The 132,664-nt window shown below is 40.0% G+C and overlaps 1 protein-coding gene across 1 annotated transcript; it reads left to right on the top strand.

The window, feature by feature from the left end:
- The first annotated feature begins 48,089 nt into the window (after nucleotides 1-48,089).
- Nucleotides 48,090-81,637, top strand: MAL2 (mal, T cell differentiation protein 2). The gene is made up of 4 exons (XM_010357790.2): nucleotides 48,090-48,332; nucleotides 61,712-61,882; nucleotides 78,181-78,336; nucleotides 81,359-81,637. Exons 1-4 carry the CDS (start codon nucleotides 48,201-48,203, stop codon nucleotides 81,428-81,430), a joined length of 531 nt encoding a protein of 176 aa, XP_010356092.1. The 5' UTR covers nucleotides 48,090-48,200; the 3' UTR covers nucleotides 81,431-81,637.
- The last annotated feature ends 51,027 nt before the right edge of the window (nucleotides 81,638-132,664 follow it).

A 132,664-nucleotide genomic window follows, 5' to 3' on the forward strand; every position in this document is an offset into this window, starting at 1 on the left:
AAGAAAGGTGAATCCTGAGGGCCCCTCACATCTATCTCATTTCTAGAATGTTAAAAAAGAAAATTGCAAGTGAGCATTGCAAGGAAAGCCTGAACATCAGTGCTTCCCTCAGTAATAAAAGGGATATTGCTCCACGATAAAGCATGCCATGTGAGATCAGATACAGCGCATTCCCGTACTTTTAGCATCATTCATTTGCCATGTAAACTTGGTCTTTTGGTATTTTCAAGCTCAGCTAAATACACCAGAATGAAATATCTTAGAAATTTATATCTTAAAATGTTTACAATGAGAAATGTGCCAGCATCATGCATGCTATCTCAAAAGGCTACGTCAACAGCATTCATTATAACAAAAACCTTGAGTTCTCAATTATTGAATTCAAGTTGCAAGGAAGGCAGAGATACAATCATCAGCTTTATTATTCAAAAATCACCTATCATATTTTCACTAAAATGTGATTTGGCCAAGTAATGGATTTTAGGAAATTGTCTGAAATATAAATAATATCTAAAATCTTATTTACAATGACAGGATAATAATTTAAATGTATTAGTTCTACCTTAATAATATATTAGTACCCCAAACAAGCTTGGTATACAGTTATTTCATTTTCAAACAGACCCACTCTTTTTGACTCTTGTTTCCCATGACCTTCACGAACTGTTTAAACATACAGGTCTTGTAAAATGTCAGTGTTCTGGCAATACTTTTCAGCTCCTATGCTTCCAGAAAACATAACTTACTACTTTGCAGGATAAATAGTTACCAGCAGAACCATGTACTTTTCATAAAAAGTGAGGCTTCCTGTGTTCAGCCGCTCTAGGAATTCCTTTCATGAATTTCAAGACACTGACTCTCCCTAGCTAGTATCCTCTACCTCAGAGACTTCCATATGACACAGACAGACTGACAGACACTCACTAGTTTTTCACGTTCCCTCGGGCTGTTAATGCCTCTACCAAGACTGGTGCTTTTCAAAGGCAATGGGTTTGAAGTCACACTGAGCTTGAATCTTATCACTGTCACTAGCCAGAAACACAACCCTGGGCAAGCTACTTAAACTTCTGTGGCTTGATTTCCTGATCTGTAAAATGAGAATAAAAATATAATCTACTTGCAGGGCCATTGGCAGGATTAATGAAATAATTCTAGAAAAACACTTTATAGGATGAGATCCTTACTCCTACTTCTTTTTAATAAGTCTGTCTTTGTTCACATTCCAGGTGTGGCTATTTTATTCACAGGGCAAGAAGTTGCAGAAAAATGGCTTCTAGCAGCGGAACTTCCTCATACACGTGATCTGTTTCTGATTAGAGAACTGCAGGAGGTGAAAATTGGGTTCAAGGCAAGTCCCTGACATTGAAAATACCCTTCTCCTTAGATGTGTATATTTAATGCACGTTAGTTGAGAACTGTTAGGTTCAATATTATGAAACTGCCAATGATTTATGTCTTAGTCCATTTTGTGCTGCTAAAAAAGAATATCTGGGACTGGATCATTTATAAACAATAGATTTTTGTTTGGCTCACAGTTCTAGAGGCTGGGAAATCCAAGATCCAAGGGCCTACCTGTGGAAAGTCTTCTTGCCGTGTCATACTTAGCAAAAGGCAACATATTGCTGGTGAGAAAGAGAGAGGGAGGCAAGAGGGCCAAACTCATCCTTTTATCACTCCAATCCACTCCCTCAACAACTAACCCAACCCCAGAATAATGGCATCAATTCATTCATGCGGGCAGAACTCTCATGACCTAATCACCTCTTAAAGATCCCACCTTGTATTAGTCAAGGTTCTCTTAGTATGATCACGAGGTCCCATAATCGGCTAGCTGCAAGCTGATGAGTAAGGAGAGCCAGTCTGAGTCCCAAAACTGAAGAACTTGGAGTCCGATATTAGAGGGCAGGAAACATCCAGCAATAGAGAAAGATGTAGGCTGGCAGGCTAGGCCCATCTCATCACTTCAAGTATTTTCTGCCTGCTTTTTATATGGCGGCTAATGAGATGGTGCCCACCCAATTAAGGGTGTGTCTGTCTTCCCCAGCCCACTGACTCAAATGTTCATCTCCTTTAGCAACACCCTCACAGACACACTCAGGATCAATACTGCATCCTTCAATCCAATCAAGTTCATACTCAGTATTAACCATCATACACCTCTCAACACTTTTTGCATTTGGAATTAAGTTTTCAACGTATGAACTTTGGAGGACACATTCAAGTCATAGTAGTCTAATATGTTGAATTTCATACAATTCATTATAATGTCATGCCCCACACAAAAAGTTAAGGATGCCAAAATGAATAAAACAAACTCTGTCCTGACAAAGCTGATGATCCAGGTAATGAGGCAGGGATGCACTCAGGGAGAGGGGTAAGTGAAGGGTGTTATGGCAGGAAATAGCATCTACCCATGCACCAAACTCAAAAGGATAAAGGTGGGGAAGAGGCCAGGAGTGTTCAAGGAAAATCTCTCCTCATGGAACCCAAGTGACTGGGTCATAAGTGGTTTGGATGATGATTTGTTACAGTAACTAGTTTCCTTTGGTTATTGTAACAAATCATCACAAACTTACTGGTTTGCAACACACTCATTAATTTTCTGGCAGTTCTGGAGGTCAAAAGTCCAAGATTAGTTTCCCTGGGCAAAATCAATGTATAGGCAGGGTCAAACTCCCTCTGTAGGATCTAGTGGGTAGTGTGTTTCCTTGACTTTCCCAGCTTCAAGAGCTGAAATGCTTGCATTGCTTGGCTTGTGGACCTCCTCCTTTGTCTTCAAAGTCAGCAGCATTGGATTTTGTTTCAGTGGTCACATTGCCTTCTTCTATGTGTCAAATCTCCTCTCTCTTTCTCATATATGAATGCTTATGATTGCATTTAGGACCCACTTGGATAACCCAGTATAATCTTCTCACCTCAAGATCCTTAATTTAATTATATCTGCAAAGTCTCTTTTGCCATACAAGGGTAACATTCACAGGTTCTGGAAATTACTGCCTGGATATCTTTGGGGACCATTATTCAGGCTACTACACAAAGGGTGAAAGCTAATTAATTGCAAGAAAAGAAGTTAATGGGTTGTTGTTAAAGGACAAATGAAGATCCAGTCTTGGGGGCTGAGCAGAGTAATTTGAGAGAATATAACAACCTTAACTGAGATGAACCAAATGAAGAAAAAGGAAGGAGATAAGGAAGGCAGATGGTAGAGCTTGTGCGAAGGTCCAAGAAAAGGAGAGCATGGCATATTTAAAGACTTAGGAAAAGTGTTTCCTGGTTCGAAGTTAGAATAAAAATAATGGTGGGGATAAGGTAAAAGAAAAGGCTGTTGGGGTGTGCATGGAATAGCTCATAAAGAACATCATAAGTTATACTAAGTAGACTTCATCCTATGGGAATGAGAAGCCAGTCATTAGTCTGAAAGCAGTGGGATGATTTGATTGGTTCTATGTTTCAGAAAGCTCTCTCTGTTCACCATGCTGAAAAAAAAAAAGGATTAGAGGAGGACAAGACAGAGTAGGAAGACTAGCTTAAGGCCGGTTGCCATTATTGATCCTAGAACTGAGGGGTCCTGGATTCTGTGCAGTCTGGTCCCTGGCCCCTGAGTATATTCATTTCACTTCCAAAAAATCCTTTTGAAATATATTTAAACTCTAATTAAATGTGGTATCGGTAAAATGATTTCCACTTATATTAGGGTTTCTCCATTTAATTTTATGCTGTAGTTATCTAGTGGGTAACAATGCTATCAGTTCAAGTTAATAGGCTATATTAACTCTAACCTGAAAAAGGAGTTTTTTACTCATCTAAAAATACCGCTAAGCAAAAGACTCATGAGGACCTCTTGGTAAATGACTAAAATAAGGTGTTAAAACTGCATATGATTTGGATCCCTACTACTCTGATCTTTCAGATATAACATTATTAGTCACCATTATTGTTATTGTACATCTGGAACCTAAGATGTTCCTAGTCCAAAAACAGATAACTGAACAAAATATTGCTTTGATGTATCAAGCCATTAATCATGTAGATTCATTACATGATCTTAAATGTATAAGCGTCTTCATTTGAATTTCCCACAAGACAAGAGCCTTGGACAAAAACTTCAAGGCGTTGTTTTATATGGTAGTAATCTCAAGAAGCAGAAGGGAAGGAGTAGGGAAAATAAGATGGCAAAGAAGAAAAAATCAATACAAGTGTGTTTCGAAATTACTGCTGTGGATGAATAGACTAGTTCTTGCTATGACCCCTTAAGAATCTGCAAGATGGGAGGCTGGAGAATTTATCATCCAGAAGCAAGATCTTGATGGTTGAGAGTTGACTCTGTGAGTATTCACTCCCTCATGTTTATGGGGAGGTATTTGTGCAAGCTGAGAACACCCCTCAGGATTAGAGGACCCTGGGACATGATGTCAAGGGATATCAGAACAAGCTAAGGAGTTTGAACTGGCAGAGAGCTTTTCCCAGCCATCTGTGGCTGGTATAGAAATGAGTCAAAGCACGGTAATGTAGGTATCAAAGGCACCTGCTAGAGTGAAGAGTCTCCCCTGGAATTATGAACAAAGTTTCTGCAGGTATATGAACTTTTCCATCAATTCACAACAAAATATGTCTAGATTTGACTCTCATAGGATTATTTTCCCCTCAAAACCCAATCCTGAAATGTTGATATGATGTTAGCAAAGGATAGTATGGTTCCTTGGGAATGGAGTCAACAGAAGCAAATTCCATTATCCAGATCACGGGATATATCCCACAGAAAAGAATAAAACAAAGAGATGGGTCCAAGATGTGACCAACAGCAGATTGAGTCGAAGGGAAAACATTGACTATGGAGAGTGTTAGTAATAGGAATCAAAGCCCAGGAGATTATGGCAGACTCAAATCCTTTCTGAACAAGAGATGAGGTTCCTATGTAGATGAGGGTCTGAGATCATTAAGATTTCAGAGTACAAGAAAGAGAGTAAGGGGGTATATCAAGGATAGAGAGTACTACGTACTTCCCACTGAGAGCAGAAAGAGTAATACATTGGAAGGATGAATATCGATAGAAGGGAAAAAAACAGTTATTAACTTTTTCTACAGGGTAAAGATGGCAAAGAGCTTATCTAAAAGTAGGTCACTGAACAGGATTGAAGAGGAGATAACTGACTGAGAGATAGTAAAGAGACAAATTCAGTGATATTCCAACATGGATTAGATGGGGCTAGTAAGCACGTCTCCCCAACTAGAGTTCCAGCTTCTGAGAAACAATGACTATTTCTTTATCATTCTGAATTCTACAACTGACATAGAGATTTAGTGAATATATGTTATATTAAAAGAGCGGGGTTTCTAACTTGATCTACTGAGTCAGTAACAGCATCATCCACCAAGCTATGTAATATAGGAAAAGAAGCAAAATTATGAGAAAATATGAAGTTGACTTTGGACAGTTTGAGTTTGAGATGCCCATGAGCACCCAAATGGATATATTTAGTAGGCAATTAGATATATAGGAGTTCAGGAAACAGGCTCAGCTGGAAATATAAATTGGGAAACTATCTGCATGCATGGCGGAGGCTGTCAAAATTGTGCAAATAGATGAGGTCTCCTAGGAAGCATAGACTGAAAAAAAGTTGAGGCTCAAGAATAAAACCATGGAACACCAAAATTCAAGGAATGTTAAAAAGGAGTAGCCAGAAGGGTAGGAAAGAAGGGAGTCATGGAAATAAATTAAATACTGCAGAGGTAGAATACAGTGAACTTTTTTTAATGGTTAGATTTAGTGATTTTATGGTTAGATTTAGTGATAAGCCTTAACAGGAGCAGTGGAGTGGAATAGCAAGATAGGAAAGCAAACTGAAATAGATGAAGAAGAGATGACAAAGTCACAATTGAAAACACAAGCCTCTTTTTCTAGAAGTGTACAGCAATGGAAAGAAAAAAATGTTAATAGCTAGAAAGAGAGATTGGTGTTTTTTGTTTGCTTGTTTGTTTTTATTTTGTTTTGTTTTAGAGACAGGGTCTCTCTGTGTTGCCCAGGCTGGGGTACAGTGGTGCAATCATGGTTCACTGCCACCTTAACCTCCTCAGGGCTCAGGTGATCCTCCCACCTCACCCTCCCAAGTAGCTGGGACTACAGGTGCACGCCACCATGCCTGGCTAATTTTTTTAATTTTTTATAGGGACAGGGTCTCACCCTGTTGCCAAGGCTGGTCTCAAACTTCTGGGCTTAAGCGATCCATCCACCTTGGCCTCCCAAGGTGCTGAGATTGCAGGCATGAGCCACTGTGCCCCACCTGTTTTTATTTTTGAAGATAGGAAAGACTTAGGCAAATTTAGAAAATAACTAAATTTAACAAATTTAGATATAACTAAATAACTAAAATAAACAAATTTAGAAAATAACTAAAAGGGTGAAATCTGAGATGCAAAGGAGGAGATTTTCTGATAAAGTTTTATGTCTGGAAAGTTGGCCCGGGGTGAAATACAGAGCTTGCATTAAATGAGGGGACTTCAGGAAGAAAGTCTCAGGCACTGGGAGGGGAGGCAGGGTGGATGCAGAAAATATGTTAGAAAAAAAGTGGGAGGGTAGTGGTTAAGGGCCTAGGGAAAAGTTGTGAAGGTTTCAAATGCAATGCACTGTACCATCCATGTGGCAGATCTGTTCTTTTACATTCTCAAACAATCACCGTGTCAGGAGTGCAGCTGCTTCCAGTAACAATGGAAAACAGTTTTTCAATAGCCCAACAGAGTATCACACTCTTACCTTCAGAATGAATCATGAATGAGTGGAGATAAATTTGGATAGAAGAGTTCTGACATTTTATTTGGCAATGTTGTCACTTCATATACACAATACCAGAATATAAGTGAAATGGATGGGCAGTACAAGATTCAGGACACTGAGCTTTTTACTGAAATAAATAACAACAGTAATGATATAATTACCTACCATTTATTGACTGTTTGTGACTGTGCCAGTAACAATGCTAATGTTTCATTGCATTATCTCATTTGAGCTTCATGAAAGCCTCTATCATTCTGAGTACTTTTCATCATTGTTTTCATAATTCCAATAGGGTTATATGGAAGCCTACACACCTATATGTACATGCCCATAGAAGTCTGATTTTATAATGATACACTGCTACCTAATAAAGGCTTTCCTTGACATTCTGTGCAACTTCAAATTGTTTTTATTTGGAAGTTACTATTGCTCCAGTATATGCTTTACTGCTTTATTAGCACCAAAATTGCTTTTGGTCATTTTTTTGTTGTCTGGGCATTTTTTATCACATCCAAAGTCAGTTTGTTCCTTCATTTACTTACCAAATATTTATTAAATAGCTATTATCTTTTAAGTGCTTGGGATACAGGGTTGGCTAGAAAGTTCTTGTCTCTCACACATCCAGAATTTTCTGTGAAATAAAGATTAGTACCTAGGTAATGAATGCACAGTGTAATTTTTTGCTGCATATTTATAAATAAGTACTACAGAAGTACATGGTGAGGAGGGCACTTGGTCCGTCATAGGAGATTCAGCGGAGACTTCCTGGAAGAAGCGACTTCCAAACTTGGATGTAAAATATAAGTAGGGGTTTGAGGGTAAATAGGGTGCATAGAGAAAAACACTGCAGATAGAGTGCATGCCATTTACAAAGATTGAGAGAGAATGTGGGACACAATTAGAACCTCATATCATTTATTTTGGCTTCAGTCTAGTGTGTGAGGAATGGAGAAGAGCTGATGAAGCTACACAGAATGCGTGGGTTAGATACAGAGAGATATTCTGTCTTATTAAGGAGTTTGGATTTTATTCTTAGATTACTGGTGTGACAAGGAGGTGATGTGGGATCACCGAGGCTTAAAACTACAGGAATGTATGATCATAGGTTAATTGTGTGTGTCTGTGTGTGTATGTATGTTGTGTGTGTGCATGTGTTTTTGTTTTGTTTTGTTTTGTTTCTGAGATGGAGTTTCACTCCTGTTGCCCAGGCTGGAGTGTAATGGTGCGATCTCGGTTCACTGCAACCTCCGCCTCCCAGGTTCAGCCGATTCCCCTGCCTCAGCCTCCCAAGAAACTGGGATTACAGGAGTGTGCCACCACACCTGGTTAATTTTTGTGTTTTCAGTAGAGACAGGCTTTCACCATCTTGGCCAGGCTGGTCTCGAACTCCTGACCTCGTGATCCACCCACCTTGGCCTCGCAAAGTGCTGGGATTACAGGTGTGAGCCACGGCGCCTGGTCCATAATTTAATTTTTGTAGAGGAAAGTTACTTCCACCAAGCACCCCCCGCTACCCTTGACATCCCATCCCAAATAACATATTATCTAAGTAAAAACAGTATACCTGCTTTGCAAATACAGCTTTAAAATGATTCTTCCCTCTCTCCTTACTTGCTATCACACATGTGTACACACCTCCCACCAGTGTTCCATCTCCTCCTAGCAGAAACCCCATCAACAATGAAAAGAAGGTCAAGAGATCACAAACAGAATTTTTCAAGGATTTTTCAAAACAGTTATTTTATTTCAAAATCAAAAATATGGCACAATACTGATCCCAACAGGAATTTTTAGCTGGAAGCTGCTTCTAAAAGATGCCTACAATTTAAATAGACCACATCCCCCTGGTGATTGCCTAACCCCTGGGTTAGTGTAAGCCCTTCTCTCCTGCTTCTCACTTCCCTTTCAAAATACATGAGCTACACCCTTTCGCCTGTTCTCCTCATTTGCTACCCCAGCTGAGGAAGGAAGACAGTTGTTGAAACGGAGAAAGGGAAGGTAGTATTTATGGAGCACCTGTTACAAGGCATGTTAGATATTTCCAGATAACTTTGCTGTGTTCATTGTGATCCTTACGAAAACCCTGCGAGGTAGGTAAAAATCCTATTCTGCGTGTAAGAAATTGAGCTTCGTGGTGATTCATTTCTTTTTTCTCTGTGCCAGGCACTAGGGCATGGGCTAAAAGCTGAGTCATAGAAACCTGCTCTGGGTCACACAGCATGATGGGGAAGGGAATTGAGGTCAGATTCTTCAGCTCATGCCTTTACCACTACATCATAAACAGGGTTAGGTCCCTGTTATCAAGGTCTTTTGTTACTGGCACCCGTGTTCACACAGCTTGCTGAGTTTCTAGTTCACTGGCTGGCTCTGCCTTTCCCTCCCAGTGGCATTCTCAGTTTATGGCTGCCTGCCCTCTCCACTTGGGAGTCCTCATGTTACTTTGCCCTTGGGTGTCTGTAGCCTCCTGATTTCTGCCCACCTACCTGGATAAACTTCCTCTTTGGTTTGGGGCCAGCTGAGAACTGCTCACCTGGCTCTAGTGTCTAAGCTCCATTTTGTCCCCCAAAGCCCATATTTGCCAAATATAGCCCAAGCAGGACTCAGTCTCTTCCCAGTTTCCAAGCACCTGTCACACTCTCCAATTCAAAGCCTGCCAGTCATTTTTATCATATCCTTTAGCAAGAGAAATCTTTAGAAGCTGCTCTGTTTTCTCTATCGCTACCATTTAGTATTTTTTAAAAAATATTTACTTATTTCTCCAAATTAAGTCATAATGAGGTACGTGATGAAGTACTTGTGCTGTCTGTTTTTTATTAAACACTTAGGATCAATTAGATCTACTTGTTTTTTTTTTTTTTTTTAACAAATTGAATACAGACAGCAAAAAATATGCTTCTGGGTAAATTCAGTTTAAGCATGTTGTCAGAAAATTACAAGACTATGAGATTCCTGAATGGGCATTTAGCCTACCTTTTACCTCCAGGCAGGAACATGGCCAACATTTACTAAAGGAGAGAAAGAAAGAGAGCGATTCCATTATATTAAAACAAAACAAAACAAAAACTTTAGGAAATGAACTATCTAGGCTATCCTTCACCTAGGGCCATTTGTACTGGTGATCACTGTATTTATGAAAGAGTCTTAGTGGACAGAAAGCAGGATTTGAATAAGTTTTATAAGGAAAGAGAGTTTTTCCAGTGGCAGTTACCATATTTGTAAAATTCAGTATGTAATGGCCAAAACTACAGATCATAATGATAGTTTGCTATTTTTTAAATTTAGATAAATTTTAACTAATAATAATGTATTTCCTGATCCAAGGTGTAAGATATGAATGATCAAATCTCATGCTTCAGGCTACAAAGTCATTACTGCCAGAGAACAGAGCTCCTTTGCATTTGTTGACAGGCAGGGAGAGAGAGAGAGTGAGAAAGCATGCAAGCAAGAGAGAGGGATTAAGAGAACCACATGCACACACACCATGCAACCCATGTTCCCTCCCCGGGACTCCGCACTGATTTCCCAATTCAGCCACTCCAATTTCCCAATCAAGGAGCTATGACTTTGAAATAGTGATGGTGTAGCTTTAGCCCTAGTATACAAAGTGCTCCCACTTTTTGCCAGTCACTTCAAAGTTCTCCCTTGATTTGCCAAGATAAACCTCCTCCCTCTAAGCAAAATAAAAGTATGGTTTCTCTAAGTTAACATAAAGAAAAGAATGCAATGCCTGTGTTAGTACATGACTTTTTTAAGCAACAGAAGACTGGTAAAGAGGCTGTTATTTAAAACTGATTGAAATGGATTCAGAGTACAAGCCCTGTGCCAGGTGCCATGAACTTGTAACCCATGCTTAACTCAGATATGTTATATTAATCATGGTAATCCAATAGATAATAAGTTTGTGTGTGTGTGTGTGTGTGTGTGTGTGTGTGTGTGTGTGTGATTAAGGTTGTATTCAAATTAAAATACTAAAAGCTGAAGAACAAACACAGAAACTGTAGTATGGGGATTTGAATTTGACAGAAATGGATTTAAGTAAAGGCATTGCCAATTACTAGCTGGATAGCATCAGACAACTAATATAATCTGCATTTCAGTTGGAGAGATTAAAATAAGAAATGTGAAAAAGGGAAAACAATGATTCTGATCTCCTAGAGAGATTGTGAGGATTAAAGGGATAATAGCCAGTGTCCGGCACATAATAAATATTCTCAGCAAATGATATTATATTTGTATTACTCATTATAATAAGTTTATCCTTCTTGAAATTTAGATTTAGAAATTTAGAGAAATTCCTATACCCTTTCCAGCTAAAATATATATTTCTGTGAATAGTGTATTCAGTAATAAGAGCCTCAATGCAGAAATTCCAGAATGAGTCTGCTTATCATTTTGCAGTTACTTAAAAAATAAACATTCTTGTGCCATTGAAATCAGATTCCTTGGCTGATACTAAGATCTCTAGTTCTTGTTATTCAAAGTGTGGTCAGAAAAACAGCAGCAGTAGCAGCGCCAAGGAGCTTATCAAAGCTTTTGAACCTCAGGCACTATTCAAACTACTGAATCAGAAAACGTATTTAAACAAAATCTCCAGGTGATTCATATGCACATGAAAGTTTGAAAAGAATTGCTCTAGTACAAGGGTTCTCAGACTTGATTTAGCATGTGCCAGAAGTACCTTGAGAACTTGTTAAAACAGATGGCTGAGACTTAAATCTAGATTTTTAAATTCAGTACTTCTGGATTAGGGCTAAAAATTTTGCATTACTAACCAGGTGGTGCTGATGTTGCTAGTCCAGGAACCACACTTCAATAATAATTAAGACATTCAATAACTCAACAATTAGAAAAATAAAATAAAATAAGATGAAGAAAATAATAAAAGATTAGAACAAAAACCAGTGAAACATACAACAAATAATAGAGAAAACATATAAAAACCAAAGATGTTAAGAGATCAGTGAAATAATGCACTTTTATATAGATTGAACAAGAAAAAAAGAGAAAGGTGCAAATTACAAATATCAGGAATAAAAGAGAATATGTCTCCACAGACCCCAAAGGGATTAAAAGTATAATAGAAAAACATTAAGAATAACTTCATGACAATAAATTTGAAACACTGATGAAATTGACATATTTTAAAATTTCTTTATTGATTTGTTTTTCTAAGACCACCAGAGCGGGCACAAAAGAACCAGCAAGTAGGCAAGTGTAGGAGCAAAACTGCAAGTTTATTTTGGTCACCTAAGGTGTGGGGAAGAGGTCTGTCGGCCTCCGGCAAAGAAGGCCGACAGAGTCACCCGTGCAGCTCTCGGACGGAGTTCCAACAGTCCCGACCGCAGTGGGGAAGCTGGGAAGTCCGTGCGTGGCGTTCGTCCGGAGCGGCTTTTCTAGGAGTGGGAGGGCAATAGGCGGGGCACGGGCGTGTCGGGGGGAGTTCCGCAGGTGCGACCAGGTAAATCTTGGTCTCTTCAGATTGACATCACCTGGCGCATGCCTAGTTGGTCTGCACCTTCCCGGGTCTCCGGCTGCATTTTCGCACGTGCGGGAAAAGTTGGTGAAGAACCCGGAAGTGCACCATCTTGCCTCCGTTCGTCCAAACAGTCCAACCTTTTATTGGTAATAGTGATAAGGGGCACCGTGGTCTGTCTGGCTACTTCCTGCTGTTAAGGGGCGTCATTAAGTTCGGGGCCCATGGTTGGCATTTGGACGTACGGATGAAGAATAAAATAAGGTATTAGTATAGGAATGAGGAATGGAAGCATTTGTTGGAATATGGGCAAAACCCAGAAGGAAGGTCCCAGCAAGGTTGAGGAGTATGAGATAGTTAAGAAAATTTAGTAAGTTTGAGGCGAATGGGGGAAAGCCAAACTGATTTCCACTGATTGCTTTCGGTAGGGGCCCTTTTTAGCTGGGAATGAGGAACGAGTGTGCAGAGTAGTTGTTGGCCAGGCAGCAATTAAGGAGTGGAGTTTTTGTGGAGTGGATGGCTTTCCGCTTACTCCTACTACAGAGATATTGGATGGAAGGCTAGGTCCAGAGAAGGACGGCAAAACAGAATAGGTAGCCTCGCTGTTGATTAAAAAATTGTCTTACCCGCTACCAGGAGAGTTACCCATGGCTCGGCAAGGGTGATGGGGGTCCCCAAGTCTCGGCACCTTCAGTTGTCGTCGTCGTCCAGGTGTAGGAGCTGGAAGGAGCTCCCAGGATCCTGGGAAAGGGGGTCACGTGGAGACGCAGCACCTGTTCTCAGGGTGGGGCAATCAGACTTCCAGTGTCCTCCCTGCTGGCAAACAGGGCAGGGGGCTGCTGGTGGACGAGGGTTAGGACATTCACTGGCCCAATGTCCTGATGCCTTGCACTTATAGCAAGGCTGCGTTGGGACTCGGGGACCTTGAGGACACCTGCTGGCATAGTGTCCTGCCTTGCCACACTTATAGCAGGCTCCTTTCGTAGCCTTGGAGTCTGCGGAGTGTGTACTCTCTGGCCTGGGGTTACGACTGGGCTGTAAAGCCGCTGCTAGGAGCTGGGCCTTCTGTTTGAGGCGTGCCCGTCGCACTGCCTCAGCCGTCTCCTCTCTGGAGTTATAGACCTTAAAGGCTAATTTAACCAGGTCTTGTATTGGTGCCTGAGGACCATCCTCTACCTTTTGAAGTTTCTTACGAATGTCAGGAGCTGATTGAGAAATGAAATAAGACGCCAAAATGGTGGCCCCGTGGGGGAGGCCGGATCTAACCGGGTATACTGGGTTAGAACCTCAGTCAGTTTAGGGTAGGGGTTAGGATAACCTGGAGGTTATGCCAAGTTAAGTCATAGGCCTGACAAAGGTATCTAAATTCCTTTATGTATATGGTAGGATTAGCTGAGAAATCACGTAAACGCTTCTCAATTTTGGAAAGATCGGCCAATGAAAAAGGGACATGTACTCTGACTACCCCCTCCGCCCCAGCCACCTCTCGCAAAGGCACTAACACTGTAGGAGGGTGTGGGGCAGGAGTGGAGGCATCAGCAGGGCACTTAGAGCGGGTGTGTGCAGAGATAGAAGACTCAAGACAGCCAGTTGGGGGCCCCGAAGGAGGCACGGGACCGAGTGGATTACTAGTAGATAAGGAGGAGGAAGGAGGAGTCTGGATGGGGGGAGGAGGAGGAGTATAGGGACGAGAGCTTAAGGCCCAAAAGCCTTGTAGGTAATTAATTTCAGACCACTTGCCTAGCCGCTGGCAGAAATTGCTGAGGTCGATCACGCCACAGTGGAAAGGAAAATTAACCGCTTCCTCCTAAGGTCTTGTTCAAGCTGTAAGGTTTTTAAATTGGCTAGGAGGCACCCTAAGGGGGTGCTCTTTGGAAATTTGGACTGGGGGATTTCCCATTTGTTTCCTCTTTACTTACACAATGGACACAATGGAAATGGAAATGGATCTCTGCCTGGCTTCAAAGCGTCCTTTGGAACCAGCAGAGACAGACTGGAGGCTCATGGAGCCAAAGTGGAGATTACCTTCAGGCGGACGTCTCCGTCCTGAACGGGTCTCCCAAGCCACATGGTGGCTCAAAATGGACCTCGGACCTGCACAGGATTTCTGGCCGAGGGAGGTAAAGAGGAGACAAGGGCACTTACCCCAGAGAGGCCGTGAGAGTGAGGGAAGCGGGTCTCAGGTCCTGGTCCGTCTGCCGCGTGGGAGCAGGAGGAGGTTCCTCAACCCTTAGAGGCCTGAGGAGGGGTCTCCTCCCGGGTTTCGGCACCAACTGATTGTTTTTCTAAGACCACCAGAGCGGGCACAAAAGAACCAGCAAGTAGGCAAGTGTAGGAGCAAAACTGCAAGTTTATTTTGGTCACCTAAGGTGTGGGGAAGAGGTCTGTCGGCCTCCGGCAAAGAAGGCCGACAGAGTCACCCGTGCAGCTCTCGGACGGAGTTCCAACAGTCCCGACCACAGTGGGGAAGCTGGGAAGTCTGTGCGTGGCGTTCGTCCGGAGCGGCTTTTCTAGGAGTGGGAGGGCAATAGGCGGGGCACGGGCGTGTCGGGGGGAGTTCCGCAGGTGCGACCAGGTAAATCTTGGTCTCTTCAGATTGACATCACCTGGCGCATGCCTAGTTGGTCTGCACCTTCCCGGGTCTCCGGCTGCATTTTCGCACGCGCGGGAAAAGTTGGTGAAGAACCCAGAAGTGCACCATCTTGCCTCCGTTCGTCCAAACATTTATATTTTAAAACTTTATGTCATTTAGAATATTCCCACAAAGAAAGTTTTGGGTCAGAATGGCTTCACCAGGGAATTCTATCACTTAGGAGAAAATAATACCAATCCTACAGGAAATCTCTCAGAAAATTAAGGATAAACATTTTCCAAGCCATTTAATAGGGCCAAAATTACATTGTTATCGATGACACTGCAAAAAACGAAAACTACAGTTGTCCTCCCTTATTTTCAGTTTTGCTTTCTGAGGTGTCAGTTATCCACAGTCAACTGCAGTGTGAAAATATTTAATGGAAAATTCCAGAAATAAACAATTCACAGGTTTTAAATTGTGTGCCATTCTGAACATGATGAAACCCTGCAACATCCGGCTCCATCCTCCCTGGCTGTGACATAGTCCTTTGCCCAGTGTCTCCATCCTATATACTGTTAGTCACTTAGTAGCCATCTGGGTTGTCAGGCAGTTGTGGTATTGCAGTGTGTGTGTTCAAGTAACCCTTATTTTATTTAATAATGGCCCCAAATGCAAGAGTAATGATGCTGGCAATTTTTGTTTGAGAAAGAGAAGCTGTAAAGTGCTTCCTTTAAGTGAAAAGATGAAAGATCTTGGTTTAATAAGGAAAGAAAAACAAATATGCTGAGGTTGCTAAGCTACTGTATGAATGAATCTTCTCCCAGTGAAACTGTGAAGATGGAAAAAGAAGTTCATGCTAGTTTTGCTGTCACACATCAAGCAGATGATCCTCCTTCTGCCTTATTATCAGAAGGTCAATAGTATCCTAACACTAAATCACAATGCCTTTATCATTCACCTCACTCCATCTCATTACTTAGGCATTGTGTCATCTCATACCATCACATGAAAAAAAAGGTGAGACCAGTACGATAAGGTATTTTGAAAGAGAGAGAAAAATAGGACACATTCATATAACTTTTATTACAGTATATTGTTGCAATTGTTCTATTTTTAGTTATTGTTAATTTCTTACGGTGGCAAATTTATGAACTAAACTTTATCATTGGCATGTATGTGTAGGGAAAAGCATAGTCTACATAGGGTTTGGTTGCTATCTGCAGTTTCAGGAATCTACTGGGAACCTTAGAACAAGTCCTCCATGAATAAGGAGGGACTACTGTACCAAAAACTCTTTCTAGTGAAAATAGGAGCAAAACTCCTTTATGTTATATTAGCAAATACAATTTAGTAATATAATATAGAAAGACTATCCTGCACCTGATCAAATGTGTTTTATGAAACAACTGCAAGCTTGTTTTACTCTAAAAGATCAAAGAGTATAATTAACTATATTAATAGCGTAATAGGGTAAAACCAATATGATCATCTCACTAAGTTCAGAATAAGCATTTGAAAAGATCTTACATACATTCTTGATAAAAACTCTTAGCAAATTAGAAGTAGAGGGCAATCTCTCAATATGATAAAGGCCATCTATGAAAAACTACAGCTAACATCATATTCTATGATTGAAAATTGAATATTCTCTCTTTGAAGATCTCAAAAGAATTTCTACTCTCACCTTTTCAAATGGACTTTGTATTGAAAGTCCTAGCCAGTGCTATATAACAAGAAAATAAGTAAAAGACATACAGATTGGAAAGGCAGAAATAAAATAGGCTGTATGTGTAGACCTGATAATGCCTACAAAAAATCCTAAGAAACCTAGAAAAAGAAGCTATTAGAGCTAATATATGTGTTTAGAAAGATCACAGATTACAAGGTCAAAAATCCAAAATTAGTTGTATTTCTACATGCCAGAAGTGAACAATTGAAAATCGAAATTAAAAACAATATAATTTATAATAATATCAAAAAATTAAATACATAGGAATAAATTTAGCAATGCATGTGCATGACCTCTATACTGGTAATTATAAAACATTGCTGAAAGAAATTAAGTTAACCTTAAATAAAAGTAGAAATATGCCATGTTTATAATTTGAAACAATCAATATTTTTAAGATGTCAATGAAATAAAATGTCAAATTCTTAGCATGTTTTATGTAGAATATGACAAGCTGATTTTAAAATTTGTACAGAAATTCAAAAGACTAAGAAAAGCAATTTGAAAAAGAAACAAGTTGAAGGTCTTAACACTCATAATTTCAAGACTTACAATCAAGTTTAAAAAACCAAGACAGTAGGATATTTTAAGAATAAACACATCGATTAATAAAGCAGAATAAACGGACTCTCTCTCTCTTCTTCTCCAATTTTCTCTTTTACTCCCTCCCCCTCTGTTTCTCCTTCCCTCCTTCTTTCCCTCTCTTCTGTCCTCTCTTTGTCCCTCCCTTCTTTTCTCCCTGCTTTCCGCACTTCATCTCTTTATCTGCCTATCTATCTTAAATTCATTTTTGATACAGGTGTCAAGATAATTCAATGGGAAAAGTATAGTTTTTCTTCAATAAACGATGCTGAACAATTGGGTACATCTATTATCCTAAATGAAAAGCACTCCATTCACAAAAGCAATATTATACAATTCCACTTATATGAAATGTGCAGAATAGATAAACTGTAGAGACAGAATATACATTAGTGGTTTTCTGGGGCTAGGCAGAGACGGTGGGGGAAATGAGGAGTGATTGCTAATGAATATGGGATTTCTTTCTGGGGTGATGAAAATATTCTAAAATTGATTGTGTTGATGGTTACACACTGTGAATATAATAAACACCATTGCATTGTACACTTCAGTGGGTGAAGTGTGTGACTTATAAATTGTATCTCAATAAAGCTGCTATATTAAAAAAATAGAAAAGAAAAAAGGGTAGCATTTGATTAGCTAGCACCCAGCAGTCATGAATTACTTCAACATGAACAATTTCAATTTGAGTTGAGAGAGGGGTTATAGAAGCCAAATTATGTTGTTTGTCGTTAAAATAAAAAGGAAGTTGTTGAAGACAATGAATATAGACCACTCATTTTTAAAAGTCTAGCTGCAATGAGTAAGCAAAAGCATACAGAATGAGGTAATAGACTTTAGAGATTAAGAAGAGGGAGTTCGGGGAGGGGGTTAGGGGTTGAAAACTACACATTATGTACAATGTACACTACTTGGGTGATAGCTACAGTATATCTCAGAATTCACCACCATATAATTCATCCACGTAACAAAAAAACACTTGGACCCCAAAAGCTATTGAAATAAGAAATCTTGTTAAAAGCCAGAAGAACACAAGTTTTAAAAATTAAAATAAAATGTCTAGCTGCAAAAGAAAGAAAACAGTCACCTGGCAAGATTTGTGCTAAATGGAATGAGATAATAGGAGGTGAAAGGAAAAGAGAGAGAAGAGTGCTGGTGGGAATGAGAGTTGATGGGGAAAGGTTTGAGGAGAAATGGAATCTGGAGAACAAAAAGGAATTAACCCTGGACATTGATATTACCACTCTTCAACTGACATGAGAAGGAAGAAATGAAGAACACATGTTCTACCCTTGTGTTGCTCACAACTCAAGAAGTAGCCGTGTGGATTTTGCTGAGGAGACGTTACTCAGACATCTCTAAATCTCTCCAGCATTTGAATACCATTCACCCCAACACCTGGTTGAGATGATACTTCATTCTCCAAGAAAGTTAAATGTGATCTGGAAGAATACATCTCTTGCTGTGAAAATCCTGTCACACTTACATCAGACATACTATATTCAGTGAGACATTGACAAGTAAGTAGCAAATCCACACATCACAAGGTCATTGGAAGAAGAAGGGGAAAAATGCAGCTCAGTGTGGGCCCAAATACAACCCATCTTTAATTAATTATTTTTAAACTCTATCAGACTTTATCCCAGGCAGATGCAACCAGGAAATGTAAATGGTTCTAGAAATCTTTATCGAAATATTTTATTTTATTTTATTTTATTATTATATTTCAAGTTCTAGGGTACATGTGCATAACGTGCAGGTTTGTTATATATGTATACTTGTGCCATGTTGGTGTACTGCACCCATCAACTGGTCAGCACCCATCAACTCGTCATTTACATCAGGTATAACTCCCAGTGAAATCCCTCCCCCCCCCCCATGATAGGCCCTGGTGTGTGATGTACCCCTTCCCGAGTCCAAGTGATCTCATTGTTCAGTTCCCACCTACGAGTGAGAACATGCGGTGTTTGGTTTTCTGTTCTTGTGATAGTTTGCTAAGAATGATGGTTTCCAGCTGCATCCATGTCCCTACAAAGGACACAAACTCATCCTTTTTTATGGCTGCATAGTATTCCATGGTGTATATGTGCCACATTTTCTTAATCCAGTCTGTCACAGATGGACATTTGGGTTGATTCCAAGTCTTTGCTATTGTGAATAGTGCCGCAATAAACATACGTGCGCATGTGTCTTTAGAGCAGCATGATTTATAATCCTTTGGTTATATACCCAGTAATGGGATGGCTGGGTCATATGGTACTTCTAGTTCTAGATCCTTGAGGAATCGCCATACTGTTTTCCATAATGGTTGAACTAGTTTACAATCCCACCAACAGTGTAAAAGTGTTCCTATTTCTCCACATCCTCTCCAACACCTGTTGTTTCCTGACTTCTTAATGATTGCCATTCTAACTGGTGTGAGATGGTATCTCATTGTGGTTTTGATTTGCATTTCTCTGATGGCCAGTGATGATGAGCATTTTTTCATATGTCTGTTGGCTGTATGAATGTCTTCTTTTGAGAAATGTCTGTTCATATCCTTTGCCCACTTTTTGATGGGGTTGTTTTTTTCCTGTAAATTTGTTTGAGTTCTTTGTAGGTTCTGGATATTAGCCCTTTGTCAGACGAGTAGATTGCAAAAATTTTCTCCCATTCTGTAGGTTGCCTGTTCACTCTGATGGTAGTTTCTTTTGCTATGCAGAAGCTCTTTAGTTTAATTATATCCCATTTGTCAATTTTGGCTTTTGTTGCCATTGCTTTTGTTTTTTTAGACATGAAGTCCTTGCCCATGCCTATGTCCTGAATGGTACTACCTAGGTTTTCTTCTAGGGTTTTTATGGTATTAGGTCTAACATTTAAGTTTCTAATCCATCTTGAATTAATTTTCATATAAGGAGTAAGGAAAGGATCCAGTTTCAGCTTTCTACTTATGGCTAGCCAATTTTCCCAGCACCATTTATTAAATAGGGAATCCTTTCCCCGTTTCTTGTTTTTGTCAGGTTTGTCAAAGATCAAATGGCTGTAGATGTGTGGTATTATTTCTGAGGACTCTGTTCTGTTCCATTGGTCTATATCTCTGTTTTGGTACCAGTACCATGCTGTTTTGGTTGCTGTAGCCTTGTAGTATAGTTTGAAGTCAGGTAGCATGATGCCTCCAGCTTTGTTCTTTTGACTTAGGATTGCTTTGGCAACGCAGGCGCTTTTTTGGTTCCATATGAACTTTAAAGCAGTTTTTTCCAATTCTGTGAAGAAAGTCATTGGTAGCTTGATGGGGATGGCATTGAATCTATAAATGACCTTAGGCAGTATGGCCATTTTCACGATATTGATTATTCCTATCCATGAGCATGGTATGCTCTTCCATTTGTTTGTGTCCTCTTTTATTTCACTGAGCAGTGGTTTGTAGTTCTCCTTGAAGAGGTCCTTTACATCCCTTGTAAGTTGGATTCCTAGGTATTTGATTCTCTTTGAAGCAATTGTGAATGGAAGTTCATTCATGATTTGGCTCTCTGTTTGTCTGTTACTGGTGTATAAGAATGCTTGTGATTTTTGCACATTAATTTTGTATCCTGAGACTTTGCTGAAGTTGCTTGTCAGCTTAAGGAGATTTTGGGCTGAGACAATGGGGTTTTCTAAATATACAATCATGTCATCTGCAAACAGGGACAATTTGACTTATTCTTTTCCTAACTGAATACCCTTTATTTCTTTCTCTTGCCTGATTGCACCAGCCAGGACTTCCAACACCATGTTGAATAGGAGTGGTGAGAGAGGGCATCCCTGTCTTGTGCCAGTTTTCAAAGGGAATGCTTCCAGTTTTTGCCCATTCAGTATGATATTGGCTGTGGGTCTGTCATAAATAGCTCTTATTATTTTCAGATATGTTCCATCAATACCAAATTTATTGAGAGTTTTTAGCATGAAGGGCTGTTGAATTTTGTCAAAGGCCTTTTCTGCATCCATTGAGATAATCACGCGGTTTTTGTCTTTGGTTGTGTTTATATGCTGGATTAAATTTATTGATTTGTGTATGTTGAACCAGCCTTGCATCCCAGGGATGAAGCCCACTTGATCATGGTGGATAAGCTTTTTGATGTGCTGCTGGATTCAGTTTGCCAGTATTTTATTGAAGATTTTTGCATTGATGTTCATTAGGGATATTGGTCTAAAATTCTCTTTTTCTGTTGTGTCTCTGCCAGGCTTTGGTGTCAGGATGATGCTGGCCTCATAAAATGAGTTAGGGAGGATTCCCTCTTTTTCTATTGATTGGAATAGTTTCAGAAGGAATGGTACCAGCTCCTCCTCATACCTCTGGTAGAATTCAGCTGTGAATCCATCTGGTCCTGGACTTTTTTTGGTTGGTAGGCTATTAATTATTGCCTCAATTTCAGAGCCTGCTATTCGTCTATTCAGGGATTCAACTTCTTCCTGGTTTAGTCTTGGGAGAGTGTAAGTGTCCAGGAAATTATCCGTTTCTTCTAGATTTTCTAGTTATTTGCGTAGAGGTGTTTATAGTATTCTCTGATGGTAGTTTGTATTTCTGTGGGGTCGGTGGTAATATCCCCTTTATCATTTTTTATTGTGTCTATTTGATTCTTCTCTCTTTTCTTCTTTATTAGTCTTGCTAGCGGTCCTCAATTATGTTGATCTTTTCAAAAAACCAACTCCTGGATTCATTGATTTTTTTGGAGGGTTTTTTGTGTCTCTATCTCCTTCAGTTCTGCTCTGATCTTAGTTATTTCTTGCCTTCTGCTAGCTTTTGAATGTGTTTGCTCTTGCTTCTCTAGTTCTTTTCATTGTGATGTTAAAGTGTCAATTTTAGATCTTTCCAGCTTTCTCTTGTGGGCATTTAGTGCTATAAATTTCCCTCTACACACTGCTTTAAATGTGTCCCAGAGATTCTGGTATGTTGTATCTTTGTTCTCATTGGTTTCAAAGAACATCTTTATTTCTGCCTTCATTTCGTTATGTACCCAGTCGTCATTCAGGAGCAGGTTGTTCAGTTTCCATGTAGTTGAGCGGTTTTGATTGAGTTTCTTAGTCCTGAGTTCTAGTTTGATTGCACTGTGGTCTGAGAGACATTTTGTTATAATTTCTGTTCTTGTACATTTGCTGAGGAGTGCTTTACTTCCAATTATGTGGTCAATTGTGGAATAAGTGTGATGTGGTGCTGAGAAGAATGTATATTCTGTTGATTTGGGGTGGAGAGTTCTGTAGATGTCTATCAGGTCTGCTTGCTGCAGAGATGAGTTCAATTCCTGGATATCCTTGTTAACTTTCTGTCTCATTGATCTGTCTAATGTTGACAGTGGGGTGTTAAAGTCTCCTGTTATTATTGTATGGGAGTGTAAGTCTCTTTGCAAGTCTCTAAGGACTTGCTTTATGGATCTGGGTGCTCCTGTATTGGGTGCATATATATTTAGGAGAGTTAGCTCTTCTTGTTGAATTGATCCCTTTCCCATTATGTAATGGCCTTCTTTGTCTCTTTTGATCTTTGATGGTTTAAAGTCTGTTTTATCAGAGACTAGGATTGCAACCCCTGCTTTTTTTTTGTTCTCCATTTGCTTGGTAGATCTTCCTCCATCCCTTTATTTTGAGCCTATGTATGTCTCTTCATGTGAGATGGGTCTCCTGAATACAGCACACTGATGGGTCTTGACTCTTTATCCAGTTTGCCAGTCTGTGTCTCTTAATTGGAGCATTTAGTCCATTTACATTTAAGGTTAATATTGTTATGTGTGAACTTGATCCTGTCATTACGATATTAACTGGTTATTTTGCTCGTTAGTTGATGCAGTTTCTTCCTAGCCTCGATGGTCTTTACATTTTGGCATGTTTTTGCAATGGCTGGTACTGATTGTTCCTTTCCATGTTTAGTGCTTCCTTCAGGGTCTCTTGTAAGGCAGGCCTGGTGGTGACAAAATCTCTAAGCATTTGCTTATCTGTAAAGGATTTTATTTCTCCTTCACTTATGAAACTTAGATTGGCTGGATATGAAATTCTGGGTTGAAAATTCTTTTCTTTAAGAATGTTGAATATTGGCCCCCACTCTCTTCTGGCTTGTAGAGTTTCTGCCGAGAGATCTGCTGTTAGTCTGATGGGCTTCCCTTTGTGGGTAACCCGACCTTTCTCTCTGGCTGCCCTTAAGATTTTTTCCTTCATTTCAACTTTGGTGAATCTGGCAATTATGTGTCTTGGAGTTGCTCTTCTCGAGGAGTATCTTTGTGGTGTTCTCTGTATTTCCTGAATTTGAATGTTGGCCTGCCCTACTAGGTTGGGGAAGTTCTCCTGGATGATATCCTGAAGAGTGTTTTCCAACTTGGTTCCATTTCCCCCCTCACTTTCAGGCACCCCAATCAGATGTAGATTTGGTCTTTTTACATAATCCCATACTTCTTGCAGGCTTTGTTCGTTTCTTTTTCTTCTTTTTTCTTTTGATTTCTCTTCTCGCTTCATTTCATTCATTTGATCCTCAATCACTGATACTCTTTCTTCAAGTTGATCGAGTCAGTTACTGAAGCTTGTGGATTTTTCACGTATTTCTCGTGTCATGGTTTTCATCTCTGTCAGTTCGTTTATGACCTTCTCTGCATTAATTATTCTAGCTATCAATTCTTCCACTCTTTTTTCAAGATTTTTAGTTTCTTTATGCTGGGTATGTAATTCCTCCTTTAGCTCTGAGAAGTTTGATGGACTGAAGCCTTCTTCTCTCATCTCGTCAAAGTCATTCTCCGTCCAGCTTTGATCCGTTGCTGGCGATGAGCTGCGCTCCTTTGCAGGGGGAGATGCGCTCTTATTTTTTGAATTTCCAGCTTTTCTGCCCTGCTTTTTCCCCATCTTTGTGGTTTTATCTGCCTCTGGTCTTTGATGATGGTGATGTACTGATCGGGTTTTGGTGTGGGTGTCCTTCCTGTTTGTTACTTTTCCTTCTAACAGTCAGGACCCTCAGCTGTAGGTCTGTTGGAGATTGCTTGAGGTCCACTCCAGACCCTGTTTGCCTGGGTATCAGCAGCAGAGGCTGCAGAAGATAGAATATTGCTGAACAGCGAGTGTACCTGTCTGATTCTTGCTTTGGAAGCTTCCTCTCAGGGTTGCACTCCACCGTGTGAGGTGTGGGGTGTCGGTCTGCCCCTAGTGGGGGATGTCTCCCAGTTAGGCTACTCAGGGGTCAGGGACCCACTTGAGCAGGCAGTCTGTCCCTTCTCAGATCTCAACCTCCGTGTTGGGAGATCCAGTGCTCTCTTCAAAGCTGTCAGACAGAGTCATTTGCGTCTGCAGAGGTTTCTGCTGCTTTGTTGTTGTTGTTGTTGTTGTTGTTGTTTAGCTGTGCCCTGTCCCCAGAGGTGAGTCTATAGAGACAGGCAGGCTTCCTTGAGCTGCTGTGAGCTCCACCCAGTTCGAGCTTCACAGCGGCTTTGTTTAGCTACTTAAGCCTCAGCAATGGCGGGCGCCCCTTCCCCAGCCTGGCTGCTGCCTTGCGGTTAGATCGCAGACTGCTGTGCTAGCAATAAGGGAGGCTCCGTGGGCGTGGGGCCCTCCCAGCCAGGTGTGGGATATAATCTCCGGGTGTGCCCCTTTGCTAAGACCTTGGTAAAGTGCAGTATTGGGGTGGGAGTTACCCAATTTTCCAGGTGTTGTGTGTCTCAGTTCCCCTGGCTAGGAAAAGGGATTTCCTTCCCCCTTGCACTTCCCAGGTGAGGCGATGCCTCGGCCTGCTTCAGCTCTCACTGGTCGGGCTGCAGCCACTGACCAGCACCGATTGTCCTGCACTCCCTAGTGAGATGAACTCAGTACCTCAGTTGAAAATGCAGAAATCACAGGTCTTCTGTGTCACTCGCACTGGGAGTTGGAGACTGGAGCTGTTCCTATTTGGCCATCTTGCTCCGCCAAGGAACTCATCCTTTTTTATGGCTCCAAAATTTTTTTATTCTTAGTAAGGTTGAATACTTTCCATCTACTTATTTGACATTTGAGTCATTATTTTGTGAATAATCTTTTCTTATCCTTTGCCCATTTATCTATTTAAAATACCATTTTGACTATTGAGTTATTATAGCAATTCTTTTAAATGGCATCATGTAATATAAATTAGCATGTGGTAAAACTGGCATTCTCACCCATGACTGACACTTTGGAAAGCAATTTGATATGTGTGTCAAGACAGTTTTACATCTTTTTACTTGACAAAATCACTTTTGGGAATCTATGCTAACAAATTCACCTGAGACACAGAAAATAATGTTTTATGAACAAAGATATTCAACGTAAGAGGTACTTATAAGAGTGCCAAACTGAAAACACAGTAGGTAATCTCATTCATTTTTTTAAAAAAATAGCACAGGAAATGCTTAAAATGTCTCATAAAAGAAGAAAGAAAAAGGATGTTCAGGTCTATTACCATTGCTGTGCAAATACACGTAGAAAGATGACTAGAAGGAAAATCTAAAACTATCAACGGATAGGATTATGGATGATTATTTTCTACTCTAATGCATTTTCCATATTTTCTTCAATGAATGTGTATCATTTTTCATCACACACCATTATCTAACATGAAACCTGAAATGCCATAATTAGATGCATTTATTTACATCTCGAAAATTTTGATAATCAACTCACATATAAGTCCAGGCACATTGGCTCACACCTGTAATCCCAACAGTTTAGGAGGCTGAGTGGGGAGGAGTTTTAGATCAGCCTGGGCACCATAGTAAGATCCCATCTCTACAAAAGAATTAAAAATTAGTCATATGATGTGCACCTGTGGTCCCTGCTACTCAGGAGGCTGAGATGGGAGGATTACCTGATCCCAGGAGTTTGAGGCTGCAATGAGTCATGTTCCTGTCACCACACTTGAGGCTGAGTGACAGAGCAAGACGATGTCTCAAAAAAAAATCATGTAAAGATGGCTTAATGCTGGATGAATGGATGCCTGAGTTATATAAATGGCAAGTGGAAAATGGTGGGTAGCAGGTGAGTAGCAGAAATTTTCTTTGAGGATGTAACAATTAAGCACCCCATTTGCAATTAAGAGAAACACTCTATTTACCTGCTGCATACATAATGAAAGCTGTCACTGCAGCAGCTGCCACTGCAAGTCGGGTATTTTTTCTGCAGAGCACGAATGGTCTCATTTTCATCTCATTACTAGCTTCTGAGTCAATATCTGAAGTGGGCACATCTGATAGGTGGATCCAACGTAACATGCTAAATCCAAACTGCAAGAGGGACTAGAAAGTGAGTAGAAAGTGAGTACCTAGCATTTTAGTTTCTGTCATGTGAGAAGGGGTGTCTATCTCAGGTGGGGAAATTTCCCAAACTCAGGAAAGAGATTCCTGTACTACAGCAAAAAGGACAAATGCCCAATACAGAAGATCTGTCACTCAGGACCTGCAAAGGGAGTGCACCTGTGCAGCCATAGAACTGAAAACTGGATCCAGGAGCTCAACTGAAAACTGGATCCAGGCTGCACTGGATGCCTTGCATGTATCCATTCAAGCAAGGGTTAGACCATAGCTTTTCTGAGTCTTGGCAGAAGAACTTACGATTCTCCAGGAACGTGATGGAATAGAACACGTCTAAGAAACAACTGTGAGGCCATCTATCACTTGCCTTCCTATTTCTGCTCCTTGTCTCCTTGGGTTTCTGATGAAGTATGGGTTTCTGTATCATCCTCCTCAGAACAGAGGTGCAGAATACAAAATTTCTTAGCTGACATCTAGAATTAATTCCTCAGAAACAGGGTATCTCACAACTAGTGATTCATTCATCTGAATGTTTGCTTTTTTAAATCATAAATTTTATTTTTTATGGGTTTTTAACACACAAAAATCTGTACATAATTAGCGTATACAACCTGATGAGGCTAGGGATAAGTGATAAGTGTACACCCATAAAAATATCACCACAATCTGTGCCATAAGCCATTCATCTTTTTGGCTAACATCTATGACACTCTTCTTTTTGTTCTCTATACTGTATGAGCAATAAATTGTCCAAATATAAAGTGGCTCATTGTATCTTTACAGGTCAAATCCCGTAGGCCTTGGTTTTGGCCTTACTTTGTCTTACATATGTGTCCAACCTAAACCAGCTCAAACAAGAAAATTTATTGAGCCATGGAACTGAAAACTAGATCCAGGAGCTCAAATGAATTTATCATGATACAGTTTCTCTTCTCATTGCAGATTCTGTTATCTTCAATTTGGCTTTTCTTTCCAGAAAGTCTAGCCTACAAGATGGTTTCTGGCATATCCAGGTTCAGGAAATCCTTAGAGCAGCAATCCAGTGAAAAGAGTTTATCTTTCCCAAACATTCCAACAGGACAGGAACCTCAGAACGTAATCTAGGATGGACCTGGATCATGAATAGAATATGAAAACTGGTCAGGGCTCCACCAAGTTCTTACCCTTGGAGGCGACAACAGAATTTTTCCTACCCAAACTACACAGACTAAGACTGGGGAAATGGGACTCATTAAAGGAAACACAAAGTCCTATAACCAGAAAGGGAAAGTACATGCTCAACAAGCAAACCACTAATATTCACCTCAAAGGATAACTTTTGAGGTTGTCACCAGCTTACATCATGTTGAGGTACAGTTGAAAGGGAGACTGTGTTGCACTTTACAGGAATTAGATGTAGTAAAGAATAGGTGGGGGTGGGCATGAAAGAATTAGGAGAGAGAAGAAGGCTGATGAATAAATAGGAAGCCAGAAAACACTGACTTTATAAATACTCCCAATGTCTGCTGGCGCTGACCTAGACTAACAGAAGGGGTCAAGGTACCACTCATTCCAAGATGCACATGTAAGAGCCTATCGTAATGCAGGCAAATAGGTAGGTATTTGAGAAGTCAGAAATAAGACATATGTACCAGGCAAACATTTGCAAGAGATGCCTTAGAATCATGCATAGGAATTACCTGGGTTCTTGGTTAAAGGCAGACTCTGATTCAGTAGATTTGAGGTGAGACCAGAGATGCTTCATCTTTAACAAGCATACAGGTGATGCTGAGGCTGCTGGTCCACACTGGTAGCAACGATCTACGTGGCAAAACTTAGATGCACTATTCACAGCTTCACAGATGGTGCAAATCAAATCCTGCTTTTTGTTGTTGCTGTTTTTTATCTTTCTGCTCGAGATTCATAGACCCGAGAGCACAGATATGATTGGCCTAACTTGGGTCATATGGTCACCTCTTGGCTAAGGAGCATTAACCAATGCATGGAGAAAGGTATTTCCCCAAAGGCAAAATTGGTCTGCTGGTACAATGAGAAGAAATAGTAGATGCTGAAAGTTTCTGTAGGGGCGTAGGTTGTAAGGTGCACAGTAGGAATTTGAAAACAGATCACCAGACCAGGACTCTTCCATAGCTGCCCAAGAACATCATACCTAGAGTGATGTGAAGTGTCTAAAACAGTGCTGCATGACCTGTTCACAGACCATTTTCAAACATTTCTGTCTGCATGACTGAAGGGGCTAAAAGGCACAAACTGCCTTTGAAGTACCCAGCAGGAATTACAAACCAATCACGATGACAGGACCAAAGGTACCTGCATCTACACAAGCGTCCACTGTTACCACTCTGGACTGGGTAACAGTTCACGGGGTTGTCCCTGTCTGGAGGAAACTGTTTATTGCCCCAAGATAGTTCTATTTTGTATTCATAAGGCAAAATTGTCTTTTGTGCCTGTAAAGAAACTCTTTCTTAGTTGCCAGCTTAACCATATGCTGCACCTCCCACCTCTTACAACTCTTTGTTAAATCCCATGACCCTCTCCGGCAAAGGTTCCATCTGGTAGAATTGCTAAAACCACAAAAACAAACAAAAAAGCCAGCAGCAACATTAAAGAATGTCAATTTTATGAATGTGTATTGTGTGTAGGTGCTTCTCTAAGATTTTACGTGTATTGTTTCTTTTACGATGCAATCTATGTGATTCTGCACTGGTCAATTTAGCTGAGCTGGGTCTTCACTTCCCAGATTCCTTTACCCAAATAATTCCAGTTTAAATTCAGCCACAGGAAAATGTGGGTGAGATTTGCTGAGGTGAAAGTGAAAGGGTAGCCATTACACTCTGGTCATCGTTGGTTTGAGGTGGTGAGGGACAGTTGCGAAGGTGATGGTGGGAAAGAGTTCATCTTTCCCAAACATTCCAAGAGGACAGGAACCTCAGAATTTAATCTCTCAGGGTGGATTTGGATCATGAATAGAGTATGAAAACTGGTCAGGGCTCCACCATGTTCTTACCCTTGGAGGTGACAACTGAATTTTTCCTACCCAAACTACACAGACTGAGATTTTTGGGGAAATGAGACTCGTTAAAGGAAATGCAAATTCTATAACCAGAAGGGGAAAATACATGCTCAACAAGCAAACTGGCCCATCCTCGATTTTTCCTGCTCCATGCCTGGTTCTTTGTCTCAACTGATGGCCTTGCTGACCAAAAGTTACCACAGGCCAGGGTTACCAGATTTAGCAGTAAAAATACAGGAATATTCAGCTAAATTTCAATTTCAGGTTAAGTAGAGCATTTTTTAAAGCGTCAGTATATTCCATTCAATATTTATTCCATGCAAGAGATTATTTGTTGTTTATCTGAAATTCAAATTTAACTGGGCATCTTGTAGTTTCTCTGGACCCTAACACGGGCACACCTCGAGGTGCTTTACTGAGAGTTCAGAGAGGCAGCAGCGGCAAAGAGCCAACCACCGTGACTTCATGGGCTTCTACGGCAGCTGGCCGTACCTCGCTTCTGGAAACCTCCCACCCATTCACCATGTCAGGGCTGGTTCACAACTTTCTTCCAACGTTTTTCAGAACTTTATTTCTCCAGATTTTTCCCATGGTTGTGTAAGGTTGAATTCCTGCAATGCATGCTTTATTCCGTAATACTCAGGAGGTTTCTGCTTCCTTGATCATATGCTAACTAATACTCACTATGACTTCAAGAGAAAAGTGCTATTATTCCTACTTCACAAGAAAAGAAAATGCAGCACAAAGAGCTAAAACTACATGCCCAAAGCTGCGCAACTGACAAGCAGTGGAACTAGAACTCAAGCTCAGGAAGTCTGATGTAATAGCTGAGTTAACTTCCATAGCATATTGCCATAGCAGTTTTTATATGTAGACACAAGTATTATATAACTGTCATATCAGTATTATTTATGTATATCTTATATATATCATATAATGCATACATTTTGTCAGTAGTATATGTTTGTATATATAAACTACAGAACTGATTAGATAGATATAAATATGTAAATATTTACCCTGTATATAAAATTTAGCTCCAGAATTTCATAGAAACTGGTTTTTCAATGTTGTCCCTGGTGGATATCAAAAAACACCAACTGTGTGCAATTGAAAATTCTCAATTATATACCGTAAGTATTTTGATATCTGCTAGTGACAACAGTTGAAAAACTAGTTTCTATAAAACACTGGAGCCAAACTGTCATATAAACGAAGAGATGAGTCGACGTGCTTCTTTGGATAATATTGGTTATTCCACGAAAAAAAAAAAAAGAGAAGAAAAACAAAAAGAAAGAGATTGAGCTCATTAACGTTTAAATGAGGATCCATTTGAACAGAGAAGGTTAATGAGTACACGGTGTGGGAGGAGCCCTGAGACAGTTTAAGGCCATGAAACAAATGCAATGTTTAGAAGAAAATGATAGATAATTCCACTTAATGAGTACACAGCAGACTAATTATTGCAATGAAAAAATGTTTAATTAAAAAGAAGTCTGCTTTCTAATGATTGTACTGACTGTAAACCAGTTTAGAAAATCCCAGAGACAGCCCAAGACATATAAAGACTGCAGGGAAAGTTTACACAAAGAAGATAAGTATATTTGTTTATTATTATGGTTTAAAGTTAGCATTCTAGCAATCCTAGCCTCTTTTAATACAATGTTCCCTGATCTCTTAAGAAAACACCCAGTTGAACATGGGAGAAGAGATTACTTGGAAACAAAAGGAAGTCATAGCAGAGTCATTTTAATAAATTTTAATATTAATTCGCAGAAAATACATTTTAACACAAATTTGTTTTAAAAATGTGAAATTATAGCAAATTCCATTCAGGACATTAGTGCCAAAATCCATTCATGGAATCAAAATATCAACCAAGCGTATACAGCTCCAGTTTGTGGTGGGACTTGAGAAAGACAGATAAGGAATATTTTCACATTCTGCTTCACTTCAACAACCACCAGTGTCTCAATGGACAGGGCACGCAACTGGAAGAGAGTAGAACTAGGAGTTTCAAGACAGGGCTGCAAAATGTGACTCTTTCTGCCTCTGATTTCTCTGTGAGAATAAGTGTGTGTGTGTGTGTGTGTGTGTGTGTGTGTGTGTGTGAGAGAGAGAGAGAGAGAGAGAGAGAGAGAGAGAGAGAGAGAGAGAGAGAGAAGGATTTGGGAGGCCGAGACGGGCGGATCACGAGGTCAGGAGATGGAGACCATCCTGGCTAACAGGGTGAAACCCCGTCTCTGCTAAAAAATACAAAAAACTAGCTGGGCAAGGTGGCAGGCGCCTGTAGTCCCAGCTACAAGGGAGGCTGAGGCAGGAGAACGGCGTAAACCTGGGAGGCGGAGCTTGCAGTGAGCTGAGATCCGGCCACTGCACTCCACCCCGGGCGACAGAGCAAGACTCCGTCTCAAAAAAAAAAAAAAAAAAAAAAAAGAGAGAGCAAAACCAAGAGCAAGAGCAAGACAGAGTATGGATAGTGTTATCAGTTATTAATTTCAATCCAGGGAAATCCATAATCATTCATTTTCTGGGCCTTTTCTTACCTTGACTTGCCCACTTCTCTTCCTCTTCCCAGACAAATGGAGAGATGGAAGCAGTGTTGTGCTGGGGTCAGCCTGTACCAACTCATGAGAGTTGTCAAATTTTTAAGTAACTCGCAAGCTGCCTATGACAAAATTTATAGCCATCATTAAAGTTTAAACTATATACACTTACAAGTAGATAAATTGTATTAGAAACAAAAGTGATAAATATTCAAACTCAACAATTTTGAAGTTTTCCCTGGAGCTTATCTACACCTGTCATTTCTGTAGAGTGTATGTACTACTGCACATCTCTTTGTAATTCCACCCTCAGTGACTTCACATTGGTAGCTTGAAATTGACAATGGCAGAAATATTTACACCACAGAATAAGCATGTGCTAGAATTTAGAGCTCCCCTCTACCCCCGGTGGTTGTTAAACATTTACCAACACATCACTGGATAGAGGCCATCATGGGGAACTGAGCCATGGTGGGTAGATTCTATGTTTAGAGGGTGGCACTTAAGCTCTGGCTGCTGTTGGAGCAGAAGGAACTGATAAGAGGTGAGTCTGCAGAAGAAAACCCAAACAGATGTGATATCAATGCACTGGTATTCTGAAGAAGCTAGTGAGAGAGAAGTAAAGACTCTGGCTAGGAACTGTTGAGATGAGAATTCAGAAAACCCCACAAAATCAGAAATTATAAAAAAGTAGACAGATGGTGAAACCACAGAAAAATTATTCAACTGAGTAGATCAGCATGTTTTATCATTTGGGTATCAGACATGGACAAGGGAGAAGCATTTTAAAGCAGGTACACTGATTTCTACATTTATCTTGCATCACTTCAAACATAATTCTGTTCTTCTGAAATTATTTCTCTCTATTCAAAGCTCTCTAACCCTCAATATTTGATCTGCATTTAAAAAGAAAGAAACTGGATTAAAATAATTTGCAACTGAGATATAATTAATGTTCCTAAGTACTAGGATCAATGTTCACACACACATACACACGAGGGCAGGGTGTTGCTAGAATAGCATTCATTGATAAAAACTATTGGAAATAGAATCAGTAGCAGATCGATAGGTTCCTAGTTGTAGCATAACCATGCATAAAAGTTACTAAACTTTGAGCTGTGAAGTTTTAATCATGCTACATGGTTAGAGAAGCATTGTTTCCCCTTCCCTTGTGTGATTATCTGCTATGATGTGGCAGACACTTGGCTCCAACTGTATCCTGCTTGTTTATTTTTCATGAGTAGTGAGAAACAAGAGTCTCTGTCCTGGGCATTGAGGTCTAAGCCTTGTAGTTTCAGTTATATGATATATCAAACTAGCAGTAGGAATTGTACCATCAGGGTTTATGGTTGGAGACACATCAGTCCTCCCCTGGCATGATCGAGGGTTGGAGCTCAAGCCTTGCCTTCAACTAGGATTGATCACTCTGAGAACTGGGACATAACCAGCTAGCACAGAGTTTGTACAAAGTCAGCTCCTTTTCTGGGAGGTCAGTCTGCAAGGGATCATTCTTGGACAAGTTTCTTCTTCTTTTTCATTGACACACATACCCCGGATTTTCAAGAGACTCTTGGAATGTAATTGATGAGTTAATCAACACAGAATAATCTATATTAGATGACAGTTCAAGTAGTTTTCTTAAAAAAAAAAAAAAAGAAGCCAAGACAAATAGATCTTCTGCTGTCTTTTCCTCTGTCTTGCAGAACACTTCATTGCCACCAGAATAGTTCTTCACACCTTAAAAACACCCAAGACAGGGATAACAGACTTTTTTCCCCAGTGTCAACTGCTCCAAGGAAAAGTATGCTACAATTGATTACTGATGTCTGTCATGGGTGTAGGGGTAAAAGGTTGTATGACACATACTATGTATTGGTCATTTTACCTATCTTTCTGGCAAATTATTCTTCCCACTTCAAAAACCGTATCTTTTAGGCATCCGTCTCCTTAAAAACCATAAGTTAGACAAGGGAATGTTATTCAATGCTAGAAAGAAATGAGCTAAGTCATGAAAAGACATGAAGGAAACAAATGCATATTACTAAGTGAAAGAAGCGAATGTGAAAAGGCAACATACTGTATAATTCTATATCATGTTCTAGAAAAGATAAAACTATGGAGACAATTAAAAAGTCAGTAGTTGTCAGGGGGCAGGAGAAAAAAGGGATGAATGGGTGGAGCACAGAGGATTTTTAGGGCTGTGAAACTGCTGTGTCTGATACTATAATGGTAAATATATATGTCCAAACCCACACAATGTACAAAACTAAGAGTGAACCCTTATGCAAACTATGGACTTTGGGTGGTAATGATGTGTGAATATAGGTTCATTTGTAACAGATGTAATGACTCTGGTGGGGAATATTGATAATGGATTTGGCTATTCATGTCGGGGTGAACGGGGTATATGAGAAATCTCTGTACCTTCCCCTCAGTTTTGCTATAAAACTAAAACTGCTCTTAAAGTATTTTTTAAAAAAAGAATAAAAGCTCCAATAAGCTACTGATCTCTGCTATGATCTTTCCAATGGTTATGCCCTCATGTGTGATATAGTTAAAGGAAAATTAGCTAAATAGGCTGTATCTCTCCTTGGAAAATATTGTAGTTAGGCTAAATTTGGTTATGTCTAAGGCTTGAAAAACATTGATAGAAGAAATTCACTGGGGAAAGATTTATTTCTCTCTTCTGGTGAGACAATGCTAAGTGTGAAATTGGCCATCTGAAATGTGTTTTCCTCTGTAAAAGTAATGGCAACACCTGTTCCCTCTTGCCTTTGTAAACACCAATGCATTTCTTTATTTTATGGATTCCAAAGTCATTTTCTATTGGATGAATTTAAACAATTACCGGAATGAAGAGGCAACATAATGTATATTTCAGGAATAATTTTTATGATGTGTGCTTTATTAGTAATGATGTTTAGCATTTATTAAGTGCTTACTATGAGTTCGGTACTGGGATAAGTCCTCTGTAATCGGCAGAATAGCACTGCCTCTCTACAAAAATGTGATCAAAAATATAAAAACAAGGGACTCATTAGAATACATAGTGTTCTTTAAAATTTGAAACTAGAATATTTCCCCACAAGTTTAATAATTTTTATTTTCCTGTTATGGTGGCATACACCTGTAGTCGCAGCTACTTGGGAGGCCGAGGCAGGAGGATCACTTGAGCTGAGGAGTTCAACTCTGCAGTGAGCTATGATAGCACTACTGTACTCCAGCCTGGGCAACAGAGGGAGACTCCATCTCTTAAAAAAAAATTTTTTAAACAATTTGTTCACCCTCAGCCATGCTTACCAAAATAACTGAGTACTCACTAAATATTTATTATGACATCATATTTATGAGCATTCTACAATTGAAATCACATCCTCTATTTCATTTTGCCTCACAATAACCTCAAAGGTGGATAAAGACAGGAAAATAACCCCCATTCTATGGATGAGGAATGCGCCTTAGGAAGGTTAAATAATTTGTTCAAGCTAAGCAAGACTTTTCTCCAAAGTTTGTAAATTTACCCCCTCACCATACTACTTTCCAATTTAGTTGCTGGTTTCAACATTTGTGTACCAATTTATTCTTTATGTAGCACCCTGAGTTACCTCTTTAAAGTGTGTGCTTCATAAGGTCACTCCTCTGATACTATAATGATAAATACATAAGTCTAAACAGATAGAATGTACAACACCAAGAGTGAACCCTTATGTAAATTATTGAGTTTGGATGATGATGTGTGAATATAGATTCATCATTTGTAACAAATGTACCACTCTGGTGGGGAATGTTGATAATGAAGTTGGCTATTCATGTGTGGGGGAACAGGATATATGAAAATCACTTGAGCCCTGTTGTAATAAATATTTAGTGAGTGCTCAAGTATTTTGTTGAGCAGGGTTGAGAGTGAACAAATTAGTTTTAAAAACATTTTTTAGGAGATGGGGTCTGTCTCTGCTGCCCAGACTGGAGTACAGTAGTGCTATTAAAACGGGGAAGGTTCCCTTTTCCCCCTCATAGGGCATGCGATGGGGGTGTGGCTCATTTCTTCAGTGCCCTGCTGCTCAAACCTGTAGGGGAGCATACAGACGGGCAGGCTGTGGGACTCTGACCATGGCAGTGTCTAGGGGTGAATGTTTATAGCTCCTCAAACCCCAGTGGGTGTGTGTTAGAGGGTACTCTTTTAGTTTGCCATCTATAGGTGGCTTGTGTTAGCCAGCTCAATTAGACCCTCTACCTTGTGGCAAGGATGAGGGCTTTCTGTATCCTGGGTTCTTGCTTTGGTGTACTGGAAGAATCAGATCACATGTGGGCTTGGAGAATGAGTGCAAAGTTTCATTGAGTGGAAGTAGCTCTCCGCCGATGGGGTAACCAGAAGGGAGATGGTTTTCTCCTGGAGTTGGGCAGCTTGGCAGCCAACTGCCCAGCCAAACCCCACCTCATCTCACCGGTCGATGGCCTGCTGGCATGCAGGTGCCTGTCGGTGTGCTCTTCTGCCAGCGTTCCCCTCTGGACGTCCTCTCCAAAACCAACTGCTTGCATCTTCTTCAGCTGATGTGCTCCTCACAGCGTTGTGTCTCTTCTTTGCTAGGATCTTGGGTTTTTATAGGCCCAGGATTGGGGTGTGGCAGGAAGGCAGAAGTGCCTGTCCTCACCTAGCTCCATGGGGGTGGAGCCCTAGCCAGGGACCGCCCCTCCTCTACCCACAGCACTTCCCTTCCCCACTTCCGTATCATTTGAAGGGACCACACTCTTCCCTTCCCAGCATTCCCATATCACTGTCATAGCTCACTGCAGCCTTGAACTCCTGGGCTCAAGTGATCAAGTTCCTTTAGAGTTCTTGGGATTAAGTTCATAATCTGAAGCATGAATCATAAGGCTCTGGAGGACCAAAGCTTCATTTAACTCCCTGGTTTCATCTCAAAATACACAGATTTCACTCAGTTTTTCACCACCTAGCTCCTTCTTGAATAACAGCCTTCACATATCCTCTTCTCTTCATTTATAATGCCCCTTCCTCTTCCACTCTTCAGTTGTCTAACTTTTATTCATTCTCAGAAGCACTTTGAGTCACTTACCCCCCAAAGGTTTCCCCAACTTCCCACATTAGGTGAAGATTCTGTCATTCACTCTTATGCTTTCCATATAAAGAAAACATTTGACAAGGTCTTTTAGGCTGCCCAGCATAAGGGCCAAGCCTTTATTTGGCCAATTTTCCAAAGTATATGTTATGGTGAGTAGACCCCAGCTCTGGCGATGGAGGTATAAAAGTAGATACCTATGTTCCCATCTTTCTTTTCAGCTAGACTACAGATGCATGAGCTAGGTTTACCAAGTCAGATGCACGTGCTTCCAGTTTTTAATGAGACGCTGGCGACTCAATGAAGCATGGACAGAAGAGCATTTATTCTCAAGGAGGTGACAGTGGCTCACCAACATCCAGTTTTAAGGGATCCACAGAGATAGTAATGGCATTAGTACTGATGGTGGAATCCTTGATCCAGTTCTGGCAGTGTAAGAAGTGCAAGGCACAGATTTTGGTGATGGGTGAAGTTGAGTGTAGTGTTCTCACTAGACCTGTTTCTGTAACTTAATTGTGGCCGTGAGTTTGGGTGTGTAGCTGACCTTATCCCTGTCCACTTTCTGAGCTTGGTTTCTCAACCTTCCTACCAAGTCCATGAACGAATACTACATGTCTTTAAAATAAATTATCTTTCTGTTTAAATCAGCCAGATTCAGTTTCTATTGCTTGCAACTTAGAACTCCGACTGATAAAAAACATCCTTGCCCTTTATAACATTTACCATAATTTTAAATAAATAATGATTTTACTGATAACTATGTCTCCCACTGCACTATAAGCCTGATGAAGATTAGGCCTCTGCCTATTGTATGCACCACTGTATCTCTAGTGCCCAGTCAGACTTGTCACATAATAACCACAAAATAAATTTGCTGAATGAAAGAATAAGTTAGTATGTGTAAAACACTGTGCCTAAATGGTGGAGAGAGTAGGGGACAATAGGGCATACAAAGGAAGATCACAAACATAATCCTCCACAGGCCAGACACAGTGGCCCATGCCTGTAATCCCAGCAGTTTGGGAGGCCAGGGCAGGAGGATCACTTGAGGCCAGAAGTTTGAGACCAGCCTGTGCAACATAGCAAGACCCTGTTTCTACAAAAAAATTTTAAAATTAGCCAGGCATGGTGGCACATACCTACAGTCCCAGCTACTCAGATGGCTAAGGCAGGAGGATAGCTTGGCCACAGGAGTTTGAGACTGCGGCAAATCATGATCATGCTACCACACTCCAGCCTGGATGACAGAGTGAAATCCTGTTTCTTAAAAGACAACCCTAAAATTCTTAATAGAAATTTTAAAAACATTCTCAATAGAAAAGAGGTTATAATGAATTAAAGTGATTATATACAGACAGACATAAACATATGTCTGTCTATATATACACATATATACATGCAAACTCATGTGAGCCGAACTCATAAGGTCCATTATCAGCACCTATGGCCCATGTATACATGTGTATATATATGTCTGTATAGTGTTTCTTTCCCTAGGCAAAGTTGAGCCCCTGTATATTTATATAGGTCTATATATATATATATTTATATATGTCTATATACTATGTATGTGTATAATCACTTTAATTCATTATACCTACATACATATGTATATATGTGAGTTTGCATGTATATATGTGTATTATTATATATATATACGCACATATGTGTGTGAGAGAGTGTGAGCTAATGAATGACCATTATGTAAGACAGAATGTGGAAAGTGTTGGAGACAGAAAGATCAAAAGGGACAACAACAGGGGGCCTTTTGAAAGAGGTCCTTTTGAGGCAGGATCTTAAAGCATAGATCAAATTTGGATATTCAAAAGTTTAAGGAGGGAGTCTGGACAAATGGAGGGATGAACAAAGGCACAGAGATCAGAATGTGTAGAGTTATGAGGTATAACAAGTTGTCCAGTTTCTCATTTACTTAGGATGCAATGGGGAACCATCAAAAGCTATTAGGAAGGAAAATGGCATGTCTAGGCTGTGCTTTGATAAAGTCAATGTCACAGAACTATTTAAAATTTACCAGCAGATAAAAAGACTAGACTCAATGAAATTAGATATTTGAGAAAAAAAAAAAAAAAGAAGCAACAGGGCATTGTTTTAAGTCATAGGAATAAATGAATAGGACAGACGTATGAGTTATCAAAGAAGTAAGATTGCAAAGATTTGGACACTGGATATGGAAGTACAATAGAAGAGAGGTAGTTTTGTAAAATGAAATTAAAAATGAATAACTGAGAATATGGTAATAGCAAGAAAAGAAGGAAGAAACAAAAGTAAAAAGGTGAAGTTTCATAGAGAAAGATAAAATAGACTATAAGATATGTTGTATTAGTCTGTTCTCATGCTGCTAATAAAGACAACCTGAGACCGGGTAATTTATAAAGGAAAGAGGTTTAATTGACTCACAGCTCCACATGGCTGGGGAGGCCTCACAATCATGGCAGAAGACAAAGGAGGAGCAAAGGGACGTCTTACGTGGCGGCAGGCAGGAGAGTTTGTGCAGGGGAACTCCCCTTTATAAAACCATCAGATCTCATGAGCCTTATTCACTATCACAAGAACAGCATGGAAAAGACCCGCCCCTATGATTCAATTACCTCCCACTGGGTCCCTCCCACAACACATGGGAATTATGGGAGCTACAATTGAAGATGAGATTTGGGTAGAGACATAGCCAATCTATATCATATGTTGAGCTTAAAGTAGATGTGCATTCCAACAGACAATAGAAGTAGAGGTCTGAAGTTTGAGAGACAATATCAGAGTTAGGAGCGTAGATTAGGGAAAGAAGCAGACAATGTCATTGCTGTCCCAGATTCCTTCAAATCCCTTTACACCATTTCTGTGCACTCAACTTTACACCATTTCTGTGCACCTGTCTCCCCACTTTGGTGTGGATTCCATTATCAACACCTATGGCTCATTTTTGGAAGACAACCTTGAGCTCCTGAAGGTGCATTGCCTGCATGTGCAGAGAACTAGAAGAGTTTGGAGTCTATGCTCCTCCTTTCCTTTCCTCCTTAGCCTTTGACAGTGATAGATAGGTGAAGATGTGAAGACATAAGAAAGTCTTGCATCAGATTGTGCAATACTGAGTCGTAACTTACATTCCGGTTTTTCTGCTGGATTAAGCTGACTTTTGCCTGAGATCATACTCTTGCCTGGCTTCCTCTCCCTTGTCCTGCTTTACTTACCGTTTTTTTGTTTTGTTTTGTTTGTTTGTTTATTTTTTTTCAGACTCAGCACAAGAGTACCTCTTTAATCAATCACTTGCACACTAATCCATATCTCAGGGTCTGCCTCTGGAGAGCCAGGCTGAAGACAGGGATTTGTTTGATAGTGTTGATCAAGTCTTCTGTAACGTCACTGATATTCTAATTTTTTATCAATTATTGAAAAAGGACCAATGAGATTTCTAACTGTAATTGTGGTTTCTGTACTTTTCCTTGCATCTTATTATTTTGCACCATCTATTGTTAAAATTGTTATAAGGTGTATTAACATTTGGGAGTTTTAAACCCTCTTGATAAATTGACCCTTTTATCATTATGCAATAACCTTTTTTTATCTTTGATAACTTTCTGGTGTTAAAACTCATTTAGCTTGATATTAATATAGCCCCTCGAGCTTTCTTTTGCTTATTTTTTTCATGAGATACCTATTTACATCCTTTCGCTTTTAATATATTTGTGTCTTTATATTTAAAGTAAGTTTTTCTGTAGATAGCATATAGTTGTGGATTGCTTTTTATCAAAGCTGATCATCTCTGCCTTTACATTGAAGATTTGGAAGGAATTTGCATTTAACGTAATGATTGGTTTAATTTTACCATCTTCCTGTTTTCTGTTTGTTCCATATATTCTTTGCTTCCTTTTTCATCTTCGCATGACTTCTTTTGGATTAATTTTTTATCTCCCATGTTTCCTTTATATCTCCTTTGTTGACTTATTAGCTATAACTCTTTCTTTCTTGTTTTGTAAATTTATTTAGGGTTTAGAGTATGCATCTTTAATTTTGCACAGTCTAACCTCACATACTATTACACCACTTCAAAGGGAGTATAAAAATGTTAGGACACTACATGTGACATTTCCCTCTCAAGACCTTGGTGGTGTTGTCATCATATATTATATTTTTACAGATATCGTCAATGTTAAACACACTAATAATTTTTGCTTTAATCGATGACAATAATTTAAATTTTTTAAATTTATAAAATGTATTGCATTTATCCAAATATTCACCCTTTGTGGTCGTTTTATTTCTTTGTGTGGATGGAAATTTCCAACTGGCATAAATTTAGGTCTGCCTGAAAGACTTTATCATTTCCTATAGTGCATTATCTGCTGCCATCAAATGTGTTCTGCTTCTCCATATCTGAAAAAGTCTGTATTTCCTTTTCATTTTAAAGGACATTTTTCCTGTGTATAAAATTAAGGTCACAGTGTTGATTTTCTTTTAGCAGCTTAAAGATGGTCTACTCTCTTCTTGTCTAAATTGTTTCCTATGAGAAGTCTGTTACTATTCTTTTCTTCATCGCTCTGTATGTAATGTGTCTTTTTTGTGGTATACTTAAAGATTTTCTCTTTATTATTTCTTATAGGCAATTTGATTATGATGTGCCTTGGTTTTGATTTCATGTTTTCAATTCTTAAGATTCATTGAGTTAATTCAGTCTCTGGGTATAAATTACAACAATTTTGAAATCTCTCAGCCATATTTTTCCTGTGTCTTCCTCTCTTCCACTTCTGAGACTCTAATTACAGATATATGAAAACACTTGGCCCGGCAGAGTGGCTCATGTCTGTAATCCCAGCACTTTGGGAGGCCGAGGCGGTTGGATCACTTGAGGTCAGGAGTTTCAGATCAACCTGGCCAACATGGTGAAACCCTGTTTCTATTAAAAATACAAAAATTAGCCAGGCGTGGTGGTGGGTGCCTGTAATCCCGGCTACTCGGGAGGCTGAGGCAGGAGAATTTCTTGAACCTGGGAGGTGGAGGTTGCAGTGAGCTGAGATTGTACCACTGCACTCCAGCCTGGGCAAGAGTGAGACTCCATCTCAAAACAAACAAACAACAACAAAAAAACACTTAATGCTATGCTGCTGGCTAATGCTCTGTTCATTCTTTCAGGTATTTTTTCCTCTACGTGTTTCATTTTAAATAGTTTCTATATCTTCAAGGTAACTAATCTTTCTTCTGCAGTGTCTAACGTGTTAATCCTCTGCAAGTATCCTTCATCTTAGACATTGTAGTCTTCAAATCTAAAAGTTGTTTGGATCTTTTAAAATGTCTTCTGTGTTTCTACATGATGTGCTCAATATTTACTCTATTTTTCAACATAAAATACATTTATAACAACTGTCTTAATGTTCTTTTTACTACCACAATCGACTATGTGATTTCTGAGTCTGCTTGTAGTGAATGATTATATCCTCACTATGTATCATATTTCCTGCTTCTTTGTATGCCTGGCAATTTTTAATTGGATGTCAGACACTGTGAACCTTATCTTATTGCTGGACATTTTTGTATTCCTATAATATTCTTGACCATCGTTCTGTGGTTCGTTTGAATTATTTGACCCTTCTGATGCTTTTTATAAAGCTTTGTGAAGCAGAATGAAAGCAGCCTTTTTTTTTTTCTTTTTGTCTAAGGTTGACTTTGCCCTAGTACTGAGGCAATATCCTTCTGAATATTCTATCCAGTGCTCCATTAATTAGGAGACTTTCCACTCTGAATGGTAGAAATATGAACTATTCCTGCTCCTGCATGAATTCCTGGGATTGTTCCTCTGCTCCTTTGGAATGTTTCTGCCCTGGCCTTGGGTAAGTTAGTCACCTTCATGTGCTAATCAGCACTCAGTTGAAGATTTAATAAAGGGGGCCTTTTCCTGGCCTCCCAGTGTTTATCTGTATGCAGCTCTTTTCTCCCCAGTACTCTGTGAACTCTAGCTTGGTTGGCCTCCTCAAATTCCCAGCTTCACCACCTCATCTCATGGAGACTGCTAGCTTCCACCAGTGTCTACCCTCCCTGTACTCTGAAAACTCTCTCCAAACTGGGGAAATCGCAGGGCGCCCATCATTTCTTCCCATCTCCAATGGATCACTGTTCTGCGTTACCTGAAATGCAACATCTGAAACTGTTGTTTCATATATTTCCTCTGGGATTTTAGCTGTTTCATACAAGGAAGGTTAATCTAGTCTTGGTTATTGTATTTTAGACTGGAGTTACTTGTTGCTGTTTTTGATGATAAGGGAAACATACATATTCAAAGCGAAAGGCTGCATATAAAGCAAAAATTGAACATTGAGGAGAGAGTAAAGAAAATTAAGAATTAATTTCCTAAGAAAAATACAAAGGGGAAATGATAAAAAGCTGAGATGGGGCTCAACTTTGCCTGGGGAAGTAAACACTTCTTATGAAACATGAAGTAGCTAGGAACAACGATGAAGCATAGAAATGCAGATGCAGTGTTCATTTGGTCAGCTGATTTTACTTGAGTTTCTATTATATAATGTGAATAAAACTCAGCTGTTTCCTCCAGTGAGGAAGAGGGGATGGAGGGGGGAAGAGTGAAGTGTGATTCCTAGCACGGTGCCTCCCCACTCCACTGCCAAAAAAGAAATCTTTCCAAATCCTGTAACTCCTGAGCTTTTCATATTCTTGATAGAAGTAAGGGGTTTATAGATTGTCTAAGGAGATCGCAGTCAGCCCACTTTAAAACTTCTGGTGGTCTGATTCAACAGCTCATGTTGGTATCTGATATCTACCATCTTCTGGTGCCTCCACTGAACTTTTCAATTAAATATGCTGTTACATAACACTAGCAAGGAATAAGAGACAAGTAAAAACACAATTTCAATTCAGTGAGATACGTTCTCTATGTGGATTAAGCACAGCAGGTTATAGAAACACACTGGGTGAGAGGGGGTCCACATAATCTTAAATGGGCAGAGAAAGGCTGCCAGAAAGATCTTACCCTGTGACCCAAAAGATACAGGAAATAGGTTTAGGATATGGGAGTGATAAGAAGAAAGGATATTCTGCAAAAGAGAGGAGAATGTGTAAAGGTTGGAGGCAGGAGGTATTGAAGCTGTAGGGTGGATCAACAAGGCTGGTGAGGTGGGAGGGCTCATCAGAAGCCATGTGCCAGAAATACCTTGAATGCACCCCAGGGCATCTGTAATTGATCCTGAGAAAAATAAGGAATTGGAGGGGTTTTAAATAGAGGGGTGACTAATAAATTTTCTGTTTAGAGATCATTCACAGAGCAGTACAGAGAATATAAGAGAGGGAAATTCACTGTCAGAAGCATATTCCTTGTGAGAAGAGCATTCACTGTGAGAGGGATAGTCAGAGTCAGAACAGAGGGAATGGAAAGTGGATCTATTCTAGAAAATAAAATGGTAGAACTGCCAGAACCTGGTGACTGATTAAATATGTGTTATGAGAAGGAGATACCAAGGGAAACACCCAGGTGTTTGTCTTGGATAAGTGTTTTCAATGAAACAAGTATTACTGGCTAGATGTCCTAAAACTTCTTGTAAACTCAAAGAAACTATGGAAGGGTGGAACAGTCTAAATTTGTTTTTATTCGCTGAACATAATGTCTACTTGTGACAGGCACAAAGACCGGTAAAACAAAAGAAGCTATGGGATAAGAACTGAGAGAAATATTGCCGGGCATGGGGGTGGCAGGGGCGGGGGCGGGGGGGAGGTAAAAGGAAAAGGACAACTGGGAATACCTAAGGTCCAGCCAAGGTTAGATCACATGAATTTGTAGTGGAACCAAAAGTTTTCATTATGACCTTCTTTCAGCAACCCTGGGCAGTGTGCTGAATGATTCAGAGAGGGCAGATGTAGACTGTGGGTTGAACTCAAGCTGAAGAATAAGGAATGGTGAGAGTAAGTTTAGAGTCAAGTACAAGATGGGAAGCAATGTGAGACCAATACGAGCATCACGAAAATAGCTTCCCATAAGCACATGGGTGGGGAAGCTAGAAAAGCTAGAACGGGGCCGGGCGCAGTGGCTCAAGCCTGTAATCCCAGCACTTTTGGAGGCCGAGACGGGCGGATCACGAGGTCAGGAGATCGAGACCATCCTGGCTAACACGGTGAAACCCCGTGTCTACTAAAAAATACAAAAAAAAAAAAAAAAAAAAAAAAAAAAAAACTAGCCGGTCGAGGTAGCGGGCGCCTGTAGTCCCAGCTACTCGGGAGGCTGAGGCAGGAGAATGGCGTAAACCCGGGAGGCGGAGCTTGCAGTGAGCTGAGATCCGGCCACTGCACTCCAGCCTGTGCGACAGAGCGAGACTCCGTCGAAAGAAAGAAAGAAAGAAAGAAAGAAAGAAAGAAAGAAAGAAGGAAGGAAGGAAGGAAGGAAGGAAGGAAGGAAGGAAGGAAGGAAGGAAGGAAGGAAGGAAGGAAGGAAGGAAGGAAGGAAGGAAGGAAGGAAGGAAGGAAGGAAGGAAGGAAGGAAAGAAAGAAAGGTTAGAACGGGACCAGTGAGAGAATATGAGGGATGGTAAGGCTGAGGGCCAAAGAATTAGGGATGAAAGAGAGAAACCAATAGGAGACAGTCATCAGAATGTCAGCATTCAAGAGAATGGCAGCAGAAAAATTCCCAATAATAAGGTGAGAATTTATTGACGGTAGCAAGTCATTTTGAGTCAAGATCGTTGAAAATATTGTAACATGAATGTTGATATTCCATAAAAATGGAGTTCAAGGGAAATCTATGAGCAGGGTTAAAGTTATGCTGGAAGTCAGGAACCACGGGAACAGGATGGGAAAAGAGCAGAAAGGTGAAACTGTTAAGAGCTCATGGTTAGTGTCCTGGAGGATGAGGCAAAGGGGTGGGGTGGAGTGAAGCTAAGTGCGTTTTCTTCCTTTGATTTTAGAGGTGTTGCTTTCACTAGAGGGAAACTGGTATTATCCAGAACAAATAGGTGTTGGTAGTGATCTTAAGAGAAAAAAGCGTTCTAGAAAAGGGTTCTCTTTCAGCTAGGCACGGTGGCTCACGCTTATAATTCCAGCACTTTGGGAGGCTGAGGTGGGCGGATCACCAGGTCAGGAGATTGAGACCAGCCTGGCCAACATGGTGAAACCCTGCCTCTACTAAAAATACAAAAATTAGCCGGGTGTGGTGGCGTGCGCCTGTGTTCCCAGCTACTCGGGAGGCTGAGGCGGGAGAATCGCTTGATCCCGGGAGGCAGAGGTTGCAGTGAGCTGAGACCACACTCTTGCACTTCAGCCTGGGAGACAGAGTGAGACTCTCTCAAAAAAAAAAAAAAAAAAAAAAAAAAAAAGAAAGAAAAAAAAAGTGTTCTTTTTCAAGCAGATAATATGTTACAATAATAGAGGGCTCACTGACAACCTTTTTCATGCCACTGGTCACTGTGGAAGCAGGAAGGAGAGGTAAAGCAAAGATGGTTGAGGATATGCAGTACAGCAAGGAGGGTGCAGTAAGAGACCCAGTGAAAGTGTTCGCCTAGGTGGCAATGTTAAAATAAGATCACTTGAGGCTCTTCTGAATCATTAGCCCTTCTAGAAACTCCAAGGACATACTAAGTTCATTCACTAAAATATTTTGGGCATATTGTAGCTGCTAATCATCTCCGTGATTACTTCTTTGAAGTCTTTCCTTTGAACATTTTTTTAAAGTGCTTACTGAGAATTCTTAGGCAGAAAATAAAACAGAAGGGTCATCCCCTGCCAATCAGAGTCTGAACACAGAAAGGGCTCATCAATCAAACAAATCAATGCAGAAAACTTAAAATTTCCTGTTAAATAAACACTACACATTAAATACCAGAAAGTGGTGACTAAGAGGTGGAGAGAGGAGGGATATACAATAGGTTTCACCCACACCCTGTTTTGTGGTTTTTACCTGGATGCCACAACCACACCTATGAGTTTCACTTATAAAATAATGGAGAAGTAGAGTAACTAGAATCTGCTGACCAGAGCATAGTGCTAAATACAGTTCCTCGGAGACTGAACCTGACAGGCAAGGTCAGGATTCAACTTGGAGAACGTCTGATGAGATTAGCTAATGTTTTCTTTTTTCCAACGTGGTCTACCTGTGTGTCCTGATGCGTGTAGATTTGCTCATCTTTAATAGGTGAGAAAATTAAGCTCATTTCCTCTACTGAACTTACAAAATGTTGATGTTAAAACCAAGGATAAAATGGAGATAAATGGGGATAAACTAGAGCAGGGAATTCGAACCATACATAGAATTAAAAAAAAAAAATCCCCTTAAGCCCCTAAAGGCAATAAGCAAGTAGTTTTATACCAGTGAAATCAATAATTAAAAGTTCTACGTAAAAAAATATAACCCATGCAACATCGTGTGTCCACTGAGCAGTGATACGCGCGTGTGTAAGGAAAAGAGCTGTCATCATATCAGGTAGCATTTAAGGAGCTTACTGTTCGCTAAACTCTTTTCATGTTATGTGATCTAATGTGAGCTTCTATGCCAGTGGGTTTCACATCCCCGTTTCACGGACGAGGACACCTCTGGTGACCTGCAGGGACCCCGCGCCAGCGGCTGCTGCAGCTGACTCATCCAACTCCCACGCGTGACGCTGCCCGAGTGGCGTTTAAAAAAATCCCACTCCAGTCCCATTTAAAACATATGCACCCCACTTTTTAAGTGTGACTGGTGACCTCGATTTTACCTTCTGAGTCACAGCCCCAAGACCTGTGTATCTGTCAGATTGAGCACAGTGGGCGAGGGCGCGCTCTGAGACTTGGGGAAAAGACAGGTGGAAAGCACAGTTGCAAACGAAGGGCAGGGCTAGAAGATAAAAATAGCGATCAGGTGTGTGGGGCCGCGCATGGAGACGCCCGGGGAGCGCTGGCGCTGGCCAGCGGAGCAGGAGGCGAGGACGCCGGAACTGGGAGGACCGCGCCCGGCGGCGGCCGCACCTGTGCACGTGATCGCGAGCGGCTCGGGAAACCGGGCGGAGCCGCGCTTACCTGGGCCCACGTGACGGGGAGGGGCTCCAGGACCCCCACGGCCACGCCTCCTCCCGCTCGGCGCGCCCGGACCCCGCGGAGCCGAGCGGCGGCGGCGGCGGCGGCGGCGGCGGCAGGAGCCCGGGAGGCGGGAGGCGGCAGGCGGCAGGCGGCGGCGGCGCGCGGAGACTCAGCAGCGGCAGCGGCAGCATGTCGGCCGGCGGAGCGTCAGTCCCGCCGCCCCCGAACCCCGCCGTGTCCTTCCCGGGGCCCCGGGTCACCCTGCCCGCCGGCCCCGACATCCTGCGGACCTACTCGGGCGCCTTCGTCTGCCTGGAGATTGTAAGTGGGGCTGCCGGAGCGAGGGTCGCGCGGGGAGCGAGGACAGGCGGCGGCATCCTTGTTCCCCAGGCTGTCTTCCTCTGCGTCCGCCCCCGGCCTCCTTCCCTTCGACGTGGCCTTTTCCTGCGCTCCCTCCTGGGGTCCTCTCTGTGCCCCGCGCCGCCACCCGGGCCCTCCAGCCCAGCACCTGTTACGCGGGCACCTGCTCCCCCGCGGGCGACGGAAATGGCCTGGGGAGGGCGAGCAGGCGGCCCGGCAGGGCCGAGCATTGGGGATGTGGAGGAAAGAAAGGTGTTGGGGCTCGGAGGCGCCTTTAGAAACCCAGGGCATGGCCAGGGGCCGCGCTTGGCCGGGGCGAGCGCCTGGCTCTCGGCCTCGCCTGTTGCTAACCTGCCATTTTGTTGGGTGCTGCAAAGGTGTAGCCGATTACTGTGTGACCTGGAGGCTGCCACGCTGTGGAAAGTGGGGGCGGGAGGCAACAGGAAGTGGAAGAGGGCTGCGGACTTGAGTATGCTTTTTCCCCCCACTCACCCTTGCCATCATTAGTGCCCTTTGGATTGGAAAGAGGAGCTGGGCAGGAGGCAGGGCAAGGAGAAAGGTGAGTTACGTGCCATGCCCTTGGCAGTTTCTAATCCAGTGGGCGTGAGAATGGTAGGGGAAAGGTGGAAACGTGGCTGTCGAGTTCTTCTCTGCCTGCCTTTGCACCTTCTCACTTCTGGCCTCCCTACGCAACTCCAAACCTTTTTAGCACACTTTGTTGGGTCCAAGTAAAGATGGGGTCACCTGCCTGTCGTGCAACATTTTTAGGTAGCTCTTGAACTTTTTCAACGGAATTTTATGGAGTTGGAAACTTTCGAAGCTCCTTGTGGACAAGGAGAACATGTGCAAATATAAATTGGGCAACCAGAGGTTGCATCATGCCCTGAGAATGGCAAATAAAAAGTGCTCGGTTTAGGATTTTCATCTCTCCCCTCACCCTCGCCTTCGAGCTTGCATAACCTGGATTTGGGTCGCTTTGGTTTCACTTTTGTGCTTGTGGAGCTGGAACACCTTGTGAGCACTGTTCTATTATGCTAAGGTAGCCACACCACCCTAAGTTAAGTTTAGCCCAGATTTGAATCTGAAAGAGGAGACGTGAGTGAGTTGCAGACTATGACATCAGTAATGGGATCCTGACTGCGAGGCTGGTTTGAGTTTGAGCCTGGTTCAGAAACATCTGAGTGCTTGGGATGAGGTGCAGGCATCCATGTGGGAAGAGCGGAGAGAGGATGGCATTGGGCTGGCTGCCTTGCTGTGGGAGGGAGACACGATTAGAACTGGAAGATCTGCAAAGAACGATTTCTTAGGTTCTCGGCTACTTTATTCCGTGTTCTGCAAGCTCCAGTTTTTTGCCTACCTCTTTGAGAAGTTTTTGCCATATCTGCATTCCACCTGTACTAGAATTTACAGACAGTTCATTGACATACTTTCTAAACTTCAGTACTTTTGCCTGTTCTTAAGCAATAATATACATGAAATTTCAAATTTGATATTCTGGTTATATTTTTCTAATGCTTATTCAAATATATGTGTGTATGTAAAGATACTTGTATGTGTATATGTAAGTATATATTCGTGTGTATATGCAAAGAAGGCTTATCCATATGCCCTCTAATCAAATACCATCTCAAGAACCTTTAGTCATGTCAGACTTTTAGAAAACAAGACCTAATTCTGAGGGAACAGAGTAGAAAGTGACTTAGTCAATTTCCCCCTCCCCCTCCCCATTATATCTTTTTTTAATCTAGATCCGTGGTTAGTTCTCAATTCTTGCTGTACTTAATAACTTGAACAGCTTTTTAAAATACTGTTGCCAGCCCAGACTAATTAAATCAGAATCTCTGGGGCAGTGCCAGAGTTCACTAGTTGTTTTTTGAAGCCTCCCTGGTGATTCTAATATTCAGATTCTGATATACAGCAGGGACACACTGTGGAGAAGACAGCTCTGTTCTCACAGAGGTGAATTCTCTATCTGCTAAAACTACCACCACTCCCCAACCTAGGTGGGATCCCAGACTCACAGAAGTGTCCAATCTAATCCTTTTATCTCATTTCCTCTGGCTTCTTACATCCTGAAACATGTCTCACACTCTTGGCTAGGTAGAACAGCATCACTTCCAAAAGCTTATTAGTTTGCTTCTCTCTTTTTATGGCCAACTCAATAAGTTTACATTTTTAGGCCCCCTTTATCTCCTTTACTTGAATATCAATCTCCCCCACCCCATTGAAAAATGACCAAAATGTTCCAGTGAAACTGGTGACCTTAGAGAAACAAGTGACCACACTAGAGTCAAACTAAAGCTCCTTGGCTCTCATCCTTTAGGACTGTTTAGAGATATTGGTTTACATGCTTTGAGAGAGCCGAGATCAAAGCTTCCTTGTTACCCCTACGTTTAGAATACCCATCTTGAGTGGATGTACAGATAGAAGCTAAGTGAACACTTTTGAAGCAACTTAGCTCCTAGATGTCTCAATTTCCATCTAATAATTTCTGATTCTTTTAAAATTTGCCATCTCCCATGGCTCCTTCTTAAGAAATTCCTCAACCTGTAAAGTAAATGTGAGAATTTCCCAGGCACTGTCCTAAATGCTAAGTGATCTCCATTCTGGGGACCCGTTATTTTAACCTCTGCCAGTGTTTCTGGATATCCTCAAAGTCCATTTTAATTTTGATCTTCTGTTCAAATCTGTTTGTCTTTAAGAGTTCTTCATTTCTGTCCCATTGCCTTCTGAAACTTACCATGTGAAAATTGTACCTGACAAAGGAGGACTGGGCTGTCAATAGTTGACTACGCTATTGACACCATGCTCTTGGAGTTCGGTTCTCACACTAATCGTTTAACTTGGCTGAAAGAATTCATTCGCAATCCCCCTTAATGTATTCTATTCACAGCCTGTCAGATAAAAGCCATTTGTTGGGGAGATATTACAAAATATATAAATAGTGCCAGCCTACCAGCACCAGGAAAAGCATTATAGCACTGACTTCTTAAGTGGAGAATATTATAACCTTACATGCATAGTGATGTTTTGGTTTTTTTTTTTTTTTTTTTTTTTTTTTTTTTTTTTGAGATAGGTGTGTTCCACTCCCGAGTACCTAGTTGTCAGCTTTTTGTTTTGGCCTTAGCAATACTTACCAATGCGTGCTTGCCACAGAGTTTAATCCTAAGTTAATATTGCAAAGCTAAGCCTTTTAGCTTAGAATGGAAGACATCACCTTCAAAATTCTCATTTTCAAAATCTCACAGTTTTCTGAGTGAATATTTTATGAAAATCACTTATCGGGCATTTACTGAATACCTACTATGTGCAAGACACTCCTTTGGGAACAAAGATGTTTAAACCCTTCCTCACCAGAAAGACCTATAACCTAGTTGAGAGTGTATTCACAAAAGTAACTACCATTCAGGGAAGAAATAATTAAGTATAGGAAGTGAACTGCAGCTAAAACATTTTCCAGATGGGTCTATCTACTTTAAAAAATAACATTGGTGCATCTGCACTATTGGGCTGAGCAAGGTATTTAGGGTCCCTGCTCCCAATGAGCTTATCTTGTAAAATGCACAAGAAAAATTGAAGTTTTACTAGTACTAATCACGAAAAAGAATACAGATAATCATTGAATTCATTGTGTTTTATATTGCAGTTTTAGTGTTTAAGAAACTACTTATATTCCCCAAGTTATTCATTCACATTTATCTTTGTGGGAGATACTCTAGGATTCTTATTCACATACTTCTAACTGTAGTGTTTTGTGTGCCATAGTAATTTTCATTTACTCAGCTTATAATTAAGAACACACTATGCATCAAGCCTTCTTTTATGCCCTGCAAATAGAGTAAGTAACATAGTTCCTGCCCTTAAAAGAAATTACTGTTTGGTAGACTATAAAGTCAAGAAAGAATTACAGTGCTGTGTATGAATTGCTAATATAGGTTTATAAAAAGTATTGTGGAAAAGCAGGATAGAGTACACCTGACTTCTGGAGAGGCCAGAACAGGCAGCTTTCATGAGGCGGGGACATTTGAGGTTAGCCTTCAGTAATGAGCCATGGTTCATTAGAAAATGGGTAAGAGAATTCCAGGTAGAAACAAGGACAAGTACAAACACGGAGACAAGAAGGACAATGGCAAGAAAGTTCCATCAGTTGTGAGATTTTGGTGGGCAGTGGCAGAAGAAGGAAAAACGGCAGGTAGGACTCAGGTTCTGGTTTGCTGAGAAATGCTAGGCCAAGGCATTGGATTTATTGTCTGATGGAAAGCTGCTGAAGGACGGAGATAAACTGGATCCAACTTGTGTCTTAGAAACCTTTGAGTGATGAAGTTTGGTTGTAAAACAAAGAGACTGAAGGCAGGGAGAGCACGTGGGGGCTTATTGCAATAATTTAGATAAGGGATGAAAAGAACCTGAAATAGAACCAATGAAAGAAGGATGGAGAAGAAGAGAGAGAGGTTTGAGGTTTGGGAAGTCAACTGAGTATATAAAGTTTGACTTGCCCCAAAATGATACCTAGACTAAACTTAAATATAAGATGTAACTCAGAGGAATTATGCCAGAAAAACAAATGTTAATGAAAGGATGATTGTGAGGGAGGGGCTTTAGGGGAGGCAGGTTCAGTCATGCAGCTAAATCTATGGAAGGAACTTCAGGTTATTTTCAACTGAAAGCTTTGACTTTGGACTAGGAACATGTATATGTTCTGATGCATAGAGTTTATTGCCTGGAAAATAAATTTTGACTGTGAAGGGACATTGTTTATTTGCAGTGTGCAGGAGGGAGCTGTCCATGGACATAGTTGTCTCCTAAATGGGTTTTAAAACTGTATTTTTTTTTTCCTTTGCCTCTGGATTAAAAATCTCCATCCACATTAGAATAACCTGTAGGCCAGGCACTGTGGCTCATGCCTGTAACCCCAGCACTTTGAGAGGCTGAGGCAGATGGATCACCTGAGGTCAGGAGTTCCAGACCAGCCTGACCAACATGGTGAAACCCCCATCTCTACTAATTATGCAAAATTAGCCGGGCGTGGTGGTGCATGCCTGTAATCCCAGCTACTTGGGAGGCTGTGGCAGGAGAATTGCTTGAATCTGGGAGGCAGAGGTTGCAGTGAGCTGAGATCGCACCATTACCCTTCAGCCTGGGAAATAAGAGCGAAACTATATCCCCAGAATAATAAATGAATAAATAAATAACCTTTAAAGGTTCATAAGGGAAAACAACCCAATGCCCCTGCCAGAGATTATTATCAACAATCATTTGCTCTGACTGGCAGTCCTTTTAAAAAAAATGTGAAGAACTGAAATACGGAAAACTTTAAACAAAGTAGCTGAAAAGATTCACCTTGAGCTCCAAAGGAAAAAGTCATGGAGAACAGATTTGTTTTGTAGAGCCTGATAGAAATGTTTTATGTGGGGGTAGGAGCTGTGGGCATGGTGTATTTGCAATGATATGGCTGAATAGAAATGACCCTGTAATGACAAAGGACAGGAACCAGGTTGGTGTACCCAGTATCATGCACGTGCAGTACTTAACAAATGCTACTTGTTTGTTCTATAGTACAAACTGAGCAGTATGTGAAAATAGTCTGGAGACACCATGTCCTTTTATAGATAACATATATACAATCTCCACTTTTGTATAATAGCTATGAGAAGGAGGAAGGTAAAAAGAAAGAAAAGAGACAGTGATTTATACAGGTCTGGCCAATATCTGGGCATTGGCACGCAGGAACGATTTTAACCTAAAAGTGATAACTAGTTACCTACAAACATGAAAAGAGAATTTTCAAGATCAAGAGGAATTATTATAAAGAAGAAGAAAACCAGAACATATTTCTCCCTGGAATATGACCTCTCCGTTTTAGGGTGTCAGCTATTTAAGCAGCTGAATTGGAGGTTTAGGTCACATGGGGAGGAAGAAAGTGTAACTCTCTTCAGCACTCCCAGACATATTTTTAAAGCCTTCCAATGTAAAGCTAAAAAGCTAAAAAGTAGAACTTCTTTTGCAATGAGTATTAAGATATTTTGGTCATAAGCCTCTTATGTATATGTCATTTCTCATTACATCCCAGAATTTGTTCTGTTTTCCTAATTAAATAAATAAATAAACACCTTGCTGCCTTGCATCACTAATGCAGGGCTATGCCAGGGCCAGTCCAGAAGTAGTTTGGACGGAAGTCAGCATAGTTAGAGGACAGATGGGGACTGATGAGGGGAGCAGGAGGCACTGGGAGAAGGTACAAGATTTACCCTGGTGAAAAGTTCCAGTGGCAGTTACAGTAGAAATAGGTCATGTGGGCAAATTTGGGGCTGAAAAATGATTAAAAATTGGGTGTCATGAACTCAACTGGCAAGAGGTACAAAGTTTCCCATAACTTTCCATCTCAGCCTCCTGAGATCTGGTGCTAGGTGGTGGGTGTCACCAGTAATAATTTGAGAATTGAGAAGTACATGTTCTCACTTCCCTTGTTTTCATGCCTATTTTTGGACATCCACCATGAAGCAGGGAATGAGCTGGGCTCCAGACAGGAGTGTGTTCCTAGCATCCCAAGCTGCACTCCTAGAGCATTCTCTTCTGGAACCATTCATTACACACGTTGATTGGTTTCCATTCATTTCAAGGAGGATGGATTGAGGACCTTCTGTAGAAAGCACCATCCTGGGTTCTGAGCGTACAGAGATGTTGAAGGCAATGTCACTGTCTCTGACGTCACAGTCTAGTGGGTGAAACGGGCATGTAGATCCATGATTTCAATACAGTTGTAATTGCTGTGGAGAATACAAGCATCAGTAACCGTGGACGCACCGAGAGATGGCACCTGGCCAGGGAAGTCTTTCTGAAAAACATGGTAACTGGAGTTTAGTTATCCAGCAAAATTTTTACTGGCAGCATGTTAGGCAGAAGCATGGACAAGTGTGATCATTTCTCTATGCTCAGGGGATGAGGGACAGAGGCTGGAGTGCAAAGAGAGAGGGTAGTAGGAAAAGCAGCATTACAGGGGAGATGATGAGCTTGGGGAGGGGGCAGCAGTATGCCTCATAGTGGTACCAGTGATCTACAGTCGCACTGTGAATGAATCCACACTTGTGTGGGCTGCCTTGTAAATACATCTACCAGTTATTATATTGTGTCTGTTGGCTGAAGTATGTTGCTAGTTTAAAGAAATCTTTCAAAATGCAAATTGTCTGTAAAATGGAGCTAATTGTAGGTAATTTTTTTTCTAGCTGGTAAATTTCTGTACATACTGAACACTTCTATAACCATGATGTTTCCTGTGCAGCACCCCATAAGTAAACATCCATTAAAATAGAAGGGGTTACAAGTAGATAAAGTGTTCTGAACTTTTGGGTGGGGGAGCCACATGCCCCTTTGTGATTCTGATGAAAGATGTGGACTGTATCCTCAGAAAAATGCATATGTACTTGTCTACCCTATTTTAGATGATTTTAGGGATTCATATGGAATATGGGTGGAAACCCTGCTTTAGAATGAACACTAAACCATGAGAGGGGCAGAATACCAGGATGTTAGAATCATAAGTTCTAGAAGCCAATTGCCAAGTTGAAATTTCAGGTCTAACACTTATTAACTATATAACTAGGGACAAGTTATTAATGGATTTGTACCTCAATTAACTTATCTATGAAGTAGGAAGAATAATATTCTCTCAAGGTTTGTGAGGATTAAATTGGCACAAATAAAACCCTTATAACAGTGCTTATAGCATAAGAGCTCAGTAAATGTTAAGTAATATTTCTGCTATCATCATTAACTTCAACCTCTTACTCTAACTCTACAAGTCAGACTGAAAGACAAATATTTTTTTGCTTTTACTCTACGTTTGCTGGTTGTTCATTCTCACTGCAGTAGAATAATGAAATATCCAACATATAGGTAATATAATTAGAAGGAGGGAGCTTAATAGGGAAAATTCTAAATAATGTTTTCCCTTAGAGGATAGTTTAGCCAGTCTTTATCCTTTCAAATTCACTTACCTTTTCCTCTTCTCATTCCAAACATTAATTGAAAATAGGTTACAGTAGAAATTAACCTGTTTACTTTGTGGGTATACTAAGATAGAGGGGTCACATTGGTTTGAAAAAAATGTTTAGCTGTCAGAGGGTATGTTTAAAAGCAGATAATTAGGAAATAAGTGACATTTGAAAAGAAAAAGAGCATTTGCAAAAGGAATCCTTTGGGAACGTAAGACCGTCCAAATAGGAGATGAGTTAAGTCTGTAATTCATGCACCCAGGATTGCAAGAGTTGCTACTTGCTCAAGAGCATGTTTTCCCGTGGGACTATGTATTTTTCCCATTCCACAGTTTCTAGTGAAAACATGTTTTAACATCAAACTCTGAGGGTTCAGTTTAGTGTGATTGGCGGGTAAGTACTTCTGTGGTTTTCTTATGGGAGGGATTCAGCCAAGTCATACCTTTCTGGTCTGCAGAGGCCAAGCACACATAACAAACGTATGTTAAACCAGAAAGAAGATCAGTTGTTTTAGGAATGTGTAGCAATTTAATAACTGCAACTCAGAATATATTTGAGTACTTCTGGTATGTACCCAGTACACCTAAAGTTAGGTTAAGAAGATAAAAGGCAACCGAGTCGCCAGGAAAGGCTGATACCTACTCCTAGGAGGTTTTTACCTTTGTATTGCCTGGAAGCAAAGGTAGTCTTTTTGTTCGAGCTTGAGGTTTGAAGTCGTAAGCACTGACTTGGTTTGTTAAAGAAATTTCAAATTGAGGTGCATTTGGCTATTTTATACAGAATTATTGGATTTTTTAGAACACTAGAAAGCAGTGGAAGGCAGTGGTAGAGAAGGGGTCAGAATGTGGATTCAGATCCAAGATGATGAGAACGTGGGCGAAACATATAATAGTTCCAAATACCTTTCTTCACAGTGTGTACTCTGCAGTTGCTACGGTATTTATCATCTGTTCTCTGTCAGATTTGACAATTTTTGTGTTCTGCTTTTTACCTCTAAAAATATGACCACCTCCGGAGTCATCTCTGCTAAACAGGAATGCTGATAATTACATTGGTTTGCAAACACTCTAAGCTCACTAATGCCCAGAATTAGATGAAGTGAATATACTGAACGTTGGTCATGTCAAGTTTTTAAGTTCAGTTTTTTAAATTGGAACCAAGTTGGGAAGCTCAAGAAGAAAAGTAGCTTTTGTCAAAAGGAAATCACAAAGTAGGGAATAATAACTATGTCAAGGCCAGAGTGACCCATACAGCAGTATGACAATCTCAAAATGAGGATGGTAGCCCTCCATAGTGGGCTCAATTATGTTCTTTGGTCCATCCTCTGTCTTCTAAAGCGATCCTAGATTTCACAGAATCTCAGTTCTAGGGATGTATCATATGTATTTAGGTGAGTGAGAGAGAGGGGGCATTCATACACTCCTTCCCTCTTCCCTTTCCATCCAGCACATACCCCACAAGTGAGGAGGCAAATCTGACTCCTGTTCGTGCAGCACTTAGTTTCCTTTCCAAGCCTTTGAGATGTTTGAAGGGCTATAATTCTGAGTACGATAAGAACAGTTAATCTATACTGCTTTACAGTATAACCTCTGCTGTCAAAGTCTTGGTCTGTCTTGAAAGCTTACTCTGAAGCCTGCCTCCCATGCCTACCTTTCCAGATTCTTCCCATTATATTTCTTCTCTCCTCTCCCAGCCTCTCAGAGCACACTGTGTTGAGCTCTTTTTATAGCACCTACTACAGTCTGCTCCTGAATCAGTTTAATGGTGTCTGTTTCTTCCTTATTTCGAGCTCCTGGAGATGGAACCTTGCCTTTTTTGTTTTTTCTTGAGTGTTCTTCTGCAGTGCCTAGCAGTAGGTTCAGGGCTGGCCTGTTTCAGGTCCACTCTGGGTTGAGTAAATGCTGTGTTTAATTCCAAAGGATCATACAGCCTCCTCCTTAGAGGTGTGAATGTATCATAATCCCTAACTCATATTATTATGTTTATCTATTTGGCTCTGCCTGTCCCTAACAAACAGTGGCCAATTGCTTTTTATTATCCTTTGTATTTGCACATAGGTTCTCAGGAAATAACTCCGAAGAGATATTTAACAATGATGTATATTTCTTAAACTGTATTTAAAGTTATGTAGATTATTCTTTGTGGGAGAGTAAGAAAAGGCTACCAGAAAGAAGAAAGTGGAAAAAAAGGAAAGATTGATCCACTAAAGACATTCTTATCACCTTCAGTTATTTGTTCAATAGTATGTAAAGGTAAATAATATTTTATCAGGAACAAGTTTGTTTCTTTTATAGGCACTGATAAGGTGGTGGTTAAATTTTTAAGATGCATTGATATTCATTAGATTTATTTCATAACACTTTCTGCATCAGTTGTTAACTTTTGATTTGACATTAGGATTCGAGGTACACCACAACTATACATTTTTTTAGACTGGTGATTTATCATTGCTCAAGTGATCATTTATGCTTTCAAAAATGTTTCTTCAAAGTAGTAACAAATTATATGATTATATAATTAAAAACTTGTGTTTTTAACTTTCAGTGACTTGTGGAGTAATTTGGATATCTAGATACTTAAATACAATGTACAGATGAGGATTGATTTTTAATATTTGGAGCTCAAACGGTTCTCATATGAGCACTAACTTGTTTACTAAGCAAATAATTGAGAGCGTGCTCTATCTCTCACTCTCTCTGGGGGTGTGTGTGTGTGTGAGAGAGAGAGAGAGAGATTGATTGTCGCTTGAGTTGTCTTCAGGGCAGGTATGTAGCCTAAGGTTTTGTGCTGCCAAATCTAGCATAGTAGCTGACTGATGGTTAGAAAAGGATTACTGTGTAGATTAATAAATGACTTGGGATGCAGAGACATATAAAGCAGTATGCTGCCAAGAAGGCCTGGTAGTGCAGATGGAGAGCCAAAGGGATTTAATTACAGTGTATCTCACTGATGTAACAAAGCCCAATAGGGAGGTTGCCCAGAGGAGGGAGGCATATCTGAGCAGGGGTGGATCTCAGGAAAAATGTTGTAAATGATGTGCTCAAGATTAGATATGAGTGGGAGAATCTCAAGTACACATAGGGAGGGAATGACATTTACGGCATGCAAGTAACAGGCCACTCTGATGTGAAAGATCTTTGTCTTGGAACTGTGGATTTTTTTTCTCGCCCTAATACAAAATGTGAGGAGCATAGTGGCAAGAGACAAGGATGAAAAAGACATGTCAGATCACAAATGGCTTGGAATGCCATGCAAAGAATGCATGGTAGTATGGAGGAGACCAATGGTGATAGATGCATGAAACTCATTATCTTCACACCATTTCTCCTGCAGTGTTCTCTCAAGCCTAGTGGCCCATGCCAGAAATCTGAGTATTTTCCTTATCTGTCCTTTTTCTGTCGTGTCTCACATCTGATCGGTTACCAACTATTATGTCTACTTCTAAATTTCACTCTAATCTATTCCTTTCTCTCTGTCCTCAGTGTTCTGATTCTTACACTCTGTTGGTGTAACAGTCTCCTGTGTTACACCATGTTTGTGAAATCTCTGTGTTGATAGAGCTAGAGAAACACAGAGATGTGCTCTCCCACCGTCCACCCTTTCTTCCCCAGTCCATTCTCACATTCTAGCCAGAGAAAAATTTCTAAAGGCAAATCTTTACCGTACTAGTTTCTGCTCAAGATGATCTTGGCTTTGCCGTCACCCTTAGGTGAAGTTCAGTTCCTTGGCCCGAGCTTCAGCACCTCCTCGCTCAGTCTCCAGTGCAGTTCTCTCCATTCCCCACCAGCGCCTGACCCTCCTGTCTTGCTGAGCTTTGTTCTTCACCTGTGCGGGGCTCCTCTCAGCTCCCGTCCTGGAACCTCCCTTTCCTCCCTCTGCTTTACCCCATAGCCCTGTGCTTTGAATTGTTGCTTCTAGGAAGCATTTTCAAATCTGGATTTAGAGCCCTTGCTGTGTGGACCTGCAGTGCCCAGTATTTGCCCAATTGTGACATTTATGAAGCAGCTTTTTAATCACTTGCTTGTCTCTTTAATAGACTGTGAGTTCTGTGGTGACAGAAACCAAGGGTAACCTGTTTACCATTTGATTCCCAGCACCTGGCATAAAGCCTGAACTGTAATAGGTATTTATTGATACTTAGATCCACAGATATGTGAAGTACTTATTCCTCTGTCCAATACATAATAGATACTCAATAAATGATGGTAGTTTTTATTGTTTACCACCATATACAACAGCTGCAACTATTATTCTAGCCATTTTTTACTAACAAACTAAGAAGCAATGAGATCAGGAGCTGGTTTATAGTGATGTGAAGAGCAACTTCAGGGAGAGGAAGTGGAGATCAAGCAAAGATGGTTTTTTTTTTAAGATCAGTAAATATATATTTTATTTATATTCTCGTGACAAATAGAACATGAAGTTTTTAAATGGTGCTATTTACTGATTTTTTAAAATGTCAGGTGCTTAGGGGATTAGTCTAAAGACAGTGCAATATTTTGTCATAATGATAGCCCAGTGGAACAGAATGGAACAAAACCAAACCCACAGCATATGGTCTCCTGATTGACAACAGTAGACTCTTGAAAGTATGGTCATTTCAGTAAATGACACTGGGTCGATTGAATATACATATGGAGAAAAACTGAATCTTGACCCCCTATCTCATACCAAATGCAAAAATCAGTATAAGACAGGTTGTAGATTTAAATGTGAAAAGTAAAAATAATGAAGGTTTTAGAAGAAACACCTAACAGAGTATCTTCATGGCCTTGGGGTAGACAATGATTTTTTTGTTTTTTTATACTTTATGTTCTATTGTACATGTGCACAACGTGCAGGTTTGTTACATATGTATACATGTGCCATGTTGGTGTGCTGCACCCATTAACTCGTCATTTACATTAGGTGTATCTCCTAATGCTATCCCTTCCCACTCCCCCCACCCCACAACAGGCCCCGGTGTGTGATGTTCCCCTTACTGTGTGGTTGACTGAAAAAATACCTTCATTGAAAAGGTGGTAGTCAGAATCGATAAAGTCAAAGGAAGGTATTTGTCAATGATGAGGGAATGTTGGGCATGTACATGGGTTGAAGAAAAGAGTCCAACTTGAAGATACAGGTGTGGAGATGGATCAGTTCTCCAAGCCAAAGGATTGGTCTTGCACGTGAGGAAAGAAGGCATCTTGCATGATAAGGAGAAAATCGAAGGGGTGGGGTTGCTGGAATACGTTCCGGGGTCTGGGAGGAAAATGAATGCAACACAGGGTAATACAAGCATGTTGAATTCTGTTGTATGAAAGGTATCTTTTAAGCAAACCAATCACCCTCTGTCTTTTTTTCTTTCAGCTGTTCGGGGGTCTCGTCTGGATTTTGGTTGCCTCCTCCAATGTTCCTCTACCTCTGCTACAAGGATGGGTCATGTTTGTGTCCGTGACGGCGTTTTTCTTTTCGCTTCTTTTTCTGGGCATGTTCCTCTCCGGCATGGTGACTCAAATTAATGCTAACTGGAACTTCCTGGTAAGGGCTTTTTATTTTAAGTCTACTGCAGGAAGATGGGAGAAACCTAGATCCTATTCTCTTCTGAAATGCCAGACTCCCAGTTCTGCCAGTTGTCTCTAATGGGAGAGAAGAGATCCAACCACAGAAACCACTGTGGTGCTGTGTGGCTGCCTTGATGGACAACAGGGCTCCAGTTTGTGAAATCTCTGTGTTGATAGAGCTGAGAAATAATTCTTTTACTCTCACAGCTTAGATGACTCTTACTCAAAAACTGTTTCATTTCATACAGCAAATGAATTGCATTACAATTATCAAACAATTGAACAAATACCTTTGGGATCTAAAGGTTGTCACATGTATCTTGAAATTTTCCATTAATTTCTGCCTCAGATATTTAAATATTTTTTTTTCAGAAAATAAATACTTAGAAAAGTATAATAATAATAATAAAAGTATAATAAATGTCTGTCCCAAATTAAAAAGAATTGGTGAGTTTTTAAAAATGAATTTGTGGCCAGGTGTGGTGGCTCATGCCTGTAATCCCAGCACTTTGGGAGGCCGAGGTGGGTGAATCACAAGGTCAGGAGTTCGAGACCAGCCTGGCCAAAATGGCAACACCCCATCTCTACTAAAAGTACAAAAATTAGCCAGGCGTGGTGGCATGTGCCTGTAGTCCCAGCTAGTCAGGAGGCAGAGGCAGAAGAATTGCTTGAACCCGGCAGAGGTTGCAGCGAGCCTAGATTGTGCCACTGTACTCCAGCCTGGGTGACAGAGCGGACTCCATCTAAAAAAAAAATGAATAAAAAGAATTTGTGACCAAGTACGGTGGCTCATGCCTATAGTCCCAGGTCTTTGGGAAGCTGAGGCAGGAAGATCACTTGAGACCAGGAGTTCAAGACCAGCCTGGGAAACATGGCGAAACCCCGTCTCTATAAAAACTACAAAAAATAGCTGGATGTGGTGTTGCACTCTTGTAGTCCCAGCTATTCAGGAAGTTGAGGCAGGAGGATCACTTGAGCCCAGAAGGTCGAGGCTGCAGTGAGCCATGATCGCACCACTGCACTCCAGCCAAGGAGACAGAGCAAGACCTTGTCTCTCAAAATAAAATATAAAATAAAATAAAATAATTGAATTTGCAATCAACACAACTTTTAAAATTATGAACCATTAAATTAGATCAACTTTTTGCTTAGCATATAGAACTTGTCTGCCATGCTTGCAGCCATTCATTCTCTAAGACTGTTTTAGAATGACTCAGTGGATCACAGTGCTTCAGTGAAGTTCAAGAAGGACCCCCATTAGGTTATAATCACACTTTGGTGTTTTGAAGCTTACATCAGACCTTCAGTCAGGCTTTATGTATATTCCTTTCAAGTATAACGGCATATTATTCCACAGCTTTACTGCAGATGTTAGAGAAAAATATCTGTTCTTGTTTTATTTATAGGGCATAAGAGGAACTGTAATCCTAAATGTTATTAGTGGTGAAGTGTAGGGAGTGTGGCTGGCCTTTAAGCCAGCCCTGGGGCAAATGGCACAGCTTAGTATAAAGCTAAGAAGGAAGTGGGGTACAGTGGTTACAGTCCTGCATGGGCTTTGAGCATAGATCTGGTTTGCTTAGTAGCTGTGTGGCCTTGGGCACAATTGTTAACCTCTCTCAATTTTAATTTCTTCTTCTGTAAAATGGTAATATCATCTTTGGTATTGAGTACAGTCATTCATGTCCTTATCAACTTATTCATTTTCCCAAGTTTGCATTTCCCACCCATTTGTAGCATTATATCTGATGTTCAGGAAATTAAATGTAAGCGTTTCTGTTGTTTTAATTGTGCTACTCTATGAAAGTGACAGCTGAAATTGGAAATCTTTGTTTCATAGGTCAGCTGCAAAGGTTACCTGTTAACTGAGGCAAAAAATGGTAATAGCAAGGCACAGGGTTGATTGTATGGTAGGCATGCTTTCTAAGAGCCAACTCTTGTCCTCAAGGAATTTATTAAATGTTTTCCCTATTTAGAAAGGATTTCTCTTTTTTTCTTCTTGTGTGTGTGTGTCGTTTTTGGTTTTGTTTCTGTGTTTTTATTTAGTCATTTGTTATTATATGGCTTACTTTTGATAGGTTTGGTAATATATTTTGTACACTCTCCCAGGAAAACTTTTTAGCCATGTATATAATGGAATTGTCACAAGTTGGTAACAATTGTTACATTCTGGAACTGTTAGATGTTAATGGCTCAAAAATAGTTGTTTTCCCCTGTGATAAGTTTATTACCACTTTATACCATGCTTGAAGGAAGCAAGAATGCATTTTGATAAAGAACTTATTTTCTAGATGTATTTGTTGTAGGATATTGAGTTTGCTATGTCTTCTGGGTTTTATTAAGAAATTAAATTTACATTCATGATAGCTTCAGCAGTTTTTTCAGAACTTTCTAGCTTTGATATACATAGTGAAATAAAAATATAGTATCTAATAACAGATATAAAAAATATAGTATCTAATAACAAATATAAATACTTGCCTCATTCTACTCCGGGAAAATAAGGAGATTTTGATTTTGAAATAGCTTTTCTGTTTTTTTTTTTTTTTTTTTTTTGGAGAGGAAAAAATACCATTTTTGCGGAACTTTAAACAGAAGATTCTAAATTTATCGTCCCTTTTGTAGGGTAAGGGTACTAAGGAAAGATACGTTTTAGAAAATAGAGCTATTTAAAAATCCTATGCAATTAAACATGTTTCCCTTCATCCCCCCCAAGTATAACTGGCACACATTTGATCATTTGCCTGTTATGGACATCCCTTAATATATTTTTATTTTTTAAAATATTTTCTATTTCAATAGCTTGTAGGGTGAAAGTGGTTTATTACATGAATGAATTGCATAGTGGTGAAATCTGAGATGTTAGTGTAACAGTCCCCCAAGTAGTATACATTGTACCTAATACATAGTTTCTTTTTATCCCTCTTTCCCCTCTCCTCACCCACTCCTGAGTCTCCAGTGTCCATTCTACCACTCTATACCTTTGTGTGCCCATAGCTTGGCTCCCACTTACAACTGAGAACATACAATATTTGGTTTTCAAATAAGTGAGTTACTTCACTTAGAATAACGGCCTCTAGCTCTATACACTGCTTAATATCTTACATGTCCTCAGCTATATTTTCTGGCCCCATATTCATTTGCCTATTTGACCTTAATGACAATTCTTTATGGATAAGTATTCTTGTTCTCATTTTTACAAATGAGAAAACTGAGGTTCAAAGTGGTTGTCATCCGTTTTTCTTGCTGCTGTTACTGTAAACCAGGATCCCCCTATACACAACGCAGCTTTTTTCTTTTTCTTTTTTTTAACTAGTAGATGGAATTTTGACCCTGAACCGAAGAGCAAAGCATGGGCTCAAGACAAGAATGTGAGATATAGTCACTCGGCGGGGGGGTGCGGGGGGACCAGGGGGAAAAAAAAAAGCTATGCTTGAGGCTGAGGTTGCCTAAGGAAAAGACAAACAAGTGGGCAGTGCTCTGGGGCGTGTGAGCATTGATAAGATTGGTAAAAGAGCAAGAGCACATGAAGGCAGCCAAGAAAGAGGCTGGGTTCATCTGCTAGTAAGTAGAGGCCAGGAGCCTAAGGCACAGATTCACAGATGGTGGTCCTGGCCAGAAGAGCAGCAGCATCTGGAAACATGTCAAAAATGGACATTCTCAGGTTCCACCCTGACCTGCTAAGTCAGAAACTCTGGGAGTAGGACTCAGTTGTCTGTGTTTAAACAGGCTCTCCAGGTGGTTCTGATACAGGCTAACATTTGAGAACCACTGACTTAGCAGAAATGATCTGGGCTGTCAAATGCAATGAGTGAGCCTTGTGGAAGCCCTTCTACACACATCCAGTGCATATCCCACACCTGGCACAAATTGGAATAGTATAGTCAGGATGGCCACATACAAATATAGGTACAGCTCTCCAGGGGTTGGGAAGATTTACTGAGTAGCTGGCCCTATACTAGGCCCTGGGAATACAATTGTGAAAAAAGAGATCGAGCAGTTGCTCTCAAAGAGTTTGTTGTAGTAGACAATGTAAGTAAAGAAATTGTTGGCCGGGCGTGGTGGCTCAAGCCTGTAATCCCAGCACTTTGGGAGGCTGAGACGGGCGGGTCACGAGGTCAGGAGATCGAGACCATCCTGGCTAACACAGTGAAACCCCGTCTCTACTAAAAAATACAAAAAACTAGCCGGATGAGGTGAGGTGGTGGGCGCCTGTAGTCCCAGCTACTCGGGAGGCTGAGGCAGGAGAATGGTATAAACCCGGGAGGCGGAGCTTGCAGTCAGCTGAGATCCGGCCACTGCACTCCAGCCCGGGCGACAGAGCGAGACTCCGTCTCAAAACAAAAAAAAAAAGTTACATAATTAATGCATCAATTAAATGTTATGTTGCCAAAAAGGAAAAGCCTAGCATGCCAAAACATATGTGTCATCTCAGCTCCACTGGGAAGCAGACTCTAAGATGGATTTAGAAGTAGAAGAGTTTTGGTTTGGGCTTTTTGTGCATTTTGTTGTTATTGTTTAAGGAAAAGGGTAGATAACACTTGTGAAAGAAAATAAAGAAGTGAGGAAGTAAGATCAGGAAGAAAACCAAGAATGATACACTCCACAAAGTCTTGACCAAATCCATACAAAACTTCATAGCACAGCCTGTCCTTCGAGAGTTGTGTGTTGGGCACAAGTGGCCAAGCACTAGTACCTCCACTGTGCTGTCACTAGTGGGGATGGGGGATATCCAGGAAGAATATGGCCTTGGCTCACGCATTCTAGCAGATCCCAAATCCACTGAAGCCGGAGGCTGTCAGCTATCTGCACACCTCACAGCTAAACATCAAGTTCCTTCCTGATGGAAAATGTGTGCAGTGCACAATTAGATGCTCCAGTCTCTCATCTCATACTGCAGATCCATTTCTCCACACGCATCTGGGGAGTCGCTTCTCTCGGGTTCCAGTGTGCCTTTCTTTCTGAAGACAGACTTAAAGGAGAGAGGCTAGAGGGATACATGACATCTCCATTCATTGGAGTTGGTCTTAAGGCCAACTGGTACTCATCTTCCTCTTCCACTGACCATTTTACATTCCTCTTCTCAGCTTTCCTGTCTGGTGTTCTCAGTGATTTCCTGGTGGTGAATCCAAACTCTCATTTGGGAGAGAGTGAGGGCACCTGGCAACCACATCTGCTTCAGGCCAGCATTGCTACACTTGTTTTTAGTCACAATTGGCAGAGAGACTTCCGAGAAGATCTCAGGTAGATCACCTGAGGTCTACATATAATTCCTCTCGCCCTCCTGTGGCACATACACTAGGGCAATACATGCTCTTTACTGCCATCCTGACTTCCAGCAGCTCTGCCTTCTCTTGATGTTTAGTGGCAACTACCTTTGTCAAGATGGTAACTCCTCTTCTTGCCTTTTTGCCCCTGGGCAAAAGAGTCCAAAGTGGCCAGGGAGTAGCCATACCTTGTAGCTCAATGGCACTATTGCTGTATCCTCTGTCAAGAGTACCCCTTTGGGGACAAGGACCCTTGACCATGAAAAACCTAGAGTTGTAGGGACAGAAATCATAAAGGATTTCAGCAGGTTATTAGAAGTGATGACAACTGGAGAAACTCTTGCTTTTACCCCTAAGTTTCCATTCTTCCAATGAAGACACAATAACATGTAGGAAGCTCTTCTTCAGTGTATCTACTGCATCCTAAAGGATGACCCCCATCCTCACAGACTAGTGACTCCATGCTGTACCTTCAGCCAGCTGTTCCTTTGTGCTATCAGGCCAGGCCAGCAGCTTCTAGGTGGTGCAGTACGTGATGCAACCAACCCAGGGGTAGGCACCCATTTCCACTCAGGCTTTGCTGAGTAGTAGTTTCCTTGATCAGAGACAGAGTGAAAGCCTGTGAGTGAATGCAGTCTGTAAATCATTGGATATAGCTGGTGGCTCAAGCTCTAAGAGTCAGAAAAGCAAATTCATAAATCGATGCCCTAGGTAATTCTATTTTCGTGAGAATAACCATTACGGGTGTTTGTTTTTGTGAGAGTGAAATCTTTTGCCCTCCAGGAAGGTAGGAGCTCAGTTTTCACTTACTACAGGTGACTGGTTGGTCCCCTTGAGGATAATCCCTTATCTGGAGCTCAGAGTTGGTCTCTGTTGCTGACAGTTCAACATTCAGAGGAAGCAGTGGGTAGATCATCTTTGGCAATAAGGAAGCCATGCTCTTGGGCCTTTCCATGGCCACTTTCTCTGACCATGGGTACTCTGTTTATGTGCCCATAATGCCAGGTATGGGGTGGTTGATGACAAAGGATTGCTAACATCAACTGGAAGGGTCCTTTTGGCTACGTAGCATTCCAAAGCGATGCTTCTGGTAAGCATTACCAAGTGACAGAAAGATCTTCACATAGTATGCCTAATCCCGTATCTCTTCCTTGTCCCTGAAGCTTTGATCTGTTTTATCCCATGGCCCTGACAAGTACAGTAGGCTATTTGCTATTGATAATCAGTCTATGTATATTCTCACTATGGGCCTCTTTTCTTTCTTTCTTTTTTTTTTTTTTTTTTTTGAGACAGAGTCTTCCTCTATCGCCCAGCATGGAGTGCAGTGGCAGGATCCAGGATCCCTGCTCATTACAACCTCCGCCTCCTGGATTCAAGCGATTCTCCTGCCTCAGCCTTCTGAGTAACTGGGATTACTGGCATGCACCACCATGCCCAGCTAATTTTTGTATTCTTAGTAGAGATGGGCTTTTGCCATGTTGTCTAGGCTGGTCTGTTCCACCTGACCTCAAGTGATCCACCACCTCGGCCTCCCAAAGTGCTGGGATTAAAGACATACGCCACCGTACCCAGCCATGGGCCACTTTTCTTTCTGAGCAAAGTGTGTGACATGCATCATCACTCAGCTCTACCAACTGGGAAAATATTCCCTAACCAGTCTTTCGAAGCCAACTCTGAATGTGGCTATAATGCACATACAATACAGCTGCTGTCCCTTTCCACCTTGCAAGCACATAGGAGCCAACTCTTCCAAAAACAAAGCTCAGGGTTTTTTTCTCCTTCAGGTGGGCATAAGAAAACCCCTCTTCCCTGTGGCCATAGGTATGAACTGAGGAAGGAGAGCAGTTCCACTCTGGTGGATAATATGAGAGCCTAGGCTACCTGCTCATGCAGTTAACTCTAGTTAACTGGTCTTGCTTAGGTCAATATATGTGTCCTTCCTATCACAAGGAGACAGCTGCTGGCCCACCTGACTTTTTGAGTTAGTGGCTTCCATACCCAAGTCCGGAGGCCTGGCCACTGGTGTCTCATGATCAAGTGTTTCTTTTCTACCAGGTCTAGTACTAGGAGCTGCTTTTCAAAGACTAGTCGCTCTCCAGTGCAGGTTACTAGAGGCTCTAAAACTCCAGGAACCTCCATTGTGATTTTCACACTGGAATTGCCGTAAATTCCATACTATGTACTTTCTCCCAACACCAAGAGTATATATGACCCTGGCTGGATAGGATGACCCAAGCCTATGGAGTGAGAAGCACAAGACGTGTATTGGGAAGTAACACCTATAAAAAGATGAAAGGCGAAAGAATAGGATTGGACAGGAAAGCCTTGAAACCACAATTCAGATACTTCTGAAAAGGAGGGAAGAAGCAGCAAAATTGGCAGGAATCGGGGGGGGGAGGGCAAGCAGTAATTGCTTCCGGGCAGAATCCTTTCTGGCAGAGACAATACTATGTGTAAAGAGTAGCATCCTTGAGCTATAAAATGCTTCCTAGGGACCAAAATGAGGTGAATGTGGGTGACATTGAAAAAGGTATGTAATGGTGGAGAAACCAGGGGATCAGATCACACCAAGAGTTGCAGGTCCTGTCATCAAATCTCTTTATTACAAGATCAACTATTTCTGATGATTCACCTCAGTAAGTTAAATGAGTGCCTAAATTTTTCTTACTACGATCTAGCATCATTTCATTTACCCATTAAAAATGGTGACATTTGAATTTGGGGTTTGACCTTCATCAACTAATATTTGTTGAATAACCACATGTATTTGAGCATCTCTCCTATAGATTAGACATGTGGCCAGTAACACTTTTCTTAAATCTTTTGAAGGCATTTCTCAATCAGTTTACAAATGAGAGTTACTTAATAGAAAGCACATCTTTGTAGTTCTTACACATTTAAATGTGAGAACAATTTATTTTTTATTTTATTTATTTTTATTATACTTTAACTTCTAGGGTACATGTGCACAACGTGCAGGTTTGTTACATATGTATACATGTGCCATGTTGGTATGCTGCACCCATTAACTCGTCATTTACATTAGGTATATCTTCTAATGCTATCCCTACCCCCTGCCCCATCCTCACAGTAGTACCCAGTGTGTGATGATCCCCTTCCTGTGTCCAAGTGATCTCATTGTTCAATTCCCACCTATGAGTGAGAACATGCGGTATTTGGTTTTCTGTTCTTGCGATAGTTTGCTTAGAATGATAGTTTCTAGCTTTATCCATGTCCCTACAAAAGACAGGGACTCATCCTTTTTTATGGCTGCATAGTATTCCATGGTGTGTATGTGCCACCTTTTCTTAATCCAGTCTATCATTGATGAACATTTGCGTTGGTTCCAAGTCTTGGCTATTGTGAATAGTGCTGCAATAAACATACATGTGCATGTGTCTTTATAGCAGCATGATTTATAATCCTTTGGGTATATGCCCAGTAATGGAATAGCTGGGTCAAATGGTATTTCTAGTTCTACATCCTTGAGGAATTGCCACACTGTTTTCCACAATGGTTGAACTAGTTTACAGTCCCACCAACAGTGTAAAAGTGTTCCTATTTCTCCACATCCTCTCCAGCACCTGTTTTTTCCTGATTTTTTTGATTGTCATTCTAACTGGTGTGAGATGGTATCTCACTGTGGTTTTGATTTGCATTTCTCTGATGGCCAGTGATGATGAGCATTTTTTCATGTGTCTGTTGGCTGTATGAATGTCTTCTTTTGAGAAGTGTCTGTTCATATCCTTTGCCCACATTTTGATGGGGTTGTTTTTCCCTTGTAAATTTGATTGAGTTCTTTATAGGTTCTGGATATTAGCCCTTTGTCAGATCAGTAGATTGCAAAAAATTTCTCCCATTCTGTAGGTTGCCTGTTCACTCTGATGGTAGTTTCTTTTGCTGTGCAGAAGCTCTTTAGTTTAATTAGATCCCATTTGTCAATTTAGGCTTTTGTTGCCATTGCTTTTGGTGTTTTAGACATGAAGCCCTTGCCCATGCCTATGTCCTGAATGGTATTACCTAGCTTTTCTTCTAGGGTTTTTATGGTTTTAGGTCTAACATTTAAGTCTCTAATCCATCTTGAATTAATTTTCATATAAGGAGTAAGGAAAGGGTCCAGTTTCAGCTTTCTACTTATGGCTAGCCAATTTTCCCAGCACCATTTATTAAATAGGGAATCCTTTCCCCATTTCTTGTTTTTCTCAGGTTTGTCAAAGATCAGGTGACTGTAGATGTGTGGTATTATTTCTGAGGGCTCTGTTCCATTGGTCTATATCTCTGTTTTGGTACCAGTACCATGCTGTTTTGGTTACTGTAGCCTTGTAGTGTAGTTTGAAGTCAGGTAGCAGGATGCCTCCAGCTTTGTTCTTTTGGCTTAGGATTATCTTGGCAATGTGGGCTCTTTTTGGTTCCATATGAACTTTAAAGCGGTTTTTTCCAATTCTGTGAAGAAAGTCATTGGTAGCTTAATGGGGATGGCATTGAATGTATAAATGACCTTGGGCAGTATGGCCATTTTCACAATATTGATTCTTCCTATCCATGAGCATGGTATGTTCTTCCATTTGTTTGTGTCCTCTTTTATTTCACTGAGCAGTGGTTTGTAGTTCTCCTTGAAGAGGTCCTTTACATCCCTTGTAAGTCGGATTCCTAGGCATTTTATTCTCTTTGAAGCTATTGTGAATGGGAGCTTATTCATGATTTGGCTCTCTGTTTGTCTGTTACTGGTGTAAAAGAATGCTTGTGATTTTTGCACATTCATTTTGTATCCTGAGACTTTGCTGACGTTGCTTATCAGCTTAAGGAGATTTTGGGCTGAGATGATGGGGTTTTCTAAATATACAATCATGTCATCTGCAAACAGGGACAATTTGACTTCTTCTTTTCCTAACTGAATATCCTTTATTTCTTTCTCTTGCCTGATTGCCCTAGCCAGAACTTCCAGCACTATGTTGAATAGGAGTGGTGAGAGAGGACATCCCTGTCTTGTGCCAGTTTTCAAAGGGAATGCTTCCAGTTTTTGCCCATTCAGTATGATATTGGCTGTGGGTCTGTCATAAATAGCTCTTATTATTTTCAGATATGTTCCATCAATACCAAATTTATTGAGAGTTTTTAGAATGAAGGGCTGTTGAATTTTGTCAAAGGCCTTTTCTGCATCCATTGAGATAATCACGCGGTTTTTGTCTTTGGTTGTGTTTATATGCTGGATTAAATTTATTGATTTGTGTATGTTGAACCATCCTTGCATCCCAGGGATGAAGCCCACTTGATCATGGTGGATAAGCTTTTTGATGTGCTGCTGGATTCGGTTTGCCAGTATTTTATTGAAGATTTTTGCATTGATGTTCATTAGGGATATTGGTCTAAAATTCTCTTTTTTTGTTGTGTCTCTGCCAGGCTTTGGTGTCAGGATGATGCTGGCCTCATAAAATGAGTTAGGGAGGATTCCCTCTTTTTCTATTGATTGGAATAGTTTCAGAAGGAATGGTACCAACTCCTCCTCGTACCTCTGGTAGAATTCAGCTGTGAATCCATCTGGTCCTGGACTTTTTTTGGTGGGTAGGCTATTAATTATTGCCTCAATTTCAGAGCCTGCTATTCGTCTATTCAGGGATTCAACTTCTTCCTGGTTTAGTCTTGGGAGAGTGTAAGTGTCCAGGAAATTATCCATTTCTTCTAGGTTTTCTAGTTGTATTTGTGTAGGGTGTTTATAATATTCTCTGATGGTAGTTTGTATTTCTGTGGGGTCCATGGTGATATCCCCTTTATCATTTTTTATTGTGTCTATTTGATTCTTCTCTCTTTTCTTCTTTATTAGTCTTGCTAGCGGTCTATCAATTTTGTTGATCTTTTCAAAAAAACAGCTCCTGGAGTCATTGATTTTTTTGGAGGGTTTTTTGTGTCTCTATCTCCTTCAGTTCTGCTCTGATCTTAGTTATTTCTTGCCTTCTGCTAGCTTTTCAATGTGTTTGCTCTTGCCTCTCTAGTTCTTTTAATTGTGATGTTAGAGTGTCAATTTTAGATCTTTCCTGCTTTCTCTTGTGGGCATTTAGTGCTATAAATTTTCCTCTACACACTGCTTTAAATGTGTCCCAGAGATTCTGGTATGTTGTATCTTTGTTCTCATTGGTTTCAAAGAACATCTTTATTTCTGCCTTCATTTCTTTATGTACCCAGTCGTCATTCAGGAGGAGGTTGTTCAGTTTCCATGTAGTTGAGCGATTTTGATTGAGTTTCTTAGTCCTGAGTTCTAGTTTGATTGCACTGTGGTCTGAGAGACAGTTTGTTATAATTTGTTCTTTTACATTTGCTGAGGAGTGCTTTACTTCCAACTATGTGGTCAACTTTGGGATAGTGTGATGTGGTGCTGAGAAGAATGTGTATTCTGTTGATATGGGGTGGAGAGTTCTGTAGATGTCTATTAGGTCCGCTTGGTGCAGAGTTCAGTTCAGTTCCTGGATATCCTTGTTAACTTTGTCTCGTTGATCTGTCTAATGTTGACAGTGGGGTGTTAAAGTCTCCCATTATTATTGTATGGGAGTCTAAGTCTCTTTGTAAGTCTCTAAGGACTTGCTTTATGAATCTGGGTGCTCCTGTATTGGGTGCATATACATTTGGGATAGTTAGCTCTTCCTGATGAATTGATCCCTTTACCATTATGTAATGGCCTTCTTTGTCTCTTTTGATCTTTGATGGTTTAAAGTCTGTTTTATCAGAGACTAGGATTGCAACCCCTGCTTTTTTTTGTTTTCCATTTGCTTGGTAGATCTTCCTCCATCCCTTTATTTGAGCCTATGTGTGTCTCTACATGTGAGATGGTTCTCCTGAATACAGCAAACTGATGGGTCTTGACTCTTGATCCAATTTGCCAGTCTTTGTCTTTTAATTGGACCATTTAGTCCGTTTACATTTAAGGTTAATATTGTTATGTGTGAACTTGATCCTGTCATTATGATATTAGCTGGTTATTTTGCTCGCTAGTTGATGCAATTTCCTCCTAGCATCGATGGACTTTACATTTTGACATGTTTTTGCAATGACTGGTACCTGTTGTTCCTTTCCATGTTTAGTGCTTCCTTCAGGGTCTCTTGTAAGACAGGCCTGGTGGTGACAAAATCTCTAAGCATTTGCTTGTCTCTAAAGGATTTTATTTCTCCTTCACTTATGAAACTTAGTTTGGCTGGATATGAAATTCTGGGTTGATAATTCTTTTCTTTAAGAATGTTGAATATTGGCCCCCACTCTCTTCTGGCTTGTAGAGTTTCTGCTGAGAGATCTGCTGTTAGTTTGATGGGCTTCCCTTTGTGTGTAACTCGCCCTTTCTCTCTGGCTGCCCTTAACATTTTTTCCTTCATTTCAACTTTGGTGAATCTGACAATTATGTGTCTTGGAGTTGCTCTTCTCGAGGAGTATCTTTGTGACATTCTCTGTATTTCCTGAATTTGAATGTTGGCCTGCCTTACTAGGTTGGGGAAGTTCTGCTGGATGATATCCTGAAGAGTGTTTTCCAACTTGGTTCCATTTCCCCCCTCACTTTCAGGCACACTAATCAGACGTAGATTTGGTCTTTTCACATAATCCCATTCTTGGAGGCTGTGTTCATTTCTTTTTACTTTTTTCTCCACACTTCTCTTTTCATTCCATTCATTTGATCTTCAGTTACTGATCATCTTTCTTCCAGTTGATCGAGTTGGTTACTGAAGCTTGTGCATTTGTCACGTAGTTCTCATGTCATGGTTTTAATCTCTATCAGTTCTTTTAAGGTGTTCTCTGCATTGATTATTCTAGTTATCCATTCATCCATTCTTTTTTCAAGGTTTTTAGTTTCTTTGTGCTGGTTACATAGTTCCTCCTTTAGCTCTGAGATGTTTGATGGACTGAAGCCTTCTTCTCTCAACTTGTCAAAGTCATTCTCCATCCAGCTTTGTTCCGTTGCTGGCAATGAGCTGCATTCCTTTGGAGGGGGAGATGCGCTCTGATTTTTTGAATTTCCAGCTTTTCTGCACTGCTTTCTCCCCATCTTTGTGGCTTTATCTGCCTTTGGTCTTTGATGATGGTGACGTACTGATGGGGTTTTGGTGTGAGTGTCCTTTCTGTTAGTTTTCCTTCTAACAGTCAGGACCCTCAGCTGTAGGTCTGTTGGAGTTTGCTTGAGGTCCACTCCAGACGCTGTTTGCCTGGGTATCAGCAGCAGAGGCTGGAGAAGATAGAATATTGCTGAACAGCGAGTGTTGCTGTCTGATTCTTGCTCTGGAAAGTTCGTCTCAGGGGTGTACCCTGCCGTGTGAGGTGTTGGTCTGCACCTAGTGGGGGATGTCTCCAGGTTAGGCTACTCACAGGTCAGGGACTTACTTGAGCAGGCAGTCTGTCCGTTCTCAGATCTCAGCCTCCATGCTGGGAGATCTACTGCTGTCTTCAAAGCTTTCAGACATGGGCATCTACATCTGCAGAGGTTTTTGTTGCTTTTTGTTTAGCTATCCCCTGTCCCCAGAGGAGGAATCTACAGAGGCAGGCCGACCTCCTTGAGCTGTGGTGGGTTCCACCCAGCTTCCCGGTGGCTTTGTTTACCCACTTAAGCCTCAGCAATGCAGGCGCCCCTCCCGCAGCCTCGCTGCTGCCGCCTTGCAGTTAGATCTCAGACTGCTGTGCTAGCAATGAGGGAGGCTCCGTGGGCATGGGACCCTCCAGGCCAGGTGTGGTATATAATCTCCTGGTGTGCTGTTTGCTAAGACCCTTGATAAAGTGCAGTATTAGGGTGGGAGTTACCCAATTTTCCAGGTGTTGTGTGTCTCAGTTTCCCTTGGCTAGGAAAAGGGATTCCCTTCCCCCTTGCGATTCCCAGGTGAGGCAATGCCTCGCCCTGCTTCAGCTCTCACTGGTCGGGCTACACCAGCTGACCAGCACCTATTATCTGGCACTCTCCAGTGAGATGAACCTGGTACCTCAGTTGAAAATGCAGAAATCACCCGTCTTCTGTGTCACTCACAGCTGGAGGCTGGAGCTCTTCGTATTCGGCCATCCTGGGCCTATTTTTTTTTTTAAGACAGAGTCTTGCTCTGTTGCCCAGGCTGGAGTGCAGTGGTGCGATCTCGGCTCACTGCAAGCTCCGCCTCCCAGGTTTATGCCATTGTCCTGCCTCAACCTCCCAAGTAGCTGGGACTACAGGTGCCTGCCACCAGGCCCATCTAATTTTTTTGTATTTTTAGTAGAGACAGGGTTTCACCATGTTAGCCAGAATGGTCTCTATCTCCTGACCTCATGATCCACCTGCCTCAGCCTCCCAAAGTGCTGGGATTACAGGTGTGAGCCACCGTGCCTGGCCAGATGTGAGAACAATTTCTGTAAACAGTATCATTTGCTCTATGGCCATTTACAAAGGCAGTGCAATGCTCTCCTGCTGTAATATTGCTATAACAGTAATAGAAATCAATAATAAGTTTGATAGAAAAGACTTCAAACGGAACCCTTACACACTGTTGGTAGGAATGTAAATTAGTACAGTCATTATAGAGAACATTGTGGAAGTTCCTCAAAAAGTTAAAAATAGAACTACCATATGATCGAGCAATCGCACACCTGGGTATATATCCAAAGGAAATCAGTGAGATATCTGCATTCTCATATTCATTACAGCCAAGATATGGAATCAACCTAAGGGTCGTAGAGGAATGAAGAAAATGCAGTATATATTCACAATACTAATTCAGCCTTTAAAAAGGTGGAAATCCTGTCATTTGCAACATAGATGAACATTTTGTTATGTGAAATAAGTCAAGCACAGAAAGACCAATACCACATGATCTCACTTATATGTGAAATCTTAAAAAGTTGAATTCACAGAAGTAGAGAATAGAATGGTGATTACCAGGGTATGGGGTAATGGGAGACTGGGGAAATGTTGGTCAAAGAATACAAAATTTCAGTTAGGAGAAATGAGTTCAAGAGATCTGTTATATAGCATAGTGACTATAGTTAATAACAGTGTAGTATTATATTCTTGAAAAATGCTTAAAAAATTTTAAATGTTCTCCCCACAAAAAAGATAATTATGGGAGGTTATATATATATATATATATATGCTCAATTTAGCCATCCCACAATGTATATTTCAGAACATCGTGTACATGATAAATATGTATTTTTGTCAATTAAAATAATTTTTTCTGAAAACTAAAGAAACAGGACTTTGGGACTAGACACACTACATGTTTTTCTCCCTCCCAAAGTTAATATTTATGTGGCTTTAAATAGTCATTTAACTGAAAAGAAAGAAGAAATTCTTTGTAAAATGGAGACAATAATGATGGTTATAAGGATGAGTAATAATGCACGTAAGGTACCTGATATGTGGGAGCTATTAAAAACAAACAGTGATGTGTTGATGGTATATTAATTCAGGTAAGACAATATGAACTGTAATAGTGTTATGCTTCATATGAATGTCAGCAACATACAAAGAAACTTAATAAACGAGTTCTTATACTTTTGGTCAAAGTACATGTTAGTAGTTTTTAATGAAATATATGAATATGTGTTATTGAATTCTATTATTAGTCTTCTGTATCTTTCAGTGGAAATCTCTAATGTTAAAAATAACTGCTCAAAAATAAAATTATGTGTATGAATACATATAATAACCATAATAAAAAGATTTTATTTAAATGCTATTTTACTTGAATTTTAAAGACAGCATATGTTATGGCTTTTTTATGTTATCCTAATTAACATTGATCTCTATGGCATCTTAATCCAAATTAAAATTATATATTATAAAATTCAGTATTTGGAAAGGTTTACCAATGTGCCAATTAAAGTGGGTTGGTTGATTTCCACTTGGATTCTAATAGCCTGACATTTCTAAAGCAGCTAAGATAAAAAGTGAATATAGTTAAAATTGTTTAATTAAATGTTTTGATCTTGCTAAACCTAAACTTCATCATTTAAAATAAGGAACAGAAAAATATCTTTTTTTTTTTTAATTGCACATGTCTTTTCTCTCCTCTTTTAGGATTTTGCCTACCATTTTACAGTATTTGTCTTCTATTTTGGAGCCTTTTTATTGGAAGCAGCAGCCACATCCCTGCATGATTTGCACTGCAATGCAACCATGACCCTGCAGCCGCTCCTGAGTGATAACCAGTATAACATAAACGTAGCAGCCACAGTAAGTATTCCATGAGTACCATTCACCAGCACGTCCGCTCCACTGTCAAGGCCTCCAAGAAACTCCTCAGGCAACATTCATTTTCTTTAATGCTAGCCATTAGCGTTAAATATATAATAGCTATTTATCTGTACAGTAACCCTGTAAGCAAAGTGCCATGATCACCCCCAGTGTTGTGGGTGATTAAACTGTAGCACAATGAGGTTGATGTTCATGTAAGATCATAGCGAACCAGTAGAACTGCTTGGCTTTGCACAGCAATGTCTACTTTGCAAAAAGAATTGTGTTTTTTGCTTCTGATAACTTTCAGAGATGGTAAAGGAGATCTCCCAGTTTTGTTCTTTAGTATTCGATAGCTGCTTGCAATTTATTTTTATTCAATGAATAGTTACGGTGGGCCTACCATTTATCAAGTAATTTTGCTGGGTGTTAAGGACAGGGTGAATAAGTTGCAGTTCCTGCCATTAAGGAAAGTGCAGGTGAGTAAGGCAAATAGCCAGCCATTGTAGTAGATGATAGGCAGATGAAATACATTCCTTGGGGTATTTATTAAATTTTTAAAATCATCTAATTCATATACTGGAGTTAATTTGTCATTTTGTATAGATAATTTGAAGAAATAATATATTTTTTTGTTGTTAGAGATCATTTTTAAGATGTCAGAAGTCCAAATTATTTTCTGAAATATTGTGATACTTAATTAAGTATATGGCAAATTAGTGACCCTAATGTTTTATTATGTTCCCCAGGTAGCCTATAAATAACCCAGTACTCATATAGTCAATGAAATCTGTCTGGAGCAGCACTGTCTAGTAGAACTTTCTACAGTGACAGGAATATTTCATGTAAGTGCTGTCCAAAATGGTGACCACTTGCCTCATGTGGCCATTGAGCAATTGAAAATTAACTAGGCCAAGGAGCCATAGCTCATGCCTGTAATCCCAGCACATCGGTAGGCCGAGGTGGGAGGACTGCTTGAGGCCAGGAGTTTTAGACCAGCCTGGTCAACATAGCAAAACCCTGTCTCTGAAAAAGGAAAAACAAACAAAACAGAATAAAGAATTCACCAAGCCTGGTGGCTTGTGCCTGTAGTGCTACCTACCCAGGAGCTCAGGAGGTGGAGGTTGCAGTGAGCAGAGACCACACCACTGTACTTCAGTCTGAGTGACAGACCGAGACTCTGTCTGGTGGGGGGAAAGAGTGAGAAAGATAACTAGTATGACTAAGGAACTGAATTTTTAGTATTGTTTAATTTTAATAAATTTAATCACATGTGCCTAGTGGCTATCATGTTAGACAATACAAGACCTATTATAAGTTTCCCAAGTCTCTGGTAGGATTTGTCAAAATTTATTGAGTGCCTGCAATGAATTAGGCTGAAGGTGGGATTACAACAAAAAGGAGTCATGGTTTTAGCTTTGAAAGGTTTATAGTGTAGATTAGTGACTTTAACACTTGCTTATAAAAGAAATAAAAGTTTTATTTAATGAATTCTTACCTAAAACCCCAATAAATCTAGAATAAAAGTTTAGGTGCTGTAGTTGAAGTGGAGGAAGAGGGCCTTGAATGATGCTCATTCTCTTTTCATAAAGCTGCCTCTACCCACCATATCATCCCTGAGGATCATAGAATCCTTGTGATCCAAAATCACATTGGAAAACCCTTGGTTTTAACAGTTTTACAAAGCAAAGTTCAGGAACTTGACTTTTTTCCTTGCTATGAGTCATCAATTCCCATTGTATTTGCCTTTATATGTTTCTTACTTCTAGTCCCTTCTTTTTAATGGTGCAGGCTAGATTCTTGGATCATCTTGGATCATTAAAGTATCCCCACATCTATTGATAGTCACCCTAGAACCTAATTTCACAAGAATAGTAGCTGCTGAAATATGTGATGGTTGTCTGAGGTCCTTAATTTCTCACCTTTGTCCTAAGGGCCTAGTTTTCCTTGTTCTCCATAATGTAAATCTTTTCTGGCTGCTTCTCTTTTGTGACTTTGTCCCTCCCTTTCTAAGTGAAGCTGTCTCAGTAAACCTCTACATGCTTCGAGTTCAGCATTACATCCCATTTCATCCATGTGCTCACTCCAAAGTAAATCTCTAGTTTGAGTTTTATTCTAACTAAAATGTATCAGCCATCCATTTGGGACATTAGATAGGAAAATTCCTTTTCCATAATAATAGATATCAAGCGCTATTGCTGTCATTCAGAAAACAATGTCTAGATTAGAAATGTATCAGAGAAACAATCAGCAGAAGAAGGGTGGAAAGAAGACAGAATAGTAATTAAACTGTGAAAATGGTCTATAGGTGAATCTAGTATTCCTTCCCAGAGCTAGTTTCCTAGTTAAGAATCCCTGTGCTAAACCATAACATTTATCATGTTGAACTGCTTTTTCTTTGTCTTTTAGTCTTCTATGGGTCATAAGCCCCAAAAGGGTGAGGATGCTATCTACTGTTTGTATGTACGAAGTGCAGTGATACACACACAGTTGGTGCTGAAGAGATTCTCAGGACAGTAATTCATAGTAGAGTGCAAATTTGTGCATAGGACTGTCTCCCATACAAGAGCAAGCCAACCTGATAATTCATTTCCACTTGTCTTGAGTTTTAAAGTTACCTTCCATCATCACAGAAATTATTTGATGAATCCTCAGGTTCTGATAGTTGCTGGCTTCCTTGGCTGTGAAGCCACTACATGAATAGAACTTCATGCTGAAGTTTTAAATACGGTGCCTGGGGATTCACAAATACTTAATAAGTGAGCCCAGAATGTGAACAAATGTTCAATGTAAAGTCATCCACAAATGAGAAAATTATTAAGGGCTAAAATGTTTAAAGGAAGTGGGGGGTAATTGTATGAGGGAATAAACAAGTTGTACAAATCATCAAATCAATGTAAAATATTTTTGTAAGTGTCGAAGTATTTTTAGATAGATTGGTCAATCTTCATATGTTTGTTCTTGAGGACACTGCTTTTAAGTCGGTGTTGTAAATCTGATGTGAATGTTTCTTTTTTCTTAGATTTTTGCCTTTGTGACGACAGCTTGTTATGGTTGCAGTTTGGGTCTGGCTTTACGAAGATGGCGACCGTAACACTCCTTATCGTGTGTTAGTTTCATCAATTTGGATACCATTTTGTCCAGATGCAAAAACATTCCAAACATTCAAAAGTAATTTGTTTAGTAGAGAGAGACTCTATCAAAGCTCAAATTTTGGTTTATTTCATGGATGGAATGTTAATTTTATTATGATATTAAAGAAATGGCCTTTTATTTTACATCTCTCCCCTCCTTCCCTTCCTGAACGTTTCCTTTTATGTCCATAAAATACAAATATATTGTTCATAAAAAATTAGTATCCCTTTTGTTTGGTTGCTGAGTCACCTGAACCTTAATTTTAATTGGTAACTACAACTCCCTAAAAAAACACATTTCAAATAGGCTTTGCATTGAACTCTATAATTTAGTGTAAACCAGGAATTGGCACACTTTTTTAAAAATGGGCCAGATGGTAAATATGCTTCATGGGCCATACAGTCTTTGTCACAACTATAGCATGAAAGCAGCTGTACACAATACAGAAATGAATGAGTGTGGTTATGTTCTAATAAAACTTTATTTATAAAAACAAGGGGAGGCTGGGTTTAACCTGTGGGCCATAGTTTGTCGACCACTGGTGTAAAACCTGATATATGTTCTGCATTTTCTTGAACTGATCATGAAAACTTATAAACCTAATAGACAAGCCACATAATATTTAGCCTCATTATGCAATAATCACATTGCCTTTGTGTTAATAGTCACATACTTACCTTTGGAGGAATGTATGGTTTCTCAGACTATCTCAGGCAGAGTCCTGGATATAGGCAAAAGTAATTTATGAAGTAAACTTTAGTTGCTTAATCAAACTAATGATAGTCTAACAACTGAGCAAGATCCTCATAAGATCCTCATCTGAGAGTGCTTAAAATGGGATCCCCAGAGACCATTAACCACTACTGGAACTGGTATCTAGCTACTTACGTCTTACTTTGAGTTTATGCTTCAGTATACAGTTGTTTGCCCTAGTATACAGTTGTTTGCGCTGTGCATGAACATACCCATATTTGTGTGTGGATATGTGAAGCTTTTCCAAATAGAGCTCTCAGAAGAATTAAGTTTTTACTTCTAATTATTTTGCATTACTTTGAGTTAAATTTGAATAGACTATTAAATATAAAGTTGTAGATTCTTATGTTTTTGCATTAACCCAGACATCTATATTGTTTTTGCACTGGTGACAGACAAAATCAGTTTTAAAATCATAGCCAGCACAAAAACTATTTCTGGCTGAATAGCACAGAAAAGTATTTTAACCTACCTGTAGAGATCCTGGTCATGGAAAGGTGCCAAAATGTTTTGAATGGAAGAACAAGTTAGAGTGAGGCCACAGTTCCCACCACACTAGGGCTTTTGTATTGCTGTACTCTTTCAGCCCTTTACTTTCTGGCTGAAGCATCCCCTTGGAGTGCCATGTATAAGTTGGGCTATTAGAGTTCATGGAACATAGAACAACTGTGAATGAGTGGCATGATCAGTACTTAATGATCAAGTGTTACCTATCTAATAATCCTCTAGAAAGAACCCTGTTAGATCTTGTTTGTGATAAAAATATAAAGACAGAAGACATGAGGAAATAAGGCATATGACTTTATACTTACATCAGATATTTTCTGTAATACCCTACTTCCTTGGTTTTCCCAGCTCCATACCACACACCTAAACCTGTGTTATGAATTACATATTACAAAGTCCTAAATGTGCCATATGGATATATAGTCTATTCTAGTTGGAATCGTTTAGTCTGCTAGAATTTAGTTGTGAGATTTGTTTCCCAGTACAGCAGTCTTCTGTTTGGTGGCATTACATTGATTTCTTTAAAATGCTTTGGTGGCACTTTTGTAAATGGATTGCTTCTAGATTGTTACGAACCAAGCCTAAGACACATCTGTGAATACTTAGATTTGTAGATTAATTGCATTCTAGATTTGTGAGTTGAATGACAAAGGAGTTGAACAAAAATTATGGCGTTTAAGAATTTAACGTATCTTAGCTGTAAAAATGAGGAAGTGTTGGTTGGTTTTAAAATCTGGTAACTCCTTGATGAAAAGAAATTTATTTTATACGTGTTATGTCTCTAATAAAGTATTCATTTGATAATCTTTGTGGTCATCTATTACACCATTCACTTTGAAATTCAGTTAAAGGTTTGATATAAACTTGACAGAGCTTCTAGACTTATAATGTATAAAAAGTTGTGTTTTAAACATTTCTGTGTAAAAGTCTCTCAAGAATTGTCTTTTTTTTTTTTTTGATGAAGGTAAAAGAGGTAAGTCTTTGGAAGTAACGTTGCATAGGAAGTTTAAATGAGAATTCTGTTTTGCCGAGTGTGATGACTTATGTCTATATTCCCAAAACTTTGGGAAGCCGAGGCAGGAGGATCCCTTGACACTAAGAATTCAGGACCAACCTGGGCAATATACTGAGACTTCATCTCTACAAAAAAAATTAAAAAATTAGCTGGGTGCATGGTGGCACATGCCTCTTGTCCCAGCTACTTGGGAAACTGAGGTGGGAGGATTGCTTTAGCCCAGGAGGTTGAGGCTCCAGCCTGGGTAACAGAGTGAGACCCTGTCTCACCAAAAAATAAATAAATAAAATAAATAAATAAATAAACTATCCATGCTAAAAAGAGAGAATTGTTTTATTTAAAAAGCATTTATACCATGTTTTATATGTTTCAAGCATTTTGTCAAATATTACTTCATTTATTCCTCTAACAACCCTATGGGGTGTATATTCATCCCATTTTAAAGGCTTGGAGACTAAAACACAGACCTTAAGAAACACCCAGTGCTGCCTGCCTAGCAAGTGAGAAAGCTGGGATTTAAACCGCAACAGTCTGACTCCAAAATGCAGACTCTTAATTTCTGTTTGCCTCTGTTCACCCAGGTTTTACATCCATATCGAAAAAGGTGATCTTTTCTTTACCCAAAGAAGTTTTAGCAGAATGTTCAACAACATAACTATTTATGGTAAATGTCATATCTTATATCATTTTTGTCATAACAAAGGACTCATGATTTTTGCTGTAAGAATTTAAGCCAAACTTGCATGAGGGAGAAAAGGTTAGGCCACTTGCATCTAGAACGGTCCCTGAGTGCGTGACTACCTGAGTGTTTTTCCACTTTGTCAATTCCGGCATGAACTATGGGGGCTTCGGTCTGCTGTATTACCTTACATTGAGTCAACCTTTTCCCAAATTATTTGGGCTTCCAGGGATGCCTGGTACTGACTTCAGAAGGATTTTCCAGTCTGAGAGATGCCCTTTGATCTTGAGCATGGACTATGAATTTCTACCTCTGAATACTCCAGAATCTGGAATTCTGGATCATTATCATGAAGGTTCTATCATTAACAACATGCCTCAAGTTTAATTGATGAATCAGTGTCTTAGGTGGCAGCTTATTCATCAGGCAGGGGTCCAGAGTTTGGGGATAGCAATGATGCTTAACCCATGTATGCCTAGTTATTCTATTATTGGAACACTAAGCTTGTGGAAGTTACTTATATCCTACTGCTCAAGGTCATTGCCAAGGTCTGATTTTTCACAAAAAACATTTGCAACCTCTGGCATAAATTAGTTATGTTTAGTGTTTTGAATGTCCAACTTTGTGATTAAAAAAGGATGTTAGTTACACCTTTATTGGGCTGTGCCCCTAACAAAAGGACAATCCTAGTTCCTCTCTCTGCAGCACTCTTTTCCCAAGTTACTACTGAGCTGGCTTTCTCACCCTCTTTGGGTCTTTGCTTAGTCATCACCTTTACAGTGAGGTACTACCTCAGAACCACATTTAATCTTGAATCTGACAAGAGCACTCCCTGTTCTCCTTTTCTACATTTATATTTTATATAGTGTATATGCATATAGCATTAATTTATATTTTTCTTTTCTACATTTTTGTATAGTGCATATACACTAGACAAAATATCTTCCTTCAGTATCTAAGCCAATGAGCTTAGGCCATTCGTTCTAGGCAGTCCACAGGCAATGACTGCACATGGTGTTGGTATAAGGGCTCATCGTTTCTAGCTAGTGTGAGACTCCTCTATGGGCAATCTTTGTGCTGGAGCTCACTGCTAAATTGGTTGAGACTTTCTCAGAATGAGCACAGTCTGAGGCTCTTCCTACCTAAGGCTTTTAGGCTCTTCTCCTTTCATAAGAATCAAACCTGCATCAAGGGCAGAAAGATATATTTTGTATAGTGTATACTATATTTTGTGTAGTGTATATGCATATAGCATTAATTTATATTTGTCCTCTTCACTAGAATGTAAGGTTTGTGTTTTGTTAATTTTAGACAGCAGGTTTTAACAGTTATCTCCATTTTTGAGCATACATACTTTATACCTGTGGAATATCTGAACTGGTGTCCACCTATTTTAAGTATTTGGTTGGTTCAAAAGTAATTGTAGTTTTTGCTATTGAATGTAATGGCAAAAGCTGCAATTCCTTTTGCACCAACCTATTAGTAAAAGTTTAATTTTGTGCTCATAAAATAGAGTTAAAATATTTCCTTTGTCACTCTGTAATTATCTTGCATATTTAAGTGCACATACTCCATTTTAGAGACCATAGCAATAGAATATTGGCTTGGAGGGGATACAACTGGACTATCTCCTTTGCTGTTTGATGGAAGTGTCTATGTTAGACACTAAGATGAAGGGTCTAACAGACGCTGGCAGAGGCTGGCAGCCATAAGCATTGAAATTGGTTTCTCAGTAAGATGATAGGTATTTCATGTCTTCAGAATGACTACATTGACTAAATCTCAAAGATTAACTCTTGGTCAAATATGCTTTCATAGAACAAATAAATTCTCAACAAAAAAATATGATGTTATGTACTTTTCCAATGTGGGATAACTAAGTTAGCCAGACTTAGTCTTGTTTTTTATTTTAAATTTAATAGTTATACTTTCAGTGTGAATTAGGGAATTATAACTTGCAAATCAATTGCATGATTTCATGGATATTATTCAGTATGAGAATAAATATTGTGAAAAAAAATAGTCCATTTAACATTTGTGGGACCTGAGGTGAGCCACTTAATTTATTCAAGCCTGAGTTATCTACCAGAGATGATGATGCAAGTCTGGGAGAGGAGGTCCTTTGGAAAGAAGAAGCCAAGATGCAGTTCCAAGTACAAGATGTTTGTTGGAGAAAATGCCTATAAAAGATAAAGAGGAGAGAGAGCACAAGTAGGAAAAATAATCTTTCTGCCCCTGATGCATGTTTGACTCTTAGGAGAAGAGCCTAAAAGCCTTAGGTAGGAAGAGCCTCAGACTGTGCTCATTCTGAGAAAGTCTCAACCAATTTAGCAGTGAGCTCCAGCACAAAGATTGCCCATAGAGGAGTCTCACACTAGCTAGAAACGATGAGCCCTTATACCAACACCATGTGCAGTCATTGCCTGTGGACTGCCTAGAACGAATGGCCTCAGCTCATTGGCTTGGACACTGAAGGAAGATCCTGAGGGCATCTGCAACTGGTGCTGTCAGATAACTGCACTCCCTGTGGATGGTTATCTTTTGGAGATCTAAATAGTACACTTCATAACTGCCACTTTTCACCCCTTGTACCAAATCAATCCACTTCTCCATGCCTATCCTGGGAGCCACTCCACAGTGGGCCTCTCATCCTGAGGGGAAGACTTTTAGAAAAGGAAGGTTAGTGGGTCAAACTCAGCCACATCACTGCGGTTGGTCTTGGGGCCACAAGTGGTATTTTTCTCTCTCTCCAACCATCCATTCTGAATTCTCTTAGCAGCTCTCACCTACCTTTGCAGGTCTGGGTGAGTTATCTGGTGGTGTGACCCACACCCTCATTCTTGAAGGGTCTGAATCCAAGACAACAATAACTTTTTCAGGTGGGAGGGTCACTGCACTTGTCCCTCCACAGTCATAATTGGGTAAGGAATTACCACAAAGGTACCCATGTGGATCACCTGAGTTTCATACATATTCCTCCCTATTTCTATTGTGTAATAACAGCCCTACATACCTTTTTATCAGGATCAATCACCCCTGCAAAGAGGGCAACTCCTTCCTGCTCGCTTGATGCTTAAAGACTCCAAAATGACTCAACAGCAGCCACAGCTTGTAGTCAATAAAACCCTTGCTCTGTCCTAGAAAAGAATAAGCAGATCAGAATGGTAAGCAAGCAGAACCCCAAATTGTAAGGATGGGAAGCACAAAGTCCATAATGAGTCATTGGGAGTGACAGTAAATGAAGCCACTCCTGTTTTCATCTCTTTTCCTGGGTCGATTAGTTTTCCCTTTTGGGAACACAATACTCTATAGAGGTCTCAAATTCAGTGTGCATGTGGCATTCAGGAAAATGGCACCCCACTGTCATGGGCATTGCCTCTGTGCTGGTGCTTCAAATGTGCTTTCAGCAGGCCATTCCAACACTATCAGGCTGGTTGATCCTGAATCATGCATTATATGATGTGGTCAATGACCGCAGTCATGGGGCTATCTCCCTGGTTAGATGCTAAGTTGAGTGTGATTTCATGCTTCTGGAGCAAGCACTCCATAAGCCCACTGCACATGACTGTATATATTCTCACCTCGGAGCACTTTTACTCCACAAAAGTTTCATCAGATAAACTCAGAAAACATAGGGGTAAATCCCAGTGACCTTGGATTAGACCATGGATTCTCAGGTATGACACCAAAAGCATAAGCAATCAAAGAAAAAACAAATTGATCTTCATCAAAATTTTAAACTATTTTTACATCAAAGGATACTGCAAAGAAAGTAAAAACTTACACAATGGGAAAAATTTGCAAATACGTCTGATAAGGGTCCAGTATCCAGAATACATAAAGAATTCTTACAACAAAAAACAAACAACTCAATTTAAAAACTGGCAAAACACTTGAATGGACTTTTCTCCAAAGAAGATATACAAACAGCTAAAAAGCACATGAATAGATGCTCAGCAACATTAGCTATCAGGAAAATGCAAATTAAAACAATAATTACCACTTCATCACCCACTAAGATGGTTAGCTATAACTTTTTAAAGAAAAGAAGTCAGAAGCCTTGTACATTGCTCGTAAGAATGTAAGATGGTGCAGCTACTGTGGAAAATAATTAGACAGTTCCTCCAAATATTTTGGGGGGCAAACAATAGAATTATATGACCCAGTAATTCTACTCCTAGGTATGTATTCCAAAGAATTTAAAACAGATACTCAAGCAAATAAAGCAAATACTATACAAAAATGGCTATTCACAACAGCTGAAAGGAGGAAACAATCCAAATCCCATCAATGGATGAATGGATGAACAGATGTGGTATATCCATAACATGGAATATTATTCAACCGTAAAAAATGAAGCACTGATACATATGACAACATAGGTGAACCTAGAAATCATTATTGCTCAGTGAAACAAGATGCACAAAAGAGGTCAAACATTGTATAATTTTATTTATGTGAAATATACAGAATCAATAAATCTATATACACAGCAAGCAGATCAGTAATTGCCAGGGGCTGGAAGGAGGAGGGATTGAAGAGTGACTGCTTAATGGATATTGAATTTCCTTTCGGACTGATGAAACTATTTAAGATGTAGATAGAAGTGATGGTTGCACAACATTGTAAATGTACTAAATGCTACTGAATTTTACACTTTAAAATGGTTAATTTTATATGTGAATTTCACTTCAATTTTTAAAAAGCTCCAAAAAAACAAGGGGAGGTGATGATTAAGCTCCACTTATTTTTAAGATATTTTGCTCACCACTTTCTTCAAAACTACTCCTGGATATGACTCTAACGGAGCTGTCATGCAGTTTCAGCTTGTACCCACATAAGGAAGCCCCCATAAGAGGCAAAGGTGTGAGTTACAGGGAGAGGTGATGGCTAACAAGCAAGTCTGAGCTAACTGCTTATGCAGCTTACTCATGCCTTCCACCCTAAAGTAATGTCTCTACTTATAATAAACTACTGTGCTCACCCAAATTTATGGCTTGATTGTAGCCCAACAAAACCTAGCTCAATTGGGCAGCTCTGGGTGGCTGGTCACTTGGTATCCCATGGTTCAGTGTTCTATCTCTACCAGGGCCCAATGGCATGTAGAAACTATTCCTAAGAGACATTTAATTCTCCACTTCAAATGGCATGACCTTGCTGCAGAACCCACAATTTAGGGCCTAAATTATGATTCTATTTTTACACACACCTCCACCTGAATTCATATGTTGAAGCCCTATTTCCAACGTAACCGTATTTGGAGACAGGATCTTTAGAAGATAAAGTTAAATGATTTTATAAAGGTTGGGCCTTAATCCACAGGACTGGTGGACCCATTAGAAAAGCAACTCTCTGACTCTGTCATGTGAGGGCAGAGCAAGAGGATGGCCATCTGCAAGCCAGGAAGAGGCCCTTAATAGGAACTGACTCTGCCAGAAATGGATATGGGACTTCTAGCCTCCAGAACTTTGAGGAAATAAATTTCTGTTATTTAAGCCACCCAGTTCTGTGGCATTTTGTTATGGTAAACTGAAGTTACCAAGACAAGCTGCTATGTCACAGCCTGAATCTGCTGCACAGCTCTTTCCTGTTCCAGACACCACACAAAGATGATTCCCTTTTATGTCAAACTATGTATGAGCCAAAGGGATATTCCTATGAAACATCTTGCCTTAGAAAACCCGGTGAGACCTGCAAACCATGGTACTTCCATTTTGGAATTAAGAAAGCAAAATGCAACCATTTACCTTTTTCTTTGGAGGGGAGGTCCCAACATGCCCCTGACAAGTAGATGTCTAAAATTTTTACAGAAAGAGCAGGTGCTTCAATCTTCAGAGGGTTCATCTCACGCCCTCTGGAGTGTATGTTTTACCAAGCTCTTCATTCTGCCCTTGCTCATCCCAATGTTATTGATGTAATGAACCAGTATCATGTTTTACAGTTATATCCAGGTGGTCTTCAGATTATGACACACAACAGGAGAATTATGCCAGTCCCAGGACAAATCTGTCAACATGGAGGGGAACACTCTGGCCAATGCGATGATTGTAAGTACAGAGGGAACAATACTTGAAAGTACAGAGGGAACAATATGTTTAGTGCTGTCTGATCCATGTAGTAAACTGTTTCTGATGCTCTTTTCTAAGATAGAACAAATTCCTTCACCATACCGTAATATGATATTATGTACTTTTCCAATGTGGGGTAACTAAGTTGCCCAGACTTAGTCTTCTTTGTTTTTTATTTTAAATTTAATAGTTATACTTTCAATGTGAATTACAGAATTATAACATACCTCATCTGGCATTGCAGCTGTAGTCAGGATCACCAGTTAGTTGAGCTTGTGGTATTCTATCTATGATCAATCTCCAGGATGCTTCTGATTCCTGCAAAGGCCATACTGTTGAATTAAACAGAGATATATTAAAGACAAATTTCCCTGCATCATTAATATCCTTAGTGATGGCACCATTCTCTGTCAACCCCCTTCCCATGAAATGTAATACTGTTTATTTTATTTAGTACATTGGCTGAGGGGCTGCACAGTTTCAGAAACTTTTACTTGGGCTTCCCCAATATGATAGTTCTTAATATACAGACTAGCAATTCAATACAAGGTTTATACCAATTGCCAGTTATGGTAAACCCAATTATACATTTAGGGACCAGGGAAATGACCAAAGTTTAGTTTACAAACTCAGTAAGTTTATCATAAGATGGACTTTGACCAGGGTTCTGTTTATTGACTTTCTACCCAATCTAACAGTGAAATGATATTGATGTTTTGGGCCTTCAAATATGAATGTCAACTCAGTCCCTGATCCAAAACCTTCAAAATGTCTTATAATTCCCCTTGACCCAATATCAATCACTCAAGTAAGTTGTTATACATCTCTTTGGGAAAAGACCAAGGGAATCATCATAGTATGCAATTGCCCTGGTGTTGCAGGGTTCCTTTTTGTGGAAAACCATCAACCTCGTCAGTCAATAGCTTAAAACTGGTTCAGATTTGTGAACTGACCAAGAAAATGTGAGCCCTTGCCAAAAGTTTCCTGCTCATCTATTCCTGCCTCTTTTATTGTGTATAATAAGCAGTACCCTCATTCACTGTCCATTTGTTCTTGCCCCTAAGAATGCCATGTTCTAGTAAACATCTGCATAAATCCCTGTGGGTCAAGGCTCTATGACTAACTCTCCCAGAATGTGCAACCCCCTGGAAGTGGGTGGTTAAGCCTCACCATCTAGACTCTTCTTTTGGGGTCTTATCATCTTCATTATTGATGAGTCAGGCTCTGTTAATATCTTTTATACCATCAGTCCTGGTCTTTGGAAGGGATCCATCACTGATATTAGGATGATCTTCTTGATTCCTCTCACCAGAGCCTTCCTGAGAGTATTGGTAGGTTATCACTTCCTATAAAATAAAATCTTTTAGAAAGTATTGTTCCTTCACATAATATATTATCCCAACATGCCAACTTTGCTGAGTTTTCCAATCCCTTCTTGCACTGTATTCTTTTGTAATCCAGTTACTTCAACCTCTGGGATTAAAGAATTCTTTCTTATCTAGTCTTATGTTCTGCTTTGCTTGATCAAGCATCCTTAAAATCCAATCTCACTGGTACTCCCCTGGCTCCTACTAATACATGCTAGTTAACTTTTGCAACTGCTTTGGGTATAATCTCCTTATACTTTAACATACCCTGCATGAATTCAGCTGGGATATCTGAGGATTAACTGTAGTTATCAGCCTGGCAGCCAGGAGAACATCGGGGACATATCCTAAGGAGAACCTTCTGCTGCCTCCTAGGGGAGAGGCCTGTGTGTGGGGAAAGTGCTAGCAATTAATAGGGAGGTATTATGGGAGGGAGCAGTGGCACCTCTGCAGCTCTAAATGTTCAGGGGATGCTGGAGAGTCTCAATATTTGAGGGTATTCATTCAAATGTCCCATCTCATGTTTTCCTAGGCTTCCCCTACTAGGGTGCTGAATTTAGCATTACATATTTGCCTTGGCAGAGCATTCTACTATCTTTGAAGTTCAATAAACCTGCCATATCTTGAGTGTGCTCTTTAGCTGTGTTGCTCTTTGACTGCAAAAGATAGGTCCTCTTTATAAACTACAAAATAAGCCCCCTGGCTGTTATATTTAGCTTTCACTATTTGTTAAGGACCTCCATTGCTCATTATCCTTCTGTAGGGCATCAGTATAGCCAATCACTAGATTTTGTTGTTTGTTTGTAATTTAATGTATTGTTCCCTTCATACTTTCAAAGGCCTGAATCATCACACTGGCCAGAGTGTTCCCTTCCATGTTGACATTCCCCTGTAGAGCGGAATTAGGATGATTATATTTACCATTAAGGTGTTTGTGCTTTTTATCAGTTCCACTGACTGTTACTATAAAACTTAATATAAATGTATAAATGTTCTTGCCATTAACCTGCAAGAATACTATTTTACTCGACATAGAGTATCATCGCAAAATTTACTAAGCTTCCAATAACTACTCATAGTATTTTTTTAGTCCAAAGAGATTTCAGATTTGATTTCCAAACACAGAAAAAGGAATCCAAATGACTTGTTAAAACAAAGTCAAGGAATAATGTAAGAGATTCCCACAAACTAGTATGAGTCTCCTTCAGAGAAGTGCACACTATCTGGAATCATTTAGTCCTAAATTTACTTGTGGTATTTGTTCATATTTTAATAACACTCTTGTCTGGATAAAATATAAAAGTGCTCCTCCTTTTCTTTTTTTTAACCTCTCCACTTTTGAATCTATTGGTCATTTCAGGTAAATCAAACATGGATATTTAAATTGTTAAACTATGTCATGTGTGGTAATTTGGGGGAGTGCAAATAAATATTGAGCGTACTTGCTCATTTTTAAAAAGCTGAGTACTTTCGTCATTGTTAATCCATTTTGCATTACTCTAAAGAAGTACTGGTGAATTTATAAAGAAAAGAGGTCTATTTGGCTCATGGTTCTGCAGACTGTACAAGAAGCATGGTGCCAGCATCTACTTCTGGTGAGGGCCTCAGGAGGCTTGCAATCATGGTGGAAGGCAAATGCAAAGCAGATGTATAACATGACAAAAGAGGGAGCAACAGAGAGAGGAGAAGGTGCCAATCTCTTTAAACAACCAGCTGTAATAGTGACTCATAGAGTAAGAACTCACCACCAAGGGGATAGCACCAAGCCATCATGAGGGATCCACCCCCCCAACTTAAACATCTCCCACTAGGCCCCACCTCTAACAGTGGGGATCACATTTCAATATGAGATTTGGAGGGGACACACATCCAAACCATATCAGTCATTTGTTTTGCACTACATATTTTTTCTCATTTGTGTATAATGGAAAAAGTAGGAGACTTATTTAAGAGATCTTTCATTCATCCACATAATTCAGCAAATAGTTATTGAACTCCTATGTGTACTATGTGTTCTATATGCTCCAGAGACAGAGAGGGAAGAAAATTATGTCCCTGTCTTCATAGGGCTTCCATTTTGGTGTAAGGAGAGGGATAAGACATAATTGCAAAGTACATACATGAAGTATTAGATATTCATGAATGCTAAGGAAAAAAGCAAAGTAAGGTAAAGAGTGTGGACATGCCAGGGAAGAGGGAATTGCGATTTTAAATAAGGTAGAAAGGAAAGCCTAACTTGGAAGCAATGAGCAGAATTCTGAAGTTGAGGGAGGGAGGGAGTCATGTAGGTGTCTAGGAGAAGGAAGAACCCTTTAGAAGGACTGACTTGAGACCATGGTAATGTGATCAAGTTCAGCAAAGAAGGTAGTGTATCTAGAAAGAAGTGAGTAGGAGGAATGGCGTGAGATGAGGCAGGAAGCTATGCTATTGGATGCAGCTCACATAAAACCTTGACATCAGATGATAGGACCCTACATTTTTCTGAGATACGTGGGAAGACATTTCAGAGTTTTGAACAGAGATGTGGTATAATCTGACATGTTTTAACAGGACAGTGCTGGCTGCTGGCTTGAGAATAGATGGTAGGAAAACAAAAGGAGGAACAGGGACACTCATGAAGAGGCTACTGAAATAGACCAGGAGAGAGATGATGATGGGCGAGACCTCAGTGTCAGCAGTGGAGGTAGTGATAAGTGCTTAGAGTGTAGATATGTTGTGAAGGTAAAGCTAATTGAATGCACAGATAGATTGAGTATGGAGTGTGAGCAAAAGAGAGAAAACAAGATTAAGACCAAGGATGAAGTTGCCATTTACTGCTTTATAAGAGACTATGGCAGGAGGTATGTGCAGGCAAAGGTGACCTCATCTTGAATACTAATCTACCATGTAGACATGTGACTTGTCCCAGTTCTGGAAATGCCTGATTCCTACTTTATTTACTGTCCTTAGTATTCTCCATAAATTCTATCCTAGATCAAAACAAACTTGATGTTATCACATAAACTATAGGCTATGATTCACATAGCATTCTTGCCTCTTCTGGAAGGTTGTCTTGAAGTGTCTCTATTGAGCATGTATACCCTTTCTCTATAGTACACAGCCCTAGGTCTGGGGAGTCATGATGTGGAGGTTTACCTGTCTTACTGCTGCCCAAGAGTATGCCTCTGTTCATAACATCCCCAGTAAATCATCCTCTACTGACAAACAGGATTTGTCTATCTTGTTCTTTGATTTCTCAGCTCCTTCTGCATTTGGGGGTCACTTTGCACATAGAGAACATGTTTTGGAGGGGAATCAGGAGTTAAGATTTAAACATTGCATTTGTTTTTTTAGGGTTACCTTAACAGAACACCACAATCTGGTACCTTATGACAACAGAAATACTTTCTCACAGGTCCGGAGGGCAGAAGTCTAAAATCAAGGTGTCAACAGGATCTTGCTCCCTCTGAGACTCTTATAGAACCCTCTCTCACCTCTTAGCTTCTGGGGGTGACTTGCAATCCTTGACATTTCTTGGCCTGCAGCTGCATCACTCCAATCTCTGCCTAAATTGTCACCTGGCATTCTCTCTGCATGTCTCTGTCTCTTCTTCTTATGTAGACACCAGTCAAATTGGATTAGGGCTCATCCTAATGACTGCATTTTAACTTAATTGCATCTGCAAAGATTCTATTTAAAAATAAGGTGATTCCTGGGTCCCGTGAGTTTGGACTTCCATATACCTTTCTGGGGGACACAGTTCAAACTGTAACAAATATGTCAAATTTGTAAGTTTGAGATTCCTTACACATCCATGTTGAGAAGGTAGTTGGATATACAGGTCTGGAATTCAGATAAAGATCCAAGTTTAAAACGTTTAGGGCTGTCAACTCTGGCACCCACTTATTTACTGGATAAGCCTGGAAAAACTACAAAGCAATCATAATATCCTTCTCTATAAGATGGGAAAGTATAATCCCCACTTGGAAGGGACCATTGTGAGAGTTTAATGGGACAATGAATGTAAAAGACCCCCATGAAGTTTCAAGAACCATGTGAGTCGAAGCTCCTCATATTGTCCACTGTTCTAAATTCAGCAATCATGTATTTGGCATGAATGTTTTTGGAATATAACATGCTTTAGTATACCACCAGTTCGTATTTAAAGCTAAATGTCAGCTTGCTTTGGGGCAGCTGATGTATACAAATAATGAAAAATTACACACTGGCGAGAATGTTTTAAAGAAAGAGAAAAGAGTTCTAGGTTGGTCGTTGACCTGAGAGCTTTTAGACTCTTTAACATTTCATTAAAGCAATATCCAAAGCTTACCACACCACTAAAGTGAAATCACCACTCAGAGAACTTCTCAAGTGGAAGCTCTGCATGATTCTTAGAGAAAGTAAGGGAATCCTTTCAATTGTTCAAAATACATATTGAGAATATATTGTACGCTAGACATTGTACAAGAGATGGGGCTATAATGGTGAATAAGACCCAACAACTGTCCCTAAGTAGGGAGATCTACAAATAAACGTACAATTAACATAGAGCAAGTTAATTTTAGATATAAATATAAGATGCTATTGGAAGCACAGGGAAAGGTTAATTAACTGGGTCTTGGAGTAAGGAATGACATGTATGAGATCTGATGGATACATTAGAGTCAATCAAGAAAATAAGGAAAGAGCATTCCTGGCAGAATGACTCAGAAAGGCTCAAAAGAAAAAGAGATGATGTGTTCAGGAAGGTGGTTCGATGCAGCTGTAGCATGGAGGGTAAGATGGTGATGGATGCAGGGATGACTCTACAGTTGTTAGCAAGAGCCCATTATGAAGACCCTTCTGTGTCATGCTGAGGAGTATGAGCTTTGTCCTATGAGACTTGAAGCTACGTTGAACCAAATTGCACCTGACCAACTATTTCTCTTTCTTTATCTATACACTATTTTTTTTTTTTTTTTTTCACCTAAGCACTATGAATGCTGAAGTTTTCCCAACTGCCCTGGAAGAGTTTGTTCAACTGTCTTGGCTAGATCACTCTAGTCTAGGAATTCTAATGTTTTGTTTCAGAAGCATACAGCAGTTTATTCACAGGCACTTAGAGGTAGCAGGTCCTATTTTTAAGTTTACCTTCCTTTCTCTCCACTAACTTACTCTCATAATCCCCTAATCTGCTGCCAGGTATTTCGTGACCTGGTATTCTAACCTGGCAACATTCTAGTTCACAACTATCTCTTTATTTCTGAAATAAAGAATGGTCAGAAATTCCTATTCCTTTTCCATTTTTGCTAACAGATTTAAGAGCAAAGGTGCATATCTGATGTAGTATAATTATGTGTCCAGTCTTCTTTAGTCAGAACTGCTGGAATGATGCTAAGTGGAAGGCAAGCTCCTGTTGGAGTTCTGCAGCGAGTGGAGCACTCAAGGGGTACTTACCATTGCCTGGTCATTGTGAATTTGTGTTTTCCCTACCATCTGAATAGTGAAGTTTTCCTTCCTGTCCATCATTAGATAAAAGGAACAGTTACATAATCCCTTTCAGAAAATTTCCCATAAACCTATAAAAATTCAAGTTACTTCTGACACTTTGAGCTATTCATTGGATACTTGGCCTGAAGATATTTTAAATGAAGAATTTCTTCTACCTCAAAACAGCAGCAGAAAAAAAATCTCCATTTGTGTGTTGTGTGGGTCACAATTAGGAAAGAAGGTATATACAGCAGATCTCAGGAGAGGAACAAAGATCCATAGAGTATTTTAGGTCAATGTTATTCTACTAGACACATCGAATCTCTATTAGATATTAGATACGTTGGTGGCAAGGAACAGTTTTATGGTTCCTCTGCCTAATGGAGGTTTTAACAAGTTACTGATCCTACCCCTCTTTTGACTACAGAATAACATAAGCAGCTCTCATTTATTGAGCATTTATTCTGTGTTAGTTGCTTATCTAAGAATTTTAAATGTATCACATTTAATCTTAATAATCCAACACATGCTTTCATGATCACCATTTTACAGATGTGGAAATTGAAGACACAGAGATTAAGGGACTTATGGAAGGTAACACAGCTCGGAGCACAGACGCATTTCAAACCCAAGAAATCTGGTCCAAAAGACCAGGATATACTGGTATCCAAAGCATTTTTAAACATCAGAATTCTGAACCAGAAGCAAAGAGTTGAGTAGATACATTCATTTTAGGTTTTATCACAGTCATGAATTTGGTAGATGAATGCTGGAGAAATGCTGGAGTGTTTTACAATGAAAAACACAACATTTTCCATGGTTCTCCAGCTACCTCTGTTTTTGCACTTCAACCTGATATCAATCTCTTTATCTGCCACTGAGACACCCCACAGGGCACCAGGCTACAAAATACATAAATGAATTAAAACAAATGCAACATTGGTGCCCCCAGCTTCCGTTGGGTTCTGACCTACAGTTTATGACGCTGAAACCAAACCTATCCAGAACTTGGATGAGATCTGACCACTTATAATAGATAACTGTGGGACAACCCTATCAACCAAATGGTCCTAAAGCCAGACTTTAGTCCAAGATTGGGGCGCTTTTTCATGGAATCTGTTGAGTCAGGATTTATGTTTGCACTGCAGAGTCACATCTGAGAATTCTTTTTCTGCCCCATTGTTTTTCTCTTTTGATCACTAGGTAATTTCCGTTTCTATTAAATTAGATTAGTCAAAGAGCATGCAATGAATGCTAAAACCAATGTTCGCAACTGCTCTTCTTGCTATTCTTACATCCAACCAGGAGAGGGCAGTCAGAGTACATTTTAGAGACTGTAGGCAGCTGCTGACGGTGGGAAACTTCAAAAAGATTTTCCATTTTAATATGAGGTACCCTTGAGTCCCTTCTCCTCAGGGTAACATGAAAACCCAAATTTTAAAGCCGTATATAACATGCTGTTCTAAATAACAGCAGAGAGCTATGGCTCCTTTTAAGGCACTAGCCAAAGCTTACCCATTAAAGCACAGATGGCAATAAACGTAATCAGAATTAAATTAAAAGCACAGATCAATATAATCAGAATGCAAATTTCCATGAAGCAGGGGGTTGAGTGTGAATCAGACGGAAAACATCAGTGTCTTTCATGTCCTTGAGACACTCACTGTGTTATAATTTAAAAGTTATTTTTCAACACCTTGCAATATATTTCTGTTAATCAAAATACAATTTCGGAACATGTAAACTGGGCTCCATTTGCAAAGCTTGGCTTCTTCTACTGAGGTTGGGCATAGCTCTTTTACTTTTCACTAAAAAACCTTAGCAGTGATTGAGTTATGAATAACAACACAGGCTTAAGGCCATCAGACATTCCGTGCAAGGAGCAAAAGTAAAAGAAAGAAGGCTACATCTTATAGTCAACTTTCTATTTTTGTCTTTGCCTTCATTGAAGTCACAGTTTTTCTCACAACCAGCTTTATCAGGTGGTTCCTTTAAAAGAACACAGGGTTTAGAGCCAGGTAGAACTTGTTTTATAGTTTGGCTCAGTGAAAAGATTTGGGGCAAGTCTCGTAATTTCTGGATCAGTTTTTCCCCCAGCAAAATCATCATTGCTCTGATCTTACTGAGAAGTAAGAATTGAAGCAGGAGCTGCTGCTGCTGTTTTTGTCGTTATTTTGAACAAACCAGCCGGATGCTAACCAATGACTTCCTTCCAAAGAGTAGCTAAGCCTTTACTTTGCTCTGGTAATACAAATAGAAGTCCAATAATTCTGACTTTTACCTAACATGCCAGTTTTCAATATTAAAAGGTAAAAATTCAACTTTGGGATTTTTGACACCCCCCCTCCCCAGAGAGTCCTATTTCTCAAATTTCTTTCTTTATATAAAATCTTCTTATACATATTTTCCTTCCCTTTAGGAATGTGAATACCATAAACAATGAAAAACAATAGCAAAAAAAAAAAATAATGTTCTCATTACTAATTGCAGTTGATTCTAAGTACGTGTAGCAGTTACCTCTTAGGAACTGAATTTGGTTCTTAAAAAAAATATTTTCAGCAAATACCATAAATGTACCAACAGCTATTCTTAGGTTATTTGCATATTGTCTTGCATTTTGTATGTGTAAATTTAATGCAGAAATAAAATGATCAGTTTTAACCGAACACTTTCACAAACATGATTTGTTATTTTACAACAGTCTTCTAAGGAAACAGATATTACTTTTTTCATATTCTACCAAGGAATAAACTGATGCTAAAGGGGCATACCATTAGTTCTACACAGATCTCAGCAGCTGGGTTTTCCGACTCCTAGTCCAGTACTCTTTATACAGCACTGAATCACTTTTACAGCCCATTTTCCAGAAATTCAAATCAGGGTGCATTTATAAGGAATCAACAAGTGTACCAGCCCCCAATCCATGTTCTCAGCAGGTACACCACTGGCTGGGTGTAACAACCTCTGAACACCCTTAATCCTACCAAGCATAGTTTTATAATACACCATCCCACCCCAGAGGTAACCAAAGATTTTTGCAATTTCTTATGTCAAAGGTGTAATGGAGCTAGTCCACGAGGGGACTCTAGCAGCTAAAAAGGCAGATTATTTGATCTTCAAGGTAATAACACCATTGAGGGGGTGCTTACCTGTTGGTAGTCAAAGTGAAACCTAGCAAGACTAAGGAGTAGAAAAATATGCCATCATTTGGATAAGAACCGGAATCACTTATTGCAAAGAATTTGGTTATAGCCATTTATTTAGTTTTTCGGTATGAATGATTGGCATTTGTGTCTTGTTGGTAAACTCTTTATTTTCAGAGAATCCTAAACAATAAGAACGATTTTGGAATACTGCAAAGGTACTGCTAATTAACAAGGAATTTCTAATGGGAGTGCCAGAAAAGGGTAAAATGCATTTTTAACAGCGTGTCACAATAATATAAAGGGCTGACTGTATGTCAGGACTGCGTGATCAGGGCTTTTTATTTATCATTTTATTCAGTCTTCATGACAAGGCTATGAGACAGGGACTGTCATTTTTAAACCAGTACAGATAAGAAAGTGAAGGCTCAAGGGCGGGGGCCCGGGGGTGTCCTTTGCATGAGCTAAAGACTTTCACAAGGAGATAATGAGAAAATGAGGTCACAGTGGAGGTGGGGAACAAATTATAACAGGCCTTGGGTGATAAGCTGTAGGCTTAATATTTTATTCTGCAACCTCTGGTGAAACACTGAAATCCTAAGGATATTTTAATGGGATTATTCAAGCTGCATTGTGTAGGAGCAGAATGAAAGAGGGGAGACGGAACAGTCAGCAAGCTAATGCTATATTCCAGACATGAAGAGATGAAGGCCAGGGCAAGGACAGCAGGGAGAGGAAGGAAGGATTCCCTTGGTGATGGGACACGTGGCCGTCAGGGTGAGTGTTTACAATTTAGAGGCTCACAAAGTAAATACTTCACATGCTGATATGGAAAGAGAAGAAAAATCAAACAAATTCATATCAATCTAGAAGGTGCTTTTTCAAAATCAACCTGTGATGGTAAACAGTGTATTTTTTCATAAATGTAATGTTTTAAATGTGATAAAACAAATTAAAGGTCTTTATATCTAAAGTTCTGCTGGCCATCAAATATTATAAATGTTCCAGGATTGTAGGCACATAGTAGGCTTGTCCTGCCTGGGGCCCACGTAACTGAGGCCATATGACCTCTAAGATTAGAGATTGTTTATTACTGCTTATAACCTTACTTAATCTGAATGACACGCTACTAGTTTGAATCACAAAAATCAGAACAGCGTTTCTTAGCAGTAATGAGTCAATATGTAAACTTCAGGGAAATAAAAACATACTGAATGCTTTATGAGAGCCTTAATATGTGAGAAAGAGGAGTGTGTGTGTGTGTTCATTTATTCCTCCATTCAACAAAAGTTTATTGACAAAAATGGGTCCGAGATTATTCTAGACAATGAGGATATAAACTTCTTGGCCTCTGCTGACATAAAGCCAGCAATCTTATGAAAGAAAATCAACGTTATAAAGTATTTATAATAGGATTATAAACAGTGTGCTATAGGTGTGCAGAGGAGGATACTGATTCCAGCTGAGCATGATCAGCTGGAAACTTCCTGGAGAAGCAGGTGTCTAAGCTGAGTCTGAATCATCAATATAAATTAGTTGAGAGGATAAGCAGTTTTAGAAAATGAGGATACCATGTGCAAAGAAACAAGACAAAATGGTTTGAGCATGTTTGGAGAGCTATAAATAATTTCCTACGACTGGGACACAGAATGAAAACCAAAAGTGAGTCTAGAAATTAGAGGCCAGGTGATATGGAGTGTAGAATCAAATAATGGAGTTTGGACTTGATCTTGAGGGCGAGGAAAATCACAGACTTGAAGCACAGTGATGACTTGATTAGATTTTTGAGAAAAGTGTCTGTAATAGTAATGGAGATAATGAATCATAGAGATTGTTAACTAGAAACAGGAAAGTGAGTTAGGAGGCCACTGAGTAATTTATGCAAAGGATGACGAAGTTCAGAATTAAGATAGTCACAGAGTAAATGATGGAGAAAAAGAAATATATAAAAAAGATATAAGCTAGGTACTGTGCAATAGATCAAACTTCATAACTCAGGAATCTGTCTTGGGGACCTGAATAGAGGGTAATAGTTTTCACTGAGGCATGCTGTGTGTGTGTGTGTGTGTGTGTGTGTGTGTGTGTGTGTGTGTGTGTGTGTGTGTGTGGTAATGGGGAGGGAAGTGGAAAAAGAGAATGAGGGGAACATAATAAATTTGATCTGTAACTCATTAGCATATTTGATTTGGGAAACATCTTGTCGACCATAACTCCTGATCTTAGAAAATCCAAATAAGTGACTGGGCACGGTGGCTTACACCTGTAATCCCAGCACTTTGGGAGGCTGGGGCAGGCGAATCACGAAGTCAGGAGTTCGAGACCAGCCTGACCAACATGGTGAAACCCCGTCTACTAAAAATCTAAAAATTAGCTGGGCGTGGTGGCGTGTGCCTGTAATCCCAGCTACTCAAGAGACTGAGGCAGGACAATCACTTGAACCAGGAAGCAGAGGTTGCAGTGAGCCGAGATTGCGTCACTGCACTCCAGCCTGGGCGACAGATTATCCACTTAGGGTTATCTATCACAAAAATCCTAAGTGAGTAATCTATGCAGTTTACCAATGAAAAATATGCAGAGGAACAAGAGTAGCGAACACCAATAAACAAGGAGCAGGTGGAGGGAAAGTAGCCCAAGAGAGAAATCAAGCAGGACCCTCCAGAGATTGAGATACAATGTGGCTTTATGAAAATCAGTAAAAGAGAGACCCAGGGAGAACGCTCTAACCATCAAATGCTATAGAGGCCATTCATGAATGTCATGTGACCATTCAGTAGAGAGAGTGGAACAGTGAGATGAAAACACAACCTGTGAGCCAAAAATGGATAGGAAGTATTCATTTCACAAATAGTTATTAAACACCTACTACAGACTCGCACAGAGGAAAAAGACAAGGAGGTAAATTCCATGTACCTTAACATTAATAAAAACAATTCAACTTATTCATTGACATTCCAGATTCCATCTCTCTTCTTTATTTTATCCAAGATGATCCCAATCACCTCTAGTGCCTACAGATCCTTTGTCCACTACTCTAGAATCCAGAAAGCTCTGGAAACTGAATTTTTGAAAAAATTCAACATGACCTGAACTAATGGGAAACTATTTGTAATCTTTCTCTCTCAGTGTAAACATTCATACATTTTACTATAGTAATAGCAATATATATGATTAAAGGGTGCTACACTGTATCCCACTTTTGATATCATAAATGACACGTGTCTTCTACTTGCTTTTTAGAATTTAAAAAAATTGAATTCCAAAACACATATGACTTCAAAGCCTCTAGATGAGAGATTATGGACATGTAGAATTATAACACTTATAACACCTCAGAAAATATATGTTTTTCTTTCTGGATTAGGCATTGCTGATGGGAGCCATATGTAATATTTATTTTGAGTGTGAAACTTTCTGGTGGAAACCAAGTTATTGCACCAAACAACAGTCTATTTATCCCTCTCTATGGCAACTATCACCACCGCTCGAGTGCACTCGCTCATAGAGCAATCGGCGGTGACTGGAGGGTGCTCCTCAGCTTGCAGAGAGATGTCTTGTCCTGGAGTTGACCTTGCTCTCCTGAGAATTCTTTTTTGCTTCCTTCGCTCTATGGCCCAGGGTCTGCTGGCTCCCTTTTCTGCCCTGCACCTGGGCCTGCTTCCGTTTTCTTTTCCACGAAATCTTAGGCCAGGGGAATCTTCCCATTCTCATTTGGCAAGCTTGGGATCATTACCATTTCAGAGCTGGAAGAAAACTTGGAGAGAGCATTGAGTTCAATCCCTGCCTTTTAGAAATGAGGATACAGAGGCACAGAGAAGTGAAGGGATTCGGCCACATCACCTAGGTAATTTACGACAAAGCTAGGATGTCCATCCAGGCGGCGATTTCACTTTACCAATCAAGAGATTCGAACATCAGAGGAATAGGGGCAGTAGGTGTGCAATGGACATTTTTGTTTCTCTTTGTTTGCTGGTTGGGTTGTTTGTTTTACTATCCAATATTCGTCATCTTTCCCTCTGGGGATGATACCTCAAGTTTCCTTTGCAATATCTCCTCCCCTGTTTCTTTCCCAGTGCTTCAAGTAGAATTCACTTAAACCCTTAGTTCCACCAGGTAGCTCATAATTTGGCCCTAAGAAATCAGAAAACCACAGCTTTCAAGCACAGTGATTGGCTCATAAATGAACTCTTGACCCAATCAGACACCTAGGGAGTTTTGATGTAATTACTGAGAGAGGAGCATGTGCATATCATTTTAATCCCCCATCGGGCCTCAGGAAACTAGGAGTACATGGTCTCAAGTTACTTAAAAACATTTTCCCATCACATGAAGACAAGAGAGGAAACCATAGATCAGAGGTGGAAGGACATAGAACTGTCTTTGACATTGTGTATTTGACATGTTCTGATGACACTGTTTGAATGTCTAAATTCTCCCATACCTGAAACCCACTCTACCTCTGAGTTTTTCAGCCACCTAAACCAATTAGTTTCTTATTTTGTCTAAGCCCAGTCTAGTGAATTCTCTGTCACATGCAAACAGCAGGGCCTTACCCAATAAAATGACCTTTTATAATGTCTCTTCAAACACTGTCAGTATGTAATTTGATGACTTTTTTTTTCTAAAGGTCTGGTACCTCTGAAATTCAACAGCTTACTGAATTAAAGAAATAAACAGAGTGAAACTCTTACCTCTCAATGATGTGCTGTAGTCTTCTACTCTATGTAAAAGACACCCATTGTTCATGTTAACAAAGTCTGATTTTCCTCACTCTATCATAGATGTGTAAATCCATTTGGCTAATTTGAAACTTAAACCATTATAAATTTTTATGCTGTAAACTGAAATCTGGAATTGGTCTTTTCTGTTTTTGTGTTTATAATATTTCCTGTTCTTATGAACAAAAAGAGTTAAAAAGACCTTTAAAAATTTTTTTTTAGGTAAATAAGTCACAAAAGGTTTTTAAACTTCAAACCACTGTAAAAGAATGACATGGTAATGAGTGGAATGTAAATGAATCAGAATCATCCAGATTGTTTGCTTTCAAATCTGTGTGAATACATAAACCAAAGGGAAAGTTTTTGATCGCAAAATACCCCAAGGGAGAATGGATAACATTTAACATGTTTGTCTGCACTAAATTAGGCTACTTTTGTTGAATAATTACCCTATTTGCATATGAAAAGTGTCTTCCCATGGCCTCCAAAACAGAGAATTTGCCTGAGTAAAATCAATGGAAGCAGGTCTAAGTTAGACAAGGCAACTCATCTACCACTCTTCAGATGGGGCAAACCAATGGTGACAAGACAGTTTTAGGTTTAGGAGGAAAAGGGCAAGGGTTGTATAAAGATAGCAACAGTGATTGATTATGTCCATCTTCTCATGAAAGGAAACTTCACTCTTTTATTCAGTTTCCAAATTATCTGCCTAGACATTTCTATTCTCATTTCAGTTTTTGGCTTGTTGCTTCTCCAATTTTGCTCCATGCCACTCTCCCCTTTCCTACTTCCATTTGGCTATGTCATATTTCTTTCTGTATCTTGAACTTGTCAAGTTCTTTCATATCTCAGGGCTTTTGCACAAGTCATTCTCTCTACCTAGAAAGCTCTTTCTGTGGCTCTTTGCAAATTGGTCCATATGATATTCTCAGAGACACCTCTGCTTATCCAATCTCACATAGTCCACACCCCATTATTTTCTCTCATAACACCTTGGTAGCTTCTTCTACCACTCTTATGATGACCATTCATAGCTTATTTATTGCCTATCACTTCCTTTTAGAGTATAAGTCCCTAAAGTGCAGAGATAACTTTTTTGTTTTTCACTGTTTCCAGAGCCTTGAGCAGTGCCTAGTACATAGTGTACAAACAATAAATATTTGTGAAAATGAATAAGGGGCTTAAGGAAGGCAATTGTACAACTATGCTCCTGTTCCATCTCTTTCCACAAAGATTTCTCTTTACTTTAAGGATTACTTATACAGAGGGAAGGTTAGTGTGACTAAACAATAGCAATCTTAGCTAGGTTTGGGGAAAGAAGGCTTTGCTTTATTTGTTTAGCTGTCATTAAGTTTCACTACAAAAAGCAGCATATTGTTGAGAAATGAGAAGTTTTCCCACTACAATCAGGAACAGGGCAATATCCCTTCTCACCGCTCCTTTTTAATATCGTCCTAGAAGTGCTAGATAATGAAAACAAGAGAAGAGAAGAGAAAAGAGGAGAGGAGAGGAGAGGAGAGAGGAGAGGAGAGAGGAAAGGAGAGGAGAGGAGAGGAAAGGTGTACAGATTGGAAGAAATAAGGTTGTCTTTGTTTACAGATGACATGATCATCTATGTAAGAAATCCGAAAGAATCAACAAAAACTCCTGGAACTAATAAGTGATTACAGTGAAGTTGCAGGATACAAAGGTCAATATACAAAAGTCATATGTTCCTATATGTCAACAATGAAAAAATGGATTTTAAAATTAAAAACACAATACCATTTGAAGTGGCACCCCAAAATTAAATATTTCTGTATAAATCACACAATATATATACGAGATCTAAAAGAGGGAAACTATATAACTCAGATGAAAGAAATCAATGAAGAACCAAATAAATTGGAGAAATATTTCATGTCCATAGATAAGAACACTCAATATTGTTAAGATATTGGTTCTTTCCAATCTTATCAATGGATTCCCAATGAAAACCCCAGCAATGGAAATCCAAGCAAAACCTCAGCAATTTAGTTTTATGGACATTGATTAATTTAACATTGATATGGAGAGACAGAAGACCCAGAATCACCAATGCAACATTGAAGGAGAAGAACAAAGTTGAAAGACTAATACTACATGACCTTAAGGCTTATTATGAAACCATAGTAATTAAGACAGTGTAGTATTGGTGAAAGGGTAGACAAATAAATCCATGAAACAGAATTGAGAGTTTAGAAATAGACTCACATAAATATGGTCAACTGATCTTTGAGAAAGAAGCAAAGGCAATGCAATGGACAAAAGACAATATTTTCAACAAATGATAGTGGGACAACTGGACATCCATACACACAAAAAAATTGAATCTAGACACAGACATCACACCCTTCAAAAACTCAAAATGGATTGCAGACCTGAATGTGAAATGTAAGACTACAAACATCTAGATTATAACATAGGAGAAAATCTAGATGACTTTGGGTTTGGCAATTACTTTTTAGATACAACACCAAAGGCATGATTTATGAAAGAAATAAATGACCTGGACTTCATTAAAATTAAATATTTCTGCTCTGTGAAAGATAATGAGAAGAGAATGCAAGGATAAATCACAGACTGAGAGAAATATTTGTAAAAAACACATCTCATAAAGAGCTCTTATTCAAATATACAATAAACTCCTAAAACTCAATTAGAAAATAAACAATCCTACTAAAAAATGAGTCAGAAACCTAAACAGACACCTCACCAAAGAAGATATACACATTGCAAATAAGTACATGAAAGCGTTTTCCACATCATATGTCATTAGGGAAATGCAAATTAAAACAATGAGATACCCCTGCACACCTATTAGAATGATGAAAATCCAAAACCACAAGAACACTCACTTCTTACTTGTGGGAATGCAAAATGGACATCCACTTTGGAAGACAGTTTGGCAGTTTCTTACAGAACTAAACATATTCTTATACAGTCTAGCAATTGTGTTTCTTGATATTTACCCAAAAGAGTTGAAAATTTATGTCCACACAAAAACATGCAAACAAATGTTTATAGCAACTGTATTCATAATTGCCAAAGTGTGGAAGCAACTGAGATATTCTTTAGTAGGTGAGTGGATAGCTAAACTCTGGTACACCCAAGCAATGAAATATTATTCAATGCTAAAATGAAATGAGCTACCAAGTCACAAAAACACAAGGAGTAATTTCAAATTTATATTACTAAGTTAAAAAAAATGCTAATCTGAAAATCCTACCTACTATATAATTCAAACTATATGACATTCTGGAAATGGCAAACCTACGGAGAAAGCAAAAATAAAAAATAAAAAATAAAAAAATTAAAATTGAAAAAACCACTAGTTGCCAGATGTAGCGGGGGATGGGGAGGGACAAATCAATGGACCACAAAGGATATTTTAGAGCAGTGAAAATACTCTGTATGATACCATAATGATGAATACATTTCGTTAAATATTCACCAAGACCTATAGAATGTAAAACACCAAGCATGAACCATAGTGTCGACAATGGGTGATTATGGTATAGTAAAGTGGGATCATCAGTTATAACAAATGCACCATTCTGATGGGGAATGTGAGGACAGAGGGCAGATAAGAAAGCTCCCTACCTTCTGTTCAATTTTACTGGAACCTAAAACTTCTCTGAAACCAAAGTATTTTTAAAAGAAAGAAAAAAAGTATCCTGTACTATGTTTTATGACCCATAGCCTGAATGAATGCAGACTTTTTCTGTTGCTATGATAGAATAGCTGAGACTGAGTAATTTCTAATGAATGGAAATTTATTTCCTCACAGTTTTGGAAGCTGGGAAGTTCCAGATTCAAGGCTCCAGAAAGTCCAAGATTCAAGGCACCAGCAGGTTTTGTTATCTAGTGAGGACTGCATCCTCCAGAGAGGAGGAACTTCATGTTTTCTCATGGCATACGGACAGGAGAGCAAGCTAGTGGAATGTTGCATGACACCTCTTTCACAAGGTCCTTAATTCTGGTTAGGAGGGAGGAGCCTTCATAGCCTAATCACCTCTGAAAGGGCCCATTCTTTAATACTATCACATTGACAATACCAGAATTTTGGAAGGAATACATTCAAACCACAGAAAATACATCATACTGAATTGTTCCACCAATAACTGTACATTGTTTAACTATCTTTACAAATTAAGAAAAAATAAATATTCAGAATTCTAGGATACTAGAGTGAATTCTACAATTTTTCTTCCTGTACTTTTACTTAGAGATAAACCAGGAATATAGGTGACCTTCAGATTTAAGGACAAATACCAATTAGCGAGAGGAGAAGTAACTCAAATAATAATGAAAAGCAAGAAAGATATCAGGCTGGATATTGTCCATGGTGAGGACAATTTTAAATTGGGAGAAGAGAGGGAAGGAGAGTGCCAAGTTCAAGCTAGAGTACAAAATGAAAGCACTCCTTGGAGAATATGGAAATTCAGCTCAGCAGATCAACTCAGACACAGAGCTTTTACGGGTAAAATCTTAGCATAAATAAGCACAGAGACAAGAAAGGAAGGATGTCATACTTCAGGAAAGGGATTGACTTAAAAAGCCTCCCTTTGTGGAGAAGCACCCTAAAACCAAACTAAAAAAGTCAAGGTGCTTGGGGGTGTCATTAGAGGCAATCATATATACAGCAGAAGGGTAAAAGTGAGAAAAAGGAAAAAAAAAAAAAAAGAAAAAGAAATGAAAGAAAAGGGAGAGTGAAAAAAGAAAGGCGTAGTTATGGTGGACGGTAAAGCTGATTCAAATACACAGTGATCAGGGCCGGGCACAGTGGCTCACACCTGTAATTCCAGCACTTTGAGAGGCCAAGGCAGGCAGATCACAAGGTCAGGAGATTGAGACCATCCTGGCCAACATGGAGAAACTCATCTCCACTAAAAATACAAAAATTAGTTGTGCATGGTGGCACATGTCTTTAACCCCAGCTACTCGGGAGGCTGAGGCAGGAGAATTGCTTGAACCAGGGAGGCAGAGGTTGCAGTGAGCCAAGATCGCGCCACTGCACTCCAGTCCAGTGACAGAGTGAGACTCTGTGTCAAACAAATAAACACACAGCGATTTTTGCCCAAAGATACCATATTTTCTGAACCAATAAAATCCAGGGCCCATGACCAAACTGTTGCAGGAGATCCTGGATGCATGGCTACCATGTCCGTAGGCCACACTGCTTATGCGTATAGTTTCGAGGTATATGCTTTAAGGTTAAAGTCTGTTGGGTCTTTCGTGACTGTCCTTATTTGGATAGCTAAATGCATCCTTCAAGTAATTAGAACTATCAAGCACATATTCCAGTAAATAAGGCTATCCTTGGTGACATCCACCTGCAATCTGGGAATTAAGTGGAGGTATAAGGACTAGGAAGTTGGGAGAAAGATAAGGGACACATAATGTTGGAGAATGGAGAATTGACCATGGGAGGTAGACCTGGGAACTGTGCTATGGAGATCACCATGTAGGTATTGAAGGGCTTGCTTGGAAGGAAAAGAGACAACCACTGAGGGCTTCACAGGATGAATTATGCAGATTCTAACCAATTGTCTCCGCTAGTTCTAAGAAGAAATTGATGAAAAAAGTTTTTGAGACAGGCCCTTGCTCTGTCATCCAGACTATAGTGCAGTGGCAGAAACAGCTCACTGTAGCTTCAACTTCCTGGGCTCAAGTGATCCTCCCACCTCAGCCTTCCAACTAGCTGGGAAAACAGGCACATACCACTATGCCCTGCTAATTGCTTTTTAATTTTTGGTAGAGATGGAGATCTCTGTATGTTGCACAGTCTATTCTCAAACTTCTGGGTTCAAATGATCCTAAAGACTGAGCCCCAAAAAGTTCTGAAATTATAGGCATGAGGCATAAATGTTTATAAGCAAAGGAAGAAACAGTAAGTAACTTGTCCAAGATTATACATTAAGTGGTAAATCTGTCTTATTCTTAGTATTTTCAAAATCCATTCTTTTCTGTTTACCCACAGTGTCATTATCTTGTTAGACCCACTATCACCTCTTGCCAGTATTTCTACAACTGCCCACAAAACAATATCCCTACATTAGATCATTCTTGCACTGCTATAAAGAAACACATGAGACTGGGTAATTTATAAGAAAAAGAGGTTAAATTTTCTCATGCTTCTGCAGGCTGTGCAGGAAACATAGCAGCTTCTGTTGTTGAGAAGCCTCAGGAAACTCACAATCATGGTAGAAGGTGAAAGGGAAGCAGGCACATCTCACACGGCCATAGCAGGAGGAAGAGAGTGAGGGGAAAGGTGCTGCACACTTTTAAACAACCAGATCTTGTAAGAATTCTCTCATGAGAACAGCGCCAAAGGAATGATACTAAACCATTAGAAACCATCCTCATGATCCAATCACTTCCCACCAGGCCTCACCTCCAAACCATAGAATTCCCCCAGTCCCTCCCAAGTCTCATGTCATTCTCACATCACAAAAATATAATCATGCCTTCCTGACAATCCCCCAAAGTCTTAACTCATTCCAGCATTTACTCAAAAGTCCAAAGAATTCTAATCTGAGACAAGGCTAGTCCCTTCCACCTACAAGCCTGTAAAATCAAAAACAAGTTAGTTACTTCCAAGACACAATGGAGGTATAGTCATTGGGTAAATACTTCTATTCCAAAAGGGAGAAATCATCCAAAAGAAAGGGGCTACAGGCCCCATGCAAGTTCAAAACTCAGCAGGACAGCCATTAAATTTTAAAGGTCCAAAATAATCTCCTTTGACCCCATGTCTCTCATCCAAGACATACTGGGGCAAAGGGTAGGCTCCCATGACCTTGGGCAGGATGGCTTTGCAGGGGTCAGCTCCCACAGCTGCTCTCAAGGGCTGGCTTTGCATGCCTGTGGCTTTTTCAGGTACAAAGTGCAAGCTGACAGTGAATCTACCATTCAGTGATCTGGAGGATAGTGGCCCACTTCTCACAGCTCCACTAGGCAATGCTTCAGTGGGGACTCTGTGTGGGGGCTCCAACCCCACATTTTCTCTCCACAGTACCCTAGTGGAGGTTCTCCATGAGGCCTCCACCCCCTGCAGCAGACTTCTACCTAGATATGCAGGTGTTCATACATCCTTTGAAATCTAGGTGGAGGCTCCCAAACCTCAACTCTTGCCTTCTGCACACCTGGCAGGCTCAATACCATGTGGAAGCTGCCAAAGCCTGGGGCTTGCACCCTCTGAATCTATGGCCTAAGCAATGGCCCTTTTAGCTATGACCAGAGCTGGAGTGACTGGGACACATGGTGCCATGTCCCAAGGCTGCAGAGAGCAACGGGGCCCTGGGCCTGCCCTAGAATCCATTCTTTCCTCCTAGGCCTCCAGGCCTGTGATGGGAGGGGCTACCACAAAGGTCTCTGAAATGCCCTGAATTTTCTCCATTGACTTGGCTATTAACATTTGGCTCTTCTTTACTTATGCAAATTTATGCAGCTTTGAATTCCTCCCCAGAAAATGGGTTTTCTTTTCTACCCCATGGTTGGGCTGCAAATTTTCCAAACTTCTATGCTCTGCTTCACTGTTAAATATAAGGTCTAGTTTTAGGTCATTTATTTGTTTATGTAAATGACCATAGGCTCTCAGAAACAGCTAAGCCATATATAGAATGCTTTGCTGTTTAGACATTTTTTCTGCCAGATACCCTAAATCATCTCCCTCAAGTTCAAACTTCCACATATCTCTAAAGCAGGAGCACAATGATGCCAGTCTCTTTGCTAAAGCATAGCAAGAGTGGCCTTTGTCCAGTTCCCAAAAAGTTTCTCATCTCCATCTGAGACCTCTTCAGCCACGACTTCACTGTCCATATCACTATCAGCATTTTGTTTTGCAACAATTCAACAAGTCTCCAACCCCACATTTCCCCCTATATACTGCCTTAGGAGAGGTTCTCCATGCAGGCTCCACCACTGCAGCAGGCTTCTGCCTAGACATCAAGGCCTTCCCATACATCCTCTGAAATCTAGGCAAAGGCTTCTAAGCCTCATATCTTGCACTCTTTATACCCACTGGCTTAACACCATGTGGAAGCCACCAAGGCTTATGACTTGCACCCTAGAAAGCAGCAGCCTTAGCTGTACTTTTGAGCCATGGCTGGTACTGGAGCAACTGGGATTTCAGGAGCAGTGTCCCAAGGCTATGTAGGATGGAAGGGCCCTGGGCATGGCCCACAAACCGTTCTTTCCTCCTAAGTCTCTGGGCCTGTAATGGGAGGTGCTGCCACAAAGTTCTCTGAAATGCTTTCAAGGACATTTCCCCATTGTCTTGATTATTAGCACTTGGCTCCTTTTTACTTATGCAAAGTTCTATAGCTAGCTTGAATTGATTCCCTGAAAATGGGATTTTCTTTTCTAACACATGGTCAGCCTGCAAGTTTTCCAAACTTTTATGCTCTGCTTCCCTTTTAAATGGAAGTTCCAGTTTCAGGTCATTTCTTTGCTCACACATATGAGCATAGATTTTTAGAAGCAGCCAGGCCACATCTTAAACATTTTGTTGCTTAGAAAGTTCTTCTGCCAGATACCCTAAATCATCACTCTCAAGTTCAAAGTTCCAAAGATCCCTAGGGCAGGAGCACAATGCCTCCAAATTATTTGCTAAAGTATAACAAAAGTGACCTTTGCCCCAGTTTCCAGTAAGTTCCTCATTTCTATCTGAGACCTCCTCAACTTGGACTTCATTGTCCATATCACTATCAGTATTTTGGTCACAGCAATTTGACAAGTGTCTAGGAAGTTCCAAACTTTCCCTCATTTTCCTGTCTTCTTCTGAGCCCGCCACACTCCTCTTACAACCTCTGCCCATTAGACAGTTTGAAAGCTGCTTCCACATTTCCAGGTATCTTTAGGGCAATGCCCCACCCATCAATACCAATTTTCTGTATTCTCCATTCTCACATTGCTATAAAAAATACCTGAGACTGGGTAATTTGTAAAGAAAAGAGGTTGAATTGACCTATAGTTCTGCAGGCTGTATAGGAAGCATAGCAGCTTTTACTTCTTCTAGTTGTAAGCCTCAGAAAACTCACACTCACACTCATGGAAAAAGATACAGGGGAATCATGGCTGTAGCATGAAAGGAGAGAAAGAGAGAGGGAGGGGAGTTGCCACACACTTTTAAGTGACCAGATCTCATGAGAACTCTATCATGAGAATAGCACCAAAGGGATAGTGCTAAACCATTAGAAACCAGCCCCATGATCCAATCACCTTCAACCAGAACCCACCTCCAACACTGGGGATTAAAATTCGACATGAGATTTGGGCAGGGACACAGATCTAAGATATATCAATCCCATCACTAAGCCCAATCCTGTCCCTCTACAATCTATTTTCTATACTGCAACCAAAGTGAGATAGTCACACCAGAAAACAGATCAATTCACAATCCTGCCGAAACCCTTGAAAGCCAAGAGTTTCCTCTGGCCAAAAAGCTAGACTCCTTGGGACTGGCTATAAGTGGCCAATCACACAATGCATCGTCCAGTTGTAAAATGTATATTTTGAGAGTGAAAGAAGAGGCTATTAAAACTGATCTAGACAACAAGCCTGAACCAAGACTGTCACAGGCAAATAGGGACATGTGATTATGAGACTGCTCCAACTTTTTAACCCCACCCTTCACCACTTCACCCATTGCCTTCCGGTACTCTTGCTTTAATGCTGAGCTATGGGAAATCTCACATCATATTTTTTTCACTTCTGGGGCCTTAGTGCACACTTTGTCATCATCTTACTCCTCTTCACCAAGTTTTCTTTACTAATTTGAACCAATCAGTTTCTCTGGAACCCAGAACAGAGTTTACTGACTCCTGGAAATGTTGTACAACTTCTCAAGGCTAGGTTCAATGCTGTTGTTATGGCTTCCATTTCACTATGTGCATGCCCCTATCACTAATTTTAATGAACCATAACATAATTGCATATTTTCTAGTACATCTTCCCTTCTGATTGAATGCCCCTTTAGGTCATCATTATATATTAATGTAATATATGCTCATGTAACACTGAGCACATAGTAATATATAATTATGTAGCACCTAGCACATAGTTTTATTCCTAACATATATCAAGAGCTTATATGGAAACCTTTAACAGACATAAATTGATTAGACTGGTGGGTGTAGATGAAAGGAAAAACAAAAGATATTTTCCAGGTTCATAAACCACTAATATGATTTAGTCCTTCTCTTCTTCAAGATAATAATTTCCTGGCCTTGCTAAGCATTTGAATCCATGAATTGGAATATCAGATATTAGAGACAAGGAATCTGTATTATTAGCAAGATTGTTGGGTGATTCTTATAAAACCCCAGTCTGGTTTGTCTAAATTTCACAAAGAATGCATTTGTAGTGGCCATCTTACAGATTTTCTTCATTTCTATACACTTTGTTCTGGTGGAGATAAATGTTACCTTTCTATGTCAAAGTAAGAAGGGATTTGCTTTGGAATGGTTAGGTTGCAGTATTTGCAGTCTGAGAAAAACAAAACAGGAAGAATCCTTGGTACACTACTGCTCCTAGAAAGGTTCAGTGATATAAAATGAACAAAAGTAGGTTTATTTAGGTATGTATCTGAGGGTCCATAGTCTAGATATCTATCTTGTCTATCCGGAGCTAGCTCCTACTGGCTCACTCCTATGGTCAACATTTTTAAGATGAAAAAAGATTCTTTAGACTAAGCCAGGGCTGGCAGTAGGAAGAAGTCACTAGTTCTCCTTAGGGAACACATTTGCTGATTTTTTTAAAATTGCCACATTTCCTATCTTTAGCATTTGAAAAATATTGACTATACTGAAAGGTTTTAAATTTATGACAGGTTACTAGAGATTTTTCAGGGTAGCCTGGTCCAACTATTCCCTTTGAAGTAGTGCCTATAACAGAGTGCACTTCACCAACGAAGAGAAAAGAAAAACAGTCTGTCTCCTTGAGAACAAGAACAAACGGACTGCAAACATGAATTGTAGGCCACTTTCTGAGTAGAAGAACTGAGCTGCTCAGAGTTGAGTGACCAGAAAATCTGTAGTCTCCTCCACATCTCATTTAACTGTGTATGGGAGGCAAGACGAGGCAAAGACTTCTCTGATGACTTCTCAGAATCGGTCACCCTGGACCATCAATCTATAGATTAAGAATCTCAAAAAAGGGAGAGTGGTTTGAACTCTTAATGAGGGAAGGGAAATGGAGGTCAGAAGACAGACTTCACTACCTATGCTGCTGCCAGTTTATTGTAAGTGTTGGATGAAAATCCCAAATTCAGGGCTCAGCATTTTATCCCTTCATAAAAACAAGCCTTATAGTGCCAAACCTTGTTACCACAATTCATCTCCATAAAATGTGTTGTGTTCCTTGGTGAAAGCTGCCATATAAAAGGTCAGGGTACCATCTAGGCTTGTTTTGTTCTTGGGAACTTTGTTGTAAAGATTAATATTTTGGCTTTACTTTTTTTGTTTGGCTTTACTTTAAAAAAAAAAATCTCACATATAAAGGTAAAGATAGATAAATACCTAAGGCTTTTGTGATGTAGTCCATAGGCATTTGGGTGTGTCATGAATGAGAATAACATTAGGCTTTGTATCTCCATGTAGCAGCAAATTGGTTGTAAATAAAGCAGGAGGGCCAATCTGGAAAATATTAATTAGAAGGCAATTGAAAACTGAGTAGCTAGCTGTACAACAAGGTTGGGAACAGCAGAATTAGAAAAAGAAGGTAAGTGTAGTTAAGTGAGAAATCTAGATTAAGAAAGGAAAAACCTGTTGTAGCCAGTCTGAAAGAAATTCTAGGTATTTGAAGATGTCAGGCAAAAATATCTTATTTCTCAGTCCAGTTAACAAATATGTATTAAGCACATATGTTTTTAAACTTATTTTGAAATAATTTTGGACCGAAGAACAGTTGCAAAAAAAGTAGGGCAAGTTTCTATTTTAATATTTTTCTCACTAATTTTAGTGTTATCAATGACACTTGCCTATAAAATTATTACTGTCATTTCTGCCGAACAATAATTTTTCCACTTCTCTCATCCCTTAGATATTTATTAATTGCTATGCCTTTTTAAAAGCTCTCCCTTATCAATCATTTATTTATTCAATTACTTATGTAAGTATGAATTCATATATTTATTTTACTTTATGGATTCTAATGTGATGCTACTACACACTTTTGCAAGATAATATGTTAGGTACTAGAAGTACAGTGATAAATAAGACCAAGGCCTGTACTCCCTTACGTAAAGACTAGGCCTATAATAGACAAAGAAACCAAAAATTACAATTTACAGTAAGAAAACCTATGATGTTGGCGGTGTCTAAACTCAGAGATGCTTCTTAGAGAAAGATAACACAATAAATGGCAATTCAATCCTAGTTACCCAAGCCAAAATCCTTGAAGCTATTTGACTCTTCTCTTTTTCTTATAGACAACCTTGTGTCCATTGGGTTTACTTTCTAAGTTCATTCACAATAAGGCCTCCATCTCACCACTGTCACTACTAACCCTATCCAAGACATCACCATCCCTTACTTGTAGTATCTCAATAGTTTTGAACTGGTTTAGCGACAATGGGTTCACAGGTGGAAAAGAAAGAACATTGAAGATGAATAAAGGCTCCTATCCTAGTTGGACTGGGTAACTGGGCTGATCTATAAGAGTATTTCAGGCCATAAATACCTTTGTATCTGTTTCCATCTCTTCATTGTTTTATGTTTATTTTTTTGCCCACACAGTGACAAATTATTTTAATGAAGCTTAAAGAAAGGACTTTCTGAGACAAAGAGCTTGTGCTTTGTAGCAAAGCCTTAATCTAGCCCCACAGAAAGAAGCTTCCCATCTTTGTATGGGTTCTTTCCACCAAAGATGGTATTTTCAAACTCCTATAATATTTGCTATAAATAGAAGTCACCATGTCCATTGAGGACATAACTAGAATTTTCATTTAAAAGAGCATACGCATTCCCCTACAGCTTGAAATCACAGTTTGATGAAGGAATTTAAATTCTCAGTATTTTAGATCCTTGTTGATTTAACAATTCAGCAATTAATCTTTGATTTCATTTTCAGTGCTCAGTACTATACTAAGCACTGGAGATATAGTAGAGACTGATACAGACATGTTCCTGGCCCTTATCAGTCTAGTAGAAAAAGCAAATAATATAATTAAAGTGACAATGTGTTCATAGATGGAGAAGAAAGGACACTGTAAACAAATAAAGGCACCTATCCTAGTGCCTTTGGATTCACTAACTGGCCTGATCTAGAGGGGTATTTCAGGCCATAAAAGAACTGAAAGGTTGCTAATGTATAGAGATAAATAAGGAATATGAAGAATTGGGGAACAATGAAGCTAAAGTATTAATCAGGGGAAATGTTGAAGACCATTTTAGACAGTTAGAGATGCTAAGAATTACCAGACACACAATGAAAAGTTACTTCAGGGCTTTTAAAGGGGATAAAACATATTCATATTTATAATTTTCAAACACTATACTGGCAGTCCATGTGCAGGCCAGTTTACAAATGTGACAATAGGGGATATGAAAACACAATTTAGGAGATTCCTGTGACAGAACAGGCAAAAGATAAAAGTATTTGAGATTTGGCTAATAATAGTGGAAATGAAGAAAGGATTCAGGAGATGCTAGAAGGTAGAGATAAATTCAGACATGGTAATTAATTAGATATGAAAGTTGAAAACAGATGTGTAAAAGATAGTCTCCAGAGTTCTGGCTTGGACAACTGAGTGTGCAATGGAGCATTCACTGAGATAGAGGAAGTAGAAGAGGATGAAGTTTGCAAGGGAAGCTCATAACTTTCATTTTGGACGTAAATAATTTAGAAAGAAGCAAGTGTAAATGTCAAATGGGGAATTGGATGCATATGTCTATAGCTCAGGAAATAGCTGATGTTGAAGATGTGCATTTTGAACTTATAACCATACAGATACTATTTCAAACCACAGGAGAGACTGGGTTGCTTATTAAAGGTGTGTAGGTTGAGAAGAAAAGAGGCCAGTCACATAAACCTGGGGGAATCCCACCTAGAAATATTTCACAGGGAATGTTGGGTAGCAAAGTGGTCTGAGAAGGAGTGCTAGAGAAGCGGGAACAAAACAAAAAGACAATGTCGTAAAGAAGAGAATATCTCACTCTTCTCTCCCACCAGTGTAACTTGTTTCTTCTTTTTTCCCCACAAGTCTACCTCTTCTTCACTTTTTCATGTCATGCTGCAGAACTGAATGGATACTTTTTTTCTTTTTTTTTTTTTTTTTGAGATGGAGTCTTGCTCTGTCGCCCAGGCTAGAGTGCAGTGGCCGGATCTCAGCTCACTGCAAGCTCCACCTCCCGGGTTTATGCCATTCTTCTGCCTCAGCCTCCCCAGTAGCTAGGACTACAGGCGCCCGCCACCTCGCCCGGCTAGTTTTTTGTATTTTTAGTAGAGACGGGGTTTCACCGTGTTAGCCAGGATGGTCTCAATCTCCTGACCTCGTGATTCCCCCGGCTCGGCCTCCCAAAGTGCTGGGATCACAGGCGTGAGCCACCCGCCTGGCCTCTGATCAGTTTTTTAAAAAATTATACTTTAAGTTCCAGGGTACATGTGCACAACATGCAGGCTTGATACATAGGTATACATGTGACATGTTGGTTTGCTGCACCCATCAACTCGTCATTTACATTAGGTATTTCTCCTAATACTATCCCTCTCCCAACCCCCAACACCCAACAGGCCTCAGTGTGTGAAGTTCCCCACCCTGTGTCCAAATGATCTCATTGTTCAATTCACACATATGAGTGAGAACATTTGGTGTTTGGTTTTCTGTCCTTGTGATAGTTTGTGAGAATGATGGTTTCAAGCTGCATCCATATCCTTACAAAGGACATGAACTCATCCTTTTTTATGGCTGCATAGTATTCCATGGCGTATATGTGCCACATTCTTTTTTTTCCTTTTTTTTTTTTTTAGTGTCAATTGCTATGAAGCAAATTTATTAAACCAACATTTATTTGATTCTTCTTTTAGAAAGCCAAACATACTGAATTTGAATTACAGGTTCTTAGCATAGGTACCAATTAATAGTCATCTAAATGTTATATTCTTGCTAGTTACTCATGTGGCTTAATCCGTTGAATAGCGGTTTGGCAAGTCAATTAATTTTATTTATTTTTTAATTTTTATTATTATACTTTAAGTTCTAGGGTACATGTGCACAATGTGCAGGTTTGTTACATACGTATACATGTGCCATGTAGGTGTGCTGCACCCATTAACTCATCATTTACGTTAGGTATATCTCCTAATGCTATCCCTCCCCCACGTCCCCTCCCTACAATAGGCCCCCGTGTGTGATGTTCCCCTTCCTGTGTGCAATTGATATCATTGTTAAATTCCCACCTATGAGTGAGAACATGAGGTGTTTGGTTTTCTCTTCTTGCGATAGTTTACTCAGAATGATGGTTTCCAGCTGCATCCATATTCCTACAAAGGACATAAATTCATCTTTTTTTATGGCTACATAGTATTCCATGGTGTACATGTGCCACATTTTCTTAATCCAGTCTGTCACTGATGGACATTTGGGTTGATTCCAAGTCTTTGCTATTGTGAATAGTGCCGCAATAAACATATGTGTGCATGTGTCTTTATAGCAGCATGACTTATAATCCTTTGGCTATATCCCCAGTAATGGGATGGCTGGGTCAAATGGTATTTCTAGTTCTAGATCCTTGAGGAATTGCCACACTGTTTTCCACAATGGTTGAACTAGTTTACAGTCCCACCAACAGTGTAAAAGTGTTCCTATTTCTCCACGTCCTCTCCAGCACCTGTTGTTTCCTGATTTTTTAATGATTGCCATTCTAACTGGTGTGAGACGGTATCTCATTACAGTTTTGATTTGCATTTCTCTGATGGCGAGTGATCATGAGCATTTTTTCATGTGTCTGTTGGTTGTATGAATGTCTTCTTTTGAGAAGTGTCTGTTCATATTCTTTGCCCACTTTTTGATGGGGTTGTTTTTCCCTTGTAAATTTGATTGAGTTCTTTATAGGTTCTGGATATAAGCCCTCTGTCAGATGAGTAGATTGCAAAAATTTTCTCCCATTCTGTAGGTTGCCTGTTCACTCTGATGGTAGTTTCTTTTGCCGTGCAGAAGCTGTTTAGTTTAATTAGATTCCTTTTGTCAATTTTGGCTTTTGTTGCCATTTCTTTTGGTGTTTTAGACATGAAGTCCTGGCCCATGCCTATGTCCTGAATGGTATTACCTAGGTTTTCTTCTAGGGTTTTTATGGTTTTAGGTCTAACATTTAAGTCTCTAATCCATCTTGAATTAATTTTCATATAAGGAGTAAGGAAAGGATCCAGTTTCAGCTTTCTACTTATGGCTAGCCAATTTTCCCAGCACCATTTATTAAATAGGGAATCCTTTCCCCATTTCTTGTTTTTGTCAGGTTTGTCAAAGATCAGATGGCTGTAGATGTGTGGTATTATTTCTGAGGACTCTGTTCTGTTCCATTGGTCTATATCTCTGTTTTGGTACCAGTACCATGCTGTTTTGGTTACTGTAGCCTTGTAGTATAGTTTGAGGTCAGGTAGCGTGATGCCTCCAGCTTTGTTCTTTTGACTTGGGATTGTCTTGGCAATGCGGGCTCTTTTTTGGTTCCATATGAACTTTAAAGCCGTTTTTTCCAATTCTGTGAAGAAACTCATTGGTAGCTTGATGGGGATGACATTGAATCTATAAATTACCTTGGGCAGTATGGCCATTTTCACAATATTGATTCTTCCTATCCATGAGCATGGTATGTTCTTCCATTTGTTTGTGTCCTCTTTTATTTCATTGAGCAGTGGCTTGTAGTTCTCCTTGAAGAGGTCCTTTACATCCCTTGTAAGTTGGATTGCTAGGTATTTTATTTTCTTTGAAGTTATTGTGAATGGGAGTTCATTCATGATTTGGTTCTCTGTTTGTCTGTTACTGGTGTATAAGAACGCTTGTGATTTTTGCACATTCGTTTTGTATCCTGAGACGTTGCTGAAGTTGCTTATCAGCTTAAGGAGATTTTGGGCTGAGACAATGGGGTTTTCTAAATATACAATCACATCATCTGCAAACAGGGACAGTTTTACTTCTTTTCCTAACTGGAAACCCTTGATTTCTTTCTCTTGCCTGATTGTCCTAGCCAGAACTTCCAACACTATGTTGAATAGGAGTGGTGAGAGAGGACATCCCTGTCTTGTGCCAGTTTTCAAAGGGAATGCTTCCAATTTTTGCCCATTCAGTATGATATTGGCTGTGGATTTGTCATAAATAGCTCTTATTGAGGTATGTTCCATCAATACTGAATTTATTGAGCATTTTTTAGCATGAAGGGCTGTTGAATTTTGTCAAAGGCCTTTTCTGGATCTATTGAGATAATCATGTGGGTTTTGTCTTTGGTTCTGTTTATATGCTGGATTACGTTTATTGATTTGCGTATGTTGAACCAGTCTTGCATCCCAGGGATGAAGCCCACTTGATCATGGTGGATAAGCTTTTTGATGTTCTGCTGGATTCGGTTTGCCAGTATTAAATTGAGGATTTTTGCATTGATGTTCATCAGGGATATTGGTCTAAAATTCTCTTTTTTTGTTGTACCTCTCTCAGGCTTTGGTATCAGGATGATGTTGGCCTCATAAAATGAGTTAGGGAGGATTCCCTCTTTTTCTATTGATTGGAATAGTTTCAGAAGGAATGGTACCATCTCTGCTTTGTACCTTTCATAGAATTCAGCTGTGAATCCATCTGGTCCTGGACTTTGTTTTTTAGGCTCTTAATTATTGCCTCAATTTCAGAGCCTGTTATTAAGAGATTTAACTTCTTCCTGGTTTAGTCTTGGGAGAGTGTACGTGTCCAGGAATACATCCATTTCTTCTAGATTTTCTAGTTTGTTTGGATAGAGGTGCTTATAGTATTATCTGATGGTAGTCTGCAGTTCTGTGGGATCGATGGTGATATCCTCTTTATCATATTTTATTGTGTCTACTTGATTCTTCCCTCTTTTCTTCTCTATTAGTCTTGCCAGCATTCTATCAATTTTGTTGATGTTTTCAAAAAACCAGCTCCTGGATTCACTGACTTTTTGAAGGGTTGTGTCTCTGTCTCTTTCAGTTCTGCTCTGATCTTAGTTACTTCTTGCCTTCTGCTAGCTTTTGAATTTGTTTGCTCTTGCTTCTCTAGTTCTTTTTATTGTGATGTTAAGGTGTCGATTTTAGATCTTTCTTTCTCTTGTGGGCATTTAGCACTATAAATTTCCCTCTACACGCTGCTTTAAAAGTCTCCCAGAGATTACGGTACCTTGCGTCTTTGTTCTCACTGGTTTCAAAGAACATCTTTATTTCTGCCTTCATTTCGTTACTTACCCAGTAGTCATTCAGGGGTAAGTTGTTCAGTTTCCATGTAGTTGTGCAGTTTTGAGTGAGAGTTTCTTAATCCTGAGTTCTAATTTGATTGCACTGTGGTCTGAGAGACAGTTTTTTATGATTTGTTCTTTTACCTTTGCTGAGGAGTGCTTTACTTCCAACTATGTGGTCAATTATAGAATAAGGGCAACGTGGTGCTGAGAAGAATGTATATTCTGTTGATTTGGGGTGGAAAGTTCTGTAGATGTCTATTAGGTCTGCTTGTTGCAGAGCTGAGTTCAGGTCCTAGATTTGCTTGTTAACCTTCTTCTCGTTTTCTAATAGTGACAGTGGGGTGCAAAGTCTTCCATTATTATTGTGTGGGAGTCTAAGTCTCTTTTTAGGTCTCTAAGGACTTGCTTTATGAATCTGGGTGCTCCTGTATTGGGTACATACATATTTAGGATAGTTAGTTCTTGTTATTGAATTGATCCCTTTACCATTATGTATTGGCCTTCTTTGTCTCTTTTGATCTTTGTTGGTTTAAAGTCTGTTAATCCAAGACTAGTACTGCAACCCCTACTTTTTTTTTTTTTTTTTTGCCTTCCATTTGCTTGGTAGGTCTTCCTCCATCTCTTTATTTTGAGCCTATGTGTGTCTTGAGATGTGTCTCCTGAATACAGCACACTGATGGGTCTTGACTTTTTATCCAATTTGCCAGTCTGTCTTTTAATTGGGGCATTTAGCCCATTTATATTTAAGGTTAATATTGTTATGTGTGAATTTGATCCTGTCCTTATGATGTTCACTGGTTATTTTGCCCATTAATTGATGCAGCTTCTTCATAGCATCGATGGTCTTTACAATTTGTCATATTTTTGCAGTGGCTGGTACCGGTTGTTTCTTTCCATGTTTAGTGCTTCCTTTGGGAGCTCTTGTAAGGCGGGCCCAGTGTTGACAAAATCTGTCAGCATTTGATTGTCTGTAAAGGATTTTATTTCTCCTTCACTTATGAAGCTTAGTTTGGATGGATATGAAATTCTGGGTTGAAAATTCTTTTCTTTAAGAATGTAGAATATTGCTCCCACTCTCTTCTGGCTTGTAGGGTTTCTACCAAGAGATCCGCTGTTAGTCTGATGGGCTTCCCTTTGTGGGTAACTCAACGTTTCTCACTGGATGCCATTAACAATTTTTCCTTCATTTCAACCTTGGTGAATCTGAAAGTTATGTGTCTTGGGGTTGCTCTTCTTGAGGAGTATCTTTGTGGTGTTCTCTGTATTTCCTGAATTTAAATGTTGGCCTGCCTTGCTAGGTTGGGGAATTTCTCCTGGATAATATCCTGAATGGTGTTTTCCAACTTGGTTCCATTCTCCCCATCACTTTCAGGTACACTGATCAAACGTAGATTTGGTCTTTTCACATAGTTCCATATTTCTTGGACACTTTGTTCATTTCTTTTTACTTTTATTTCTAACCTTGTCTTCTCACTTTGTTTCACTGATCTGATCTTCAATCACTGATACCCTTTCTTCCACTTGATCAAATCAGCTACTGAAACTTCTGCATGCATCACGAAGTTGTCGTGCCATGGTTTTCAGCTCCATCAGGTCATTTACGGTTTTCTCTGCACTGTTTATTCTAGTTAGCCATTTGTCTAATCTTTTTTCAAGGTTTTTAGCTTCCTTGCAATGGGTTCAAACATCCTCCTTTAGCTCAAAGAAGTTTGTTATTACCGACCTTCTGAAGCCTACTTCTGTCAACTTGTCAAAGTCATTCTCCATCCAGGTTTGTTCCATTGTGGACGAGAAGCTGTGATCCTTTGGAAAAGAGGCACTGTGGTTTTTAGAATTTTCAGCTTTTCTGCTCTGGTTTCTCCCTATCTTTGTGGTTTTATCTGCCTTTGGTCTTTGACGTTGGTGACCTACAGATGGGGTTTTGGTGTAGATGACCTTTTTGTTAATGTTGATGCTATTCCTTCCTGTTTTTTTTTCTTCTAACAGTCATGTCCCTCAGCTGCAGGTCTGTTGATGTTTGCTGGAGTTCCACTGTAGACCCTGTTTTCCTGAGTATCACCAGCAGAGGCTGCAGAATAGCAAATATAGCAGAACAGCAAATATTGCTGCCTGATCCTTCCTCTGGAAGCTTTGTCCCAGAGGGGCAGCCGCCTATATGGGGTGTCTGTCAGTCCCTACTGGGAGGTGTCAGGGACCCACTTGAGGAGGTAGTCTGTCCTTTCTCAGAGCTCAAATGCCATGCTGGGGGAACCACTGCTCTCTTCAAAGCTGTCAGACAGAGACGTTTAAGTCCGCAGAAGTCATCTGCTGCTTTTTGTTCAGCTATGCCCTTCTCACAGAGATGGAGTCTAGAGGCAGTAGGCCTTGTTGAGTTGCAGTGGGCTCTGCCTAGTTTGAGCTTCCCGGCCTCTTTCTTTACCTAGTCAAGCCTCAGAAATGTCAGACGTCCCTCCCCCAGTCTGACCCTCAGAAATGTCAGCCAGCCAGCCAGACTGTCACCTTGCAGATCAATCTCAGACTTCTGCACTAGCAGTGAGCAAGGCTCTGTGGGCATGGGACCCACCGAGCCAGGCACGGGAGAGAATCACTTTGTCTGCTGGTTGCTGAGACCTTGGGAAAAGTGCAGTATTTGGGCAGGGAGTGTCTCATTTTTCCAGGTAGTCTGTCATGGCTTCTCTTAGCTAGAAAAGAGAAATTCCCCAACCCCTTGTGTTTCCCAGGTGTGGCGATGTACTGCCCTGCTTCAGCTCACCCTCCATGGGCTGCACCCACTGTTGTCCCAATGAGATGAACCAGGTACCTCAGTTGGAAATGCAGAAATCACCCATCTTCTATGTCAATCACGCTGGGAGCTGCAGACCAGAGCTGTTCCTATTTGGCCATCATGGAACACCCCTCAATCAGTCTTAATTCAAAATGGTCTTTCAGCAGTCTTCTATAAAGTTAGCAATTTCCAGGAATCTATTGCTGTGTAAAAAAGCACCCCAAACTTACTGACTTACAGTAACAACCTATTATTTTCTTCCATGGATCTGGATTAACTGGGTTCAGATATTTTTTGCTTACAGTGTCATAGGCTGTTGCAGCCAGATATCTACTGGGGCTGCACTCATCTGAAGGCTTAAATGAGATGAACAAGCAAAGTGAATCATTTACATAGTTGGCAGTTTAAGCTATCAGTTCAGAATTCAGATGGGGCTATCTACTAAGGTGTCTATACTTGACCTCTTGTACCAGCTACCAGTTTATTGCCTCTCAGGTCCAAATCTACCCTTCCCTGCCCTGTTTTGTGATACTGCAGCTGGACCCCATCAGCTTGTGAAATGACAGGCTTTTTAATAGAAGGCACTGGGGTGACACTGCAAGGTGATGGCAACAGGAAGAAATTTCTTTTCTGGGTTATAATTCTCCATTATCATTCAGTATTGGTGCTTGGTGGCCCACGTGGTTTAGCTTCAACTGTAGCTTCAGACCATATTCTCCCCAGTGGTAGGCATTTCTAACTTATGACAGCAGGCAGCTTCTGTGGTAGTCCTAGTTGGACCCACAGACTACATGCTGTCCAGCCCGGGCTTCACTGCAGCAACTCCAGCCTGCAACCCCCTTCCATAGAGCCACAACAACCTACAGCCTCCTCCGCCACCCACTTATTTGCTACTTTTAGCCTGCATTTTTCTGCAGTAGCCATAGCTTCTCCAAAGAAGTCCAAATCTCAGCATTGAGGGAAAGAACCTCCTTCTAGTCTTAAATTATTTTTTGTTTTGCTCTGCACATGGTAGTTTGTAACTGCTACTTTTGGATATCTTAAAATTCATGGTTAACCCTTTTAGTAGCTAATCACCTCTACTGGTTAATGATTTATATTACATTTTCCTTGTCCAGATAACTTGCATGGTTTCTGTCTCTGACTAGACCCTAGTTGATTTACCTCCTTATGTGTCCCAGACTTTTCATAAGATGGGTGTCTAGAGAAAATGACTCAGATATCAGTCCTAGCTTATTTTGTCTTCCCTATATACATCATTCTTTCAGTTATATCACCTAGAATCATAGTTTAAAATATCATCTATATGGTATTGACTTCCAAATGTACAACTCCAATTAAAACTTCACTGACCTCCAATTCATAATTTAACTATGTGCTTATCATCTCCATCTCACAGATAATTCAAACAAAGTTCTTAATTTTCCACATTTATAAATAAACTGTTTGAAAAGGTATCACTAGGAGTGACATCAACAAATGGTGATAAAGGATTTTCCTGCACTTGTCCTCATACAGAAATACCAATTTGAATAACTATCCATAATTGAAAATACCTTCACAAGAGCTAAGGAAACCAGAGGAGAAATTACATCATTTGAAGGAAAATTACAACATTTGCGCATAGCACAAAAATAAGAAAAGACACTATATTAGTCTGTCCTCACACTGCTGTAAACAACTGCCCAAAACTGGGTAATTTATAAAGAAAAGAGGTTTAATTGACTCACAGTTCTGCAGGGCTACAGAGGTCTCAGAAAACATACAATCACGGCAGAAGGGGAAGCAAATATGTCATTCTTCACATGGTGGCAAGAAGGAGAAATACTGAGCAAAGGCGGAAAAACACCTTATAAAACCATCAGATCTCATGAGAACTCACTATATCACGAGAATAGCATGAGGGAAACCACCATCATGATTCAATCATCTCTCACCAGGTCCCTTCCATGACATGTGGGGATTATGGGAACTACAATTCAAGATGAGATTTCGGTGGGAAACAGCCAAACTATATTATTCCACCTCTGGATTTTCCCAAATCTCATCTTTCTCACATTGCAAAGCACAGTTATGCCTTCCCAACAGTTCCCCAAAGTCTTAACTTATTTCAGCATTAACTTAAAAGTTCAAGTCCATAGTCTCATCTGAGACAAGTCAAGTCCCTTCTGCCTTGTAAAATCAAAAGCAAGTTAGTTACTTCCTAGATACAGTGGAGGCATAGGCATTGGGTAAATAAACTCATTCCAAATGGGAGAAATTTGCTAAGAATAAAAAATCTACAGGCCCCATGCAAGGCCAAAATCTGATAGGGTAGTCATTAAACCTTAAAGTTCCAAAATGATCTTCTTTGACACTATGTCCCACATTTAGTTCATGCTGATGCAAGGAATGGGCTCCCACAGACTTGGGCATCTCTTCCCGTGGCATTGCAAGGTACAGGCCACCTCCTGGCTGCTTTCACAGGCTGGCATAAAGTGTCTGTTGCTTTTCCAGGCACTTGGTGCAAGTTGTCAGAGGATCTACCATTCTGGTGTCTGGAGTATGGTGGCCCTCTTCTCACAGCTCCACTAGGCAGTGCCCCAGTGGGGACTCTTTGTGGGGCATCCAACCCCACATTTCCCTTCCACATTGCCCCAGCAGAGGTTCTCCATGAGGGGTCTGTCCCTGCAAGAAAACTTCTGCCTGGATATTCAGGCATTTCCATACATCCTCTGAAATCTAGGCAGAGGTTCCCCAACCTCAATTCTTGACTTCTGTGCACTTGCAGGCCCAACATCTGTAAGTCACTAAGACTTGGGGCTTTCTCCCTCTGAAGCAATAGCCTGAGCTGTATGTTGGCCATTTTAGCCACAGCTGGGATGTAGGGCACCAAGTCCCAAGACTGCAAAAAGCAGCAAAGTCCTGGGCCCAGCCTACAAAACCATTTTTTCCTCCTAGGTCTCCAGGCCTGTGATAGGAGGGGCTGCTGTAAAGTTCTCTGACATGCCCTGGAGACATTTTCTCCATTATCTTGGTGATTAAAATTTGGCTCCTTGCTACTTATGCACATTTCTGCAGCTGGCTTGAATTTCTTCCCAGAAAATGAGTTTTTATTTTCTAATACATCATCAGACTGTAAATTTTCCAAACTTTTATGCTCTGCTTCCTCTTGAATCTTTGTTGTTTAGAAATTTCTTCCACCAGACACCCTAAATCATCTCTCTCAAGTTCAAAGTTCCACAAATCTCTAAGGCAGGGATAAAATGCCACCAGTCTCTTTGCTAAACCTTTGTTCCAGTTCCCAAGAAGTTCTTCATCTCCATCTGAGACCACCTCAGCCTGGACTTCACTGTACATATCACTATCAGCAATTTGGTCAAAGCAATTCAACAAGTCTCTAGAAAGTCCCAAACTCTCCCACATTTTCCTGTCTTCTTCTGAGCCATCTAAAGTGTTCCAACTTCTGCCCATTACCCAATTCCAAAGTTGCTTCCACATTCTCAGATATCTTAGAGAATGCCCTACTACCTTGGTACCAATTTACTGTATTAGTCCATTCTCATGCATTATAAAGAACTACCTAAGACTGGGTAATTTATAATGGAAAGAAGTTTAATTGATCATAGTTCAGCATGGTTAGGAGGCCTCAGGAAACTGACAATCATGGCAGAAGAGGAAGCAAACATGTCCTTCTTCATATGGTGGCGGGAAGGAGAAGTGCCAAGCCAAGGAGGAAGAGCCCCTTATAAAACCATCAGATCTCATGAGAACTCACTCACTATCACAAGAACAACATGAGGATAACCATCCCCATGATTCAATTATCTCCCGCTGGGTTCCTCCCATGACAAATGGAGATTATGGGAACTACAACTCAAGATGAGATTTGGGTAGGGGCACTGCTAAACCACATAAGACACATTGAAATTTATCAGAAGGACAGTTTCACATTACCTGCATTACCCCTCTTCCCAATCCCAGGCAGAGGAGAGAGATGCCCACTACTTTGAGAAAGAAAAGTGAAGAAAGCACCAGACTGTCTTGGACCTTAACATTGGCCCTGCACCAGTAAAATCCACTACCTTGCAGGCTCCCAAGGCTCCAGACTCCAGGCTGCTACCTGTGGATTAAGCCTGTAGGTTCACCTTTACACCAGGCCTGATACTGCAGTCCCAGGCTTTGGGCACACCCCAGTGCTAGGCCAACTCCACAAACTCAGGCTGTAGGTTGGACCCCACAAACCAGGCTCCAGGCTGGTCACCACAGCCCTAGACTCCAGGCTAGCTGTTGTGGCTCCAGACATTAGGTCAGCACCCATGGTTCCAGATTTTAGACTGGCCCCAATGACCCTGGCTGCATGCCTACCTCAACACCAGGCCAGCTACAAGATCCACTGAACTGCAGGTCCAAGCACACCCTAGTAGTCCCCAGTGCCATCCCAGATCCTGCAGACCAAGGTTCAGGAACAACCTCTGTAAACATGTGCTCTAAGCCAGCCCCATAGACCCAAGTCTCATATCTGCCCAGTGGACTCAGACCAGGTATTTCTCAGACACCAGTCCTATCCCAGCACCTAGCTAACCTCTGCAGACAGGCTCAAGGTTCACCCCTGTTCAGGCCAATGCCCATAGAAGTTCTAGGTCTGCCCCCACATACTTAATCAACAGGTCCACCCCAGTGGATCTAGGCTCCAGGCTCAATTTCCAACCTGGGTCCATACGGACCCAGGATGTTCCCAGCCAAAGCCAAAATGTGAAGACTGGAAGAAGTTCCTACTTTTTCAAATATGCTGCCACCAATGCAAGGCCATTTCACTGGGTACCTGGTTAAAAAAGAGAAAGAAAGAAAAAGAATCAAGAAAACATAATATTACCAAAGAAACAAAAATCAAACACCAGTAACTGACCCTAAAAAAAGATTTATGATCTGCTTTACAAAGAATTAAAAATAACCATTTTTAAATAGGTTCAATGAGCTACATAAAAATACAGATAGATAACTAAGCAAAATCAGAAAACACTACACAAACAAAATGAGAACTTCAACAAAAAGATAAAAATCAGAATCAACAGAAATTCTAGACCTAAAGAACATAATCGCTGAACTAAAAAATTCCATAGAGAACTTCAACAGAAGACTCAATTAAGCAGAAAAAAAGAATCAGTGAATTTGAAGACAGATCATTTGGAATTAGAAGAACAAAATGAAAAAAGAATGAAAAAGAGTAAAGAAAGCCTGTGGGAATTATGGGACACCACCAAGCAAACCAATATATGTATTACAAATACTCCAAAAGGATCAGAGAAGGAGATAGAGGCAGAGAGCTTATTTAAGGAAATAATGACAGAAAATTTCTCAAACATGAAAAAAAGATATAGATATCCAAGTACAGAGAGCACAAAAGTCTCCAATCAGGTTCAATCCAAACAAAACTACACTAAGACATATGATAATCAAACTGTAAAAAATCAAAGCTGAGAGAGGATCCTAAAAGCAGCAAGATAAGACAAGCATATCACACACAAGAGAACTCAAGTATGGTTATTGACAGGTTTCTTAACATAAACCTTACAAACCAGGAAAGAGTGAGATGATATATTTAAAGAGTTTAATTATTAGGCCAGGATTTATGAAAATAAAAAACAAAAACAAACAAAAAAGAATAAAGTACTTAAAGAAAAAAAAGCTGGCAATGAAAAATACTTTACCTGGCAAAGCTGTCCTTCAGAAATAAAGGATAGGTAAACATTTTACCAACAACAACAACAACAACAAAAGCTGAAGGAGTTAATCACCACCAGACCTTCTTTACAAAAAATGCTGAAGGGAGTTCTAGAATACTTATTAGTCACATGAAAACCTATTAAAGTATAAAACTCACTGATAAAAGTAATTATACTGTCAAATTCAGAATACTCTAATACTACTATACTATCGGCATGTAAAACATTTAAATCTTTAGTATGAAGGTTAAAAGACAAAACTATTAAAAGTAATAATAGCTACAATAATTTGTTGAGATATGCAGTATGAAAACATATAAACTATGACATCTCAAACATAAAATATGGAGGGATTGGAGTAAAAGTGTAGTTTTTATATGTGATCAAACCATATTTATTAACAATCTAATAGGACATTATAGCCATAAGATGTTTTATCTAAGCTTCATGGTAACCATAAAGCAAAAACCTGTAGTATATACACAAATTATAAAAAGTGAGAAATAAAAGTATAGCACTATACAAAATTATCTAATCACAAAGGAAGACAGCAAAAGAAAAAGGTACAAAGAGGCCACAAAACAACCAGAAAACAATTTAAATGGCAGTAGTA

This window comes from Rhinopithecus roxellana, chromosome 9 (genome assembly GCF_007565055.1).
Source record: "Rhinopithecus roxellana isolate Shanxi Qingling chromosome 9, ASM756505v1, whole genome shotgun sequence".
In the NCBI taxonomy this organism is placed as follows: domain Eukaryota; kingdom Metazoa; phylum Chordata; class Mammalia; order Primates; family Cercopithecidae; genus Rhinopithecus; species Rhinopithecus roxellana.

Excerpts from the sequence above, each read along its gene's own strand:
- MAL2 (XM_010357790.2), top strand. The coding sequence starts at position 48,201 with ATGTCGGCCGGCGGAGCGTCAGTCCCGCCGCCCCCGAACCCCGCCGTG. Across the intron at positions 48,333-61,711 it reads CCTTCGTCTGCCTGGAGATT|CTGTTCGGGGGTCTCGTCTG; the intron begins GTAAGTGGGGCT and ends TTTTTCTTTCAG. Across the intron at positions 78,337-81,358 it reads ACATAAACGTAGCAGCCACA|ATTTTTGCCTTTGTGACGAC; the intron begins GTAAGTATTCCA and ends CTTTTTTCTTAG.